The sequence below is a fragment of the Corvus kubaryi genome, unplaced genomic scaffold (assembly GCF_017639235.1).
Source record: "Corvus kubaryi isolate FWS band 111438036 unplaced genomic scaffold, C.kubaryi_AGA036_p1.0 37387, whole genome shotgun sequence".
Taxonomy (NCBI): domain Eukaryota; kingdom Metazoa; phylum Chordata; class Aves; order Passeriformes; family Corvidae; genus Corvus; species Corvus kubaryi.
This window is the reverse complement of record NW_024581129.1, coordinates 2,594,140-2,738,318: the sequence shown is the minus strand read 5'-3', so window position 1 is coordinate 2,738,318 and position 144,179 is coordinate 2,594,140. Positions and strand designations below refer to the sequence as shown.

The following is a 144,179-nucleotide window of genomic DNA, read 5'->3' as shown; positions in this document are numbered from 1 at the left end:
AACTTATGAGTATTCAGCTTTAGACATTACTGTGGGTAGTCACACCCATAACTGGTTCACAGCCTAAAACCCCAAGTTTTCAGCCAGATATTCCTATACCACCAAATCCATCACCACTGTTATTTGTGTTTCCAGTGACTGAAGCAAGACCACGATTCAGCTCGACCAATGTAGTGTTTATCATCAGGCTATTCTCTAATGACACCAAATAAACTGACTTAAAAGTTATTTCTTACATGTTTAAATAAAGAACAATTCCAACCGGAGAGCAAGAGGACAATGAAAATATGGGAGACTTGAAGGATTGCTGATACATAAAAAGAAATGTTTGAAATCAAGGAGGTGTTAGTTATGGGAGGCTTGATTTTCACCTTATACCTGTAAAAGATACTGTTCCATGTTTTAAGCTGCAGGAATTTTTTTATCTGAAAAGGGATTTTCCAGGCAGATGATGGATTGAATATGAATGTGCAGTAGGGTGCTCCCTGGAATTTGGGGAGAGTGTGGCATGTCCCATAATCACCAAAATGCACCTGGTTTATTTCCTGCTGCACACTGGCCTTGCAGGTGAAGAGATCAGCTTTCTCTGCAAGACTCCTTGACAGCACTTAAAGGTCATGTAGTGCTGAAGTCTGTGCAGCTCAGGCCTAGTTATGATTTTGAGATGCTTTATTCAGCTGTTTCAAGTGCTCATACTGGAGGAAAAAATCCAACTTGCTCGTATAGACACATTATAGCCAAGGAGAAAAAATAGCATTGTGGGAACAGTGCCAGAGGAGGAGATTGGTGCTCATGCAGCTCTGGCCTGAGAATATCAAGCAGCTTCTCTCACCTCTCCATCCATAATGCTGAAATGAGTGCTATCAGAATTAAAGGGATGTTGTGAGGCCAAATCCACACAAGTTCTAAAGCACTTCGAGGATTTCAGTTGGAAGGCACGACAGAAATGAAACACTTTTTTATTTTTCTCACCCGTTCAAAGAAATATCTAAGAGGAAAGGCAATATTTTATATAACTTATAAAAATATCAGAAACTTGACTCATTTCCCATTCAGGTCAAAAGTGTTTTCCTCTGGCTGCCATGTGAGTAAGATTTGGACTAAAAGGCCCATAACAATTCCTCATAAATAAGGTCCCTAAAGAACTTACAAATAGATGGCTGCTATTTGGCTTGGCTTTCATCCATCTTTCACCATGAAGAAGAGGGAAAAGATGATGAACCTGTCCAGATACAAATGTTTGCATACTAACTTACTGTGCTCTGTTAACACTGAGAGCAAGAACCATTGGTAATTTTATGGAGTGAGTTTTGTGGGCTCCTCAGAAAGACACAGCCTACCTCTGTCTACAAAAGCAGCTCCTTGGCTCCAAAGAGAGGAACACTTCAAATCACTTCTCTCTACAGTATCTCCAACTACCATATTTCCACCCCACGGTATTTAATTGTTTCAACTCCCTTTGGCTGATTTCAGAAGTCTGGTGAACTAAAGGACATGTTTACATTTCAGATGCAAGCTTATTTCCCAAACATTATCCTGCCAGCACTGGAAACAGAAGCCCGGCTTTCTGGAAGCAGGCCAAACTCTCATCACTTGAACTCCATTCACAAAGTGCTAGAGGAAGTTCAGCCACTGCATATATTTGCTTTGAATAACTTTGCTGCTGTTTCAGCTGGGAAGGACTCTACATGATTTGTGCTTGTAGCAAACTGACATACCCTGCATTGTCCTGAGCAGATACCACTGCCCTGGCATCGTTCTGCTGCATATCCAGGGAGTGTTTCTGCCTGAAAAAATATTCATGCCTCCTACTTCAGCTAATGCTAAAAACACCCCTAGCTGTTATAATGGTATTAATTATTCCCTCTTCACTTCCATCACTCACCTACCAGCATGACAAAGCAGCATCCCAGCATGGAACGCATTTTGCCTCTGCAGAATGGGATCTGTGAGAGTCCTCCAAAGACCTTCTGGCATGAAAACATCAGAACAGCTAACATGGATCACACCAAAAGCCCACATAGCTCAGGTGCCTGCCCAGCCCGTGGGGAAAAGGTGACAAAGAGCCCTCAGGAGCACCTGCCAGGAGAGCACTCCCAGCAGAGCAGGCAGCTGGGTTCAGGCATCTCTTGGAGCCAAGGCTGGAGATGGAGGTGACTGAGGTGGGACATTCACCTGCTGCAGGGTTGGGACCCCAGCCCAACATGCTGCCACTTCCTGGGATGGCCCTGAGGACTCCTTGTCCCAGAAAACAACACAATCAGTGGGATGCTGCCACAGCAGCTACAGGCAGCACCGATGGGCTGAATGAGCCCTGGGAGAAGCAGAGCCTCCCCCTCCTGGGTGAAAACACACAGAACCAGCTCCCCATGGAAATTGTGGAAGTGATCAGGAGCAGCACCAGCTCATGAAACCCAAGGACTCCCAGCCACTTTTACATCCTCTCCTTTCATCTCCCTCTCCTGGGGTGTAACCACATCACTCCATGTTGCCCACACAATATTTTTGTTTAATAACTACAATTTGAAAAAAATTTTGCTGATAGCTCTCAGCTTAGAAAAACAGATTTTTACTTCAGTAAGAGATAAGAAATACAGGAATGTTTCCACTGTTAAGAAAAACATCCTCTAAAACAAGACCAAAATGTCTTATAAAAAATGTTTCAGGATTTCTGACCTACATTCTGGTTTTATTATACTTAGCTATAAACTAAGTCTGCCTGTGAATTTTGCTACTTTAATGATTCATGACTACAGAATGTGCCTTGGATGTAGAGGACAGAAAAGGATTAGTGATGAAAAGGAAAACACACATAACATTTTTCAGTGTCTTAAGTTTTAATCACCAGGAAACAAAAAATAAATGAGCTATGGGCATTGTATAATTGCAATAAATTTTGAGAAATGAGTAGTGTCCACAGAAACCCAATTAAATTTAATAATTTTGTGCATCAGAGACTAGAAGAATGGGGGAGGGGGAGAAATCTAACAGTTACTGAATATAAAGATTTCAACAGCAGAAAACAATGCTTAAATTAATATGACACACGGTGGTACTTCAGGATGCCTTTCTAATTGATTCTTCTTGTTAAACCAAGAGGAACTTGTGCACAATAAGCAGATTGCTGAGAGGCTCTCCCTTACACACAGTTAAGAGTTACCTTGCACAGAGTGGATTATTCACAAAAGAAGAGTCTCTTTTTTAATTTAGTGGGGCTTTGCTCAAGGGTTTTCTAGTTTAAGGCCCAATGTAACAGCAAGCACAGACCAAGGAATCCCAGTACAATCCAAAACCCAGCCAGGAAAAAGTTAACCTCTATTTGGCTGATGTGCATTACTTTTCCTCCAAAAGAAAAGTGGAGCAAATGCTCATCATGCAATAAAAGAAGGAAGCCAGGCACTCTTCTCTATTTGCTGATTAATTCTTATATACATTATAGTAAGTATCAACCTAGCAAAAAGAGTGGCCTCTGTTAAAGAATTATCCAAGCCAAGGAAAGCTTGAAATACCCATTGCCAAATATGAAGTATTTGATTTCATTAAGTTGCACATCAGAGCACTGATTTTCAAATAAATTCTGAACTGCAAACCCAACTAAGAGAACATAAGAGGAGCCCAGACATATAAAACAATACAGAGATAAAAAAGGAACTTCTGACCTCGATTTTACAAATTCTGCCTTTGGTACTAAAATGAATGAGTCCAACTGGACAATTCTTCTAGCTGGTCTCCAAGCTCTGCAAAGTTTATTTTTTCATTATTATTTTAAAAAGTCAATTTCTATCTTTTGGAATTTCAATGCTGATAAACAAAAGCAGAGTGCAACAATTCAGAGGTGTCAAGAACACATCTGGAATATCACTCCAAGACAAACTGTCCTGCTTAAGTCAGCGAGGTGTCCAACGATGATAAATTATATGTCAGCACCTATGATCAATTCATTGCTTGTGCAGCAAAGGGAAGGAAACTCAGCTATCATGAGACCAGAACTGGCAATCAGGAAATCCTGTCAAGTTTTATCATTCTGTCAGCCCCATTTACTGACTCCAGTAACACAGATTGACACTGAATGCAAAGTGGAAAATCATTTGCTGTAACATTATTTGGGAGCATAACACTGGCATTTAATTTTACCCTGGGCAAGTTCAGGAGCTTGGCAGAGCTCAAGGATATGGCAGGAAGAGAACAGGCACAGAAGAGAACCTTGTTTGTGGACACAGAAAGAAAGGAATTTTTTCCCTTTTTTTCCCCTTTTTTGCAACCCAGCAGGTGTTACATCATATATTTCAGCAACTCTGGCAGAAATTCTTGATGTAGAGGAATAAACTTTGAAAAAGATTGTATATTAGGAGGCTTATATAATTTCAGTTAATTAAAAATAAGATTTTTTGAAAGACTGTAGGGTTTTCTTCACGTGTGGGAGGGTCCAGAACTGAGAAGAAAAAAGGGTGTCTTGTCAGTTTAGGACAGTAGCAATGGAAAGAAGAGGAAAGAGAAGCCAATTTCTTCGTAGTAAAACATGGATTGGGATTTTTCTCAGCTAAAATTAGAGACATTAACTTAACTACTTTGTTCTTTACTTCTTTGTCTGTATTAATTTTTTGGCAATAGTAAGACCAACTTCAGTTTCAAAAGCATAAAAGGGGAATTTCCCCATTTTCAGCAAGTTCTCCACTTCCTACTGTTGTTCTGTGCTGGATTCTAATTGTGAAAGTTACAGTATCTTAACCATTTTTTACTTCACCTTTTCTTTTACAGCCCTTGTTATGTGTTAAGGAAAACGTTCCTTTCACTGAAGTGGCAGCAATACCAGCACCTCCTGAAACTTCAGGAGAAGAATTCCCACCTGACTACTCATAACAAATGAGATGTGCCTTGCAGGATTCACCCATTTTATTCCAGAAAGAGAAAACCCGTGCACTGGGAGACAGAAATGAGAAATGCCAAGTGACCTTGGGCAAGTCACTTCACTTCTTTGTTTCTCCTTGCTGCTATTTTCCCTGCTACCTTTGGTCTGTCTCACCCAATTAAAGACACGTGAAACAGGAGTGCTCTTCACTTTTCAGCAAATCTCGCAAAAAGGTGCTGACCTCACTCAGCTACAATAGTAGTAACTCATAACCATGACAACAATTTACAAGTGATGCCCTGCATTTCTAATGTTCTGGCTAAGAAGTGTTTCAATTACTTATTAAAACACATGTGTAAGTTCTCCTTTACAATGGGAAACTGCTCTTACCTCCTGTCAGCTTTAATAAAACTTCAAAGCTCAGATTTTCGCCCTGATGGTTTCTCCTGGAAGGCTGTTGCAGAAGTCTACTGCTCCACTGGTCTGAGAAAAACTCTTCTAATTACAAACCCAAATGCACTCTTGGACAACCCTCACCCTTCACTCTTAGGCCAGCAAGGTCTTCTCCTCTAGTGTTCATGTGCTTTATTTAGAAACCAATCACAGCTCTTCCAGGCCTGTATTTTACTCAGGGAAATTGGCCAAGCTCTTCTCTGAGTCACATGTTAAACTTCCATGAGGACCTCTGCTTGGAGCTCTGATCCATCTCCCATGAAATCATTATAACCTAATTCTGGACTTAAGCTCCTATGGAACCAGGTTAAAAACCTTTCAGCGTGCTATGGACAGAGTGGGAGGGTCCCAGGTCTCCACTCACTTCTCCCCAAAATAGAATAAAGGGAACAGTGTCCTTGCTCCTGAAATCCATTGCTCAGTGCTGTCCTTGCCTGTCAGTACTCAGCAGCCAGCCCAGGAAGGGACTAGAGAGAACAAACTCCCCTTTCAGGTTATGCTCTCCTCCTTCCATCTTGGGATTGTCTGTATTTATCTATAACCATGTTTAATTGGGCCTAGGGTACAGAGGTTGCTGGTACTAACAGCATAAAAAAAGTCCAAAGAGCCAAGAAACAAACCAGAGCTTAGAAGAAAATACTGTAATGTGTTATATATTTGCAGTAGGAAGGATGACTTTCAAATGTCCATTGGCAGGAAATGTATAATAAGATCTTTTCTTTCGCTGCCCTTTCTATTGACAGTATATCACTTTCCAGCATCATAATTTTGCTGGGTGAAAATGTATGCCCTCTTTAACAGAGATAAGTCATTTGCCATACATAAGCCTTGCTAATTTAGGATTAATGTTGCTGAAGTAATTAAAGTGACCTTAGGCAAAACACAGGACTATTGCTGTGCACTGAAGTCCTGCTGGTTATCTGCAGGGCCAACTTCAGTCCAGTGGTATTAACAGCTGGCTTGGCTTTAGCCTCACAGCTTCAGAGGCCTCCAAAACCCACTTTTTATTATAAAGGTCTTCTGCTAAATCTTCCAAAGACAAATGAATGTCAGTTGGTTGTTTGAGCAGTTAACTGGGAAGTATAAACTCTTCAGTAAGGCTTGAAGAATGAAAGATCACAGACAGACAGAAGCCAAGGATGCAAAAGTCATGGTGTGCTCCCCTCTGATTTCAACAGCCACCAAAAAACCATGGACTGAAATGAGTCAGTGGATAGAGGAGGCACTTAAACTGCTATAAGTATTGCCACATGCATTAACTTGGAATTTGGTGTGAACTCCTTTGTCTCCAGACAGAAGCTCGAAATAACTCTCCACTGTACTGCAGAACAGCACTTTTAGTGTGACAGAGAGTTGTTTAGCAAGCAACTGCTACCAGATTAATAATTTATCAGGTACAAACTATGGTTAAATTTGTATAGTTTCTCTAGCAAGAAAAAATCTGCTGGGAAATTTACATAAAAAGAAACTTCATAGGAAACCAAATGCTCTCGCATAGGCAAGGATATAAAATACAAAAGGTTGTTTCGTTCAATAACACTTTGGGTTGGTGGCAATTTAAAATGCTTTTCATGAACACAGCCAAAGATCAAAGTATTAATGGTGACCATTAGAGAGCACAATTTGAGAGCACCATAGCAATTGGTTGCTGAGGCTGGAAAGTTTACTGTAAAGCAATGTTTACACCGTAAAGCCCTACTGATTTTCATATTGCAAAATAGTTTGACCTCCCAAGCTACTCTCCGTGATTAGTGCAACTTCCCTAGGAACAGGATGACTGTTTCAAAGAAATTCCCTCTTGAAGATACAAACACCAGCTTTGTCCACTTCTGCAGCTGACTCAAAATCCATTCAATAAAATAGTTCCTTTGTTTGCAAATGGTTTCCAAGGACTTTGTTGAGAAACCTCTCACAGTGTGTCACCTGCTTTTCCCCTGTTCATTAAATCTGCATTATTCACTGCATACAGCACCTTTTGTTCACCTTCTTGATATCAACAAAGCTAAAGAGGAACAGACTGACCCCAAAAGGAGGCCACATTATTATAAATCTCAAAGCAGGGATATTTCAAAGACTATTGCCTAGGGTCACTTCTGATACAAATTCCAGACCCTCACATTGAATTTTGTCTTACACTCAGTCAGAGTGAAGTTCAAAGGCAGCATCCCTTTATGTGATGTGTAGGCTATTTCTGATAGAGAAGTCATTACTAAAGGAAATGCACCCAGCAATGTGCTACAGAACAGAAACTGCCATTGTACAGGGCTTGCAATTAAAAGAAAAAGGATTTTAATCTTATCCAGCAGTTGCCTGTGCAGGTGCAGTGAAATAGGTATCTTAAATTATGGGATACTGAGTACCCAGCAGCTGACTGGCTGTAGAAAAGGATGTAGAACCAGAATAAATCCTACCTGCACAGAGTTCACTGCTTCGAAGGCTGAATTTGTGAAAAGCACATGTTTGAGTGTACACATTGCAGCATCCATCAAAGCAGCAATGCTGAAGCAGAGACACCCTCCCCACACATGCACACACCCACCCTCCCCACAACCCAGAGCCCCTGCCCATGGCACTGACCCAGGGGCCAGAGCAGGACAAATCCACCCTGCTCCAGGGAGCCCTTTCTGATCACTCTGTGAAATTCTCCTGGCAGGATTTATGGCCATCCATTGCCCTGCACTACAATCCACTCTATCCTTAAACTGTGACAATCATTCCTACTCCCCTCCAAATTCTTTATTAACACAGACATAACCAAAATGCTGAAATGTAGAGACACACTCTTCTTTCTCACTTACAAATTCCCTGAAGTACCTTGCTGAAATTGCTGCCCACAGAGAAAGCCACAGTTGCTTTTCTTTTTTGTTTTTTCCCCTCCACCCTGACTTTAACACATCAGTCATGTAACAATGCCTGGGGCATCATCCCTGACTCCAGGAGTCTCCAGGCAATCTACAGCCTCTGTGGCTGTGTTACAGGTGAGAGATGAGCAATAACAAAGGAACATTACAGCGTGGAACCTGTGGGGGTTTTGCAAAGAGATCAAGTAAATAACTTTCATCAGGAGCTTTAGAAGGAAAAAACCCTCCCCACTAAGCTTCATTTCATCAGATTTCAGGCTTGAATAAAATGTTCACAGTGAACCAAAGCCTCCTCAAAGCTCATCTGGGTTTGCAGTTTCGCTGCTAAGTCATAACTCAGACAAGACTTGCTGAGAGACCAAATGTATTTGGACATGTTTGGACCCACTTTCACAGGACCCTGAGCTGAAAGATGAATTTATGTCTAAATTTTGGTGAAATTTAGATTAGTATGGTCTGAACTGTTCAAAGATGGGAGTGAAATTACTTGATATGTGGAGGTGCACATCACTGTCACAACTATAGAGCTGTAAAGCCTGAAAGGTGGATATTGCTGGTAACAGGAGGGTGAATTGCTTGCCATGACTATTTTTCATATTTTCCTTCTAAGTAATTTTATTTTTAATCTTTAATGCAGTGTCACATAAGAGATCACAGATCAAGATTCTAATTTGTTAGGCACTGCAAAAGCATCAATGTGAGTCCCTGTATCATGTAATCTTGAATTTAAACTTGATAAGAACAGGGTATCTTTTAGAATAAGTGATGTTGAACAAGCAGGCATTTCAGTAAATCCATTAGGTCAGAAACTGCTGTTGCAAACCTGTTCAACATGGATCAGGGTCTTATATATGAGGGTGTTTGGGGTTTTTTAATTTGCAATAGAAAACATCCAGAGTAAGCAGGTATCTTGGTGTTCTTTGCTCTTTTCTCCTTACAAAGCTTTGTTAGACATTCTTATGATTTGGCCAATGCAAAAGGAGTTTTTAAAAATTGTATGTATATAGAATTAATTTTGCAAATAAAGTAGTGAAGTTTGGGAGATTTTTATGCCCCCTTTGCTTCTCTGCTTTATGGTTTTTTAGGAGTCTGAAGTCAAACTTCAACATATAACATTGTCTGGTGAATACTGCCTCATCTTTCACAAGATGAGCATGCTGACAACAAAATAACTTTCCTTGACAGAAATAGGTGTGCAACAAATCCCTAGAAATCATACTGCAAATATATCCCTAAGAATCCTTCAGACTTCCTAAAGTAGAGTGGAAACTAGAGGTATGCTTAGAATCCCAAAAGTAATGTGTATTGTCAGCAAACAGGCTAAACTGCTGCTTCATGGGTAATGCAGGTAAAATACCCTTAAAATGACTGTACCTGCAGCAGAAGAAGTAGCAATTTTTATGACTTATGTCACACCACATCAAAACAGGTCAGATGATGCATTTTGTGGGGTCGTTTCACATCTGAGCCTACAAAATCACATGTCAAATGATGGATACAGCCACTTCTCAGGAAGGAGCATGCTCCAGGTAAAGCCAGGATCAAAGTGAAGAGCCATCATCCACCAAGTAAGAAATACGTGACAGGACCAGATACTTTTTTTTATGCCTCAGTCAAGCATGCCACTATTTTGATAAATGGTAAAAAAAAAAAATTATACTAAATAACAGGAGCAATCAGAAGAGTCATCCAAACAGAAAATGCCTGTCCTTCTTCCTCAGTTTGACTCAACAACCTCAAACCAAAGAACATTTTGTCTAAATATTATTAAATCACTGTAGATGGTAGCTGTAGATCTAGAACAGCCTGTGGCTGTTCCCTTCACACTAAAGGTGAACTCTGCAATAGGAACAGGACAAAGTTTTTAGGAATGTGGTCCATTTTCATTAGACAAATATAGTTTGCAGAAAATGTACAAGTTTCAGGCTATGAGCCTTCATCAGTGATTCAGAACTCTGTCCAGCTTTTACTCCCTTTTAGGCCCTAGAGCATCAGGCCTTCCAGAGTACACTTCTGATTGAGTCAGTAAAGTCTAGAGGCACACAAAACCCTTAAATTTTAATTGTGGGCTTTCCTTCAGGTGATAGTCTAATAACAAACACCTGGGCTGCTTTAACAGCCAAAGCCATGCAAATTGAATTATTGTTCTAAAAATTATCATCTCTCCCCATTTCAGTACACAAGGGCAATATCCACTTCTGGTTCTGTGAACCAGCAGCTAATTATCTCTGGGCAAGGGGAAACAGCAAACTCTTTTAGTTGGACAAAACTGTGTTTTCATGGAAGGGAATGCAAACATAAACCTAACATCTGAGAAAAGCAAATTCAACCTAAGAAAACGCTGAAGGAACAAGGACTGAAGTTTAAACCAGTGCTCCTCACTCAGTCATTGCAATACACTCTGTCATCCTTCACTCTACCACGATGATGTTGCCAAGATGAAGCTCCATTTTACCAGTAATTACTTGTTACAGGGTCAAACCTCTCAGAACTTCGTACTGTTTCCCATCTTTAAGGCACCACGTTTTAACACCAGATTTTTAACATGAATAATAGACCTGCACAGGCACTGAGAATCTGAATTCCCTCCTTCACATCCTTTCCACGGGTCAGCAGCTGAGGAGGAGAGGTTGACGGGCAGGGGAAAGGCACACCCTGGGTTATATATATATATATCCTTTCAGTGGATGTGAAGGGGCACATCCACATTTGGGGCTGTGACAGGACATTCATCATCCTGCTCCTTCTCCTGGGGAGAAAGGAGAGCAAATAATTGCCAGTAAAAAGAGTATCTTAGAGCTCAAGGAGCTACTCCTCAAGGAGAAGATGATGTTTCCTCTTGCTCAAGGCATGATCTAACTCACAGTGTTCCCTCCAGCACGATTTACCTCCCAGAACGACACAGCTGATTCTTGCTCAGGTCTGCAGAAAACCACACCCCACACCCCAATGCCTTACACCACCAACATTAGCAACAGCATCAGCTGTGGGATGCTGGTAAATGCAGCACTGGTTATCACATCAGATAAGCAAAAACAAATTAATCATATATAATACTCGCTGACAGAACCCTGTGATAACAATGACATGAGCATTGGACAGATGTGTTTGTTTCCCCAAAGGACACAGTAACCCAGGGCAGTTATTGAAAACACAGAAGAGCCAATTACTTTTTTATTATTTTCTATACTAAGGCCTTTCCCATTGTTCTACCAGGTCTGTTTCATATGAATGCACATGGAAACAGAAAATACTTACCTGCTGCTCAATGCCAAGGTGAATTTAATCAGGAAACTAATTGCTTTCATTTTTCCTGCCATAAACTATTCAATTTGCTGAAGAAATTACCTAGGTGAAATTTTTCTGTGAGCAATGAAGTCCAAAAGGAAATGGTCTGTGTTGTTTCTTGGGAGAAAATTGCCTTTAGAAAAATCCTATTTCTTTACTAGAGTATCAAGGAGAGGGGTGGTGGAAGAAAGAGGTGTATAGCTTCTGAGATTGATCATTAGGATGAATGAGAGAAAAACTGAAGGCTATAAAATACCTCCATAGTCTATCACTACTTCTTACCCAATAATTGCACCAGTAACTGCCATCTTCACTAAATTTTTATGTAGATTCTTTCCCTGCCAAACCTGGCCCCAAAAGAACTGATGTATAATATCTAGCTCTCTATACACAGGTCTTAAATTGCAGGCAGCTGCAAGAAACATGAATTACAACCAAAATACAATATTAAATTATTTCCAAACACATTAGCAGCCCACAGAACAGTCCTCATTTAACAAATGAGCAAGAATTGCTGAAAACAAGAGTGTGGCATGAAATACTTATCTTTTTCAACCCTAGAGCAAGCACTTGATACTCTGTGTTGCTTTTGACTGGGGTCTATAAAGCTGCATTCAAACATATGATGTGCACAGTTTATCATTTCCTTGAAGTATTTTTTTTTCTAGAATGCTTTGTTACATACCACGTGGAAGATGGTGATCTTTACACTGTGTCTTAAGGAAGCCCACAGAGCTGGTGGAGCCCATCGATACATGGCTCTGACAGTGTTAGGAGCCCCAGATCTCACATCAGCACTTCCACTGGACACAGAATAACACATCCCACTGTGCACCAAAGATTCAGGAGGGACTCTCACACCACTTACACTGACATTTCACAGAACAACCAACACTGGATTTCACCCAGAGAAGGCACTGCTAAACCACCAGACCCACATTCGCTTTCCAGGATGAGGATTCCAATCACCTTCTGCAGCAGCATGCTCTAATGGTTAATCACTGGCTGCTAAATAAAACCTGCATCTTGTTTGTAATAAATCTGGACTCAACACCAGCTCAAAGAAAGGGTAATGGGAGATGGTGCCAAGATACTTGTGAGGAAAGCAAACAAGCCAAAGGCAGTCTGGCTGCTTTGGCAGAATCCATTTTCCTTATATAAAAGCAGAGAATTAGAGGTAATTCAGCTGCTGAATTATCTAATTGCAACGGCAAGATGAGGACAGTTTTCTAACTTCTGTTGTAGCAGATCTAAGTGGTCGTGCTGTTCAAGGAGGAAGGAAAATGTGAATTGAGCAGGGTCCAGGAATTCAAGTGCAGGAATAAGAGGAACCGAGCACTAATTTACTAATTTAATGCAAGCCCCAATTTAATGAAAAGGCAGATAATTGGGGGTAATGAAGAGCCTGGAAATTGTAGGAACAGAAGGTTACAGAGGCCTGTAAAAGCACTTTCTGTGTACTCTGTTAAACGTGCGTTCCAGAGTGCCCAAAACCACCGAGAGCAACAAGGTAAATCAGAACCCTGGTGCCCAAAGAGCTCCTGGGTCTGTGAGTCAAACTCACTGACTGTCACACAGAGATCTCCAGCGGCTCCAGCTGACCTGCAGAAAAAATGACAACGAAAACAGCAACAGCAATTGTTAATAGACTGAAGGAGGACTATTTTTGGTACCAGTAATCCCTACTGACCACTTGCCCACACGCTGTCAGCTGACAACGTTCCCTCGCCTCTGCAGAAGCAGAGTACCCTGTAGGGAGAAGAGAAAAAACAATGGGAATCAATAAATAAACAAACAGAAGGGAAAGCTGATAAAACACAGAGCAGGGAGGGGGGAAATGCATGCAACAGACATGGGAGAGAAAACGTGAACAGGGGGAAGAAGTAATGTAGAAACATTCTGCAGCACAGAGAATGCAAAATCTGCCAGAAAGAAGCAATGGTGCAAAAGCAAGAAAACCAAGAGTTATAAAGGATACTAAAGTGGAGGAACTGTTAAAGCCAAAGCAGAGCTGTTAAATGAACATCTACCTACATCCTTGCACAGAGGACATAGGATCCTTACTGACCAAGCTGGGAGCAGCAAGGGATTTCAGGACCCTTGAAAGAGTTTTGCAAGGATAAAGCCTGCTATAGTCCTTAAAGAAGTGAAATTACCTGTCCAGTTTGTTGACAGGAGAAAAGGAGTTCTCTAACAGTGATAAGGGCTTAGAAAGAATCATGGAACCACCTGGAAAATCAAAGAGCTGGTTTTGTTATCAAAATAGAGACTTCACTGCCATCTCATCTGAAGAAATCACTATGAATGGCAGGCTGGAAGCTCACATATAAAGATATATTTTATTTACAAAGGCCTTATACATACCCCAAATTTGAGCACCTCTCAGAAATGATCTCATTATACCACTGGCAAAAAGGAGCACAATAGGAGAGAGACCATCCAGAGCCTAGAACTTAAGTAGGTGCAAAAGATAGCAGGGATTCAGAGGACAGATGAGGGGAAATGACAGGACTAGGAGCACAATTTAAAGCTTGAGTCCCTGTGAAGCTAGCAGAAGGACTGTTCATTTATTTTGATGGACTTTGGATCAGGCCCCTCACTTCTGAAGAGCTTTGAAGTAGAAAAATGTTAGATGAGCACTCAAAAATCCTTATCAACAGAAAAATGCGGCTAAAGAGATGTCTGTGAGTGCCTTTTTAACTTGCTCGGGAAGGTCAGAAAATTGAGAAGAATGTTGGCACCTAGACTGTGATTTAATGGGATTTGAGGGGAACACTTCAGACACAAAGCATGGATAACACATGAAATAGGAGATGCACATCCCTTACAAGAGTTTGTGCACTATAGACTCATCATGGCTATCTAAGAATTGCTCCAAAAGCAGATGAAGCTAAATCAGGGTGATTTTCTAACTTATGGATGCCTTGAATGTTTGCTACTTTTTCATAAATCAGGGTAAAATATTTTGTGTAATTTCTTCAGCAGCAACGCTGGTTTAGCAAACTTTTGCCCCCTGTATCTGCCCCAGCAGCTCCTTGTCATCCCAACATCAGCCTTATGCCATGCAGGCAACTTTTTCCCATGTGGGGTGGAAGCTGCTGCCTGAGGTTCACAGACCTAAATACAAGGAGGGCCTTCAGACACAGGACAATCAGGTACATCCATCTTCCAGATTTTATTATTCCTCTGAGGAGCGCCGAAGCTCTCAAGAAATCTGGGATGTTTGCAAGAACTGGCGACACGGGCGTGCCTCAGCCAAAGCACAGCTCATGCTGCAAGCAGACAAAGCTGACAAAATTTAACCTGGGAGAGCTGACCTTACAACAGACTCCAGCAGGTAAAGGCAGCTCAGCACGGAGTTCACTTTCTCTCCCCTCTCCACAGAACTCGAATACTCAGCAAAGCAAATTGTGAAGGGCAGGAGGCTGAGTAGGCAGGAAGGGTTTCAGACTAAAGTACAGCTCTACAGGCAAATCTAAGCAGTGCTGCCTGTCAAACCTTGCTCCATGGGTGAGGTGCTGCAGAAAGATGATGTTTACCTCTACACAAATCTCTGCTGAATGTTCCCATATGGCACATACTGAGTGAGAAGTGACAAAAGCAGTGGATAACTTGCATAACACCTTCTTCAGGGGTGTCTCGGCAGCCTGGAGTTAATTGCATATCCTGCAAATATCTTCATGGGTTTAGAACTTTCTGTTTTCCCCTTTTTTAATAAAAAGAAATCCATTAGGGCCACAGTCACACTATGTTTTGATTCAGCTCATTTATCTAAGTTAAATTAGCTGGTGTGCAGTTGAATAGGAAACAACATTAACACCATAAAACATGCAAAGTAACTGCAGAATGTGGGATCATAATGGTAGAAAGTTACTGTGGGTCTGAAATTTATAGTCACTAAACCAGACTGGAACAACAACTACCAAACTAAAATCTGTCAGCAAATCACTGCCTAGGTAATTTCCTATTGTTTTATTTACCATGTCTGAGTGAAATTTACTGTGGTGGCACTATATATTTATAATCAGCATGTCATATTTATTACACATAAAGCTTTGCAAAAACAGAGTGGTTGCTCTCTTTAGGCTAAAAAAGAAAAGATGAGGAAAACCAACCTCTTCCCAGAGGTGAGATATGGTTAGCTGCGAGCCTGACATTACCGGATGGACATTTTTGATACACAGGAGAAATTTTAATACATGTATTTTAATACACACTGACATAGAATCCAGAAGGAAAAAGATTTTAAGAAAAAAAACTACCAAAAAACCCACAAACAAACAAACAAACCCATGAACACCATGCTCTCTCATTAGGCCACAGCAATGGACTCCCACTCTTTACTTCCAGACAGAACTTGGATGAGTCTCAGTGGGCTCAGTGTTTATAGGGAAAATGGCAAAGTTCAGAAGGTTCCTCATCCCCCACACACCTATAATTATCCTGTTTTCTACAGTTTGGTCAGAAGAGGGATGAACGTTAGCTCTTTCCAGCAGTTCTATTTTCATCCTCGCATCACTTTTTGACAGTAAAATATGTCAGAATTGGAAACCATCCTGTGTCAAATGACATCTAATTTGCCCTAAACCGAGAAGAGAACTCAATCACCTTTCCCACTTGCTTCTGCACATCTTGTCCTTACAAAGCGCCAAGAGCAGACAGTTGTGCTCTCTTGTATTGGCTGAGACTCCATCCCAAAATACGGACCTCATTACCTCCCTTGTCCCCTGAGCACTGAGCCAAACCTGAGCTGTCATCCACATCCAAAAAGAAACAGGTGATGGAGATAAGACAGAGATAAGACCTTATTTTTTTTTCCATGCAATCTTACTTTTCTTTTTATTTTTCTTTTTTTTTTTTTCTTTTAAATAAGGAAGTAAGAACACCCTATTTTCTCGCAAGAAGAATGTCTATCATCTCGTTCCTCAAAGAGGTGTTCCCAGTGGTAATAATGCTTATTCTGATCATCTCCTCAGTTTTTCTGGCCCTGCTCCTTAAAAATATGCTCCTCATATCCAGCACTTCAATCTCTCAGTGTGTTCTTCTAATCCAAGGAAGTGCTTGAATCCAACCAGACTGACTACCTCTCTGAGTTTTACCATTCAGTGCTTCTGGAGGCAGCCTCTATTCTCTCATCCCTCACTAAATAAAAATGTTTTTAACTGCTCCCTCATTTAGCTGGAATGAAATTTCAATTGTTATGCCCACAGTTTGAAAGAGGCTCACAGCAATATTCACATTTATTAGCTGGAACCAATAACAAACCAAACACTTGTCATTTTGCATTGCAGCTCTGATCCTATTTTCTTCCTTCTTCAAAGCTATTAAAAAATAAATAAATCAGATATGAGAACAAACAGTTCAGTAATGGCTCATGAATAGTGATGTTTTTTATTCTAGAAGTGGTTTGAGGTTTTTTGTTTGGTTGGTTTTTTCCCCCCACACCTTTTCTGATTGTCACTGAAATGGTTGACTGCTTTTGCCATTGTATTAATTTAGTTTTTATTCAACTCTCTGATGTCTATCAGAATATATCTGGGATGCTGCCACACCACCAAAGAAGATTGGTCAAGAGAGAATAACAAGAAAAGGAGGGGAGAAAAAAGAAGTTAAAAAAGCAGTATCTTCAGAAAAGGCCACCAAATATTGGAGCTCACAAGATCCAAAGGAATTCCCTGCTCTGCCACAGATGCCTTCAATGAGTGTGGGCAAATCACATCAATCTACCAACTTTGGCATTCCAGGGATATCACTCATTCTTTTTGCCACACAATCTGTCTTCCACCAGAAAGAAACCAAAATTCTTGGGGAAGGAAGAGTAGAGAGGTTACCCATATCCAGGATTCAGTAGGAAATACCATCTGTTGTTCTTGTGAGCCTGCTCCACAGATCACTACATCGAAATGGAAGAGTTTAGCATTTGTACCCTCATTTTGGTAACTAATTCTCCCTTTCTTTAATAGCTGTGCTGCTGGAACATGGGACCAGGGTTGGATGGAGGATGTATCTTCCTGAAATTTAAACTAGGACTGGAACTCAAAGCAAAGTAAAAAACTCAAACAACTAACGTAAAAGTGGATTTTTAAAATTAGTCATTGACCTCAGCATTTTTGTCACAATAGTTTTTCTTTAATTGACAGAATTTCCTTTCTTTCTTCCTTTTTCTTTCTCTTCCTTTTCACCTGTGAAGTTGGCAGAAGTGGGAATACTCCTGAGTGACTGTACAAATGCCTCCCAGAAGCATTCAGAGCAAGAAACACTATAAATTAATTTGTTTTGTTTAGTTGGGCACAAGAAGAATATTCCTAGTTTGACAAATTATGTTTTTTCTCAGTGGAAAAGAAGCTGCTCCAGAAAAAGATTAAAAAAATGTTTGTTTTCTCAGGAACTGAAGGCACATATACCCCTATTGATCTGTTGGAAGTACATATTGTGCCCCAGCTGTTACTCTATGGCTCTTGAGGAAACCAGCAGCACACTAGGAAATTAAACAGTAGTCAAAATAAAAAATAAACATTCTTCCTGATGTGCCCAGCATATTTAGGTAACATGTAATTATACGAACATGAAGATGAGGAAAGCCCAGGGGTAAGAATAGGCCCAGGAGAGTGGGATAATTCATAGCCAGGGGCCTGAGGGATGTGTGGGACATAGAAAAGAGTTCAATAAAAAAAAGTGATTTACAGACTTCATCTTTCCAGTGCTAACATTCCCTTTTGACCAGGAAAAGCTTTGTGTGTCCCCCACACAAAGAGCCTGTGCTTGCATGTATGAGCATCTGTGCATGAACAGGAAAAAAAGCAGGATTAGACCTTGCACCATCAGAATTTACAGGTGCCAACACGTTCCTCTGGTGCAGAACAGACCCACACACACACAACAGGCTGTGCAGTGCAGCTTCTTTGTTCCAGCAAAAGAGACAGAAATACGTGTTCCTCTCTGGGCATGCCTCTGTGCACTCTTACACTGAGCTTGCAGAGAGGTCTGGGCAACAGTTTAGCAGCAGACAACACAAAATTATAACTCCTCTAAGCATGAGCATTTTCAGTCCAGGCTAAAAAATGCCAATGGCAGTGTTAGTACCACCTTGTCTAAAACCAAATCCCACTGCCTTAGGTTTTTCTAAGGGACCTATTACACTGGTATCTAGGTACAAGCAATGAAAACCCCATTCTCAAATAATTTGAACAATTTTAAAGCCAATTTTGTTGTCAGTTCTGTACAGAATGAATATTCTTCTACAGAGCCCACAATAAAAAGAGGGTATTTAAAACATGTGAAACTTTGACTGTGCTAAAGGACTGTTGCCTCCCACACACTAAAGGAGGCCAGCTCATATATCAGTGGCCAGTAAGCCAATCAAAAACTTAAAAATTAAATAAAATTTGAAAAAAGCAACTCAATTCATATACATAGGTTGCATTTCTGCAGAAGTTGAGGGATATATACCAAGCAATAGATAATTCTCTCCACTGTCCTTGCCTGACTGACAAGAATAAACTCCCAAATAGAAACCAACACTAAGAGCACTTATCCCAGCCTAACTCCTCGCTTCACTGCACATCAGCAGAATACACTGAGTGTCACCAAAAAGCCAAACTAAACACATTTACTGTTTCTCCCTGAGGAAAACAAAGTTCTTCAAGCATCACTATGGTCTCACCATCAGGTTACAATACATAAATTGCTGCATTTATGAGATTGTGGTCATTCCAAATTTCAGCCCTGGACTGACCATGAAGTGAAAGAGGCAAGAGGTTCTCACAGAAAAATACAGGCTCATGAAAAGTTATCAGAGTCACACTGAGATGGCTCTCATATTAAAATTGCCAGTTCTGCAACTTTCAAGCTTTATTTTGGGTCTCAGAAGAAAACTGAACTGGATGGTTCATTCAGGAGGCAGTATTCACTTTGGTGCCCCCAGGACTTTTCAGAGGTCACTCCAACTGTGACTCTCTCTAACCCTCCCTGGTTTTTAACTTAAAGGAATATATTTTGAACTGATTGTGCCTGGAAACATCTGACACAGATTAAGCCATAGCAATATCAAACTGTGCTGCTGCCTCAGCCACTGCTCCAGTGGGGAGACATCACCTGAGCACTGTTACCTGGGACTCCATCACACAAAAGGATGAGGAAAAAATCACTCAACTTCACACCCCTGGACTTGCACTCTGGCAAGAGGCAGATAAGGCACACACTGGGAAGGGGATTTCTCACCCTGCAGACCCACAGAAGCCAGTGAGACATCACAGGCCCTCAGGTTGTGCCTTTCTGAGGCTCCAGGAGGAGGGCAGCCATCCTACAGTGCACAGTGACACCAGAGAGGCTCCCAAGGAGCAGTGGTGTGATGGCAGCAGGCTCTGGAATCATCAACTCATCTGTTATTACGGCCATTAGGCTGAAGACACCTGGCTGAGAGGCAGCAGGGGAAAGGAGAAAAACACAAAAATAGGGAAAAAACTGCATGGAGATTATCATTAGTGCATGGAGGAACCAATATTGGGAGGTGCTTTGTCGTGTGTCTGAGGTACAGAACAGCTGCTTAGCTAATAGCATTATACAGGATCATGACAGAAAAGAGCATTAGCCATATTATAGTGCAGGAAAGAAAAGAATTATGTGCTGCATATTTTGTTCCCAAAGACTAATGTAATGAAAAGGGTTCTGCTGAAGCCACTAAGGCACCCTTCAAATCACATACATTATAAATCATCAAAGCCCTGAGGCATCATGTTTATATAGACACTTAAATTTAAAACAAAAATACTCAATCTTCATTTCTGAGTAGAGATTCAATTACTTTGAGCTTTAGAGTCTGAATAATATGAAGCATAAAACTAAGTTTTTTCCCCAAGGTATCTCTCACTTGTGGACCATTTAAATCACCTAGTTGCACGAAGCAGACAAAACAAATTATGCCAAAAAACCAACAAAATTAGTCTTTTATCTGTGAAATCCAATAGGAACTGTGAAATAGAAAAACACGCAAAAAGCACTTGGGCTATGAAGCATCATGAAGGCCTCGTCAGCTGTGCTTCTTCCTTTCCCCTAATTCTATAAAGCTCTTCACAGAAAGGCAGGAAATATTTTATTACTGCAACTATTTGATAAGCTGGTCTTAATACCCTCTCACTGTCTAGGTGAATCAGTGCCAGAGTAGAGCATAATGAAATTTCAAACGTAATGCAATAGAAGTTATTATGATGACAGCTAGAAAGTTCATTGAGACTATTCTGTAACAGCAAGTTCTTTTGTTTTCCTTTTCTCCTCTTTTTTTTTTTTTCCTTCCTTTCTGTTTATTTTAATCAAATCAGAGATTGGCCACTGAAGCCTTGGTTCTCTAGCTGAGAAGAGGAGCACACAGTGCTGCCTCAGATTAGCTCAGCTGAGTTCAGCAGAGTCCAGCAGAGAGAAGTGCACCAACAGCAAGTTAGGAAAAAAGTCAAAAGATCTGAGCTTCCCTAAAAGTCACGGTTTGCAAAGCTGGGGGCTCCTCCTGTCCCTGTCATGTGCTGCTGTATCAGCATGGTGTAAATCCAATTGCTTCCTCACACAGCCCTTTTACAGCCAATGTTCAACCACTGCAGTGTCATCTGAGGTAGCTCTGCTACTCCTGTGTGAGTAACTCTTGCAGGGGTTATTAGAAGGACAGGAAAATTGTAGAACTTTTTCATGAGAAACACTGAGGCTGGTAAAATCCAGTTCCCAGGCTCCTGAACTTCAACGAGGTTTCCACGAACATTGCAATAAAGCCAGGTCACCAAGGAAGCAGCCAAAGATATGGGTTTGAAAGGGTTCTCACAATCAGATCAATACCTGTCTGTCTGCACCCAAATGCAGATTCACTTACCTGAGTACAGCAGCAGCCAGTGCCACTTTATGCATCTCTGCCAACTACATATAGATCCCCCCTCAATTCTTGAAGGTTGATTTTTCTTGGCCAGCCAATTCCCTTTCATTTTGCAACTACTTGTTAAAGCTTTTATACTTCATCACCACCAAAATTACTTCCTCAGTGGAACTTACAGAAATAAAAATCCTGAACGTAACCGCCTTTTCATCAAACCACACGAGACTGTTAAAATAATTGCAAAAGCCCAAAGTTTCCAACAAGACAGACAGCAACACATAGACCCTGTGGGTCTGAGCATTGCAATTCTCACAACCACTCTAGTTTTACAAGCATTTGGGCAAAGCTGTGTACAACATTCCCACTGTAATGTTCCAACAGACCCACGTCCTCTTTTCACACACACGACAAAGCCCATGTCTGGCTTGGCATATGCTGATGTGCAGAACCCTCAGCACCACCAGAGAATGCTGAACTGGGCCCAAGATGTATAAAAAACTGTATTACCCTCTACGTAACATGAATTCCTGGGGATTTAGAGTAGGGCAAAGTAATAAAAACCGAGGACAGTTCTGCCAGGATGGACATGCAGCCATTGCCCAAGACTGAAGGTCTGGTCACCCCTGGAGCTGGCAAGCAGCAGGTTAGTTCTTAGAGCACACAGCAGCATGGCCCTGTGACGTGGCCAGACCCACCAGACTCAGATAAGTCCAAACAAACTGATTGCCTGGGACCTGCAGCAGGAAATCAGCACAAGATTTTGCTCTTGAGCATAAGAGTTTTCCAACCATCTTTCTGCACTACAGTGGCACAATGCAAAGATTGGAAAGGAACTTTCTTAAAAGTCTCTGTGAAGGGCTCTCAAGCTATAATGGATTCTACTAACAGTCCTCTGAGGCTGCTGAATGTCACTTTATACTGCTTCAGAGGTGCAAAGCACCTTATCTGGACCAAAAGCATGGCCTTCAGGTCTCCAGAGATAAAAGGCCAGAGCACTAAACCATTCTGTCTTGCCAGCCACAATAAGGAGTCATTTAATTTAGCCAAACTAATTTAAAATAGAGATTGATAAAGAACAGGACCAGATTACTTAATAACAAAAATGAAACTATTCCTCTGGGTTGGATGACACTCCAACATTCTTGCAAGACAGAGAAATGGTAAAATGTTTAATAGAATTTACAACATTTCATTCAGATAAAAGAGGATGCTCAATTTATGGGAGATGTTTGGCTCAGAGCAGCAATAAAAGTCAGGTCAATAAGTGATTTTTTTTCCTGACTTGGAAAAAATATTCTGACTAAACAAAGAATCACCATAAACCACAAACAGGCAGAGAAAGGAATCCCCTGATAGCAAGGGCCCCACTGAAAAAATAGCAAAAGGTGGCTTTCTTTTAGCTAGCTAGAAATTGTCAAAGCAAAGCAAATCATTTATGTAGTGTCTGTAAATAAAATATTGTCTAGGAAAATAAGAACACTCTGTTGGAAATAAGTCACAAAGTCATTCCCTGGGGGGAAAAAAAGAAAAGCTGGTCTTGTTAATTAAAATACTTAACAAGGTCATCTGTGAGCACACAAGCCTTATTTGATTAAATGAAATGCTCCAAACTTAAGAAAATCCTGAAGGAAATAATAGCAAAAAAAGTGATTTTTAGGGCAGTGTTGAGAGCTTGTTGCAGAGTAGCCGTGGAAATCTCTCTGTCTAATGGGGGAAAATGGAGGTGCAGAGGATTTTAGTACAGAACTCAGCACTCTGGAGCATGCTCATCTTTTCTACTTCTCAAACACATTCTAACAAGGCACTGAAAACGCCTGAGTGAACTGTAGTTAACACTTCAGTAAATATGGAAAAAAAACTTCTGCAAACTGCAGTGGCTGCAAACAGAGCCCCAAGTCCCTGAGATTCTGTGGAATGGTTTGCTCTTTATCCTGCAAGCAGCAGAATTATATTTAGGTCCCACACTCTGGGACTGAATGTACCCAGAGTGAGAAATGGTCCTCTGGCTTGGAGAGGTCTAATGATCCAAACTAGAGCTAGAAGGGAAAGAGCTGTGTGAAAGATAGGATTTGCCCTATTTTACAACTGAAAACCATGGCACAGACAGATGAAATGAGCTGCCCAGGGTCACATGTACTCTGTGATGCAGTCAGAAATGAAATCTGAGTCTCTTCAGTTCCATGTCAGTGCTTTTACCTTAGACTATCATTTCACTGTTAAAAAACACAAACGAATCAAGCCCTGCCCTATCCCAGCAGTGAGCTAAATCATCCTGTTCACGTGACAGGCAAACTGACAGAAAGGAGAATTATAGGCAATGAAATCTGTCAGAGGCTCACTTGTTTTGAAAGGCAGGTCACTAATTTAGGTGCTTAACTCAGGAACCCACTCAGAAACTCTTAATCCCAGAACTCACTCTCAGCTCACTCTTAATATTGCAGAGCTTTGCACTGCTGCTCTGCAGCCCCACTGTATATCTTTTAATTACACCATCACTCTCTGCAGACATTCCCCTGGTTCCTAGGGTGGAACTGCTTGAAACTTATGTAGTAAATACCCAGTGCCAAGCAGTAACCCTATTCCATTTGAGCTGGGAGCTGAACAGCCAAGTAAGAACATGACTCAAGGCTCCTCCAAATAAAGAGAAAGAGAACAAGGAGATGGAGGAAAACCACAAAGGGAAACTTTGTGGTTCAACTGTACCAAACACCAACTTATTTATGAAACAGGTTGTTTGCAAAGATTTCATGCCAAGTGCTGGCAGGCAGCTACCATGGATTAGAGTCAGGCTGCAAGTGCAGCTATAATGAAGATGGGGAATGGGCCAAACAAGCATTGAGCTGGCTGGGAAGTTACTGCTTCTCCTTCTGCCTGGAACACATACTAAATTCTCCTGAAATGCACGTGTGTGGAGTCATGAGTCCAAACTCCTGTGTTCTTCCTCCCTGAGGTCATAACCACGCCAGACGCCACATCCTTGGAATTACTGCATTTGTCAAAAACATTCTTACAGACAAAAAAATGTCAGTTAAGTTTTTGGGCTTGGATTTTTTTCAGCACCACGGAGTGAACAATGAGAATAACAAGGCCAAACACAGTGATGTGGACAGGCTGTTGCCTGGCTGTAATCTCAGCATGAGAGAAGCCTCCCTGGCTCTCTGGGAACCACCCTGAGGTTTGTTGGCATCAGCCTTGTAATTTTGTACACATGCCCCAAGCCCTGCAGTTCTCAAGAAATAGCCACTGATAATTGCTGATTTAGGCTCATAGACTTGGAGTAGCAGGTTCAGTAGGCAAAGAAGATTCACTGTATGCTTCCTGCTTAGGGTATTATTATCTTTAAGAAATAAAAATAAAAGGAGGACATGATTGGATTACAATCAGCCACCATGCATATCATTCTCTATTTGTTTTGCCTCATGCTGTTTTCTAGGACTTTGCAGCATATGAACAGTCCCTCAATGTCATTAGGGTAAGCTGTGGTAGAAATTGAATGCTTAAAGTGTTGCATTTCAACTCGAATTGCAGTTTGGCAGGTGAAATATGGAGATTCCTAAAGAAAACATTTAGCAGAACTGGGGCTCTAAATACCAACTGCCATCCAAGGTAAAGACAATGTAAAGTCTGCCAGTTACAGGTGAGACAAAAGGAGTTTTATGAAAAGTCTGAATTCACACAGGCTGGTCTGAGGATGATGGTTGGGGGCAGGTATATTTTAGTAATGCCATTAAATACATTCCCCAAAGCAACACATCAGAATAAAGTAACAATCTGCACACAGGTACCACCTCTCTTTGTCTAAACGTGTCAGAAGTCAAAAAAGAATATTAGTTTTGCTGTAATCAGGATCCCAGAGATGACACAGTGAAGCTGTGGCTTGCAGGTGTGTTTTCTGAAGAGAAACAGCAGCAAAGCTTTAAATACAATGACTCCATTTACTCTTAATCCCCTTGCATTCACAAAATGAGCCTAAGTCTGTCAAAAGTGTGAAGATGCCCCACGTAGCCTAAATTTGGACCTGAAGCAAGCAGGATGTTGCTACTCATTACAGCCACCACCCCTGCAAACTTTCCAACTCGCTGATTATATTTGTAGCTCTGGGAACAAGAAAGGGACAAACAACAATAGGCAGCTTGGCTGGAGAAAAATTACCAGCGATAAAAGACGACAGGTGATCACTCTAATGGTCCAAGCTGTCCTGGCCACTGCTTCTATCCCATTGTTCAAAGCTCCAGGAAGATTTTTTAAGGAGGAAAGGAAGCTGTAACACCAAGTCCTTGAAAGGTCAAGATGAGCCAATGGAAGGTATTTGGCAAAATAACCAGAAAGAAAGGAAAATAAAAATATCTAGGTGGGGAAAAGTGAGAGCCATTTTCACTCGAACATCCATTTTCCACCTAACACCACTGGAATCTGGTGATGTAAAATCACTGATTTCTTAGAAGTCCACAGCTTGAGTGCCCCATTAAATACAGCAGTGGTTCCGTGCATGGTCAGTGACATTTCTCCACAGTCACCCAGAGCTGAGGTGTCAGGCAGTTCAGGTGCTGCTTTTCCCCCTTACAGGCACCGTGCACGGGTCAAACCTGAGTCAGGTAAGAGACACTTCCCAAAAGCTGAAAAGAAAGAAACACTTCTACACACTTGACACCTAAATAACCTCAGGGTCAAGCAATCCATCTCATCTGGATTCAAGGACACTGGTTTAGAATGAAGCTTTCTACAGTGCTCATATTCTATTTATAAAGAAAGGAGCTTGTGAAGTCAGCTTTGTGTGAGATATAAGTTAAGAGTTGAATACAAAATCGAAACTATTCATTTTTTTACTTTCTTTTTTGTGCAAGGCTATCAAAGCATCTCCTCTTCAACACCAAAAATGTGATTCATTTTGGCATATGTCAGTATAGATTCAGAAATTAATATTTAAGCATAAAAGTTAAACACTACAACCTAAATCACAAATTCAAAGTGAGTTTAAATCATTAGTTCAATTAAAACTATTTCATTTGAATAATCATTCTGATATTGTCCTAATAAGAAGTGGTAGAACTGATCTGACACTTTTTTTCATTTTCAAACTACAGGGAGCATTGATATTTCAGCTTTTTATTTCAGATGGGAATTTTGTTCTGAAACAGAGGTTCCAATAAAAGAGAAGCTCTTACTCCTGAGTAGACTGGCTTCCCTTTTCCTTGGGTGAGGGAAATGGCACAATTACTGTGCTTGTTCTCCTTTCCCAGAGACCATCTCTGACACCAGGGACACCGTATTTCACAGCCACCCTCAGGACTTCACCCTGACACAGTGAGAACCCTGAGCTCACTCAATTAGCACAGCCTTGTGAAAAACTACTCATTAAACATCACAAGATAAATATGGGCAGCTGAATTTTGCAAAGAGTTCTCACCCATCCTCTGGCATGGAACAGGCTAGAAATACCAATAATGTAAGAACAGACACTGAGAATGAGGTTACATTTGTATATAAATGTGCCATTCTTGCCTTTAAGATGCCCACTGCAAATACAGAACTCAAAGCTATGTAGGTCGTTGGTGTTTTTCTGGGAAGTTGACTCACTCTGGTGTCAAAATTTCCAGAAAAGACCTTGACTCTACCTCAGTAAATTGCCACTGTGTGTGAAGACATACATTCCATCAATTCCACAAGAAGGTAATTTCTTTAAAGAACATACTGAAAGACCAATTTAAATTATGAAACATTTCCTGTTAGTTATAACCCATTGAAAACATGTATCAGGTTGAGGTTTTTTCTGGAGATTATTTATTTAGTCAATAATTTGATGGCTGGATTTTCACTACCATCCATTGTGTCGTATATTCCTTTGTGATAAGCTTGCAATAGGTTATTTACAGTCAGAAAAGAACTCTAAGCCCTGAAATTTCAGAAAGCTTGATCCTTTAATCCAGCTGACTTCTCAATGTTGGAAAGTTCTCTTTAGCAGATGGACTCTGATAAAACTCTCATGGATTTGATTTATTCCTTCCTGCAGGGGAAAAGGTCACCCAAGCAAGACCCTCCACTTTGTCCTCAAGACACACAGAGGAGAAAAGGAGGCTCTGTTATAGCAGGGAATGCAATGCTAAACCCCAGAGTAGGAGATTTCCTTATAAAACACATGACCAATCACTCTTCTTACCCTGCTACTGCCACATCAAACCAATAATAAGTTGTTGAGTAGTGCTATCTATTTCACAGTTCCACATGTAAAATGAATCACCGTGCAGGCAGGTATTGGCTCTTTGGCATAGAGCAGCCTGACATTTGAGGAGCCAGTTTCTAAAGAGAAGCCAGAAAATCAACCTCCAGAGGGTAACATGTTTTTAAAATTGCAAACAAACCTTGGTCAGCATTTGTGCCTATACTACATTAACAATAAGACTGTGCCTGTGTAGAGAACTGCCTACAAGTGCTGCAGTTTAATCATCTCATAAAAACCACAGGTCAAAACACGCCTGGTTAAGTAAAGTGGGGCAAACCAGCCAATATCCTTCACCCATTTCCTTTGGTCAGTGCCGGATACAAACGAGCAGCAAGAGCTATAACATGCACATGCCACTTCCTTCCTCCCAGGTTTCACTGTCATCCCCCCCGACCACATGAAAAGCCACCACATTGTGTACATACATCATTTCAGACCTATCTTTGGAAATAATAAACTAGAACTCAGTTGATCAGTTTGTTCCTCACAAACACCATAATTAGGCTAAGACATATTTCCTGGCTCTGACAGATGAAGTGCATGGCATGTCTGAAAGCAATAGCTACAAAACAATCATGGCCACGGTCTGCAAAAAGTACCTCAGAGGAAAATGACATTGACAGCTACCAAATAAAATGATACAGGCTTAATTTGTCTCTCAGCTGGAAACATTTAGGGAGAAGTGAGTGGATTTTTAACTAGAGTCTCCATTTTTGGTGAACAGAAAGGGAGAAATGGGAATTTAACACTAATTCATGAAGACAACATACCAAAAGCTACTGGTGCTACTGGTGTGACACGGGAACAAAAACAAACAAACAAAACTAACAGAAAGAAACAATCCCTCCCCCTAGGTAATATACTAAGACTGTGGTAGGTTTGAAATTCCCTTATAGGATTTACAAAATAAAATCCTTTCGAGAAAATTTGCCCACTGCATTCTGCATTTCCAGAATGGAATGTCTCTTTGTTCATATGGGTTTGGAGTGCAGAGAGAATTTCTTCAGTATCTTGAGATTATGAAAATGAAAGGGTCAGTGTATAAGTTTTGTGGAATAATTAAGAGAAGCTTGCTAGGTGTGTTTGTCATATTGGAAATATGCACTGCCCAGCTGTCCCTACCTTTCAAGGCAGGGACATGTCTCAGGGCAAATGCTGATTGCTCTACAGGAAAATGTACATATTAATGTGTGTTGAGACAAGAGCTTAAATGGATTATGGACTTCAGGACAACAGTCTCATATTGACTTCTCTGTAACACAAATCCCTGCTTCTCTCCCTGACAGATTTATCCTCTGGTGTTCACAGGACTGGTCCTGCTTTCTCGTGACTAGAGTTAGTAAGTCAATACACTGATCTGTTTGAAAAAATTAAGTAGCATAAGCAGGAATAATTTGGAAAGAAAAAATTCATCTTCCAAAACAACGACAGTGCTCCAGCAACCATGTGAGATGTGAATGACAAAGGGCAAAACCTTCCAAAGAACACCTGTGCCTGCACGAGCTGTCACTCTGCAGAACACCCACTCATCCTTTTTATTTAAGAAGCTCAGAGAAATTATTGGTTATTGATGTATCAAGACCATTTTCATTATATTCAAAAATCAAGCAAAAATCAGGCCTAAAACACCAATCCTTCCAGACTGCAGGCTGCCATTCTCACTCTCTGGCTTCCAAAGATATTTACTCTCAGCTAAATATTAAATTATTGGTATTTCAATACAAAGCCAAGCCGCAACACATAATGCTACAAGCAGTGAGCTGAAAGCCTTTTCTCTGCTCCTGAAAGATTAGAAAGTGTTGTTGCATGCCATTTCAAGCCATTTCCCAGAAAACAGGTTGTGATGTTGTCCCTCAGATCCATTCTCTTCCACAATTTTTTCCTTTCATACAACTGCTAAATCTCCTGGTGTGCTTTTTGGCAGTACTTTTTGTTTTGCTTTGCTTTGCTTTTAAAAACACATTCCATTTGTCATCTGGAGGTTACACTTTGCTGAGAGGGTAGACTTGTACAACTTTCACAGGCATCAGAGCATTGGCCTTAGCTCCCCTGAAAGCCTCAACAAATGAGACAAGCCCCAGGTACTTTCAAGGAGACGTGGTTTTAAACAATTAAAATCTACATTCACAAAAGTATTTAAGTATGTGCTAGAATTATTAAAAGCACCTTGCCTCCTCTTTGAAGTTTAGTGTCTTCATGGCCATTTCTTGTTATTCATGCCCTGCACATCCTTGAGGCAATTCCCCTGAGGAGTGGGAATCACCCTGCTGCCACACACAGCTGTGCTAGAGGGAGGGGAATTATCCAGCCAGGATAATTTTCCTTCTAGGAAAATTGCCCCTCGTCACCTGGAGGAGTGATTTCAGGTGGATACAGTCCCAGAGCAAGGTGCTCAGCAGAGTGAAACACTCACAGCCTCGTGCCTGAGGCCAGCAGCACATGCAGAGTATCACACCAGCTGTGGGGACCATCCCTAGAGATGAAATGGCCCAGCTCCGTCTCTAGGGATGATTCAGGGCTGGGCAACAACTACAGTTGTGAGACACTGACCAGTACTAAATATGTCAGTAAAGAAGCATTTGCAATAACAAAAATGAGACAAGGACACAAGCAGTCTCAACGTGGGAAGGCAGAGAGTTCAGCAACCTGACAGAAAAATATAGACGTTGCTTCCTTCTCTTGGTAGGAAAATAATATTCTTTTTAAGTATGCCTCAGAATTGCTGCTTTAAAATCCTCAAATAACCATAGCTGAAGTGTTCCTCTTCAAAGATCTGACATTGAGCAAGGCAAAATTGTTCTCGCTCAGGTTACAAGAAAAAAAATAAAAGAAATATTTTAAAAAGAGAGAGATAAATTACCAAAAGAGAGAGTTAGCTTCTCAGATGAGAAACAAATCTATCCCAAAAACCCATTTATACCAGAGAGTGGGAAAGCTAAGCACAGCATGAAACAGCCCCAGAGGAAAACCCTCCCTCACCTTGCAACCTGCACACAGTACAGATAGAAACACAACCGTAGAATACATTGAGATACTTGTTTTGGCCATTAAGAAAAACCTTATTGACGATTTTTTAGACAGTCTACAGACATAAGGAGAGCTCACAATGCTGGCTGTCTTCATAATACTCACAAACTTTATTATATATAAACATTTTACCAAAATCAGGGAGAAAAAACCCAGCAGAGCCAGGCAGTAACTCACAAGAGAGAGACAGTAGTAGTACGTCAGCAGTGCCAGAGTCCCAAGCATAGCCCACCTGACTGGCATCTAAGCAGTGCACTTGGGCTGTGCCAAACAGGCCTGGATTTAGGATTTATGCAGGTCTAGAAGGAATGTGAGGGGAAAGGAAAGTGCAAGGAACTCTCCCAAACCACTCATACCCTGCATAAGATTGAACGCAAATCATCAACCTTCAGCTTTAGGGAAAAGCCACCAAACTTATGCTGCTTCCATCTTTCATGTGCTCACATCACAGAGACACATTTACAAAACCCAGTTTGTAAATTAGCCAGGAGCATCCTTCTTGTCCTCTTAAGGCTGGGCCACAGAAGGGCAGTTTGATCTCAGCACACCACTGATGATTGCAGTGCTTCCAACAGAGGCCACATCTGACCAGGTGATCCCATCAGGGGACTGACACTCCTGCTATGCCCATATTCACCTCAAATCACATTAAGTTGACTTCAGGACCAATGGTTTGCACTTTCAGAGCCTGGAAAATTATACATACATTCTGAATTCTTAGAAATTCCCCCTTGCAATCTGAAGGCACAATAGACCGTGCTTGTTCACATAAGCAAACCCTTACTTACACAGCTTCCCTGAAGGAATAAAGAGAGTTCTACGACAGAAGAAGACAGGCCCAAGACTTAGATCATGCACAGCACCAGCTGAGACAGCTTTTAATTTCTCAATTGTCACAAGAGTGAAAAGAAACATCCCTTTCACACAGACAAGAAGCAGAAGGTTACAAACTGTTCTGTTATACAGCTCCAATCAACACGCATCAGATGTGTGAAGCAGAGTGGCACTTCTCATAACAATTAGCCCAATGGTGATTGCAAATACTGAGATTGCCAGAAACAGGAACAATATTGAGTCAGAGCTGCCTCTGCTGTGCATTGGCAGCTGCTCTCCCCGTGCAAACCCACTGAACTTTTAGCTGTGGGTGACAGTCACTCTTTCCTCCTTCATGGCCTTTACCTACCCAGGGCTTGCATTGCTGGCTTGTCACATACATGGACCACCAGGCTCTGCTGTAACATAGGAAGGGTACCCAGGTATGTGATGCTACCTGGATCCACCACAGTGCAAGTCTGAATCCCACCAGAGTGCATATAATAAGGTAAGAGCTGTTGGCAAGTGGGATGTGACAGCCACAGGACAGACAAAGGAAACACACCATGAATTAAATCCTGCCACTGTTCCCAGGGTTGGCACTGAATACATGATCCAATGGGGATAAGAATAACCCTTCAGGCCTCTTAATTCCTCTCCCAGGCTTCTGCCTGCTAAAGAGGAAAATTCTCTCCTGAAAGGAGATTACACTAGGAGGAAGATCTCCTCTGCTCTCTTCCTTTGGCCCTTGAACACCAGTGGGACAGAAAGGAAGGCTGAGGCACAAATCAAGTAACCTTTGATCTGTTATTTCACTCCATTTTATAGGTTTCTCTTGTTGTACAGTTACATTTCAGTTCTCTAAATTGATGAATAGCCTCATACTAAAGCCTGGATTTGCAGAAGCACTGAGTGACCACAACTTGGGTCAGTTATTTGAAAACAATACTTTTGACAGCCTTGTCAAAATATTGTAGCCCAGTTCCAAATTTCATTAATGAGCTAGGTCTGCAGGATCTTTTGCCTTGCACTCTGCTTCGAACAAAATTCCACTTTTTCTTCCTACCCTCTCCATGAGAAAGGTTCCTTACCGAAAAGAGGTTTGAAAATCAAGACTTCACACCAAGTCCTGAACTTGAATCTGCAAGTGAACCTGGAGATATTTGACCCCAGACACTTTGCAGAATGCTCTAAAAGCAGTTACCTGGAAACAGGTGGTGTTGCCAAGAGTGCTAATTTTCATTCTTTCTATCCTTCAGACTCAACATAAAATTTTTCGTTTCTTTCCCCTCCTTCCACTTTGCCACATTAACAGAGCCCTGGGGGACTGGCTGAGGCCACCAGCATGAACAGAGTGTCAGACCAAGGTCAGCATTTCAAAACCAGATGGGCATTTAGTGCAACCACAGGTTCAAAGCAGCCAGTGTGGCTTGCTAGCCGGTACATGTTTTACACCATTTCTCTAAGCATCCAGACACTAGGGAGTGCTCAGTGCTGGGAATCCGATTCACTGAGACACTGCTGCTGATTTGAGAGAAAGGAACAATGACAACCTTGTGAGATTTTGCTTCTTTGTCTTCTGTTTATGTGCTTTCCAGAAAGGGAAGAGCCTTGCATTCTCAGACAGCACAAGGCTAATGACTGCTACTGTCTTGCATTATTCAACAGGAAGCACACAATTAGATTCTTATGTTCAATTTGGTGTTCACATTAGCATCAGGTTATCATAAAATATAATTATGTGAAGTTGTAAATATGTGCTCATCTTTTCTTTGCTGAAAACCAAGGGCAACACTTGCATTTCCAAAGAAAGGTCACAGCTCTCTAAGCAAGCACAGCAAAACTTCTGTTTGGGCAAGTTCCCAGGACATGCTCCTGTGTGGAGGGAAGCTGAAAAATTACCTGTACCACCTGAAACAAAAGGAGTGCAAAAGGCTTCCTTTGGGCATTGAGGAACAGCAGAGCAGCACACAGTGCAAAAGCTCTGTAACCATTCAGGTATTGTCCTGCAAGGGAGTGTGAGGACAAGATGAAGAAGGAACCTTTGCCCTTTACAGACCACACTGGGCCAGAGCCAGGCACCCAGTGCCTTGTCACCCAGCTCCTCTCAGTGAGCCTTGTCAGCTCACAGCAGAGTTCAGGCTGTCCACCTGTGAAATGGGTGACACAGTGACACTGCCCCTGTTTGAAAACACGGTGAGTCTGACTGTGGCAGAGGAGAGCGAGGTCTCAGCAGCTCATCACAGGTCTGTGTGTCACGGTTCTGTCCAGCAGCCTCCCTGCTCTCACCTCTCCCTCGGGCTGCATCACCTGTGTGCATCCTCCGGGGTGATACAGCAGCATCTACCTCCCTCTCGTGGCGCACTCAGAGAGCATCCCAGTGGCACGCCTGACTGGACAGCCTGGTCCTCTTGAGCCTCATGCCCTGCCAAAGGCTACCTGATCATACCAGCACGGCTAGAAACTGGGAAAACTCCAAAAGCCTGTGCTTGCAAGAGTACAGTTCCCTCTGGCTCGCAGTCTGTGTGGCGTGGTGCCCCGGAGAAGGGCTGTGGAGGGGCAGATGGAGCTGTGCCAGGTAGTGACAGTGTTTTAACACAGCACAGGCCTCTGCTAATGGCTTCCTGTAGGTCTAATTCATTAAAATAATTTGACATCCAGGGCCTTTATTATAGGGCTCCTATCCCAGAATAAATGAAAGAGAACTTCAGATTGAAAGAGTAGAACTTCAGGAAGCAAGCCTCTCCACAGGGAAATCCCACCAAGGTCCAACAAGAGACCTTAATGATTTTCTCAGAGCACTCAGGCAGTGACCATGGACCCAGCCATCAGTGCAGAGGGAATTGCTCATCATTCCAGGCTTCACATCAGGACACCCTGCAAAGCCTGCAGGAAGCTGCTGATTGCTATGAAACCATTGGCACTTCTGTCAACTTGCAGCAAAGCTTTCTGTTTATCGAGCACAGAAAGAAGACAGGGAAAGAGAAGACTGGAGATGTGTAATGTCCTCCAATGCCATTGCTAGGAAATAACGAATAATAATAATAATAATAATAATAAACAATAAAATAGCAATTAAAATAATAATTTTTAAATTACCTCTATTTTTTCCATACCTGGGCAGTTATTTATAAGGAGATCCAGAAATTAAATCAGTCTAAGGATTTCCCAATTAAAGGCTTCAGGAAAGAAAGTTTCAGAAATAAGTTTTCTCTTTCAGCGAGCAAATGACCACTGTTACAGAGAAAACATCATCCCACATCCAGGAGAATCCCATTACACCTGTCCTTGCTTTCCTTCATTTACAGAAACTCTTGTAACATGAAGGCACACATGCTCCCAGAGGCTTGTGGTTTTCATGTAGGTGATGTCTCTCAAAGAAACAAAGAGATCTTCTCCAAAAGACACCCAAAATAAAATAAGAGAGGAACATATAATATATTGTAAATACATTTTCTTTTAGGCACACAACAACAAAAGACCTCCCAGAAGAGATCTGCATTTCATCTACTCTGCCAGCCAACTCTTTAAATGCAAGAACACAATTCCATATCTGGGAACAAACCACTTCCATTTTTTATTTGATAACTTCCTTCTGCCTTTAACCAGGATGGAAATTAAGCACAGGAGTAATTACAGTCACACACAATTGCTTTCATAATTACTAACATGTAGGCAGAGGAACCAATCCGTTGTTTATTAAAATCAAAGCAAAGAAGTCTGTGTTCATTTCAGCGAAATCTGAACCAGTTCAGGTGTCATGTTTGGACAGCAAGTCTCAAAACTACAAAAGAAAAAAACCTGTTACTTATGTTTTGTCAGTTCTCAAATTATCTCCAAAATTAGGCTATGGACAACATATCAGAATGGATACTATGCTGAGTTTCCACTTTAAATGCTTCTACAGAAGAGGCTGAAATCTTCTCTCTAATACATTCACCACAGATAGAAGAGTCACTGGTGTTTGGGGGTGCATGGAGCTCTGAGACCTAGAAAATCTTAGCTCAGGGATCCAGTAGATCCTAGGGAGGGTCTTGAGGCTTGTTAGCAATTTATTAACTTGCTATCACACACCAGGAATAAAAAGGAAAGAAGTCTGAAATAGAAACAGATTCAGAAAACCTCTGCTCACCCCCATGATGTGGAGATGTGGGTGAACAAGCCCAGCCAGTAAAGGGGTGTAAGCAAGGCACCTCCCTCTCCATACCCATCATTTTCACTGCATGTTCCCACCCGTGTGCCACTCTGCCAGTTCCATGTGTCAGAGCTTGTGAGCACCTGCTCAGGACAGGCTCCCTCTCCCAAGAATGACTGGTAAAGCTCCTGAAGGCCCTCTCCCATCACCAGCCAGGCTGCTAAAGCCACACCCAACCAGGGCATTTAAGCGCTTTTCACCTGCATAGCAATAGCAGGGACCCACCGAGATGCATCTCCTGCTTTCCATCATTCTGAGGATAAAAGCTTTGTGGGAATGATGTCTTAGCAAAACCTAGTACAAAATCCTGCCCCTAATGAGGCAATGGGAGTTTTGCCATCAGCCTGCACTGGAGAACTGCCAGGATCTCATTTTCACTGCCTGACTCCAAGCACACTGAAATCAGTGGGAGTCCTCCTGCCTATTCCAGTGTGTACAACCTGGCGTCCCTAACAATTTGCTTTGCATTAAATGCCTGGTAGTGGCATGTTTGAGTTCACCTCTGAACAGCACACAATAAATTGCAGAACTCCTTCTAGCAAATTTCTCCAAGGCTACTTAAAGAATGTTCTCTGATTTTCTTTATTGTTGTAAATTTCAGAAGAGAGCCTAATAAACACTATATTTAAAATTCATATTTGCTCTTCACTCTGGGAAACACTGACAAACAATAACAGTTCTTCAACATCTTTGCTGAAGAAAAATGAGACCAATTTTTTCTGTTTTCACTCGGGTCATTGAAATACATTAAACTGATTTTATTGGTTGAGTCAAATTCTTGAAAGAGCTTATTAGAGTGTTTTCAAAATTTCTCAGGATTGGAATATTTAATATAGTGCAAATATCCTTTTTTGTGACTTGTACTACTCTTTGCTGCCTTCAGTGTAAGTTTACTAATCATTTTATAACTCAGACACTGGGCATTTGTAGATTCTGCAAGCTTAATGCACCAAAATCCTGATTCAGAAAATCTCCAAATAAACATCTTCAAGCAAACTCTTATGTTAAACTATAGATTTGAAGAGTTCTCATAGATAAGAACATTCTTTTCTTACTTAGCTCTTTATGAGATGAAATCTTACTCTAGATATCAAAGAGTCTTCTGAGAAAACAGTAAATGCCCATTTTTCACCTCACAGTGTTGGTTTTGGGGTGAAAACTGAACAAAGTTGAGATAATAGTTAGGCAAAAACCTGTTGACACCTATAGTGTTGCCTAGAGAAGCACTAACAGGAAGAAACCCCAGTGGTATTTTAAGCAGTTCTATGATTAAATATGCAAAGCAGACATTCTCATCAATTCAGTAATGAACGGCAAAATGGATGATAAGAGAGCACAGACACCAGCCTATTTTTCTATTACTCCAGCTTTTCTTTTTAAACAGATAGGACAGACCAACTGATTAAAATCCCTTTAATTTCCTCTTCTTTTAATGTCAATTAAACTTCTCTAACATGAAGGGAACATAGGGAAAGGCACAAAGCAACAATGCAATACTAATTACCTAGCAAGGGAACAAGATGATAATGATTAACCATGAAATTTTTTATCTAGAATAAAAGGATTTTGAATGAAGGAGAATTTTCATTGGCCTCTGTGTGTGTAGCTTATTGATACAGACTGAAGGAGCCCTGCCCCAGCCACCCGGGGTGCAGAGATGCTGTTGTGGCACTGTTGCACAAATCTAGCTTTTTACAAAACAGAATTCCTATTTTCTGGTTGGTTGTGCATTTGATCTGCATAATCACCCCACAGCTATGCAAAGCTCCGTGCTCTGAGCAGCTGACAGAAACATTTAATCCAAGGTCAGTGATTTCCTTTAATTATTTTAATTTTAATTTTTTTTTTTCCAATCAGCCATACACTCTGCATGGTTCTCTGCCCTCCCTGCTGGAACTGATATATTTCCCCAGCTCACTTAAAACAAAATCTAAATACTCCAGTGCAGCCCTGGCCAAATACTCCTCAGTAAGCAACCCAAACTGTCCAAAGGTGCTCAGAAGGAGATGTGCATAGAAAGGAAGATGATTTTACCCAAACTCTTTTCCCATGGTTATCCTTCCTGCCTTGTCTACCAGCACTGCCCCTTTACAGCCCCTACAGCTGCTGCAGAGGAACGAGGGCCAGGCTGCTCCAGGCTGTGGAGCTTAGGAACAGAAAGAGGAACCCTCTAGGGTTTCCCTCTAAAATGCTCCTGAATGGAGAGAAGCACTGGAGTGGCTGCTGTTCTAGAAGCTCTGCTTCTCAAACTCACAGAGGTCTCCCTTGAGAGCCATTCTCCTCCCAGAGCAGCCGGGAGCCTTCCCACAGCAAATGGAAAACATCTCATGCCACCTTCCCCATTGCTGTGCTGTTGTACCCACTCTGTCCCTGGCAGGGCTCCTTCAGGGGAGGGGACAGCAGATGGGACCTAAAGGGAGGTAAATGTATTTTCCAGCTCTATTACCTCCCATTTGGGTTCCCATTTGGAGTCCCAAACACAGCCAGAGATGGGTGCTGTGAGAAGCAGCTTCTCCCTTGTGCCCCACATAGAAATCAGCAGGGCCCCTGTGGAGGGGCACCGTGCTGGGACACACAGAAGGACAGAGTTTTCTCTCTTGGAGTTCATTCAAATCAGGATACACTTATTATTTCCTCAACAGGAAGCCCTTTCCAGTTATCATTACAATAATGAATGTCTCCAGGGATACAAAACTTCCTTTATAATAATTCACCCATGAAAAGGCAAGAAAAACACAGTAGAGAAAGCACTGAGCTCTTTTTTATTTTTGTTTCAGTCTCAGTGACTAGGAATTCATTTCATGTTTTAGGAGTCATTAGGAGCCTAAAGACTGTGGCAGCTTTTAAAAAATTGGCCAATTAAGACTGAGTTGCTGTGACGTTACTGGTGAGTAAAGGTGGCCCTGCATGAGAATGAACAAGTGCCCTCACAGAGTGAACCATGCAGGAAGCACAACGAGACAAACCAAGGTGCCCCTTGCAGTCCCAGCTCGTGGGGCAGTGCCCTCAGGCTGTCCCAGTACCCCCACACTTCTCCAGCTGGCAGGATCCCAGCCCTGGATGTGTTTCAGCATTCACAGGGCAGCAAATGCAGGTTCAGCTAAGACAGGGAGCTGAGGTGGCCTGACACCATCTTCCTTCTTTCTCCCAAATCCAAAGCCAGAGTAAAAATAGCCACAGATATCATAAAACTCAAAATCTACTTAAATTTTCAGTGCTGCTACAAAGTCAGAGAGTTGACCAGCCAATAAACCTCCTGAGAGAAGCAAGCCAAGAGTCCATGCTTCCAGATTATGGATTTTTAAAATGCCTTCAGAACCATTCCCCCACTCTGCCCTACAATAAACTCTAGATTTCTCAACTTGTGAGAGGAGATCCAACCCTTTTTCAAAATCTAATTAACTGAGCCCATCTTCAATACATAACAAATACTCTCTCATTGCAACTCTTCTAACCCCACATTGCAGCACAGGCACTTTGAAGTGGGAACCCTGTGAAGAACTAAAGGAGCAGGATGTAAAATAGAATTATTTTATGTGAGGCAGTAGTTTCACATACACTTGAAGTTGGCTTATGCTAGGACAGGCACCAGAAGAGGCAGTCCTGCCCTCCCCTATGATTCCAGTTGTTTGTTCCCAGCTCCACTCCTTCATCCGTGCTGACAAGTATCTGTGTGGCCATGTGGGGAAGTGGATCAAGGCACTTATCTGAATGAAAACAATACAGTTCACCAAAGAGGGCAATTCTGCGATGGGAAAAAGTAGCCAGGGGCACAGGAAGGGTTGAACTGCTGGTCTTGGCAGTAACATCTGCTTATACTGGCTCAAAGTGCGTGTGAAACTTCGCTCCTATCATTGAGACAATTAATGGCATCGTTACAGAAATGCTCTTGGGCAAAGCTCCTGCCCCTGACTGCTCCCCCAGAGAATCAGTGCAACACAGTTACTCCCTGACAGCAGCTGTCAAATAGGCAGGTTCCTAAGTGGTGCAAACCCTACAGTGAATTCAGGGCCAGAAAACGATGACAAGAAGGAAGGGACTATATCATAAGGATAATTCTTTAATGGGGCTCAGTAGAAAAGTGAACCAGAGACAGATGAGCCGAAGGCTGAAGGAGGCAGATGAGCTTTGTCCCTCTGTGGATATGTAGGTCTGGGTGCAATGCCTGCAGCTGGATGGGCAGCAAAGCTCCTCCTGTGTCACAAGAGCGTGAATTTTTGTGGTGGTTACAGCCTCTGTGCTCAGCCTGTTTGGGAGCCCATGTGCTCCAGTGAGACTCTTCCACAGCAGTGAACCTGGGGTCTGTGCAAATGAAAGATCCACTTCCAGCCAAGGCCTGGGCAGAGCTAACGAGGCTTTGATACCACAGTTGGATCCACGCACACATGTTCCATCCACGCCCAGAGGTCTGTTATGCACAAAACCAGTTGGACTTCCACCACAGGCAGCCACTACAAGAGCTTGGGCTACGTCCAAATGGCCATCAGGAATCTCTGTGGGTGTGTGCTACAGAAAAAGAGTTTCTTGTCTTAATTGATGCATTAAGGTTCTGTTCTCAAACAGGACAGACCAGGCAGGAACCAAAATACCGAGTTTTGCAATTTCTCCTCTCAGTAGAGAGGAGAATGCCCACTGCTAAAAACAACCTGTACAGAACTGGACCAAGGAGACAGGGCAAGGAGGGAAACTTGGTTTTTGCTGATTTGTCATCATTTTCTCTTGTTTAGCAAAACCAACATTAAGTGTTGTACAGGTACCATCCCTTCCCTTCAAATTTCAAATTCACATATTTCCAGAAGTCATGGTTCAGATTTCAGAACATGACTACGTCAAACTGAAACAATTTAGAAAATAACTTTATCTGAACCCATGCACCTTGGATGTGAAGACTAATTTTCAAAGGAATGAAACCACAGGTCAGAGCTTTCTGGGACTTTATGCAGCTCAAACAAACACAAGGCAGTGGTAGAAAAAATATAGAGGGGGGAAGAAAATTCCTTGAGCACAATGTTCAAGTTTTAGGAGCATCAGTGGTGTGATTATGCCTATAAATAATATAACTGGATTTCTTTAATGCTACTTCTGACCTGTCTGTAATCAAAGCAAAACACTTGAACTCGTTTGCAGGTTAGTTACTTTAGAAAACTCAGAACATATAATTACAAATATATTTAACAGCAAAATGGGCAGAGTGAACAGCTTAGTTAATTCAGCTTCATTTACCTTTCAATTCATTCTAAAAAAAAAGTTGTTGATTGCTGGTTTTCATTTTAGCTATTAAGACTTTTACTGTAAAGCATATAAAAAATTCTTTGATACATATGTAAATATACCCAGACATTTAGCTAGTATATTCTTATAATATTCAAATTAATAGTAAAGATTATAAGAAAAGAAAGATAACTTAGTGTCTGGTAACCTTATGCTTCATTTTTGACAACATTAAACCAGAGATAATTCATATTGCTTCTAATCTACCTGGCTATTTTGTATATTATCAGAGACCTTACAATAAGCCTAAGGAAAGGGAAGCAAAAACATGACCTGAATACACCCTGCATTCAAAAATGCAGACAAACAACTGGAAACTCACAGGTATTTTTCTGAAGGAACCAACAAAATAAAACCCAGTTGTGCAAAGCACAACACTGTTTATACTTAAAAAATAAAATTAAATTTTAAAAAAACACCTAGAAAAATCAGCCCTCTTTTGAGGAGACTGGCTACAGCTTGCAGCTTGATACTCAACATTTTATTTTGCCATTATTTCTTAGACTAAGAGATTAAATTGCCTATTTTGAGGATGAAGACAACAAGAATTCTAGTAAAGACAGAGATTTTCTCTGACCCAAATCCCAGACAGTAACAATGACAAATGGACACTTTTGAATGTCTCTGAGCAAGCAGCTTTATTCACGTTCCTCATTTAGAAGTCTCCACATCATCAAAGCCATTCACTGCTCCTGGCATTAATTGACACCTGTCTCAACAGAGAAGATGAAGATTGAAGAGGTCCAGCACTGACCAGTCCTCACTGTCCTTTTGAGCTGACTTTACTGTTTCAGAGCCAAGGCACTGACAGTATCACCAGCACCATTCCTGCTGCTCCACATTCTGTGCTTAAATAAAGAAGAATATAGTTATTCAGCTTGGCCCTCGTCATACAGAGAAGAGAAGGGGGAGGAGGAAATGCAAGAGAGAATGAGCTTTTTTAAATCATGTGACTCCTGAAATCTTGGTAATTAAACTTATTTCCCCAAGTCAAGTCTGTTTTGCCTGTGACAGCAATTGTTGAGTGATCTCTCCCTGTCCTTATCTAGATCCACGAGCTTTTTTTTTTATTTTTCCTCTCCCCTGTTCACCTGAGGAGGGGAGTGACAGAGCAGGTTTGTTGGGCAACTGCTGTCCAGCCAGGGTCAACCCACCACTCCAGGTGAGGAGTTAGCTTTGGAATCCAGTGGGATACCTAATGAGCTACTGGTTCCCTGGGAGACCAGAACAACAATGGGGGGAAAAATAAAAAAAATCAGGAGCCTCAGAGAAACCAGGACAAACCAGGAGTGAAAAGCCAAAAAAAAAAAAAAATCACACGGAACTCTGAAATCATCTCTCCCACACAAAAAGAACTATTTCCCATGGACACCTTGTAACAACTTTAATACAGTTGGAGATTATTGGCACCACAGTAATAACACTCTACCTACAGCTGCTATCCTTCATTCCCAATGACCTAAAGCAGCTTCATTTATTACAGAATTTTCACAGAAATAAGAATAGATCCAAGCCTGCTGCAATCAATGGAAATACTTCCGAGAGCACAAGAGGGTTGTGAATCAGGCTCATATTTCACAGCAAGCACAGGCCTTTGCTTTATCAGATTCACGAACACTCTTTCTGACTGACTTATAAAACAGATCTCCAGAGCAAACTGGAATTCTCCTAAATTAAAAGACAATGAAAACTCAGCAAATGAAAAGAAGCAGTTCTGTTCCAGAGTGCCCCTGAGGAAGGGAGATCACCAGCCCAGGACACATCCCTGGCTCTGCCCTGTACCCCCAGGGAGTTGTGCAGGACACAGCTCTCACACCCTGGCTGCTGCCCTGGGTTGGCTGGGAGCCACAGGGAGCTTGGCACAGGAGGGACACGACCACGTTCACCTGCAGCCTCATGGAATCTTTTAAGTTGGAAAATACCTCGAAGATCTTTGAGTTCAGCCATTAACCCAGCACCCACTGTCCCAAAGTGCCACCTCCACACGTCTTTGGAACACTGCCAGGGATGGTGATTCCACCACTTCCCTGGGCAGCCTGCTTCAATGCCTGACCACCCTAATACTGATCTGGAGTAAAAGGCCTGGTGCCAGGGCTTCCCTGAGCTGTGCAAACACAGCCTCTGAGGTGAGAATTCACGTTAAATGGTTAAACTGTGTATAACAGTGGGAAGAATCACTTACCAAATTCTGGAATGAGGGCTGAATGCTTACAGATGTAAAAATATTTCCCTCAGAATTTATACTTACAGGATAACCACAGATTGGTTTCTTTCATATCCCACTGCCACATCAAATGTTCTTCACTACAGAGTAACTTCCTGCTTTGTGTACAATTCAGGAGAAAAAAAAAAAAACACAAAAACCCCAACAAAATCAGCAGACTCCTTTTGGTACATTGTAGACACAAACCTGTCCTTGGGAAACAGCAATTCTCATCCTTCTGAAGTTTGTACAACTATAGTTATTTTCACGGGTTTTCTCTATCATATGGATTTATTTATGGTTTTTTATAACATTAAAACATACCAGCCTTCCAACACAAAAAACACAAGAATGAACAAGAATGAACTCTTGTTTCCAAAGAAAGGAGGTTTCCAAAATCAGCACCCCAGCTGTCATTCTGGATGCTTTTTTGTTTCATAATTACACGGTAAAAATATTTCTCCTGGACTTAAATGACCTGTTTTCAAGCTCTCCAGTAGGTAGAACCAAAGAACATAGTCTCTTATTAGTATGCAGACCTGTCCAATGCTTTTAAGAGAAAGATCCCTCTCATAAATTGAATTACAGCAAAAAAGTTTACCCAAAACAAACACATGGTATATTTTAGCTATCAACATCCTTGTACTTATCTAAGAAAAACAATCCTTTACAACATCAGTAAAGAGCTCAATGCCTCACTGTGCAATGATCTTATTTCCTTCCATTCAATAAAATCAACATAGGATTCTGTGTGCAAGAACAATGCAAGGTGAGGAAGCATTTGAGCTCCAAATTTCTATGTTGGGACAGTGATCCTCCACTTTGCTGGGAGTAATTTTGTGTTCAGCTGTGTTTTCATTCTCAGTACTCAAAAACTGTCCTGGCACTTTCTTACACACTCCATACTCATGGATATAAGACATGGGTAGAGTCATTGCCTTCTCCAAAGTGCAGATAAAGCTAAAGAAAAATTACTGTGATCTACAGGGAGTCTTTCCACAGCCTCAGTGCCAAAGCTGGCTAGTAACTATTATCCACAGACTCTTCCACAGGAGTGTATTTTTAACTTTCCCTCATAGGTTGCATTACAAAAGGAGTATTTCTTTGCTTATGTCAGTGATAAGCAAATCCCAGCCTGATGGTACTCACTGAGTGAGAAGAGTCCCAGCTTTTGTGGGGCTGACACAATATTGCTGAAGGATTTTGGGCCACTTTGAAGAGGAGCCAGTTGGGGCTGACTTAAATGTATGTAGAAAACAAAACAAAACTTAGCAGTTGAGGACTGATGGCATCTGTAGCCCACCAAGGACTTTTAGACCTCTTTGGTTTATACACATCACCATTTTTGTAAAATAGTCTTCAGAGTTTTAAAGAGCAAATGAGCCTTTTACAGCAGACTGAAAAGTCTTTGTGGATTCTGGAATCTGAATGGATGGTGAAGAGCAAGGAGCTAGATGGAAACAGTGAGGAGGTGGAGAAACTAAGGAATGTAACCCTTTCTGCCCTCTAGAAACACATCCTATCACACACAGCTCTTCCTAGCTCCCTGCTGCTCTGTGCATTGTCTTCCTCCAAGACTGGCAGCCTCAAACCACCTGGGAGCAGACACATGGCTTGTCCAGAGAAGTTCCCATCCCCATTCACGAGGATTCCCCCAACACAGACAAAGGGTCACGTTGAACATTCATCCACATCAGTGAAACTCCACTGATTTCAGGTGATTGGAGAAATTTCCTCATACAGCAACTTCACACCCAAGATCAAGGCAACTATAAACAGACTGCCTGGGTATCCTGATTAATGGTAGGTACCATCTGATCTTAATCAAGAGTGAATCTTTAGGTCCATGTCAGGTTTACCTCCTTCTCTGGGTTTGACATATGCACCATATGGTTCTTTTTCCAGCTGGGAAACCTGCTCTACAAACTGATAGCAGTTCCCCCAGGTGAAATACTGTGTTCACAATTCCATGATGTAACACAGCTAAATTACTTACATGATCAAACACTGAATATGGAGAAAGCTCCCCATTTATTTTCAGGTATGCATGACCTACTTTATCAATTTCACATTACCTTTTTCAGCAGGCATTTGAACCTGTTAACTTGCTCACCAATGTCCATAAACAGAAGAAGAAACTTCCCTGTTCTCTTTCTTTCGAAATACTAAAACACAGGTAAACAAGCTCAGAATTGAATTTAGTCTTTTGCATTGCAAAGTTCTCATTGCTGATTAGATGGAAACAGGTTTATTAATCATCCCTGGCATTTTTCTTGCTGCATACAGGGACTAATCTCTATCCACTGACTTTACAGTACCGAAATCAAATGGCTAAAGTTAGATTTCTACTTAAATCACCCCTCCTCTCACCTACCAAATAAATCACATCTGTGTGAAGACAATATGTTTCTTTAGTAACTGAACTTACTTTAAAGAACAAATTATTTTCAAAGGGATCCAAATTGCTGAAGTAGCTGTCCAGTGATATAAAATGACACAACCATCCCAAACGTGTGTCCAGCCTGACATTTGGTTAGTGCTGCTCAGGGTTTGAAACTTGAAATGTTAACGCAATTTCTGAACTTAAAAAAGTTTACAAAATACCAAAACTCACGTACCATCCCCCTACTAAAAGAGTGCATTTCTGTATAGATATATATATGAAAGAATGGACTCTTTAATATATTTCAGCATTGTGAATTCTACACATTGGAAGGAGAAATGGGAACATTGCTCCCACCCCTTCAAGTACAGTGAAAGGTTAAACCTTGGGGTGAATTTGTCAAACAGGCTGGAAGGGGTTAGAACTTGACTAGAACGTTCTTGACTATTATATAGATATTTGGAACACTTCAGGACATCCCATCTCAGGTGACACAGACAAATTTTCTGTCCACCCCCCTCTGCTGTCTAGCACGGAAGCAGAGAGACTTCAGCCAGCATTTGCCAGCTGAACCGTGTTATTTTGCATTACTGAGGGGTTTTGTGTTCAAATGATAAACTGTGCTCAGTGACATTTTCTGTCACGATCTTTTGCACTAAACTGAGCTCTGAAGAAACCAGCTCAGCAGTACCATTTGGAAGAGGAAAGCTGTACAGAGAACGAAGACACAAATTGCAGCTGAAAAGCTTTTATCTGTAAGTACCTGTCTGCTGCTGAAAGCTGCAGAAAACTTGACCAAGAGCTGCTAGAACTCTCTCCCCAGCTGCCTCAAAAGAGGAGGAACCAGTGTTATAAACCACAGCATTATGGGGTGTGCAAACGAGGGAGAACGGAGAGAAAAGGAAAAATATTTACTTCTCCCTCTTGTACCAACTTCCTTCACTACCTGTAGCTTCATCTTTCAGTGGTATTCCTTAATTACACAGTAATGAAATACACTCAAAGCCGGTCAGAAATCTGCAGTGCAAATAAAGTGTGTACAGCACACGGGGAGAAGGGGATTGGCTCAGCTCACACTATTCAAACACAAAAATAGGCATTTCCAAGAGCTCTACCACTGCTAGGCTGCAGCACAGCAAGGTTTTCGAGTTAAATCATTACATAATATGATGGTAATGAGTTTCTCAGCAATCATTATGTCTCTGTCAGATGGTAATAAAATGGAGTATTTGTCTCTGCTCTTGGTGAGCTCAGAGAATATGCAGATATGCCAGTCCTCATTATATCTTGATAGAAACAAAATCCATTAGCCCAGGTGCTATACATTTTAATGAGGGAGACATGTAGAAACAAACCCAGGTCAATTATAATAAAATGGTTAACACATTGCTGAAACTGATAGAAATCTAAATAGGTCCATATCAATGCACTCCTTCAGAGATGCCTGGTGTAGATCTACTCATGGTAGGAATGTACAATGGGCTTTCAGCTCAGTGACCCTACATAATTGGTAGGTAAGGAATGATGTTTCCCTGACAGGTGCTGCTTTTCAAGCGTGTATCAACATATCATGAAAAATTAATCCTTTGGGGAAAAATACTTTTAAACTCTTTTTTTTCTCTCACAGGCAAAAAGGAGACACTTATGAGAAAAAGACAAATCTTATTCTGTTGATCAGTTATAATGGAAACAGCTTGCAGCTTTATACACCCCATTGATCCTTACAGGTAAGGGTTGTAACTGAAATCACAGTTACCATTTTCAGGACTAGAGCAGTGATACCCAGACATTGATATCATCACTCTTTTCAACTCTACTACAAATAATTTAGCAAGTTGCCCTATTGGGCCCATGGTTTCAAACTACCTCACCACGCCAAGCTTACCCAGGGCTTGTCCTTCCCAAGCCAGGTTTGGAAAAGAGTGGAGGGTGGTTAGTTTAGTTAAACACAGGTGTGCTCACCCCAGGCAGGGAGGACACAGGACAAGAAGTTTCTAAACTGGCAGCAGCCCATTCATGGCACCTGCCTTGCGGTCAGGAAGCCCAAATTTAAACTTTCAAGAAGACATTCAGGCTGCCCTCAGCAGACAGCACTGTCATTAGCATGAGGCTTGCCTGGCCATGCTGTCACAGCTCTGGCTTAGCCCTGCAATCTGCAGAGCTGGGAGGGTGAATTTCTGCAGGGTAAGCAATGGTGTGCCTGAGGTTTGCCTCCTGAGCAGCAATCAGAATGTGTTTTGTCCTGAAAAGACCATGTGAAGGGGTGAAATGATGCTTGATTTTTCTTTGTTTGTGAGTTACATCCTGAAAGGAAACACGAGCTCTGCTGTGAGACTGCTCCAAATGAACTCCAGATGAAATCTCCAACTGGCCCAAATTCCCACTGACTTCACTGGATGCTTTGAACAGGCACAAAGAAAGAGAGTCTGATAGCTCTAAGCTGGAAAACATATTCACATATGGCTACCCCATTTGTTCCTAACTCACTGAAAGCAACAGAATTGCTTGCATGTTATACATGTGTGCGAGCAATTTTCCAGATCACAGCCATAAAGCACTAGATAAAAATAGTTGTAGAGCCTCATATCTTTCAGTTGTCTGTAGTACATGATTCACATAATTTCTTTCCTCCAGTTATCCATTTATGTACTTCCTTTACCTGCTTTAATCCTTCTTTGCTTCTTTTTACCTAAAGAAAAGTTGCTTTAAATTTGTATTTTCAGTTCTTTTGCCTATAATGCTTAAGAGTCACAATGTTAAAAAAAAAAATTTGCTCTTTCCATTTAGACTACAAATCTATGCCTGATACCAAGTGACACCAGATTTATTTCTGTCATTTGTAGAGCATCAAAATATACCCCCTTTCCTAGCACACAGTGTGCCTCCAGGTTTCTCCAGGCACACTATGTACTATTCCCCTAAAGGATAATGATGGGAGAAAGAATTGCAATCAAGTTTACATGTTTCTTTGGAAACAGGTTTTTTAAAATTCAAATTCACATTAAATAATAATAGCTGTTAAAGTAATAAAAATTCTCTTTTGCACAAGGGAATTTGCTAAACAGGGGTTAAAAAGTCATTTTTCGAAGTGCCTACAAATAGTTTCAGGGAAGCATGTTTGTTTTCTGACATACAAGGATTCTTGTTTTCTCACACTGCAATCTTACAGCTGCTTTTTTGAAAGCCTGTCTTTATCTCAGAAGATCTGTGTGCTCACAGCTCAGTGTGGGACCAACTTGAAGAAACCCAAAGCTTCTCCATGCTGGCTGTGCAGTCAAACAGAGCAGTGGGCCATGGGAGTCCTGTCCAGAACAGGGCACATCCCTCAGCCCTTTCCATCATTCCAAGGGCTCTGCTTGCAATCAAAGCCCAGGTGTCCCCCAGACTGTGGGGTGGTCTAATCCCAATCACAGAAACCAACTCGTTGACCAGGAACTTGTCATGTAACATCTCTGACCCAAATTCTTCTTGCTTTCAGGTGCTACAGAGGGACAACATGGCTCAAGTCATTAAATCTCAGTTGTGTTGGACATGAACATGTTGCCTTTTGGGTGCCCATCAACCAACCATCATATGTCAACAGAAAATTGTGAGAATCACAACATGCATTAAACAAATTCCTCTCTGTCCTCTGAAATACCAACCTTCGTTGCTCAGTTGCAGTTACAGCAGTAACAATATTCTTTCTGTGTCTCTGTCTTTAAACCTCCTAAAATTGCCAGGAAAAGACAAAAGGAGGTTTTTTTGCATCTGTTGAACAGGTAGCCAGATTTTTGGCATAATATGAACAAGAGAAGTATTATAGTGAAAGACTTCATGTTCTCTGCAGCAGAGAGAGCTGTAGGTGAGAAAAAAGTTTGCTTCTTATATATCCTGTCAAATTAACAGCAGATAAACTGTGGATGGGCTACTACCTATTAATATTGGTTTGCAATTTAAAATGAGATCTGGGGCTTTGAATGGCACTGACTGAGCCTAGATCATGTCATTACATAATACCTGGCAGCCTTTGTGGAGCGGGGTCTGTAGGGACAACCCTCGTGCAGAACTGATAAATTTCTAGCAATCAGTAAATAGCCTTACAGATATACTCAATGCTTTATTTTCTCCAGTCAACCCATATATAAATTACAAGGGCTTTTTGTCTTTTTCACTATTATTATTTATTTTAAAAGAGCTTATTTTGAAGTTATCAAGAATCCATACACACTTATTCACCAGTGTAATTGCCTGGAAACTTTTCAGCCTTTCTGGTGTGACATTTCTCACCTTGAAAGGGACATTTGCATTGAGAGCTGAAAACAATTTTAAAACTCAAGGCTGAGAACACCTAGGATTGCTATTACTCATCTTTACCAAGCACTGACAGTTTTAAACCTCCTGAGCACTGAGATAGCTCTGCAATTTCCTGGGGGAGTCAACTATTGTGCGACACCATTGTTTTCCTGTGATAGCACCTTCAAATCATTAGTCCACAGAATTCCATACATATCTGTAAACAGGTATGATTTATAGCTTGTAGGATGGAAAATCAGACTTAAAATATTACATTAAAAAAAGCTGCACTAAAAAGCCCCTCTGGATTTCTGAGGAAAATGCCTCATCATTTTACTGTTTACATTGGGACAGCTCAGATGAATAAAAACCCCATTGCAGTGGGCAGCATGTAAATAAAGAAAATGACAGTTCTTTCACAAGAAGTTTAAGCTCTACAGTTAAAAATATCTGAGACATCACAAGGGATTGATAATTCAAAAAAAATCAAAATATAATTAATTGTGGTCTTAAAACTGGATCCACAACATTTTCTTTTTTCTCTCTAAAGAAAAATAAATAGGAATAATAGGCTCTTGGACATTTCAGGTAAAAGGATATTACAAACAAATTACAATTTAAATAAGCATCCAATAGCCACCAAGGCTGGATCCGAATTTTGTAAAAGTGAAACAGGTTTAGGATGCAAAACTGAGAGAGAGAGAAACCAGATTTAGATATTGGACAATGAAATTTGTTTTAAGGGGCCCAGCGGACCTTCTAATAAAATGGACTAGAACAAATCAAGAATGAATTTGAGATTTCTGGACTGTACCATTGTAATCAATAAGAGGTAACTAAAACCCAAAAGTTCTCAAGGAGCCACACTGCAAACACAAAACAGAGATGCCAAGAGGTGTTCCTGAAGGACAAACTAAACTCAACCCTCCCTAAATCCTGCCAATATTTACTTAGGAGATGTTCAAAGGCCTGCCCCGTTTAGATCTCAATGAATTTAACTAGATTATTATAATCCATCCTACTTAAACTCCCCGTCACTTTTAGGCCATCAGCTCTATCCCTGGAGCTGTCACAGCTCCATCCCTGCACGGCCTCCAGCAGGAGGCAGCTCTGGCAGAGAGCCCTGGGCAGTGTTTCCATTGTAATTAACAGCCAGGACTAAGCAGCTCAGAATGAAACATCACAACTTTCCTCATTTCTTTCATTTTTATACGAACCCCACCAATACCTCCATGTAGTGTGGGAACACAACTAAGTGAATGCTGCTTTGTTTACTTAGTGCTGCACTCAGGATGTGCAAGGATTCAGCATTTTCTGGATGAACCTCTCCAAATCCTGTCTTTGTTAAATGCATCTCTGTCCAAAAATCTCTCTTTTTTAACCTCATGCAAATTCATACTCTCAAAATAATTCACTACCTGTAATCGCAGTGATCTGCTCCCCCATCACTGTAGAAGGGTCACAATTATTTTAATTGGGTAGCCCCAAAGCATAAGGCTCCTTTAAACACCAGCTGCAGATCACCTGAAAGTGTGAGTCAACACCAGCACAGTAAGAAAGACCAACCATTCTGTTTGTTTGCCATTTAAAAAATAAGTATAAGGCTTGGTATTAATTTGACATGAAATGGAATGCTTGTGAAATTGAGAACATCCCAACAGCAACCCACCAAAAAAGTTGCAATCAACTGTGTCTGGTTGAACTGGAAAAAAAAATTAAAAATTGATTTTTACTCTTTTTAAACTTTGAAAATAAAATTTTCAATATAAAATGCATTGAATTTTTCAAAAATCAAAATTAATTTGAAAATAGTTTTAAAAAGAACAACTATTATATTGTTTTCTGAAAGAAAAATTTCTGAAAACAAAACTCTTCTGGGAGAATACTTATCATACCCGAGAGAAGGGTGACAAGAAACTGAGCCTTGGTGTGTTCTGCCACTGACAGTGCCCTTACCCACAGATCAGTTTGTCTAAGTAACAGGGAGACAGTGCATTTATAGGGCTTAATCTGTCAAACCTCCATCAGTCTTTTTCCTATTTAGCCCACACGACGCAGCAGAATAAAAAATATTCCCCTCTGCTGCAGTAATCAAAGTGATTGTGTTTCAGATCAAAAACATTTATTTACTGCATGGACTAAAGGATTAAATTGCATGGGAATGCTCTGCCCAACATTTTGTGCTCGTGCTGGAGTCCAGCTGCCCTTAATCTCCATATCATTGACACAGGGTATTGATAAAATGGTTTTCCCATTATGGCTTGTTTGTTTGTGATGTATACAGAATTAAAGTAACAAAAATAAGATTTCTGGGTCATTTTCCCCAATGAGGTGAGCTCCTGAGCCAGCTTTACTGGCATCCCTTGCCCCTTCTGTGCCCACCCCACAGAGCTCTGGCTGTGCAGCGCACCCACAGGGCCACATGGCACGGCCACCTTCACCCTGAGAGCACTGTGGGCAAATTCCCCTTTTGTTTGGCCATCCACGGTGAGCTCTGCCCTTTGCCAGGCTGCACGAGGCTGGCAGATCATCCAGCCACAGCATCCCATCGCTTCTGACTCTGGAGGTGGCACAGGGACCTCGCCCTTGGGGTGGAACAGAGGGCTCCAGTTCACAGACACCAAGATGGTTCAGCCCAGGGAAAAATGAGGAAACAGCCAAAATCACTGCTGAAAGTGCAAAAAGCCAATGGCAAACACACTATGCCGTAACAAAATCTAAAACAGCTCCTTACCTAGGCCAGAGTCTCTAGTCCAAGGCACACTGCTTGTAATCTCTACAAAAGACACACCCCTGGCCCCACTAAAGCTCTGTTGTGCTTTCTGTACCTCCACTCCAAAGCAGGCTAAATATTTGAAATGTACCCAAAAAAAGGAAAATATTTGAGCTATCCATTCATAGGCAGGAAGAATTAATTTTATTTCGATTATTGGCAGACTAGAAAAGAAACTGTGTTGTTTGATGACAAGAATCTACCACATGACTCTTGCTCTTCTTTCATAAACAGGAACACAGTTCACAACTAAAAAAATCCATGACTGACCTTGGTGTCAGCAGCCAGTTCCAAAAGATGAAGCACTTTTCCCCTCAGGCCTATTGTTGCAGGCTCTCTGCAAATTCAGGCAGGCATCACTGCATTGGGTTATATCTATGACACAGGGAGAGGTGCCCTAAGAAAATATAGATAAAATCCCTTCCCTTTTTTCCCCTCTAAAAAGAGGAGGTACCATCCACATATCCCAATAAGTTTCCAGTTCTCTGCAGCTTTGCTTCAAGAATTGTTGACTTGGTAAGCAAATATGGAGAGCTAATTTAGTGTTATTGCCTAATGATCACAAAAGAGGAAAATAAATTAAGAAGTGCCACGCTTTTACTGATCTTTTTCTATTTTACAGGGCACATGTTGGTGTGTTGCTACTGTTGTTTAAGATTATGAAGCCTTTAAGGTTTATTTTGTATCTTCAGGCTTGTGCTGTTTTGTGATTAAATGCATAGAAGCAAGTGGAATAATAATTACGTAATTTATGTTCATACACTTCCTCCCACTGGCAGGTTGCTTCTTGACTGAAATTGTATTATTTGATGCATGAACAGCTACCTATTAAAGATGGCAGGGACAGATACTGCAAATCCCTAAGAGCAATCATGAAAAAATATTTCAGCTACACCAGTGATGTCAGGTCCATTTGCACATTTTTATCACTGATTCATGTTCTGTAATCTACTGCTTCAACTGAGAGCATTTATCCCTGCTACTTCTGAATAACATTAAAAGCATACAGAGAGGTGAATCACACAGCTCTAAGTGTGCAGTTCTTACCATTGATTCAGGCAAAATAGGAATATAATTGTTAACCAAATTTGCAAATACAGAGAGGAAAAATTTGCAGCAAAGTTATTGCTTTCTTCCGCTCCAGGAAAAGTACAGTACCTCAAAAGTGCCAAACACAGATAAATTAAATGGGGAGAATTCTGCTCAAGATAAAAGGGGTAACAATTTTTTTTCTGTGTGTATCCAGCTCCTGAGTGATGAAACTAATCACAGCTGGAGAGCAACACATTTACACAGCAGGGACACTCAAAGACATGGTCCTGCACTGGGCCTCTCGTTGTGCCAAGCTCTGTTCAAGCTTTTCCTTCAAGGAAATGCAAAAGAGTAGCAGGGAAATCAGGCAGAGACAGGAGTGAAGCAACTTGACCAACATGACAGAGCCATTGAGAAACAGAAAACAGATCTTGGCATTTTCCAGCCTGTGCCATGGCTGGCAGATGGCAGAGTTTCTCTCACTTCCTCAGATGCAGGAACTGTAAACTAATTTTCAATCCATTCAGCTGCATTCCTTCAAGAATGAACTGCAGCCAGTGGACAATCCCAATTCTGCATCTGTATCTAGGTCTGTGTAAATAACAGTGAGGCTTTTAGGTTGTGGTCTGACAAAGATATTCTGTTCTTTAGAAAGTTCAAGACTGTTCTTTGACTGAACAACATTTGAAAGTAAGAGAAACACTGAGAAGCTAAAGGCAGTATTTTTCATTGCAAAGGAAATACATCCGTGTTTTGTCTTGTTGTAATCTGGAATGAAGGATTATGCCATTAATTCTGTGTATGTTGCTCTTAACAAAACCCCTGGAATCTGTGGTTCTCTTCTTTTACAAAGACAGGACTAAAAACTGGTGAAAATCCTCCTCTCAAGCATAGCTTATCATGCTGCAATAAATACCAAGAGCTACACAAGCACAGCCTAACCCAGTATCCAGTCTTATTCAGAAACAGCCTGAAAAGTTACAAAATGTTTTCTTAAAAAAAAAAACTATCAAGAAGTAAAGGTTTAGACACTAAATTGAGTTACATTGACATTAAATCAGCCCCCCCTAAAGAATAACTTTTCTGTCAATCTATGAACTTATCTCACAAAAAAAACCATGTGTAGGGTTAAAAACACAGTGACCAAAGCTGAGTTCTCCTTCTAGGTGGATTTGCAGCAGAGTCCTACAAAGGAAGCTGAGCACCCTTGGATATAACCATTACAGCAAAGTACCTTCAGAACTTCATTCAGGTCACAGAAAAGAACTGATGAATCCCATAGTACACATAATTCCTAAAAATTACACGTAAATGAAAGCTAAAGTGAGCTAAGTATCTTTCCCTGCATGACTGACAGCCTGTTTGAGAGCTGAACACAGAATTCATGTCTGTACTGAGCCATCCCACAGCTCTACAGCATCACATCTGTCACAAAAGGAATAAAACAAGCATTTTGGCACTTTCAGTAGTTACCTCATTCACAACACACCAGCTCAGTGAAACAGCCAAAGCAGAGACAAGCAAGCCATAATTTCATCTCAAACTAGTGCTTATTTTCTTACAAGACTGTGAAAGGCTCAGGAAGTTTGAGTCTTTCTTTTCCCCAAATCACCAGGTCAAAACCAGGTAGTAGGTGGTCAGAGGAAGGGTCCCCACTGTTCCAGTTCCTCAGTGTCTCTGTTTAATAAATCTTCACTTTTAGACCCATTTCCAGAATACAAAAGAGTCCCAACATTTTCACCAATGGTTTATAGGCCACAGCAAAAAATCACTATTTTCTCTCCAGAAGTTCCCAAAGGCTAAAGAAAGGACAACACATCTCACACAGGGTGCATCCAGCTCCACATCTGGAAACCAGCTACAACCTGCAGGGCAAATTCATCTGCCCCACCTCAGTTTCACCGTCATTGTGCCATCTCCTGTGTGTCAGTGCATGTCCATTTTGTCTCTGCTAGCTGTTGCCAGGCATATAGAGTGAAAGGAGAAGAGGGCAAAGGGGCTATGGGAGATCACAGAATTCTGGACACTGTCCCAGAAAAGTTTCTCTAAATTCTTTTAGTCCCAACAAAATTGAGTTTGGACCACCCAGACTGCAGTACCTAAACAAGAAAGGCAAGAAAATTGTTTTAAGTGGGAGACACTTCCTTTCACTCACAGACTACAAAGCCACTATGCTTTACAACACACACACACATCCTAAGTATCAAAAATATCGAATCCTTTTCCCCCACACATTTACTTCATGCCAGAGAGCTTGCACCACACACAGAGTTAGACAAGAAACCCTGAAGTCTCAATCCCCACTCCTGCACAGAACCTCACAAAGATGGGGAGTAGTTCCTTCACATGCTCAAGCTAAAAAGTAAAGGATAGCATAGTTTACTGCCCGAGATGCTAAAAAACAGACTTTACAATAACGCATGCAGTTAGTTTACAGAATTTTAATTTGACATCTTTCTCTACTTGATAATTGCCTTTTTTTTTTTATATTACAGAAACGAACAGGAGCAGCTGTTCCAGAAAGAAACAACATTTCAGTGACACCACCACACCTCAGTTAAAAGTTCTGTGCCACTTCGTATTGCTTCAAGGGATGGGAAAGCAATACTGCCCCACCCTAAAGTGGTATGTGAATTGCTACTGATGAGAACCCTTGCTGAATAAGCAAAATAAGTTCTTTAATGCCAATTTTCTCACAAGCAGCAGCAAAGAGCAGAGAGAGACAGCAATTAATGTGTTAGTATCAAGAGAAACAAAGAGCCTTCCAAAGTCTGTCCTTTCCCAGCTATCAGACTGAGAAAGCTTCTTTAATGTAGCTGGTGCTGTAACAGCTCACAGGGACTGCACTGAGGGTAAGCAATGGATGATTGATTAAAGTACAATCCTGACAGCATCTTAGAGCTTGGATAAATGTCCTTTCCCCCCAAAAATAAAATCAGGCTGCAGACAGCAGGTAAAGCCTGGTACTAGGGTGTGGAGCACATGAATTTAACAAGCCAAAGCTAATAGCACCTCCAAATATACCAAATATCTACAGCACGTACAGCACAAGAATCAGGCGGACTGGAAACGGGCTTTTACCAGTGCTTTGTTAGGACAGCGGATTTTGGGGCAGTTAAGAGTTTTCTTCCAAGAAATCCAACCAGTCTGGATTAAATGGCAAGATAACTGTTCATACAAAGCTCTAATGAGGTTTGCATTGCTGAACACAATGAGAAATGAATGGCTTCTGCCCAGACCACACTGCCAAAACAGGGGGTACAGAAGTGCCCACACCAGCTAGTGCTTCTCTGCCTTGGAAGCTCAAACCCAGCCAGCTTTGCCACCTCATTTCTTACAAGCAGCATGATATAATCCTCCAGGGCTAGACAAGGTCAGGATGGGTTTTATAGCTCACTCAAGAAGGATTTTCCAAGAGTATATTAACCACATGTAGTGCTCCAGTGGAGCCAGAGGGAAAAGCATCACCAAAGGACAAAAACACCCCAAACACGACCAACAAACAAAAATGCATTTTGTAACACCAAAACATCCCTTAACAAGTTTTCGTGACAATGTCCTGAGTCCTGGCTGTGCCAGACCTAGCCATCAGAGAAAGCTGAAAACATCTGCCAGGCTGCTCATGGTCCTGAGCAGAACAGTCTGGGCTGGAGGATTCCACACGATTTGTTGGCAATTAACAGAAAACTCAGTCCTTGAGGTGAAACAAACAGAGAAATAAACAGAGAAACAAACCTTAGGGCAGCCTCTTTGTTCCCGTTTCACCAGGCTCAGCTTCGCCTCTGCCACTTCTCCTGATTCCTTGCCTCAAATTCTCTGGTTTTGCAGTGGATTCCACGCAGTCGCTCCCCTTGGAGAAGGGGCAGCACATAATGGTGCCCATCAGCCATCCTTTCCCTCTTTCCCTTCTCCTCCACAGGTCTGCTCTCGTCCAGGCTCGCAGGGATCACCCCGTGGGTTCCCTCACAGCTGCTGCTCCCCCTCAGGCACAGGTGGGATGGGTTCCAGGTGCTCCTGGGGCAGCTGATTGTCGCCAGCTGGAACCATTGAGCCCACAGGTCCTGCAGCCCACACCTGCAGTTTACACCTGCTACAATCTATGTGGTGTTTTCTGGGGGGGAATTGACAGAAAGAAAAAGATTTCTCAGAGTAGAGCATTGGATTATAACAGAGGAGGGAGGAATTTGAAGACAGACAGGGAGCACAACGTGGCTGATACAGGACCAGCACTGCCTCGGCTCTGTGCTTGGAGCTCTCAAGGAAAGGCAATGCTCGTTTAGAGAAAAGGCCACAGTCAAGAGATTAAATTCTAAGTTAGCAATTTCGCAGACTTCCCCTTTTTTTGTCTGCATCTCAGCACCTTGAGCCCTGGTTTAGGAGGTCCCAGGTGAGGTGACACTGCCCTTTGGCTCACAGCTCATGCACACGGGGACACTGACAGAGGCAAGGGATGATGATGATACACCACCCACAAGACACCAGGTGTTTCACATGTGCTCTCTTGAACCTCTTAAATGTGAAATGCACCCACATGGAGCTGATTAAAAGCTCCTGCGAGTGTGAAATCTCTCTGAATAGGTTCCTACACCACAAAGGAACGTTTCATACATCGTATTTGAAACAGATCAGAGCCTTAAAAGCAACTTTATTCGACTGCCATTATGAAACAGAGCTTTCATTGTCTGCCACTGAAGTGCTTTGAGTCATCATCTTCCAGTAATAACTAATCCCTTGCTTGCTCTCTCTGTATCTGACAGTTCATGGACAGCCCAACTGCAGGAGAGGAAAGCAGCACACCACTTTCAGAGGGTGGACTCAAACACTCAACTACTGCTAAATGCTTTTGTTTCAGAGTACAATTCACTTAAGCAAACCAATTCTGATAATCTACTTTGAGAGCAGACTGTAATAATAAAAAGTTAAATTGCAGCAGCATCGTCTAATAAAGACAGAGTCAAACATGATTACAAAAGTCAGGAAACAAAAAATACAGCGTAACTTGAGAAACCTGACTACTTATTCTCCATATAATATCCACAGCTTACATTTTTACCTACAATTTTCATGCCAAATTTACTTCTTAATTATTAGCATTTCTGGTGCCTTGAGTGACCTCCCAGAGAGCCCATTTCACACCAACACATGTACGTGTGCCAATGCCTACCAACATGTACATCTCTATCTTATACAGAATTATGGATGGCACAATTTTGGTGTCAAGGACTTGAGACTAGTTACTCTCACAAAGATCTGGTGAAATCTGTCCAGAACTCTACAGGGGTTAAAAAACAAACACAACAGGAGGAGTTTTCAGAATGGCATGATGCTCATGCACACAATTTCAGAGAGAATTTTAAACTTGGCCTCTCTTAATTCTCAAGTGTTTGATTTTACAGAGTAATGACATGGGCTTTTTTTGTGTAGTATCTAATCTGAGGGAAGAGACCTTGAAGGGAATACTTAAGAGTGAATTGACAATTAATGTAGCTCACTTTCAAGTATTTGCTCAGCAAGATGCATTCTGAGCGTGGATCTCAACTGACGAGACAGAGGGAACCTTTATCTATAGTCATAAAAAATTAAATGCAGCTAAGATGGATGTCACATGTTCGTGAAGATAATCAGGAACTTCATACCCTGTACTTTGTCAAACCACTTTCCTGCTAATGGACAGCTGCTGCTGATACAAGAGACGTCAGATTTCCCCCAGGCTCTGAAGAATGCTCATGTATAACTAAAAGCTTTGAGATTTATCTCCTGGAGCTGGTGCTAAAACTCTGCGTTAAGACTGTGCAAGACTTCTCACAAATTGAGGTACATCCACAGCATATGCTCATGAAAGAAGAGAACCAGGTATTAACATTTGCACATTAACACCATCAGGGAGCTCACTAAAATATCTCTGCTCCCTCACACTCCAAGTCTTCTTTTAGGACTGTATTTGAGATGATGCCACAAGCAAGAGAGATGTCACAAATCTAAAGACAAGAAAGTTTGTCGCTTAACTTACATTCACGCTTTCCCATTAAGATTTCTATCATGGACAGAAAAGTGGCTGAATTATCTGAAGACTTCCTGTCAGGGAATGCTGTCATCTCTCAGACGTGCAAACGATTAAGAAATGCTCCTGCAACTCCTCTGTGCAGTGTGTGCTGTATTTCACAGCTGCAAACGTTACAATCTTCAAGAAAGGGAAGGCAACAATTCCCTTCAAGTCATGAAAGCACTGAGCTCAGTTGTGAATGACTGCAGACAGAGCGTGTTGTGACACATGCAGGAAGCGCTGTTTTATAAGAAGATTATTCTTGCCAACATGGTTTTGATAAGGAACAAGTCTTTGCCAAAAAAAAAAAAGAAAAGATATGTTTGTTTTCCAAATCCTTATGTAGTCCTTAGCACTCACTTATTTGAGCTTCCCCTTGTGCACAGGATACAAAAGGAGCACCAAGCATGGGAATGAAGGGCCATGCTTCATCCATCATACAACAAAGCAGAATCATACTTGTAGCATAATATTATAAATACTAGAAATAAATACCACAGAGAGTTTTACAAAATATTTATTTTGAAAAAAATCACTCTGTACAAATTTAACATTCTCAACACAGAAGTTTTATAAAAATGCTAACACAACAGAAAGACGAGTGAAACATTAAACTGCTCTTTTTCTTAAATTACAAAGGGACAGATTCATTCCAAAGAAGCTACTGTAATTCTAAACAGTAAAGAGACCTTGATAAGATTTTGTTTTTTCCCTATTACAGACAAATACAGGTATCAAAGGATGACTTTTCTCATCCTTTTATAAACTTCCCCCCCCAAACACTGTTCACAACTAAACCAAATACTCTAAATGGTTTACACTTTCACTGTACATAGCTTGTGCTCCAGGAAAAGTCAGCACAATTTGACCATCATTTTCTCAGTGCCTAACAAAATCTCACCTCTATAACATTTGGTACAAAATTGTCTGTACAAACCAACATTGCTCATGAAAATTAGAAGCAAACTTAAAGGTTAAGAGCATTAATCTGTGCCTTCAATTTGGCATTGTGAAGAGAGAGTGATTAAGTAAAATTTCACTGAGTAAAACTCAGTAACTGGGATTACTGTATTTCTTTTTTTTAGTAATTACCATTGTATAAAAAGTTTATATACTGCAGGTTATTATTAGGAACAGCAGACCCTAAATCTAACAATGCTAGTTTCATAGTCTTCATCATAAAACTAGATTTTTCTGTATATTATTTTTCTCTCTTCATTTTAATCTATTTGCGAAAGCTGCTGTTGCATATCAACTGCTTAAACAGGAGGAGATGCCTCCTCATTAAACTAAAACCAGTAAAAACGCCATACTACTGTAAACACAACTAGAATGAAAACTGACAAAATGCAGTGTGGCAGGTAAGCCATCGTCTGGAAAGCTTTTTTCACATTTTCTTAACACAAAATATGGCTCACACCACAAACAACAGGACGAAATAAAAACAACCAGGAAAAAAAAACAAAACAAAAAACAAACCTAAACTATTGAATCTTTCAAGTCACAGCCAGGGGTGCCAGGCAGGGTCCATCCTGCAGAGGTTGTCCAGGCTGTTTGCAGCTGCCACCAGGGTGTTGACTTTGCTCTCCCCTCCCTCAAACTGGGCGAGGTTGTGGAGGCGCGTCATGATGGCAGTCACAGCTTTCTGAACCAGTGAAACCAGCTGCTGGCTGTCCATGTTTTCGGGCTGCCCAGCTGCTGACAGTGGAGAGGAGGTGTCCTCTTGGGTTTTTTTGTGCCATGCAATGATTTCATCCCGTAGCACAGTTTTTAGGATGCCATCAACCTATATGAAGAAGAAAAATTGGATTATTGCGCTTAATCCAAAGAACAATCAGGTTCTATCAGATTACAGGATTGTAACTAGATTTTAGCCAACAGCATTTTGACAGTATTGGTGCCACGTTGCAATTTTAAACTTTTCAAGGCAAGTGTGGCTTCCACCTATCTTTATTATTTCCTCCCAAGGTGTTTCTTTTCATAAGAAGTTTCCACTACAAAAACACAACACAATGACTCCTACAGAAATTAATAACATATATTAAATTATTGATACACAAATACAGTTGTGTATATTCTATTTTAATTACTCCACTAATTCTTGTTTTTTCCCACACACACAGAAGTCTTGGGCAAAGATTTGGAGGACTTTGAAATGCTGGAGGGGTTTTTTTGCAGTCATTACACTCTCAGGGAATATTATTTTCTGCTAAACAGAGAAAAAACACTGACTACAACACCCATACATATGTACCTAATATATATACATATATGTTATACAGGCCAGTTCTATCCTTGGATGTAAAAGAAATACCTGCAACAAATACTTCCCTATTTTTTCTCATCACTGAGCTGAATTATTGGTATTAATCTGTCAACTCCAACAGTCTCAAGCTTCGAAAGCAAGCTTTCACATGTCCAGTCTGAGTCAAATTAAACATTTACACATAACAAATAAAACATTTCCAAAAAATTTCCAACATTTCAGCCGGCCTTTGTGATGACCTCAGGGTAAAATTTTAAAACAGATACACATCATTCAGTTCCTACCTTCAGCAAAAAAGTGCTGTTTAGTTCATAACTTGTCAAATACAAGCCTGCAAATAATGGTGCAGAAGGTATACAAACCTTGAAGTTTGGCTGTGCAAAGCAGCGAGCTACTGCAATCATGGATGCAGTGAGGGGCCCAGACACCCCGATGGTGGTGAGAAATTCCGAGATGTTGGGGGTGAGCCGGAACGGAACCGGACGATTGGCATCCAAATCTCCGGTGGCATCGTTAATGTCAAAGCGAAAGTAGGCGACATTGAGCTTGCCAGTATCCTGGGTTTAAGAGAAAGATGCACAAAAGTAATTAAAGGAACTGATTTTCCTTCCTGGGACCAAAAGCAGTTGGATTTTTGTTTCTGTTAATGCTGAGTTCCAATAGTACCACAATAGCTTTTCACTCATTCACCCAAAAAGCTTTTGAGCACAGAAGTTATAAATAAAGGCATGTACAAAGTCAGGTAAGTATTTGTCTCAAAATGTTGTGTCCAAACCCATCACTAAATACATGTGATGCCAAACTTAAGGAATAGATCCTTCTGGATCATGATCTGTACAGAGTCACAGCCAACAGACCTCTGGGACAACATTCAGTGTCCAAGGCTCACTGTGGGTAAGCAGCTGAGCACTTAATAGAGGGATCAAAAAATCCTAATTGCTATACAGACTATAGCTCTCTGTGCATTAAAATAACATTGGGACTTTAATAAATACTACCTTTGCTCTCTTAAGGTGGCAAACCTCATTTTATATGTTAGGTTAAAACAGAAAAATCATGATTAATAGGAGTTGTAGTTTGATGCTAATGCTCAAAAGAGAATGGTATTTGAAAAGGGGTATAGCCCTGTAAGAAAATGAAGCCCTAAACGTTGCTGTTCTTAGATCTGTTTGATTTAATACAGCGGTATTTTGAAAGCAATATATCTAAAAGAAGACTAAAAAGAGAGACTTATCAGTCATTTACATTAAGAGTTCCAATATCTACGAAGGACTTCACAAAGTTCTAAGCTCTCCCCACAGAAGACAGAGTTGATGTCCACGGGGACTGCAGTTTAAAGTACTCCCTACAGGAAGTGCAACCACACAGACTAAAAAGCCTACTGAAATGCACTGTTAATTATATATGTTGAACTTTAACTCATTTCAAAAGCACAGTCCAAATACCCATCTGACCCAAGACGACAGAACGAACAACCTGAAGCGTACCTGGGCAATCTGCAGCATCTCGGGGTTGAGCCTGTTCAAATGGAAGATGAATTCTGCAAAGCCAATTAGGGCTAACTGGATGGTGAACATCTTCCGGAAGGTCCAGTAATCCGTGGCGTTGGGGAAGGTGTGCAGAGCCCACTCCTTGAGCATGCTGCGAGGCACCATGTTACTCTGCACCTCCTTCAGGATGTCTCTGAGAACCTACACAGGAAAAAGGTTCGTTGGAAGAGGGTGTTTTTAATGCACTTCTTAGCAACAGACAGATAGACCTAAAGCAACTACCAATCTGCTTTTAATTGTTGTATCTCATTTTAGGAAAAGCATTAAAAAAAAATAAAAATCTATCAAAATATTTAATTGCTATAGCATGTACTAGCCTAATGAGTTAGAAAAAGAAATAAAGTTAGGATCCGATTATGTTACCCCAGAAAGCATGTTAGTCATGTTGACTTTAATTAAATGGTTGTTAAAGCTTCAAAAGCAAGAATTCTGCAAATAGAAACAAATGTTACATAGCACTTCCATTTTATTTCATAACAAAGAAAGTGAGACAATTGTTTAAATTATGTCTGTAATACATATTTATTGTGTATTTTCTAAAAGCTGTATTTGGAATGGGACTGGCATTTTATGTACGAATTTGCACTAACCCTAAGATAAAAAACATTAAAAAATCTTATATATCAGAATTGGTTGTTTGGTGGAGCTTACAGAAAGAGGGGGCTTTGTTCTTTCTGAGTACTTCATTTATTAGGTGAGATTGCCCAACTGTTTGGCTTAGATGAAATGGATCCACTGGCAATTTTAAGAGAAACATTAGAAGAACATGGGAAGCCTGCCTCACATATCATGCTGTAATGGCTTATGTAAATTAGGAATCCTGCTTCCCATGCTGTCAATTAATTATTTTTAAAGCACTGTACAAGAGAGCAAATAAAAAAAAAAAATCAATCAGCACCCTGCCTGTTCTCAGTCCCATTTACCCAAAACAACTTCCAGCAATACAAATACAGCTTTTTTTTAATAAAACTTTTCCAAGACAACCTAAAACACCAAAGAGACATAGAGCTCTCATTATGCAAAATCAAAATAAAACTGCAAAAAATCCAACCACCACCCGTGCACCAGGTACGTGTCTGACATGCAATGAGAGGTGAAGCGCTGAGGGGAACTGACATGGGGAATTTCAGCCCGGGATGGAATCCGGGGTGCTGAGGTACCTGGTGGCTGGCCTGCGTGCCCCGCGCCTGCACCGTGGCCAGCCGGTCGTAGTAGCGCGAGATGGGGTTGTCGTGCTCGATGCCCTTCTTGGCGCAGCGTTGTTTGTAGATCTCCACCAGCGACAGGGACGAGGGGTTGTCCTCCACCAGCCGCATCTGCGGGGACACGGCCACCACCCGGGGCACTGCAGAGGGCACGGGGGGCAGAGAGCAAAGGGAAACTGAGCGCTTCATGCAGAGCCCGAATGCTGACACAGCAGCCCTTAGAACACGACTGTCATACATGAAATCCCTAATTGTGTTTGGTCTTTGCATATTAAGTGCACTAATTAATTAATTCTGAGTTAAATATTTTTAAATTGAATGTTAAAATTAGCCCATGGGCCCAGGTACAAAAATCAAGTTCCATTATCAGTGTTTTCAATTGTTCAAGGTAGGTTATTAAAAGAGTTGCACTATTCCCAGTTAAAATTCCCCAGTTAAAAATTCCCAAGTTATGTCCCCTTCTCAAACTTTAAACCACCTGTACACTATAAGAGTTATCTTTCCTATGTTTATTGTCTAATTTTACAAGTGTTTTAAGATGTGTTGGATGTACTTTAATATTTTTTAAGTGTTTTTACTTTGCACCCTAACTCAAAGCCTAACTCCAAAACCCCAGTTTCTAACAGCCACCAGCTACTTTTAGCTCCTCAACCGTTGCCCTGTAGGCAAGCTCCACGGCAACCTGAATTTTAATGAGGGCATGTTACCACCCTTATCTCAACTGATACCACCCCTCTGACAACGACGAGCTATTGGTGGGCTGAGATGATCTGTCAAAGGGAAAGCACCGATCACTTTAAACTGAAGGGGCGGGCTGTGGGCGGGCTGTGGGCGGGCTGGGGCGGAGCAAAGGCACTATAAAACAACACGACGCAGTTCAGAGAGAGAGTCCCCTGCAGACTAGCTGTGGGTGGGCATCAGTGCTGGGCATTAAAAGCCTTACTCCTATTAAGGAGCCTTTAATAACTTTTTACCAACTTTTGGACCAGCCAAAAGTCAGCTCAGCACTGCAAGTCCTTTTTCTCTACCTGAGGTGCAGTGCTGTCTCAGCCAGAAGATCTCAGATCCCTGCACTCCTGGGGCATACCATCTACTGAGCCATAGGATCCCAAATTTTTATATTTTTCTAATTTTTGTAATTTTTCAATTCTTCTGTTTTCAATAAATTATTTTAATTTTTAATTTAACTAAGAGTTGTCTCTTTCCTCACAACGGCCCCGATCATCAGCTGAAGTGCATCGAGAGAAAGTTTTCATTGCTGTGCTCATAACTAATTTGCAAGCTCGGTTAAAAAGGAATTACAGCAGGGTTTTTTTAATCTTAACAGAAACATCAATTGTATTTTCAAAAAAAATGGAGCACTCATCATTCTTCCTATTTTTTTTACCTTTAGGCAACAGGGTAATACTTTGTTTTGAGGCAAAGCAGTTCATAATACCTGATTACAGGACTTTGGCATTACGTCAATAAAAATGATTCTGAAGAACAAAGATTAGTTCATCAGGGTATTTAAAGTGATTCAAAAAAACTGAAGGAAAAAATATGGTAGTTGAGGAATAGATGTTTAAATAAAATAGTGAAGACAGAGAAAAATATTCAATAATCAGAAAAATGAAGCCACTGGGCTTTTTCTTGATGAGCAGTAAAACATCAAAAACCTGACCTGCACTTTTATGCTGCTCAGTTAATTTATCATTCTACCAAGTCTTCTGTTCATCCCCACCTGGACAAATACACACAAGGTTTCTTCAATAGCTGGCTTTTCCAATGACACTGTTGTCACTTTATTTACCATTTGTTTTAACAAATCCTTTGGCTTGTACATTTTGGTCTTTTTGAAGTCAGAACTCAAATATGCATTTGTAGGCTCTACGTGCAACTTGTATCATACACCTACCTAAGCTCCTGACAGTAACTTCATGTCAAGAGATACTATAAGCCCAAGAAGGAGTGATAAAATCATACTTCTTTGAAGATCTCAGCACTTTTTAAAAAGACAACAGCAATGCAGCAGCTTTGTCTTAGTGTCTTGAATTAAAGTTTCCCTTCTCTGTTAATTTATTTCCTGTTCACCCAACAGGATTATTAGAACTGACCAATGCAATGTGCAGAACTCACTTATATGAGGTCAGTACATGATTCATTGACCTTCTGAAATGCAAAGTATTTATATATTAATATGAAGTAGTTATACAGCCGTAAGCTGGAACTTGCCAACAGCCTCAGTATCTGGACAACACAAGAACTTGAAAGCATTTACAGTGGTATCTGAAACACAAAACCAAGCAAGTTGCCAGACTGATATTCTTTGTTTCTTTTTTCATTTCAGGAAAGAAACATAATAATTTATACTTGACACATGAAAAAGGCAAGATACACAAGGAAAAAGAATTAACACTGTTCTCAGCCTTCTTTCACTGCTTCTGTTTTGAAAAAAAATTTTTTTATTATGTATTTTGGCAACTTATACACATAAATCCTATTGGAACTCTGTCTTTTCCCATCATTAAGACCAGACTACCATTACATTTGTTAATTCTGCAATGTTTAAGCATTGCCAGGCAGCAAAGCTAGAAGTAACCTTTTATAGGATCATAGAAGTATGTTCAACAGAAGTCCTCCATGTGATATCCAGATTATTTTATTTGACAAAAAGTAACCAGTCAGTAACTATTCCTGAAAGGATAATTCCTATCACTATGGATAACATTCAAAAATTACAAAGATACACTATTGTATCAGAGAATTCAGAAACTATATCTGAAATTCAGAAGAAAAAAATTCTTCTGTGTTATGTGGAAGACGTAAAAGAAATTCAATATTCATATATCGCAACTTGGGGAGAAAAGGTTTGGTTCTGTCCCTCTTCAGTTGTCTTTAAATGTTTATTCTGAAGTACATGCACCCATTTCCACACCAACAGGCCCAGTGGGCATCTCTGCCTTAAATATTCACAAGTGCACTTATATCATAAGCAATGCACATAAGCACTTCTACAAACACCCCAGATCCCATGCAATCAGCTGCACTTCTCCAGAGGGGTGCTACAGCTCCAGACAAGACTAATCACCCACACAGATGTGAATTTACCTTCTGAATATTCAAAAACCTCCAGCGATTGTAACCTTGGAGTGCAACTTACATTTAAAAACAACACAGATCTCTCTCTTTGCGGTACCTGTGAAAAACAAATGCCTTTTGGTGGTCTCCTTCCTCTTCTCCAGGCAGGGGTTGAGGAGGCGGAGGAGCTGCAGGACCCTCTCCTCGCGGCGCGACTCGGTCAGGCAGGCGTCGTTCATCACCAGGTACGGGTAGATCTTGCCGTTGTGCCCGCGGATGTACAGCCTGCGAGCCGCCGTGTTGTGCTTCTGCACGATCTCCACCCTCGGCATGAACCTGCCAGGATCATTTGATATTCATGACATGGATGAGGGTATTGAGTCTTTCATTAGTAAATTTGCAGATGAGACTAAGCTGGGAGCTTGTGCTGATCTAGTGGAAGGAAGGAGGGCTCTGCAGAGAGACTTGGATCGATTGGATGGATGGGCAGAGTCCAACAGGATGAAGTTTAATAAGTCCAAGTGCCGAGTTCTGCATTTTGGCCACAAAAATTCCCAACAATGTTACAGGCTGGGGACAGTGTGGCTGGACAATGTCCGGGTGGAAAGGGACCTGGGGGTGCTGGTCGACAGCTGACTGAACATGAGCCAGCAGTGTGCCTTGGTGGCCAAGAAGGCCAATGGCACCTGGCCTACATTAGGAACTGTGTGGCCAGCAGGAGCAGGGAGGTCATTCTTCCCCTGTACTGGGCACTGGTAAGGTCACATCTTGAGTGCTGTGTCCAGTTCTGGGCCCCTCAGTTCAGGAAGGACACACCCTGAAGGGTGGTTGTAGCCAGGTGGGGGTTGGTCTCTTCCACCAGGCAGCAACTGACAGAACAAGAGGACACTGTCTCAAGCAGCGCCAAGGAAGGTATAGGTTGGATATTAGGAAAAAGTTTTTCACAGAAAGAATAATAAAGTACTGGAATGGTCTGCCCAGGGAGGTGGTAGAATCACCATCTCTGGATGTGTTTAAAAACAGACTGGATGTGGCACTTGGTGGCATAGTCTAGTTGAGATGTTAGGACATGGGTTGGACTCGAAGATCTTGGAGGTCTCTTCCAACCTCATTATTCTGTGATTCTGTGATGAGACCTTTGTAACCATTTTGAACAATAGGATCTCTACTGATTACAATAAAAGCACTAATCTCAGTTTATACCAACATACAAGAAAACCAAATATACTCTGGACAGTACAGTTGTTTAGTGATCTAATGTAAAATTATTGAAGGGGAATAAATTATAAATTTTAAAAAAGTCTTATATCAAAGTTTGATTCTATATATGCAACATACATATATAAAATATCCATCTGCTATAAAATATCCATCTACTGTTGTGGAGTGCATGGATGGAGAGGGCTTTAAAATTTTCTTCTCTGTTTTCACAATTACAGCTACCAAAAGGTATTTTTAGGTTACCTTGCTATCTTGATGTAGTAATGTGTTGGCTTTGGCATAAGGAATTCTCCAGGTATTTCTACTTCTGCAGTTTGAGCTGAAAAGTTACTTAGAAAGCGGCACTTTTCCTCTATGAGGAAGAACTTTGGAAGCTGTTTAGTTTTGGCCTCCAGAATTTTGATCCATTTCTTTAGTTTGGAGATAAGGTTGTGGAGTTTCATTGATCCTGGCACACTGAAGTCAAAATCTAAAAATAAGCCAAACAAAAACAAATCACCCAAGTCAATAGTGCAAACCAAACACAGACATCCCCACTAAGCTGAACTGCCTTTAAAAGACAGGCTCTGTTGAATATTTCTATTTTCTGTAAGAGAAATCACTGCAATACTGAGCATTTTCTGGGCCACACCAACACCATCTTCCCAACATCGCTCTCACTACAGTTTCAGAACAAAGCAAATAAATAATAAATAAATAAACAATTAAATGTCTTTGAATTTCCCAAAAGAGGGAAAATGAATAAACCACATGCATGAAATGATGGCTCAGCACTTCAGTGCCACAACAATGAAAGACTAAACACACTTGGGTAAGAAGACAAAGTGTTCTCTGTAAACCTCATTAAGTATGGCATCCCAAATTGTGCCAGTTAACCAAAAGACTTGAATTTTTAAACTCATCTCTACTTCCTGGAAGATGCCATTTTAAGTTCAACATGTCTCAAGTGAAAAAGCAACAGCAAAAAAACCCCAGAGAATATCAATTCAGTATTTCTGAAACTTACAACTAGAGCAGAACAGAATCTTCAGTATTATTCAATACAACAAAAAACTAAGTCTTAAAAATGAGTTTAAACTTTCTTGCAGAACCTTTGTTTCAATATCTTATGTACACTCAGTATTTTCCTAAGCTGACAAAAATACCGAAAACCAAATAAACATGAGTGCTGCTCAGAAAACCTGACCACATAAATATGCTACAAGCATCTGCCTGCTAGTGTGCCAAGAGTGAATTAAGTATGTGCACATAGCAATTGCTGCATATAAAAGTTTTTTTCAAAACTCTGCTTGTCCCAAGGACTTACTCCTACAAACAAGCTTAGAACATTCATTTAGCCAGCAGAGTTCCTGCCATTCTATACATACACTCTTCTAAGTTCTTGTCTTTAGTCCAGGATGCTAATGGCAAAGAAAACAGTGCAGCCTAGGATTGCTTTCATTTTGCTGTTCTGTTACTTAAATAAATATCAGAGAACATGTAACCCAACATATTTCACTGTGTATCCACAACAAACTGATATGCTGAAAGCTTTCAGTGAAAGACCTAAGTTTACTAGCCTAAAACAGAGCAAAAAACCAGCACACACAAAATCCCTTCCACTTCTGTAAGAGAAAAAGTCTATAATGAAAAATACAGTTTCATATTTATGGATGTAATATTCCCTTTTCTTTTTCTGCCTGCTGTGGGCAGTGCATCTATTGCAATATCACTGTAAAACATTCTTATTATAATCCCAAGCCTACCCTCTAGTGAGCAGTGGGAGTAAATCATTTCATCAAAGTGACAAAATTATTGCATCATTTATCTCCCAAATCTCTGAAGTGCAGGAAAGTACCCTCAAACTGCAACTAGTTTTTGTGCCAATGTGAATCAGCCAAGAGGTAAAAACACACATCAATATATTTTCCTAACAAAAAAAAGTCATTCAGTTCACCACAAGAGCAGCTCTAGTTTGTTGAATGCCTATTTAAGGATTCTTGTTGTTCTTTTGTTTCCCAGTGGCAGATGGGAAAAACAGAGAGTTCAATTAGTCTTTCTGCTCATGTCACAGAGAGCCCATCTGAGAAGAAAAATCACTTCAGCTGGAAGAAAGGGAAATTCAAGACCAAACATTATTTGTGTACAAAGTCTCTCTGCTTTGCAGACATCTTAATCTATATAAACAGTGGTTTTGTTTCAAAAAAACCCACATTTCTTCAGTACTTAGCATTGGAGAACACCTCTCTCAAGCCAACACACACTGGTCTGAAGCACCTCACTACTTGCACCATCTGTTCCTAAACAGAATGGGAAGTTTTCCCCCTCGTCCTTAATGGAGATTTTCACTGAAGGCCATGGCACAGACTGCAGTGGAAGCAGTTTGCTCTCTCTCTGCTCAATGCTGCTGAAGTTTCTTGCCACTCTCAACAGAAGGAGAAATGAGGCACAATCTTCTTCCCAGTGAGACCAACCTAAAAAAATCCTGATGGCTCTCAACACTCTTTGATTGAGGGCTGTACCATGACTTCTCAGGAAGCAACACCAAAAAACACACTGGAGGTACCAAAATTGGAGTACCCAACCCTCTGTTCCCCCGAGTCCCCTTGACCTACAGAACACTAACATGGCATTAAGAAAACAAACACCTCCAAATTAAGACTCCAGAACTATAGAAAAACACCATGGAAGAAAATAGTTGTAATCAATGAAAAGCATTAATGCTTTTTGAGCAAGCAACAGTTCATTTGAAGATTTTTGAGACATTCTGACCATAGGAAAAGCCTGATCCCATTAAAGGTTCACACCTCAAGGATGTCCAGCTAAAAAGCCAAGCTCATGTAAGGTATCCCTGAGGACTGAGTTGTAAGTTCAGCTGCACAAAGCAGGCCAATTCTTTATGCCCATGACACTGAAGAAGATCCAAGCATTCTCCAAAATTGAAGTGCTGTCCTGCTTTTGAAGTTATTATTCAAACATTTATATACTCTACTTCCCAAAACTTCTTTCTAATCGCACAAGAACTTCTGGAAAAAAACAACAAAGATGAAAAATCTCAGTGACAGGAGAGCAGAAATATGGAGCAGGACTTCTGGTTTATCTCTCAGCTCCAGAACACCAAGACTGAACAGACCAGACACGGAGGTCAAATATTATCCATCTCTTCATCGGGATTTCCTGCATAACATCCTGTTACCTAAAAATTACAAGGGAAGCAAAGAAAGAGCTAGCAAAGTATGCTATGTTCACTCTTGAGCAAAAAGGGGGAAAAAAAATCCTTAAAAAAGCAGAAAATGAGCAGAGCCGTTTCCCCTGCTCTCTCCCCCCAGTTCAGAGCCACATTTGGGTTTCAAGAGCTTCCTCCTGACTACAGAGCTACCATGTATAGTGAAGAATTCATTGTGCTGGGTGACAAAGTCTCAAGGAAATTACTGTGCCCTTCAAGGGTGTATTTTGGTCCATTCATATTCAGCTTGAGTGGAGAGATGGTTGCAGAAAGAAGCTGATCCAAACTGTAAACTATCATCTGCCCACAAAAGGACAATTGAGGCAGCTTTTCTGCTGCTTACACTGCTGAGAGAGCTCTCAAAGGGAGCATTTTTCAGCATTTTCTATTCTTTGATGTCAAAAGGTTTAGCAGAAAAGGAGAGAAAGAACAAAGAACAGATAGTCAAAGAACTGTGCATTTGAAGTTCCAGAAAAAAAATTCAAAGGAAAATTTGTTTTTATAATATAACATTAGGATGGGGTAAAGATGACCTATCACAGCTCCAACAGTCCACACTGCTGCAGAATTTAGAATTTAGAACATAAGATGGTGTGAGAGTCCCCAGTGGCTCCAAACAGAAATCAAAATACAACCCTGATGTTGATGGAAATGATTATGCAACCAAACCCTGTTGAAAGTGTCAATAAAACATAGCTGTCAACATTAATCTGGGAATAATTGACAAAAAGTTTACTCCAAGGCAGCTCCTTAGCTTGGATACTTTTGAAATGAAAGGCAACCATTGTAATTATCTGTCCATCATCCAAATGCAACTAGTACTGAGAATGGGAAAAACAAACATGAACATTGTAGAGTGACAGAAGGACACATTAGGCACACTCTACAATTGGTTTCTCATCATGTTAAAATAGTCTTTGCAATCTTCAGTACAGTAATTACAATCCTATTCAGTTATTTACATACATTTTATCGTTATTGCAAAATCAATAAAAAACTTATTTTCATTTTAGGCATAATGAATTAAACTACAGAAATTATTAAGTATGCTGATTGGTTTAATTTCCTCTGTTTTCCCACTTTTAACTTGTAAATTTAAACACTGGATATAATAGATTAAAATAAAATCTAATCCAGCACTAAGCAAAATAATTACTGGTATCCTGCAAACATTCATATTTCATCATATTTGAAAAATAAAACATTAAATCTTCAAAAAAAAGTAATTACTGTTATTTAACTGAAGTTTACTAAGAAACACTTTGCATTCAACGACTTCACATGATTTTTATGACCAGGCCTATGTCATACTTCGGTTTATATGTTATTCCATATAATTCTTTAATTAAGAGAGAAAATCTGAAAAGCTTAGCAGCCATTTATATATCACAAAGATATATAAAAATAGAATAATAGAAAATAAAAACAGTGTAAAAAACTGGAAATCATCTCCATTTTTTCACTAAAAAATTGGAACTGAAGTGTAATTAAACTTTCTTAAATGTTTCTCTAGAAATGTTTTGAAATATTACTTCAGATATTGCAGACTTGAGTCTGGTGGTGTATTTACTTCTCCTTTACACCTCAGAAACCCCAGATCTCTCTGATGCTCACAGGAAAGGAAGCAGGAAGAGATACTGTGACAGACCAAAAATAACTCAAATCCAACCAAAACTCAGCATATCAACAACGCTTAGAGCAATAAACAAGTGGCTAAACTACTGCTGCCATGTAATGACTATAAACAATTATTAAAAATTAAAACCAAGTCCAGACTTGTATTAAATGTAGAGTACTTCAGCTGGAAGGGATCTACAGCAACCACCCATCACACTGAGCCTGCTGCCTGCCAGGCAGCACCCCCAGGTACCTGCTCCCCCATTTACACCTGTACCTGGCACTATTGCTCTGTTCTAGGTACAGAATCCTGCACTTGGACTGGTGAAATTTCATCCCATTAATCATTATCCAATGATTTTTTTCCCCCCCTGTATGCTCCTATTAAAGGCACACAAAGTGTTTCTACTTCCATTTCCCTCCCTAGTACACTTCATCCAGTAAAAATTTAATCATATGGTTCAGGACTTTCATTATCTGCTGTCATGCAACTGCTGTGCCTCAGAAAGGACATCATGCAATGCACGGCGTGCACAAGATACGTAGGTCATTTCTACAACTGAGTTACTTTCACAAGATTCCCATCAGTTCCCTTATTTTCACAATATTATCAGCAAAATGCTTGAAAAAACACCCCAAGTCTACTTGTCAAACACTCTCAGTTATTTATGCAACACTCAAAATTGTGGCAACCCAAAACACTGATGCCAATCAGTGTCACCTTCTGTCATATGTGAGCTGCGTGGCCTTAACACATTTCACCAAACAAATCAAGCTTGTAAACAAGCTTTTCTTAGAATTTTAAATCAAGATCAGATACTTAAATATGTAACCACTGGTTAAAAGAAAATGAATGAAGCAAAAAGCTACTTCCCTTAAGTATCTTTTTTATTAGATCTGATTAAAGTTATTGATTCAATTTACCAGTGATGTAAATTTGGGTAATAGAATTTTTATAATCTAGTTCTCCAAAACACTAAAGTAATCTTACTCATCAGAAGTAGGCTGTTTTGAGAGACTTCACATAAAACCATCAGTTCGGAGTTCTGGAGTGAAAATGTCATTAAATTCTGGCATCACAGAGACAGAGATCATTACTGTCCCTCACATACAGCAGGCAGTTCTGTGTAAATCGCAAAAATATTATAGTGAAGTAATCTAATTTATCTTTAAATACATATGTGATCAAACGAGAGTCTTCAATAATAAAAATACAATATATTTATTCTCCAGACTGATGTCTGTTTTCCACCTGAATTACATTTGTTACTCCACAAAAGACTGGAACAAAACTATTCCGGGTTTGCTGAATGACACAAAGGTGCTGTTTTCTAAAGTTTCTCTCAGGAAAGATATTGGAATTAAAAAGCAGAATGCCCTCACAGCTGAACTGGAGGAAAATTTTCTTGAGATTAAAAGCAACATTTAAAAAAAATTTTAAACATTTACCTGTTGTAAATTGCCCTTTTAACTTCTGGAACACGGGGTCTTGAGCTGTTGCCTGTGCTCTCCTAGCTAGAGACTCTGAGGCTGCACTAGAAAACATGGTGGACACATTAGAAACGTTCTCAAGACCCACTCCAAAGGTGCTGACTAACTTCTTGACAAAATTCAGTGTATGAGGAGTGATTTTGGCATCTGAAACGGCTCCGCTTTTCTCAAAGGCAACGGAGTAGCACTTTGCCAAGCCCTGCTGCAGCTGTCTAAGAACCTAAGGATGAAAAATAAAAAAAGCAAAATAGTCAGGAAGATTAGGCCTTCTGATTTGACACCAAATATTTATTCCCACACTGCATTTTATATAGCAAAATTATCCTCTCAAAAACATCTACTCAAAACTCTACTTTTAAAAGGCATCAGAGGGTTAATCAGAATAACAGCACTGAATTCCATCAGCATTGCAAACAAACTGAGCGGGGGAAATGCTGCATCACAAAGGACAACTTGCTCCTTTCAACAGCAGGTAACTTTAAGATTTCATGTTTTGAGATATATGAAAAAAATGTGATATAAGGAAACCTTCAAATAAACACTCTGCTAGGGAGACAGAGCAGAACAGTCCAACACTTTGAGAAGCAAATAACAGCAGAGTGGCAGGTCCATCTGCTCTCTGTTGTAATTCAAATTTCAGGTAACAATCACCACCTGTCACAGACCACCAGCTCACGAAGGAAACTGGTATCATTGAAACTCAGTGTAACAATATACATTTTCACTTAGTATGAGCAACAGCTTAAATGCTAGAGGCATTCATCACATTAACAGTTCTGCAAAGCCTCTGTACTGCTCCCAGAAATAACCAAGATCCTTAAACTCCAGTCAGAACAGTTACTTCTACAAATACATCAGTTTACTAATCAAAACAAACAGTTATGCTTTCATGTTTAAAATTAATTCTGGATAAATATTTTGCAGTTAAATTTCCCTTATATGATGCATACATATGAAGGTGTATTGAAGCCAAATACCTCTTCATGCCAATTCTCTCTGAACCAGACCATCTGATCCACAATGCCTTCCAGGGAGGACAGAAGTGTTGGATGCAATTCCCGCTGCATGTGCATAATTCTGCTGCATCTCCACATTGGGGCAGTGGCTCTGATGGGCCCAGGGTCTGAGGCAGAGTGGGACTGATTTCCAACTGAACTTGGCTGCTGTTGCCCTGAATCTGGAAAGTGAACATTATAAAGGAAGGAAGAATTACCTTTCACGAACTTGATACGCGCCCATGTGAAATAAAATAAATCATTCCAAGAATTGGCTTGAGATTTACATTAAGTATTAATTATGTATTACTTACTGAGTTTCAGAAAATTTTTTTTTAGAAAGAAAATTGGGGTTTTGTAGAGAAAACTCTGCACCAAATGCTGTTTAGTGGTACAGAGTTCCAACATTAAAGCAAAATAAACACTCCTCAAAACTACATAGGAGGTGTAGCTTTTACGTTACCAACCTATGCTCTTGAAGTAACAGACATTGTTTCATAGAGGATCAAATAATCTGAATTATGGGTGGTTTTTTCCCTTCCATTTTGGGGAGACCTTTCACACATAATTAAAGAATAAATATGTTCATGCCAACAACAGACAAATTGTCACATTCTGTATCTTTTAGCACAAAACATCTCTAGCATGACAGCTGTATCAGACAGTGATCAGCAGAGTTTTGCTTTATCAGATGACCCCCACTAACTCACACAACCCACCCACCCAGCAGTGGTTTTTGGCAGAACCTACAGGGAAATATTTTACTGTTGCTGGATAAGAATAAATTATTAAGGCATGTGGGCATCTCCTTCTGCAAAGGAGCACCCAAAGAAAAATAAAACATTATTTAATTAGTGCCCTTTCAAATTTTATACAGAAATTAAGTGAACTAATTCCCAAGTGGAAAGGGCAATTAAATAAACAATGCACTTTATAATAAAGAACACAGAACTGAAATGAGAGTTCTTCAAGTAGCTCTCCCACGATTTTCTGGAAATTATATGGGACAAAAGAACAACTAACTTCCGTGGAATCATTTGACACAACTATTCCAGATGTGATTTGTTCTTGGGAAGCCAGTTGTTGTGCAAGTTGCTGAAGGCTTTCCCAAACATTTCTCAAAGCCAACATTGATTTTATCTGGTGTAAACTTAGATGCTCATTTTACTTGAAAATTAACCATAAGAAGTTATTATGGAGATATTATTTTTACCAGTGTGGCTCTTTGAAAACAAACTGAATGTTGCACAGTTCATGCTTCCATTGAAAATTAGACAAGAGAATCTTAAAAAACTGTGACACTCTCCTGTATTTATAAACCAAGAATTTTCTCCTTCTCCAAAAATTTATCAAGATAAACATCCAGTAAAGAACATGCGATTCTCAATAATTGACACGAGAATGAAAGAGATTAAACTCTTCTTGGTGAGTATTTAATACAAGAAAATCTGAGACAGCTCAAGCCATCTGCAGATTTAACTTGACAGAAACAAATCAATGCAAGCAAAGCTTATCAAGAATTTTCTTCCTTAGCCTCGCTAAGTGGGTTTTCTAAAGAATCTGTTTTCTCTGTAAAATCCAGAGGAATACAACATAACAATTAAGTTACAAAGAGCCCAAGCAATTCTATCAGGACCAAACTCACCGCTCTTGTAGCGCTCTCGCTGTTCTATCTTCAAGGTCAAATAGAGGGTCCTGATAGGGAAATAAACAGCTTGGGGATAGACTCTTCCCACCTATTTGGAGATACACATTTCTCAGTTAAGGAATACTGACTACAGATCACATCAACATGGACAGATTCTCTTGTAAATGAGTCTAATTCAGGAATAATCAGCTCTTTGTGTTAAATAAAAGCTCGTGGAAATTAAAGATTCTTTGTGTAAGAAAAACCCAAAGAGGATGAATTGGTAGCTCCCTGCACACACTGCTAAGACATTACCTAATTAGAGCTTCCAGATCATATTGCCTAATAAACCTGAAAGTAGCATAATGTCAGAGCCCCAGCTGGGCCAGCTCAAAGATCTTACTCATGTGCATAATGGAAGAAAAACAGACATAATGACAGTGGTTAGTCTTTAAATTAGGCCACAATTCCCAGCAAGCCCCACGATACTTGATAAGAAAGCCCATTAGAGAGTAACTTTACTCCACCTAATTGTGGCACTTAATGTAAGGGGATACCAACTGCACCCAAAAATAAAAACAGGATTTTATGGCTTCCATTAAAAAAAAAACCCTAAAGAGATGTTAACATTCAGCAACCCATTTAAATCTGTAAATCTCAGTATCTATTAAAGGAAAGAAACCATGTGTCTACTACCTGCAATAGAGCACATCTTAAGACATCATTTGAGGCTTCTCCAGCCACAATTTTACTAAATCATAGATCCTTTCTCCATCCAAATGGATATGGTAAGTGGTAGAAATATTGCAATGGAACTGAACTGTTCAGTAATATGATATTTATGGCACATCACTAACCTGACACACAAATGCTTCAGGCTGTAACTCAAAAGTTAATTGAAGAGAATTGCAGAGTTTTAAAATAGTAACACAGAAAATACGATATTTTTTAATTTCATGTTTTTTCTATGTACCTGATGTTTAAAGGCAAGACAGACAGGAGTATCTGTGATATTTGTAAGACGAAGCTCCAACTAGATTACAACTGCTGAGCAAGCACTCACTTCTAAAGATTTTATACAGATCTCAACAAATATAAAAGTGTCTACAATGTGTTGAAATGAGCTTATTTCTGTCAGAAGGCAGTCGAGCACACTGGTGTTGCCAGACAATACCAAGCTTTAGCTACTAAAGTTAACCACTCTTTATCCCTACTCCTATGTTACAAGTATTTTTAACTATGTATTTTGTGTGTTCTATATCATTCACAAAAATATATTAAATAGAATTCCAGAAGGACAGCTATAGTGCCTCATGCAAACAGGGATACAATTTCAGTGGATTAAATCTCAGCAAGTAAAATTCACTTTGAAATTTAAAATATCCTCCTTAAAGACAGAAGTTACCACTGTTTAACACATCAACAGTTGCAAACAATACCATTTTTAAAGCCTGGCGTTTTTGCAATTTGCTTTAAAAGATATTCGTGTCTCATCTTGCCAACAAAGATTACAGACAATAAAGAATTGGAGATTATCTTCTGTACCTGACTGATGAGGTTGAGGAGCAGTTTGCCCTCTGAGCCAACCAGGCACGTCAGCAGCTGTGGGATCCAGGCAAGCCACTGGATGGGTGGGACACCAATACAATACTTGTCCACTGCATCTGCCAAGGTGTTCTTATCATCATCAAAACTCAGCAGCCAAAGAACCTGGAAGAGAATTCCAAAAGAATCAGTGCTTAAATTTAAGACCCATCAATCATTACGGTGCACAAAAGCAGAGATACTTTATTAATATGACTGTGGAGTCCTTGTAAGTTTTAAAGCTGCCTCAGAGACCAGAACTTACATTCACTATGCCTGGCCAATGTTATTTTTTCCCTTAGAAATTATTAAGAATTTAAAATTTAAATATAAGTGTACTCCTTGCTGTGAAACAAGACAGAAAACAGCAAATGAAGATGACTGCATTCCAGAAATTCTTTGGGTTTTTGGCCAGGGGTGTAGATATAAATTTAGGCATTTTTATAGAACCTAAAATGTGCAACTGAGATAAATGAACATTGATGCAAGAATTTGATTATTTCTTTGGGTATTCTAAATTATTTTAACTGTCCACCCCTAATGATACTTCTTCTAGTTTAATTTATATGTAAATATATTAAGCATTGACTCAAATCATTAACTGGTATGCAACAAGACAGGGAGACCAATAAATTCAGAGTGCTACTGAGGCCACTTTTAATCTCAAAAAATATTTTCTGTGTTTGTTTCATGGTCAGAACAGATTGACTTCCTTGGTCTGCTATATTAATTTCCTTCATGAAAGAGATTTAATATCCTCAAACTGAGAAATGCATACTACAAATAGCTTTTTTAGCCAAAAGTTTGCTGAATTTCAGAGTAAAACAGAAAAGGATTATCTTGAATAAAATGCAATACTGAGGTAAAAATCAATATTATTTACCCATAGTAATGATAAACAGACCTCAAACTATGTTACTTTTTAAAGGAGCAAAGGATGCCCTTTTGCAATTATTTCACCACATTACGTAGCAGAAATGCTGGATGTGATTTGTCCTTTTCCTCCTACAGAAAGGTTCCAGATCTAAAGGAAACCCCAGACATCCCAATGAAATAAAACATCCCAAGATGAGTTATGTGCAACCAGCCCAACCACACACAGCCTTTCCACCTAAATTAGAGCTTTCCATCAGTAACCCTCTCTCTAATTGCACAGATTGTTTTTCAGCCATCTAGACCTCACCTTTGCTAAGTATTTCCTTGATTTGCTCTCGTTCTGATGGCGACAGGCGTGCAGGTAGCAAGTGATGGCAGACACCCCCAGGTGCAGCTGCCGCTCCTTCACAAAGATATTCTCCAGGTAATCCCCCCACATGGCCCAGGCTTTCACCAGCACGTCGTGCATTTGCACAGCTGCAGAAAAAGCTTTGTTTGCTTCTTCAGACCTGCATGGTGACAAGTAAGAATATGAGTTTTATATAATTTAGTAACTACCTGTAGTGTAAGTCAGATTTCTGATAGGGCAAGCAATTACTTTCTTAATATTTAGTGATAGTTTTGCATTAGGTTCTCTAGTAAGGTCCCTTATAACTGTTTTGTTGTTGCTTTCCTTAAAGTTCAGCACCTACAAAAGTAAATGCTTCATAATGGAAACAGTTTTGTAAGTGTTAAAAACCTCCCTTTTAAAAAAAGAAAAAAAAACTTCCAGTGCACCCCAGTGGGAACCCAAGCAGTGAAACTGGGAGAAAGAAGATGATAACATCAGGGGAGTGGAAGCAAAATCATTTAAACATGCTGCTCTGCTGAGCAAAAACAAGGAGTAAAGCAACACTGGGAAGATGTTACACACGTTATCTTTCAGAGGACTGCATCTTGCTTAACTCCTTTTCCAGTGAAGTCATAAAAAATTTTACAATCAACAGTGTCTGGAAACAGTCAGTTCCTCATCCCCACAGCTGTAAAAGTTTATTTTTTCAACAGGAAAAGTAAAGGAATTTGAAGGTTAATCACACAGTTCTGGCTAACCAAAAGATTATTTGTTTGTTACTCCTGAGGTTTTCTCCACGTTTCCTCAAGTGTTACAAGTCCAAAATTTAGCCTGATTCATCCCAATATATATCCAGCCCTTGAATCTGTATTACTTCTTAGGTATACAAGTAAAGGATGAGAAAATTCGCATAAGCATTACCAAAATGAAGAAACTTTTAAAGTATTTCAAGACTCCTTATTAACAGAAAGAGCTTCACTTCTCCCTTGCAGAATAAGCATTGAAATAAACCATATGAAGGTAACATAGTGCTTGTTTGACTCATTTTTTGAGGTTACATGTAATGTATTTTTAACATAACAATATTAGCTTGGAGGATTATAATACTAAATTAAAATGACCAGCTACTGAGGCATAACTCTAAAAAGGAAAACAGCTTTGTCTGTCATGTATTAGTTTCTGTGCTGCATTGGTGTCCTTGCCTTCAGAAGCTTCCTGCACCCTGGATGAAGGTTTGAAGTGAACCAGCCCAGCAGCAGCCTGATGGATGACTTTGTATCACTACTTCCTCTTTATAAAAAAGGGACTTCTCTGTCCGTTTTCCTTCCTCCCACTCTACAATCCATCACTCTTGACACCCAAGATGATTTTTTTTTAAATGGTTTCTATAACCTTGCCCAGCCAATGGGCAGCACAGGAGGATGCAGGAGCAGAGGTGACCTCTAACTTCAGTTTCGCTGACACACAGGTAATCAATCAGCAGTCCCATTTTCAGGTTCAGCACTGCCATTGGGCCTAACTGAAACCTTCCTAAATCCCTGACCTCAACTGCAGTGCTAAAAAATGCTTGTGTGGTTTTTGGTAAGATTAAGAAACTCAGTACACGTCAGAGCCATGTTTTAAACAGAAACCTTTATCCATTTTATCCTGAAGGAACAAACAGAGACAATTCTCTGCAAGAACTTTAAAAAATTTTAAAATATGGGGGAAGCACATTTTCTTCTCCTTACACCTCAACTACAATTACGCCTGTGACCATATAAAAGCCCACTGTACTTTCCATCAAGGTAATTGCATTCTGCCTATTTAAAATTCTCTCTTGTATCCACAGAAGATATTCATCATTTCCTGACTTGAATTGCTATGTGAGGTTGCAGTGTACAGCTTAAAACCTGATGGATTTCCTTCCATAAGTGGCCACAATGCAGTGGTAAAGGAATTATTCCACCCATATGTAACACGTAGTAAAACTGCCATTAAATCCCATGCCCACTAAAAGCTGTTGAAATCTGAAGGGGTCCTTTTGGCCTCACCAAACAAAATTTGACTGATGAGACATTTATTTATTGAATTAAAGAGAGATCTTCCTCAAAATCATAAAATACCTGTCAGGACAAAGGAAAACCATTACAGAAATAGTTGTGTGAGAGCAAGGCTTGCACCTGGGTGTTTAATTGCTGCAGTGCAAGACGACTCCAACACACCACATCAGTGTTTTCAGTTCAATTGTCTGAAATAAATGTTCCATTTCCACACTGCATCACACACCAGATTTGCCTGAGCTACACCACCACAGATTTCCCTATGCCTTCACCAGCTGCAGCTATTAAAAAGACAGCCAAAGACAATGAAACAGAAATGAGAGGAACAGAGGTTAATTTTGTTTAAGTAGCTGTAAGCTTATGGACTGAACCTTTTCTCCTTGGTTTTGTATGTGATAATTATTAAGAACATAATTCAAGTAACCTCCTTTTGCCAACTACACAAGGACATCAGTTAGACATCAGTTTGTCCAAGTACTCACAGAAAAAGGGAAGGAAAAAAAATTATCATGAACTGCAAAGCTTTGAACAAACTTATTCTCCCTACCTCATCTTGAAATATAAAACTTGGGAAAAAAAAATCAACTCATGCAAGGTTTGCTGTAACTCCTTCTTTCCTAAAACACTTCCAATATATGACCAATCATTACATCTTCAAACTGCAAAGGAACTTTCATAGATACGTTTACTTTGTTACACAATTGTGAGAAATTTTAGACTGGTATAAAGATACGGAACAGCTTTTCTGCTCAAATACTGTGTTGAATACTTCAGCTGCATTTTTCTCAGATGTGTGCTAGTGCCTCGTGCAGCCAGCATACTCACTTGTTAATCTGTGCCAAGAACATTCCCTTCAATGCATAAAACTCTGCAGTCATCTCCTTGGTGAAGTACTTCAGGTTGGTTGATTCAATAACTTCAAGACCCTGTTAAATAAGCCTTAGTGAGAAAAGTCTTTTAAAAGGGAAGGATTTATTAAATAAAAGTGCCATAAAACAACAGCTAAAATATTCTCTTGAAATTTAAATAGCGCAACTTTCTAGTATTTCATTTTCATTTTAAAAAATACAGACTGACAACAATTTTAAGTTTCCACTGGCTTGTGCAAACCAAATGCTACAGACAGCATTTAGCAGGTTATTTTTCCACCTTGTTTATGTTGTAATATTATTTATATTGTTATATATTACAAGGTTTGTTTGCTGATCAACCACATGCCAGTGAGTTTTGCCTAAAATCACATTTTTTCCCTATCAACACATACGATTTACTTCACCACTCATGAGTCAGACACTCAGAACTGACTTAGAGCTTCAGTTAGTCTTGCAGCACTGTTGTTTCTTCCCATCACAAATAATGCCATTTTCAAAGTCCCTTCCATATATCGATCTTGGAGGATTTCAAAAAACCTACTCCCACTTTACTTCTGGGTCAGCTAATTTTTAATATGTTCACAGTATCCAGTTCAAAGAGGACATTAACTGCTTTGGACTAAGAGCACAACTTAAAACAACACTCCCTGCCAAAGAAACTGAGCCTCTGTTCTGGATAGAGGCAGCTTGTTTAGATCAGTGTATCTGGTGGCCCCTGCAATCTCACGAGTTCCAACAACAGCTTCAGGGATAAAGCTGCCCTACCTGCATACACTCATTTTTGCCCATGACTCCAGCCAGCTGAAGGTAACACTTGACTTGCTGCCGAATCTTCTGGAAGCAGTCCACGATGGGCACGGTGGGGATGGTGTGGATGCGGCTCAGGATGTCCAGGGCCACGTTGACCAGCCCTTGCTTGCGAGCGATCTTTCCGTACTGGATAATGGCCGAAGCAGAGGCGTGAACTCCCAGCATGGCATTGTTGGAACTGGGATCATGCTGGGAACTGTTCTCATATGCAGTCACAATGGCTGGAAAGGGAATGTGAAGTGCTTGTCATGGTAAATGGCATTATACAGAGAGCAGCATCTTACACAGCAACACACATGATATGGATGACTTAAGATGATGAAACGCTTTAATGAAAATTGAATAAAGTCTAAAACTTGTCAAAATCAAGCCACTTATTTCAAACCATGTGTTGTTGGAAAATTCTGTGATGAGAGCATGCTGGATCAGGCAAACTTACCCTGGTAATGATGTTGTCTCCACATGAAAATGCTGCTCCAGTGGGATAAATCATCTGACACAATAGGTAACCTGTTCCTCCAAGTCTTTACAACAGTCTTCATATCATGTAAGCTGTTGTTCCTCCCCAGATTAGTTGGTTGCAATCCTGCATTTATTTGGGCTGCTTCTTGAAGTTCAATTATTTGCTGTGCTGCCTAGAAGACATTAAACAATATAAATAAGGAACAAACAGAAGATGGCAGCAGTCTCGAACCCACTAAAGGCAGAAGACAGTTTGTTAAAACTACAACCACCTGAAGAAAAGGCCCACAAACTTTAATGGAATTTAATTACCTGTAGTACAATAAAGCCAGTGTAGTATTCTCTAAGCTACCACTTGGCAGATAACAGTTGTATTCATTGTTAATCAACCAAATGAGATAACTATTTGAGAAAAAAAAGGCAGTCCAAATTTATAGAGTGAAATCTCTTGAAACAAAATAAATTAAAGTAATATTTTCCTACAGTCATCTCAGTATCAGCTCTCACAATAGCTTAACCTTCATCCTACACCCATTCATCACATAAATTTAATTTTCTCATGGGTATTTAATCACATACTATCTGATATTAAAAAAAAAGTAATTACTGCAGTGCAAATTGAAGGCTGCATTTGTACCTCTGTCAGTCACTGACTAATTTATCATTTCTTCATGAGGGATATATACATATTAGATTGTTTTAAAAGCTTGTTTTAATTGATATCTGAAAGTACTTAAATACTTTATTTAGCAATATTAATCTTCTCATGCTGCAGATGCTGCCATTCTTGGGCGGGGGGGAAACTTGAAATATGGGTGAAAACTTATCAGGAAGGAATTAAATTCATTGAGAAGCCATCTAAGGGTATTGTGTGAGCTCCCACACTGTACCTATTTACTTGATAATTTCTTCTAAATATGGAGAAAACTTCCATATTCATTCACTTCATCTGATGCATCAATTTATACTATAAAAATTCAAAGGTATGAGCTGCTGTATGAGCTCTACCAACAGGAACAATCATTTTATAGAGGTCCCTTCTCATACCGTGTAGATTAGTTATGAATCACACACACAGAGTGAAACTACTGATCTTAACAGAATCACAGAGGCCTCTGTATCAAAGAGAACTCAAAGCAAAGTCCTCTGCACTTCCACAGGCAGGGCACAGTCACAGATCTCTGAGCAATGGCCCGTCAAGAAATGATCCCTGTTATGACATCTCAGTTCAGGTGGCACTGAGATATTCCACAGTTTCTCCCCTGGAGATGAAAGGTTCCCTCCACAGGAACAAGAGCTAATCTTTGTCAGGTATATATTTATAAGACACCTAAACAGGGACAAAGTCAGCCTAAATGCCAGATGAATGGAATGTTTTGCCTAGATCCCACACTGCCAAGCCCAGCATGATCCTGCTCCAGCCCCACTTCCACACTGGCTCCAGCTGTACCACACAGATCAAAGGATACAAGATTCATTTTCAGGAAGCTTCTAAAAGCAACTCAAAGTCAAATCCTATTTTTTAAGATGGATTTAGGCACCTACTTCCATTTAATTATACTTGGAAATAACATCTACTCTCAAAAATTCTTCTCTTACAGTTGCAAAATGAATTATTTACATAATTAAATCCAAGAGAAAACCAACAGGGTGTTGATATTTGATACTTGATTTTGATGTTTGATTTCAAAAGGAAACAGCAGTCCAGTTTTGTTATGGTAAAATGTGTGTGAAAGTTGCAGAGGACACAACCATTCATTTTTCACCATGTAATACATGCTACTTTGTTTCATGCAATAGTTAAACTTCATATTCCACATAACCAGAATTGTGCCAAATATTTCAGGAGGTCTGAAAAAAAAAGTGGTTTCAATCTCTTACAAGCTCTTCCTGACAAGCACCAGGTACTTCAAAGAAATAGAAACACACGCTCTGCAACTTTGAACAAAAAAATACCATGATGCAAAAACTATCAGTACTATACACTGAAATACTTTACACTTGCAGCTACTAAAATTCTGAAACCTGCTACTGGAGAACAACTGGAGATAAGAGCTCTTTGGTTGCTACCTGGAGCAGGGGGGTGTGGACGTGGGACACGACGTGGGGCAGCCGCCGCCACTCGCGGATGGCCAGGCTGCTCGCCATCTCCACCAGGCGCTCGATGAAGTTCAGCTGCTGCTCCTCGGGGTGGCAGATGGCCAGGTACCCCCTGTACATGTTCACCTTCCAGGCCATCTCCTTTGGACAACTCAACTCCACCTGGTCACGGAATAGGAAAAACATCCAGTGAAGATCGTTCCTATGCAAACAGTTCATTTTTTTAAAGCGTTCTTAAACAAACAGCTTTAATGCTTTAAAGAGAATCTCATCTTCTAAATAGATCAGATTGAAGTATTAACGTTTATGTCACTAGAGGAGCTTCAGCTCTCCTGAAGTTACTGGTAAGGGCAGGCTAGCACATAAACTGCCAGATCAGCACAAGAGTAGAAGTGCCCAAGCTGCTGCTGGGGTATTTTTACACTGACAAGTGTAATGCAGCTCAAAGAGCTGAGCCAGCCCGAAGCAGTCCTGCCACAGGAGCAGGAAGCTCACAGCAAACAACTCACCCTGTATAAAGCCAAAAGATGCTTCTCAGCAGATAACAGACAGTGTCTGAAATGCTTCAGGGGCTCCAGAACATGTAATGGCAACTTCTCACCCAAAAGGATCCTGTCCCTACCTGTCCCACGTTATGCAGCATTATACTTCCTGTCTACTCTAGGGCATTGCTAAATCTATGAAAATGAGCTGCTAATATTTTTGCAAGTAATCAATAACCAACCTTCTCATTTATGATAAGGTCATTTCTGAGCACAGGTGCAAAGTCAGGTCGTAGTGTCAAAATCATTTATAAAATAATTTTAAACCATTTCCTCAGAATTCTGGAACAGTAGAAATATGGCAACTAAACCCAGCAAAGCACTTCAATTGTGCAGCACCTGAATTCTGAGAGCAGTTTAGAGCAAACTTGCACTGAGCCAGTGCTCAGCAGCTGACACTGCACACCTTTAATCTACAACTTTTTCACTTCTTTTTCCTCCACTTTACATCGAGCCCTTTATGGTTTGATGTGCAACACAGAAATCCCTCTGCATTATCCTTGTTGATCAACTGTATGGTGACCATTACAACTGTTATTCCTGTTATCCTCAACTAACTTTTACACCTGAGCCAGCAAAGAGAACATGCCAGGTAGCATCCTTACACTTACACAGTGAAAATAATCTCCTTCTTTATTATGTTATCTACTGGATCATTAAACACAATGGCAGTGTGAGCAAATGGAAATGAGTCTTGGGTCCTATCAAAGGCTACTTGCTGTTTTAATAGTTCAACTTTAATGGGCAGCAGATTATTAAAAATCTTTCACGAAGATTTATGAAAACTGATAGATATTTGCTATCCTTTCTGGCCTCTCTTGTGAATCAACCAAAAAACAGCCACATTCAAGAATATCAATAAAATTGGAGTAGTGAGTACAGCAGCATAGAATCAATTATTCTTTCAGATCCTAATATTTATGCAAACATGTCCTGACACTCTTACAAGAACCTGAGTAGAGTCACAACGGCTCCATTTATGGCTTCAGCAGCATCTTCTCCTTAGTCATTTAGTAAATGTCTCATTACTGAAACTACCTCATTTAATACATTTAATATCAGCACTTACTCAGGGTTGTCACTTCCACTCAGCTTGCAATTGTACAAAACCAGAACCTGTCAGACATGATCTATTTCACTCTGCTCAAGCCCAAGGCTTATAATATACTGTACAATATAGTTCTTATTTTAGGCTTTAAAAGTTTCTCAAATAATTGTATTTCTATACTTAGCCTCTGAAGTTGCATACTTAAATAGGACACAAAATACTAAGCCTTATAGGAACAAAAGAAATTAATGGAAATGTAAATAGCACACGTAAGAGCTTTTGTTGCATATGCAGTCTGCTACTCAGAGATTTGGCTTCACATTGTATTTTAAATATGCACTTCACCCCTTTATTGCAAATTCTGGCATCTTTAGCAGAGTAATTCCAGTGATGTCACACTGTATACAACAGTGCAAGGAAAATCTGCAAGCTCCTTTCCACCTGTGATTTAATGCAGTATTCTCACCTTTTAGATATCAGTTTGACATCTGGTTAATGTTTCTATATTAACTCATCACAGATGAGCAACTCTACCTACCATGAAAAGAGGATGTATTTCCTTAAAATAAAAAAAAAAATTAAAAAAAAACAGAAAAAACAAACCAAAGAAAAACCAAACCAAAACACAAAAAAAACCCCATGTTTTCCATCTTCTATAGATTAGAGACACCATATACAAGGCTAAAAAAACATAAATTCCAGACAATCTAATGGCAACTCCAACAGAAGTCTGCCATTTGCCCCAAGAAGTCCATAGAGCCTGGCAGTTTATAGCAGCCTCAAGAACAATAACCACCAGCTTATTCTCATGGGATGGTTCTTAAAACAGTAAGGATGAAGATACCCAAGACAGGATGAGGAGAAACTAAACATGAGCACAAAAAGCCCTCACTCACCTGCACCAGAGCCTCCTTCATAGCAATCCAGTTTGAGACCCTCCATGCACACTTCAACACTAGGTAAGGATTTATGTGACCTTTGGACTGGCCATATTCTGTCAAAGGCTCCCACTGGTTCAACTCTTTTGAGCAACTAAGAAAATCAAAAGCAGTGTCCATTTGGTTAGGAAAAAAAAAAAAAAGCCAAAATAAATAAAGTTCAATAAAAGTGACAATAAATGTTGTGTATCAGAATATTATCTGCATATTTGTTTGTCTGCAAGCAGCTTTGCAGGCATTGAAGAAGTTTTATCCAGATGGGAAGACTATTTTCTTTTTTTAATTTATTTATTACCAGTTATAATACAGAAATCTGTGAACAGGGAAGAGCTGCATTTTGTGTCTCCCAGAACAACCATTTTAAATAGGAAAAACAAATTTTAGCTCTAGTCTTTTTCTACCAATAGCAAATTACATTTTTACAGCAATTCAGGCATATCACTGCTGAGGTTCTGTTAAGGGAATACAAAATAGCTGGTTTTATTCCCTTAAGTTTTCCCTGTATGTGAGCTGAGTCCTGAGGTAAGTTTATTCTCATAACTAATGCTTTAAACCAACAGCAGGGTATTTTGCTTCTATTTGCAGGGTGAAATACTTGTTCTACATCAGCTGTCAAGTCTCACCGAATCCAGTGGTCTTCCCAGAGCTGATACTCAGGAAAGATGGAAGGGGAGGCATTGCTCCGTTCGTGCTCTTTTTTAGCCTTCTCCATTGCTTTTTCATAAGTTTCTTGTGCCTAAAGAAAATTCAACATTCCATGTTTCCATCTGCTATATACACAATAACTCAATACTCTTTTCTTTTTAAAAACAAGTGATAAGAAAACCTTCATAATTTAAAAAAAAAAAAAAAAAAAGGCAAGCCTTGAATATTAAAAAACTCATTCCTGAATATAGTCATTATTTGGCAGCCTGACAAATGTCATGAAAATCTGATGGGTGTGCACAAAAATTTCACCTTACCTCAGTATTACAAGGCCTCAAACTACTGCTGTAGACAGTAGGGAAGCCATGACACTTTCCATTTTAGAAGACTGAAGCTAATATTCAGAGTTTTTTCTTGCTGACCAAAATATTCATGCTGACAGTAGAACTACTCAGATCATTTCTAAAATCAAGACTGTACCTGTTCAAAAAAGCCATGCTGTTCATAAGCAATGGCTGTTGCTGTCTCTGGGAATTTGCAGCGTTTCTGCCACAGCCCAGCCCACATATCCTCTTCTTGTAACAAGGAGTAGAGCTCAGCAAGGGAATCCAGGATTTCCTACAATGTTAAGAACACATATTTCTCCACAGTCAAGCTGTCCATATAAAGCACAGTAGGTAGGAAACCCCATGTTCTACACTGAGGCAAGCTGACAGAGACATGGAAATAGAGAAGTGCTTATAATTAAAACTCTCTTTAAAATTCTACAAGGCAAGCAATTAGTAACAACCAAGTACTGAGAACAACAACAATCCATGACAAAAAAAATCCTAAGGCTTGTAACACTGACTCTTGCCTGTCTTCCCTAACACACCAGACTGAATCACAGAAAACAAAATTTTTTCAACAAGGCAATTATACAACAGGACAAGAGGAAACAGCTTCAAGTTGCACCAGGGGAGGTTTAGATTTGATACTATGAAAAATGTCTTCACTGAAAAGCTTGTAAAGCACTGGAACAGGCTGCCCAGGGCAATGCTAGCACCACTGCCATTGGAGGTATTTAAAATACATGTGAATGTGACACTTGAGGTCATGGTTTAGTGCAGGACTTGTCAGTATTAGATTTCTCTCTTAGTATTTCATAAGGTATTTCAATAAATATAACAGTACCTGTTGAGGAGGAGTTATGCTTTCCTGCTCATAGAATTCTGTTGTCTGTTTAGGCTTAATCTGAAGACTCAGTCCTTTTTCAAAGGCTTGATGTTCCAGCATCAGTGTAGAACGAAACCAGAGGTTGTGAGTTTTACCCAAGTATTTCAGGACACAAGGTCTGATAGGAATGGGAGGAACACACTGTGACATTGCTTCCACAAAGCAGTTCAGGGCACTTGGCTGGCAATCTCGCTGCACCTGATGGCTACCACTGCACAAGAAAGGGCTTATTTCACCTGCTAGAGCCTAGAAGAAAAAACATAATAGTTATCTGTCTATTCAGATTCTTCAATTAGAGAAATCAGATTTAAAATCTCTTTAGTACAGTGAACAACCATTCAATAAGTACATTTCTGTCTGTAAAATGAAAGGCCCTATTTCTTTCAAAAGAGGAATCGATACAGGTATACAGCATTCACCAGCCTAAGAATGGCAAATATCTCAAAGCAAGAGAACAAAGTCACCACACAAATACATTTTCCTGGGACAGCAGTCATTTACAAAGAGGAATCTGTGAGTGGGAGAGAGAGAGGTTCTCACATGTTGCTGTCTGTCAGACAAGATTTTCCAAAGTCGTGAAAAAAGCTGTATCCAAGTCTTCTCTGCCAAAGGTGTGGAAATATGACATAACTGAACAAAGGCACTCAGCAACGCTCCCGTCTGGAAACAAAGAGATGCATGGAAATAGGAAAATACAATTAATTCTGTGGCAAAAAGTTCAGTTATACAGTTGTTTAAGTAGTAATGCAAATGCCTTCTCAACAAAAATGTTTTCTTTAACAATATAGACTAGCAATAAGAAGTTAATCCTATTTTCATGCTGATCAAGACTCTGATTCACCACTGTAACCACCAAAAACAAAAGAAGGAAAAAGCAAAGACATTGATTATCTTGGTAATAGGAACAATCAGGTTAATTGGAGAGACCTGGTACTACTGTGAGAGTTGTTCAAACATAGCTCTCAGCTAAAATGATTTTCTTAGAAATTATTTAATCGTAAGATGCTGATACACATTTTTGACCCTATACCCTGTGCTTTTCATCACTAGTTTCTGAACTGAATTGTTAAAATACACTTACAGGTGAAGGGGCATGATATTTAATTTTGTAGAAAAGGGACACAGTAATAACTAGTGATGAAGTGAAGGCTTAAGAATTTTTTACCATAGGCAAAAACCTATTTTTTACCATGAGAAATTACGGATTGTAAGAGATGTCTACATAACAAAATTCAGCTAAAAAAATCAGAAGTGTGAGATAGAAGAAGAGGAAAAAAAAACCACCTCAGATCAGTTTGAAGGTTTTAGGATTAAGGTGCTTTGTCACCAACAGCCTGCACCCACCTTCACTTCCCGAAGGGAGTCGAGGAATTTGTCGTGCCGGTTGGTCAGCATGTGCAGCTGGTTGCCAATGTCCTTCTCTGAAAGTTCCTTGGTTTTGGGAGTGCTGGTCTGATCTCCTGGAGCCAATTCAATGTCTATTTCAACATCCTACACAGAAGTAAACAGCTTAGTAAGTATATATAAAGTTTATATATAAGTATATATAAACATAGGTATCTTCTATGTACTTTTGCTTTTTTTCCACAATACGGAACACCCTCCTGATCAATTTATTTCAGGTCTCCCTGTTTCTGCTACTTCTTCACGTTCAGACATATAATTGCTAGAGTGCTGAAGTAAAGGCTAAATGAATAAATGAGACTTCTGAGAGACCCATGCATGCTTAAAACACAAGCAACACTATCTGCACACATCATCTTCATTACGCCTTCTCCAAAGTTATTCAATGAGAAACTAAGAAGAGCTGAATTCCACCAAAGAGATTGCTTTTTCCACAGCATTTTCTGTCAGTTACCTCCTCTTTGGATTCGCTGTTCTCCCTCTCCCGAGGCTCTTGCTTGACGTGTGTCACCATGGCAAAGGCCGCCCTGTCGTGACTGTCAGCAAGGTTGATGACGTTGGTGATGGAGGGCAGCATGGCCCCCTGGCAGCTGGTGCCAATCGTGGTGTTCCTCTCACACACTGCCAACAGCAGCTACCACATGGAGAAGTAACAAGAGCTTTTGAACATACATTTTACTGCAGTACTTCAAAGAAATCGTCACTATGGTTTAATACTTAGAAACAAGGTAAAAGTTGCAATAGTAAGTTTAAGGCCTATTTAGAACCTTTATTAATAGAATCTCCTACACCTAAAGTCTGTATTTTGTACTTTTCAACACATGTATTAAGTGCCCTGAATCTGCTAATAAATACAGACTGTTACCCTAAAAACGATGTTCACAGTCACCTTAAATTCATGCTTTAATATGCAAATTGTTAAAATAAAAGGTTTTGTCCCATTTTATTTTAAATAAACCGAGCAAAGATGCAATTTCATTTCAATGCAATCCTACCTAACAGCTGTCATACTGCTAGAGGAGACATTCCAGCTTAACAGTTTTCCTCAAATCTTCTCCTGTAACAATTCTTGGGGTTTTTTAATATTCATTATCAGTTGTAAGAGACTGTTTTCCTTAAAAAGTATTAACCTGGTCATTAAGCTTTTGGCAGACAAAACAGATTTTAAACATTTATATTAAAGCCACTTTCCAAGCATCAGCATTTCACTGTTTAGACACAGTGTATATTTTTAAGCACCACAGGAGCTGAGGCAGCAGACTTGGTATTTTCAGCTTTGATAAGGACAGTACACACATCACTAATGCTTTTACAGCCAGCCAAAAAAAAAAATGAGGAATAAAACACGTTTCTGATACAAGTAGTTTCCCTACCTCAATGCACTGCTTTATCCAGAAGTGATTCCCCATGGCTTCCCAGTTTTGGGAACAGGTCACATAAAGCAAGCGCTCATAAACGCGACGTTTCATGGAATTGTCAAAGACCTCAAAGAATTTGGCTCGGATGAGTGGCTGGGCACAGCGCAAACCAGAGAGAAATGCTGGCTCCAGTTTAGCTGTAAGTTCACTTCCAGAAAGATTCTCGTCCCTAAAATTAATAAAGATGAAATAACAGAGCTATTAGAAAGAGAAGACTCCTAGGTTTTGTATGACATACTAAAACCCCAAAGAGGTGACATTCAGTAAAAGCCCACATGTGGCAAACAGCCAGGTGCAGTTCTTGAGAGAAACAGCAAAGAAAATATTGCTGGTTGATGTAAAACCGCCCCAGAACTATCAGAAATACTCTTCCAGGATAAAATCTTGTCATAGTTGTGAAACACTGAGCCACATCTGTATGGTGTTTGAAATGACAAATGTTATTGACTGATAAAAGCTTCTGAGCACCAGTGCACATGAAGGCTTTGCACAGTGAAGCAGCAGAGTAGAGCAGCAAACTGACTGCAAAATACTGTGAAGCAGCAGCACACCATTAAATACCTGGCATTCTAATTATTTCCTTGTTATTCAAAATCTTCAAGTCTACCTAGCAAAGTAACTCTCCTGAAAGTCTAATTTACAATAAAGTTTCAAGAAAAAAAAAAATCTTTCTATCCTGTGGATGTGAAAAGACAATGTGAATTCAGCTGTGACCACAGTGTTAGGAATGCAGTCAGCTACAAGGATGCCTTGGTATCTTGGGAAAGGAAGAAGTTGGGGTGCTGGAGATATTTTGTCAGTGCCAAAAGTAAAAATCCTGTCTAAGGAACTTCTGTTTTCAAATTGCCTTCCATAAATATGTACTGTGGTCTCAGTGAAGTGAATTGATTTTGCATTTTAGCAAAGAAAAATATATAAAAATATCCCTTAATTCAGACCTAAAAAGATTGATGACATGTTACGAAGTTCATATATGGTACAAATTATGAACCAATAAGCTGCAGTAAATGATTAATTGCTATAATTACCTATAGACATAGTTAACAAGGTCTAAGAACTGAGCATTTAATTCAAGGTCTTCTGGAAAACGCTTTTCAATGTAAGTCATCATTTTCACCAGTAGAATGGACTTCTCCCGGAGAGTAGGTGTCTGTGGTAAAAGAAGACATGATTAATTTTGTCAATTCTTCTTAAAACATGCAGAGAACTAGCACATTCAGACTACAACTCAGCCATCCTTTACATGACTCTTTCACTTCTAAAGTACTGAAAAATAGCTTGGGAGGTCACAGTTCTTAAAAAACAAAAAATAACTCAAGCATTTATCCTTCTCATATATGCTGGAGAATTTTTAAATTGTGCCTAAAAATAGGCTTAAACTGTTCAGTGATTACAAAATTCTTGTGTATATTATAAAAAGTGTAGGTCCTTTTGTACAGTACGAGACTAAGTGCTCAATTCTTAATAGAAATATGGCAGATTGACGAGGCCACAAAATGCTACGGTGTAACACAATTTATATCAGCATTAGTCCTCTTTCTCCTGAAGAATCTTTCTACCTAGGTTAATGTGAAGCATATTTTAAAACTTTACTTTAAAGGAAGTTCTTCACAAAACAGCATTTGAGATCAAACACCAAACATAAGCCTATAAAATGCCAAGCATCTGTAGCTGCAGCTATTTTCACAGGGGATGAAGACAGTCTAAACTTCACCAAGGGCATCTAAACATCTATAACACATCATTACAAACTTCATTGTCAAAACTGATGAATAATAGTGGCTCATAGCTATTTAGTATTTGAGAGCAATGATGACTTTATCTACTCAATTTACCTGATTAGCTGCCATCGGGGAATTGTTTTTCACCCACTCCTCCACTATTTTTACCACAGCGCGAAGAATTTTGGCATCAGTGGATTTTTCAATGAGCGATGTTAGAATAGCTTGTATGAAATTTTTCCTCATTTCCATGCTCATCACAGCCAGGCGAGTTTTCACAAGATCCAGACTTAGCATTACCAGTTCACTTGTACCTGCTATGGATGCAAAAAAAGGATTAGAGTTGTGTATACACCTCTGAAACACCTAGGAAAAAAATCTTCCAAGATGCTGTAATTTTAAAAATAACAACAACATCACCTATTGCCTGGAAATACATCCCCAGAAATAATGAGTTCGTAATTACTACTTTACATTCCTAAAGAACTAAGACAAAATCCAAGGCCAGGTTGGATGGGGCTTTAGCAACTGTCTAGTGGAAGGTGTCCCTGCCCATGGCAGGGGGTTGGAATCAGATCTTTAAGGTTCCTTCTAACCCAAACCATTCTATGATTCTGTGACTCCTTTCAAAACCCAATCCATTCAAAATCCTAAAGGCAAGTCTGTTTTTCCTTTCTGCAAATCTTTAGTAAAAGGTATTACAGACCCCTAATTCTGAAAAACTACAATTAACTTCGTAAAAGAAATTGTCTACGATGCAGCTAATTCTCTAATTCTGTTCAGCTAATTTCCTGACTTGCTTATCTGTCAAGTTTAATAATTTTCCAATTGTTTCTCAGTGTTAATAAAATTTACAAGGTTCTCATTTACCTAATTAAAGTATGGGCTGGGAATCTAACAGCAGCAATTCTTTCAAAGTGTTTTCTTCAGTAGCTTATTCATTAGTAAATTACAAGGCCCTTTACTAGCACTGAATTTTCTTCTACGAGAACATCTGATTTTTTCAATGACTCATGACCTAATTCATTTGACAACAGACAGAATTATACAAACTCAAAAAGATGCTATTTTAAGATAAAAACTAAAGCATCAGCTCCAACAAGTTAATTCACAGTTGTTCCATTATTATAAAATAGGAAGGAGCAAAAAAAAGTGAAAGCACAGAGCAATCAAAAAAATTCAGCCTGTCTCCAATCAACACTATAAAGCCTTGAAGAATGTCACTATTTCTGTGTATGCTGCAGCTCAACAGCTACTTCACTAACCATCCACTGAGGAGGTTGGGCTAATACTGAAATTCATACACTAAGCAGGTAATTGGAACTCCTAAGTGCAGTTTTAGCTCTCACTACTTCAGTAATTCCACTCACTAAGGCTCAAGTGTTTTTCAACAAATAACAATGCACACCAACTCTGCAAAGACACCTGAATCCCCTTAGGATGAAGATATTTTAATGCTTTATAACACTTCCAATCATTAACAGACTGTACAATGTAATACCTGTGTTTGCTTCTGCTGTTCCTGCTGTGGCCTGTGGGTTCAGGTGCTCCCTGACCATCTTCTGCAGGGATCTCATGAAAACTGAGATCAGCCTGTCGATGTAGCTGGGGTTGTTGCTACACGCAGATTTCAGAATCATCAGAGTCCCTAGAGATAAAAACAAGACTTCAGGAAGTAAAACTTCCCTTGGGCATGACCTGAGTAAGGTATGGATGCCATGAAAGAAGGATGGGACTACCCAAGTTACAAACATTAGAAATCTGGAGAGATTTGCAGAAAAATTTCAATCTCAACTTTCGTCCTTCGACTAAGTCTAAAAGGTTACTTTTGCACTAATCAAAATATTTCAGAGTTTTGTATATAAAAGTGTGTGATGAAGAGCAAGGGGAAAAAGGGAGGACAGGAAGGGAGGAATTGAGAGCAAATATTTCCCCAAGACTGTGAAAAAAATGTAACTACTCCTGATGTTGCACATCTGTTTTCGTAGCAAAAAGTAGACAAACTCTTAGATGACTAGGCCTGGATTTAGTAATTAAAAATAAAATAAATTTGAAAATTATAATTTTGCTTTTCTAATCTAGAAAATTTATAAAGTTTCATAAATCAGTTTCTGTAGATTGAAGAAGTTAACTACGTTGACTACTTCACTCTTTAAAAGAAAAAGCACACACATCCTGTAAAATTATACCCACTGAAAAAATACCTCCTGCAACTTTCTAATTCAACATATCTACAGAGCACATCACAGAGCTCTGATCATTGAATGGCTCCTGCCAAAGTTTTGATTTCTTTTTATGCTCAAATGCGCACAAAATTTGGCCCACAAAGTCCAGCCTCTGAGCCACAGAATTACTACAAAATGCACCTCCTGACAACTTGATTGTGTTGCTGCTTTTAAGGGAGCTCTGGACAAAATGTAAGAAACATCTTTCATGGTTAGTTTGATGTAAAGCACGTCCTGACATCTGACAAATAGGCAATTCCCAAGGTGAAATTACAACCATCTACACAGCTCACAGAACAGAACAGTGAAGGACATTTGCCATTTAAATCAGCAGGTTTTCCAATATTGTACAATTTCAGGTCTGTATTACCAACACAACCACTTCTGGGCCAAACTCTATTATTCCAATACATCTTTGTCATTCTTTTGTGTAGCTGAGTTCTCTAGCAGTTCAGTAAGTACAAAAAAACAAGAAAAGAAAAACATTTCAGCTCTTCAGAATGGTCTATGCTAAAAATTCAGATTTTGTCACCCAAGAAAAAATAGTATTTTTGTAATTTCTTGATTACTGAGAATTGAAGATCTAGAAATACATAAATCTTAATACACCATCTAAATCAGCTAATAAATAAGGCTTTAAAAAAATTAAAAAGAAAGGCAGGAACACATAAGACTGTTTACACAGATTCCTTTCTGTTGTATCTCAGAGGACCTGCAGGATTTGGTTTTTCCCATGTAAGAAGCTTCCAGTAACTTTTACTTTATTTTTTTAGCTATTTTCAATACTGTAGCTTTTTCCTATGCACTTTGAATACAAAAGGCTCCCACCTAGCAGATCTGCAGCTCCCCACCTCCAGTAGTTGCTCCCAAGTCACCTCAGGGAGAAGACAGAATGCAATGAGCCCCCTCCATTCCCTTTCTTCACAGATTTGACATCCCAAGCTCATCTCACAAGTTAGCTTGAAACGCTTCCCACAGCTTCCTCTGCATTAGATCAGATTGCCATTTCCTTATGGAAAAGGGAAGCTCCTGACAAAGACAAGTCTCATCCAGGGGCATTCCCACAGAGCTGCCAGGGATGTGGGACACGTACCGAAGAGCTGGGAAGGGTTGGCATTGGTGGCTTTTTCGTAATTAGTCAGGCCTTCATAGATAACCTTCCCAACTGCAGCATAAAGGCATTCCAGCTCTTCATACTTGGAAGCTACACTTGAGGTACCTGCAGAGTTTAGAGGTGTGTTTACTTTTGGTAACATTATCCACAGAACAGGCAAAGAACAGTTACACTGTGAGCTACAGTCACTAAAACAGCACTGGAGTCTTATCTTGCCAACAAACAGGCAGCTCCCTCACTTATATAAACCTCTTTATTATACCAGTATGCCTTTTATAATAGTGTACCACTTCTTCTGAGTAACTCAATTTGATGAGCAGTCTTGCATTATTGACCTACTTTTTACCAAGAAAAGATTATCTAAATTAGCTTCTATTAAGACACAGCATATTACCTATTGCCTTTCTCTTTTACACTTTATCTCCCTTCCTTGTTTCAGCAAAACAGCAAAGCTTAACAACTAAAAAATTGCACTTCTGAAGCTGAAAAATTTAACTGCAAAAATATATTAAATTCATAGCATGCATTTCTTGAACTAAAGTTATGACAGCCACAGGTTATTAAGTTTTTATGTCAACGGATAATGATGTATTCCACATGATTACTTACTTCAGCTTTTCCTTTTTTAATCAGAGGTTCAAAGTGCAAGCCAAAATGGACCATTAAACGCAGGAATCATAAAACAGAATATTAGCACATTCCAAAGAGTGCCTTCATCCCACCCTCAACCACTTAAGTTATGCAGCAATAAAGGATAAAGGGAGGAAGAAAACAGCGCTCACTTGGCTCTGTGGGGAAAATGCCCATCAAGCGAGACAGCAAACTGTGGACAGCCCTCAACACCTTGGTGTTCCCACAGGTCATGCAGGCTGCTACCCCTCGCTGTAGTGGCTTGAAGCTGCTCAGGATAGCAGGGGGCTGCAGCACAGTCAACAGGAAACTTAAGACCTCTAAGCCAGTGCAAATGTTGGCAAAGTTGGCCTGATTGGGCTGTTCCTAAAGAGAAAACATAGAAAAAGGCAGTGAGCAGGGGAAAACAAGAATTACAGAGATTACTAAATTCAGATCAAATCTGTTAAAACCTGTCAGATTGAGGTTTCTACAGCAGTGATGTTCTAGGTCAATATCTGAAGTAAGTCATGCACCATAAAACTCTAAAAATCCAGGCAACTATAGAGTCTTTAACCATAACTGTTAGTTAAGCAGGTACAGGTATGTTCTTTCTGGTGTTTTTTGTGATCCTAGGGTATGAAATCTGTCTGCAACCCTGCTAGTTAGAAATGCTTTCAACAGAGGATGATGTTTTATTTCTTTGTCAACACCTTTCAGAGACAGGCCATCAGTGAAGTTAAGCTAAACCAGTGTATTTTATGATGTTATAGTTTAAAGGACAGAAGAGAGGATATAGATAATATATAAAGTGTTGTATCATCTGTTACAGGGAGCTTGCCTTTCAGTGGACTTCATACTCCCATAATGTAGTCAAAAAACTAGGCATCAATGAAATCAAATCTGTAAAACTTCCTACTAAGAAAAAAAAACCCCCAAAATAAAAAAACCACACCAACCAGTAAGTACTGCAGCTCTACAAATTATAACCACTGATGCAATTCACACACTTAACGAGCTATTTATTTCACTACAAAGAAGAAAAGATTAGTCCTGTAAAAATCTATACTCAGATATCACTAGTATTCAATCATCTCACATGCCAGGGAAACCTAAAGAGCTACAGGACTAAATGTTACCTACCACAGTCATGAGCAGTTTATCAAACCACTGCAACTTCAGTTCTGACTTGGGCCACATGTCTGGCCTCAAAGCTGTTTTCAGGAGGTTGACGCAGCGGCGAGACAGCAACTCCCCAGGGGACCCAGCAGTGTTGGAGTTGTCATTTACCTAGCAATTAATCAAAGTTAACAAAATAACACCCTTTTGGAACCAACTCATTAATTTATTATGCATTCCATGCAAGCATATAATTTCTTATTTCTGAAATGGATGAGTTAAGTAGTTTTATCAGTACAGTATTTAATGTAAAAAAAGCTGAAAACTAATAGTAAACACCAGAACTGCTGTCTAAATTGCTTGCTAATTAACCCAAATCACCCAAATTACACCATCAAAGGTGTATTTTAAAAAAATTTTCACCCCATCCTTTATTACTACAACTCTGAACATACTCAAGATGGTTAATCTTTACTGCTTGCAAGGTATCCATAAACATGTGCAGCTCTTCACTCAATTCATCTTTATACTTAAGAGCACATCTACTTTGTGCAATGGACTGTGGTATATAAAATCCCATGCTACTTACCAGCTGAGTCTCCTGCAGGAGCAGAAGCCATAAAATTTGTCAGCCTTGAGGTACACCCAGATAATTTTCCCCATTCTAGTAGAGTGAATTCCCTCAAAATTTTTTAAAAGGCTTTAGTTCTGCATGCTGCAGGAAACTAATTCCATATACTGGATTTTGAAAATACATCTACAATCATTACCGCTAGATACAGTCATTCCCTATAAAACTCTCTAAATATTTTGGGATACAGCATTCTGGTCATTTAACCTAGGCAATAGAACGAGCATACTTTGCAGCATCACCCAAATATGTAAATTAATCATGAAAACAAAGTATAGAAACATTAGAATAATCCAAGCCTAAAAGGACCTGTGGGAAAAGAGGGGTTTATGGGTTTGGCTGCTAATTCCACACTGGTATTGGCATATCAGAACAACCTCACTACCTGGCAAGCGATTCTGATCAGGAAATTCACGACAGTATCTGTGTGCTGCTTGTCAATGGGCTTGGCAAGAAGGGCATCAGCTCCTGGCAAGGACTGGCTCCGTCCAAACACCTGCATGCACACAAAACACAAAAGCCATCAGCAAGATTGAAGGAGGAAAACAACAAGAACAGATTTTAAATATTTTCTAAAGCTAAAACCTTCAATTTAGGGAGTTTTGAGTTATGTGGAAAAAACAATTACACTACACTGCTTAGAGTCTCTGAATAAACCCAGATTTTTTTCTTACAGCACTTATTGCTCCTGTAGCTGTCCTGAAGCGTTTTACTTCTTGGCCAGAATCCACAGACAATCCTCTTTTAACAGCAGATGAGGCAGAACTTGCTCCTTCTCCACTTGCACTTGAGTCCATATCTGAATCTGGCTGAAATATCAGCAATGTGCATGTTAAAAAAAACTACATTCAACCGTGGAACAGTTCAGTCTTTACCCATTTATTTTGATTTCCTACCTGCTGATCTTTAATTCTTTGCAATTCCCATTTAATAACAACTTCAGCAAGATCCACAGCTAGTTTTCTTTGCTCTATTGTAACACTGGGAGTGAAGCCCAGTCTCTGCATGGCACTAACCATATGCTGAACCAAGTGATGTCTCACAGGATAATAAACCTGAAAAAATGGTTTCACAGAAATGTTAGTCATTAACCAATAAAATTCTACAAAAAACCTACAAAGTGGAAATAAAGCAAAACTGTAAAACAGTCATCAATCCCAAAGTTTGCTAAACCTGTACCACTTCAAATTTTGCAATATGGAAAAGCAACTGGTGCATTGAAAATAGTATTTTGGCTACAACTTTCAGTAGTGACTACTCATTTTATGCACCCAAATGAACATGTTCTTTTTAAGAGTTTTGATTTTTTCTTGAGGACCAATCATGCCAATTTTTTTCCAAGCTTTTTAAAGAGATTCAATGTACATTTTAACACACTCAGATATTCTTTCAAGAATTGTTGAGGCATCAGTTCCTGAAAATGTGTATATTAGCTGTCCCTTTGGATTGCATTTTAATAGGTGTTTTCAAAAATGTTCCTGTGTTGACATTCTGCACTATTCCCCCATTCGTTTAATGTTTCCCAACATACATTAGGTGGAGACAATAGTTATCTAGTTAATACCACAGAATATATAAAGTCAAACATACAAGGATTACTGGAGGATGGCAAAGAATATGGTTCTGCACTTTTTTTAAAGAACTCTTTGAGAATCTTCACAGACCTGTTAAAGAACACTGCTGATGCGTGTGTCATGAATTCATCTTGCAGACTCTGACATTTGAAGTGCTAACTTTAATCATGAGAGAGCTTAATAAATCATTTTCTATTAAATAGTTGTATTCAGTTATAGATAAGTATCTTTACAGACAAATGATGCATTTTGAAGCTAAACCATATAAATCAGATTATCCCATTTTTCTAATCAAACTTCTGTTTACTCCCTTGATACAGGAGATACAGTGAGTACCAGAATAACAGTAAAAGTACCTTGAAATGTTGTACTATCAAGTGCAAAATATGTACTAGTTGGGGCACTGTATGACCCTCTTCCACGATGATTTTTCGTGTCCAGTGAGTGAGCATCTGGTGTCCATCCTCCATCCGAGCAGGCACAGCTGGAGTCAGGATAGCCATGGCCTGCCTGACAATAGCCCGGGCCTCCATTGCATGGGCTTTGAGAAGGCTGTGAAAAACCTGAACAGCAAAGTTTCTCATCAACATTAATACTGTAAGTATTTACAAACACAAAGCACTTCTAAAGGAAGGAAAACTACAATGTATGTTTTCTAAAAAACAGTTTTTCTCTCAAGGCCCATAATTTGTTAAAAATATCATGATACGTCATCAGCAGAAGCACAGAGCATACATTTCTGCTTCCTTTACATTCCCTTTTCTTCCTCCCTCTCCACTGTCCAATCTGAAGTTTTCCCTTGGTCCCCATATTGTGCCTCAACTGAAGTGTCTGTCTCTTAAATGAAGAAACACTCCAAATTTTGTTAATTCAACCAAAAGGTCTACTTGTACTACTTGCCCTTCCTGCTTTCATTTGTCTTCACGCTTCTTTCTATACTCTCCTATTCCCAAGTAAATTTGTATTAAACATTTGACCTGCTGCTTCTGCATTTGTTTGGGGTGTTTGAACTACACTCAGTACTCAAAACCACCGTGCAGGTTCTACTCTGAATCTTAAAATAAAAGAAAGCACACTATGGAACTTAACACAAACCCATGGTCAATACCTGCAGAACAATCTTCTTGTGAATGGCAAACTTGGCAATGATGTGAGCCAAGAGCAAGTGGCCACTGTACTTGCAGGCTGGGTCCACGCAGGCCTTGGACAGGAGGCAAGGCCAGGCAAAGGTCATCAGGCGCCGCAGTTTGCTGTTCCTGTTCTTGTTGTTGTCGTGGATGTGATGGGGGGCATGCTCCACCAGCAGCGTGGCAAACTGCAGGAGATAGATCCTCAGAGAATCCAGCATATCAGCCTGCTTTTCTGGATCAAGTACCTAGTTCCAGGCATGATCAAAGAACAGGGAATGAAGTTGAAAACAAAAGAAAGACAACCTTTATTATTATAAAGGCAAAGTCGCAAATTTTTGCTTTTTGAGCAGTTTTTAAGAAGACTAAAAACCTGTAATTACTTTCTTGACTCAGATTAGTACCCACAAAACCACCTCCTGAACTGTGAACTTCTAAATAATAAGCACATCTGGGAACTCTCAAAGTGCTAACCTATAAAAATAAATAAATCAAAATCCCCAACCCTCAACTTCAACAACATGCGTTTTATAACTGCTGACTGGTTCCACGAAACAGCAGTGAATTAGAAAGACATTGATGTTGGCTCATGGAAAGCTGTCCTTATAAAAAAGACTGGGATTACAGCCAAGTAAGGCCCATTTCCAAAGACACATTCCAGTTCTGAAAACAGCATAAACTGAAAATTGTAGTCCAGTCCTACTGATCACTGATGGATCTCACATTCAACATTATGAAGCAATTTGATGTAACAGACCATAATATTCAGAAGAGAACAACTAATTCAAATCAGAATGAAAAGTCAAATGAGAGGAAGAACTTTTTGTTTTAATTTTCAAATACTTCAATGTAAACAAAGATTGTTACCTTTGTTATAAAAACACTAGTGATACTTTCTGGATTATCTCCTTCTGGGTTTGGGGGGCCTAAGAGCTGTTCACCTTCTCCTTTTTCAAAACTGTACAAGAAAGCAGGATTCAGGATATGCTGCAGCACCTACAGAGTAAAAACAAAAGAAGTTTTACTGTACTGTCCCATTCTTCTAATAGCAGCCAACATTCAAGTACTGTCACATGCAAACCTGCCTGCTGGACACACTGTGTTACAAAAGGAAATTATAAATAAAACCCCAAGAAGAAGACACACACAGATATTTTTTCCCCTCTTCCTTCCTTCCAAGGGCAAAGATTCTTAGAAAGTGTAAACTAAAGCAGTCAGCATTGAAAGCAAGATGAATTGCTGTCTCTGTTTATTATTGCTCTTCTTCAGGTATGATATTTTCACCTAAATGACTCTGCCAATTATCAAACTCGTTGACATTTAAGTAAGGAGTTTTGTTCCCCTAGTTCCCAAGAAGAAAATTAAACCTAAATACCAGGCTTCTTTGATTTAATTGCTTTAGTTACCTTGGCTTTGAGCTCATCTCCAAAGTTTGGGTCATTCAAGTCTACAAACCGGAAGAACAAAGCCCGTTTTTGGGGAATACTGTAGTTTTTGGGGATCTCTTCTTCCATGTATTCCTTTAAGAAAGTCATATTGCAGAGAAATCGACCCGTAAAAGCCCGAAGCAACTGGAAGAGTAACTCTATATCACCATAATTCCTTCTGTGAAAACACATAAAATACAAAGCTTCTGTGAAAAAATACACAAATTACCATGCTGATGAAACTAATCTTTTAAAGGAGCAGAGAAGCAAGAGCAGCCAGTACCACAGGCATGGTTTTAGAGCTAATGGCAGTATTATGAAATATATTACACTTTCTCTTCAATAACTGCAAACCATTTTTAGTAGCCCCATATACCTTTACAGTATTTTTAAAACTAAAATTTTAAAAAAATGCATGCAGGGTCTAGGAGACAAAGATTTTTACGTACCTGCAGTAATTCAACAGGCAATAGGCCAACAGCTTGGGCTCTTTCCAGTTTGTTGCAGCCATGTTCTCCTTCCTATGTCTCTCCTGAAAAGCTTCACTCACCCATACACGTTTCAGCTGATTCACCAAGGAGTGTTGATTTGCTAACCAACATTCATCATTCTTAACAATAATACTTATGATCTGTCCAAAGCAAAACAAGACAAATGCACAGTCAACACACAAGAGATCTGTCAGGAGAAACAATGATATACAAGCACTTGTTTAAGGTCAATTAAGGGTTCTAAAATATTCAACAGCAAAACAAAAGACTGAAATACAAAATAGTTTGAATTAAAATAAAATAAATTTCTGTTTCTGTTGTCATGCTTTCCTCTTGTATCCTACTTGACAAAGAAAGCATAGTTAATTTGAGTCTCTTTTCCCTTCTCAGAGCAACTCTGACTACAAACACTCCACATTTTTACAAGTGGTTTTCTATGAGCTTTTGTATGTAATAGACACACACACACACACACGTTGAAAGCCTGGATGTAAGAGGCTTGTAGCTGAAGGGGTTTTAACTACGCAGTGCAGAGACAAACAAGGATAAATGGATACCTTGATAGCCTGGAACTGCAGATCGAGACGCATTGTGGTGGTGCTGGGGGAGCCGGGTCTCACGGCTGCCTGGGTGCCCACAGGCAGCAGCAGGGTGATAAATCGGTTGGGATTAGCTGCCAGTACATCCCGCAGAGGTTTGGCATCTTTATGTTTCAAGAAACTCTGCAAAAGGGGAAGAAATAATTTTAATAACCTTTAAAAGGTGAAATACCAGGCGGTTATATCATCCTGTAGCTTTTATGTTCCACACTGAAGTCGCAGAGGTTATATTTCATGTATATAAAAATAACATCTACACTTCAGTAATAGCCTTACATGATCTGGAAAGGTATAAAATCAACACTTCAGGACAAACAAATACAAAACCAAGAACAGGAACCCTGCAGCCAAGAGTAATACCATAACTAAGGACTACAAGATCATACAGGAAAAAAAAGATGCAAAAAGATGAAACCCTTTTGTTCACCAGATTTGCCAAGTTGAGGGTTTTTCCTGCTCCTTTCCCCACACAGCTTACCATAAACATTCTGCTCCACTGTGGATCATTTAAAGTGGCTTCCATCATGAACAACTCCACTGTCTGGGATGGATGACGTGTCAAAAACTTTATCAGTGGTTCCCTGAATGGACTGCCAGCCTGAAAAATTCATAAACCTTAAATTAAAAATGCAGACTATAGAGTATTTTCTACTAATTTACTACCACTCAGAAAAATACACTTGACTTGGCATTTATGCAGATACAAAATGTTCAGAACTTGCATGATGAGAATTTATTGACACTTTCAAAACTTCCCTTCTAAGGGTATAAGACAAATGTTACCTCCTAAAGGCTTGAAGAGCATATTACATCAAATGTTCTCACACCATATTTAAAATATTATAATTATTATGTACTGATGTTTAGGAAGACTATAAAGCAAAAAGTTCAGCAGTGTCAACTTCCACTTTTACCTCAATTAACATTGCTCGTTCTGTTTTCATAACAACTTCCAGGAGAGGTTTAACCAGAGTCTGTGGGGCAGCTGGGATCAGATGGAATAAATTTATAATTGCTGAACAAATCTTCATTTCCTACAGGTAAAAAGAAACACAGTTAAACAAATATTACTGGCTATAATGTATAAAAACAGTATCACACATCTTACTTCTTTTATCCTCTCCATATTAGCACAGTCAGCAGCCAAATGCAAAGGGTTAACACACACAGCATCAACTTACCATAATGCATGAAAAAACTGCACTTGTGGAAGTCTGCCCTTCCCCCTCTATCATGGTTTAAATTTTATTTTCTTTGCCAGTAGAGTGGTGTTTTACAGGTAAGAGCTAAACACTGTAATGATACTGCTGATGGGGGAGTTAGGAGTGCTCACTGCTCTACACCAAGTGGCCCATGCATCAAACAGCCAGACCCTCCCCCCTAAAACATTTCTCATATACACCCCACACCCCCAGACTACGCATGAAGAGAAAGAGAGCTTTCTCACAGCACTGTTCAGTCTATCTTGCAAATAGCTGGTTACTAACAGTCAGCTCTGTTCTCCCACTAGATATTAAATTCTCCAGGAGTCCAATATAATTTAACACTTCTTTTTCATTGTGTGATTTAAATAGAGACTGTATTTCAGTTAGCTAGAGTGTGGATTTCCTTCAGTAAGAAAAGGGAAAGGAAAAAACAAAACAATACATTCACCCTCACCATCTCTCTAAAACCAAGTTCCAGTGCTTTTATCAAGTACATTGCATTTTCTCAACTGAATTTAAACACAAAGCATTAGGTTCCACTCTTTTAACCTGATCTGTCCAGACAGACCCCACAAGACTCCTCTCATGGACTGAAGTGCAGGGCTGAGAATACATAAAACCTTTTGAAACCATTTATGCCTCCACAGAAACTGAAAATCCTGCTCCTCCTAGTACAAACATGCTCAACATCCTTAACAGCAACGTGATCAAAACAGCCCTGCCACAGTCAAAGAGAAGACAATTCACAGCACTGCACTCAAAGGCACAATGCACTCTGCCCAAAACACAATGGTAAAACTAACAAACCACAAGTTAAAAGAAAAAATAAAACTAAACAAAACAACAACAACAAAAAAGGAAACTCTGACAACAAAAAAAGTTCCTGGTGCCTCCACCGAGTTTCTCACCTCTACCCCTTCCGTGGCCCGCTGAACCAAAACAGAAGTCACAGCATGAAAGGAAAAAGCCCACAAAAATATCAAATAAATGTACCAATCAGTACATGCTATTCTTCAGGCTGCAGTCTAACTTCAGCACAGTTACTTTCTCATCTCAAAAAAAATGGAGACAATGAGCACCTCACGTGCTCCAAACTGCCCTCCAAGGAACCAGGATGAAAAGAATCCTTTTTTCTACTTTCACATTGATCAGACATAGCTGCTCAAATATTTATACTGCATAGAAAGATAATAGAGATTAGTAAGTCAAGGGAAACAATATTTTAGCACCTTTGAAGACAAATTTGGCCAGCATCAATTACAAAACCACTTTCAGTATTTAAGCTACCAAGCTATGAAGTCCTCTAGAGCTATAAAGTCCTCTTAGGCCATAAGACAGAATTTTGACCATGGAAATTTCCACCCTCTCATAAGAGGGACAGCTGGAGGCAACCATCTAGTCAAAACCTATTCTTTCAATTACCAGACATGACCCGAAATCCCATGCCTTTCCTTGGAGAGGCAGGGAAGAGAGGAAGAAGGACTTAAATCAAAGATTTTACTCTCTGAACCAACAAATTAGATTTTAATCACTAATTAATATATTATGTTTTCATTTGTTCACTTCTCTAAACATCCAGGTCACAGCCCAAGATCACAGCAGGACTATCAGAAACTATTTAGGTGAACAAGGCTTAGTTATTCTGGCATCAATGTGGATCTCTACAATAGTCATCAATTATCATGCAGCATTTCTAACTAAGTTTTCAGTCTGTCTGTAGCTGCCACTTACATATGAAAACTCACCCCACATAATTTTTAACTGTTGATTAAGAGGCCCTGCTGACCAGCCACTATCTGCACTATGCTGGAGAACTGCCTGACACCATCAAGTGGTACCTTCACCCAGTGCTGCTGGAAAAGGATGAAAGGGTGGTAACAGCACCAACAGAGGTAGGGAACATCAGGCTTTCCTGGTCAATCCTCTCCTCCACTGAGTGTTTACCACCTCCTCTATTGAACCACACAGTCTGCATGATCCAACCTACTCCCCAGCACTGCTTTTAACAAGTGTCCCAGATGCTGGAATCTCACTAGAATTGTGAGGAAATGAGAGAAAGCAAAATGCCAGCTACAATAACTGACCACCAGCTTCACCACGCCAGTTTTTCTTCATTGAGAAGATCCAATCACTCAACAGCACAATGTACATACAGACATGTGAACACAGCTTGCCACAGCAACTGTACAAAGACCAAGCCATCTGTGTCCTCCTGCAGTTTCCTACGGTTTTTATTTTTAAGGAAACTTTGGAGCAACAACTAGGGAGCAGAAAAGTAATATTCAATCAGCTTTGCATTGACACAATTCTACTTGAAATGTTTCCAGACTTCTCTCTTCCCTTAAGATGTGACAGTGGATTTTTTCTCAAGTGTCTGGTGTGCACCCCTCACTCAACATCTCTCTAAACACATAATTACACAGAAAACATCAACAAAAAACATTAAAAGCAGAGGAATTACCAACTAAACATGACTTAGGGACAACTAAAAACTGTTCTAGAGGTGCCACGTTCTGGTTTAAAAGACTATTGCTATAAATAGATCTGCAAGATATCTGTAATCATCACATTTGAGGATAAGTGAATCCCAAAAGAATAATATGAAGGCTTTAGAACTACTCTGACATGAATAAAATGTGGTTAACTGAAGAATGCACAGTGTTTTCATTAAAACATAAACAAATCTTATTCTACTTCATTAGAGAATATCTAGGTCTAATATAAAGCAATGACCAAATTCAGATTAAAAGCTCTTTTTGCAATGACAGGAAAGAGAAATGAAAAGCCATTAAGCCATTTCCATGTTTTGAGGGAAATAAAAAGCCAATGTAATTTCATTCTGATTTGAAAAACAAAGATATTAATAAAATTCCCCCATTTTTTCTTAGGTGCAATCATAAATCTCAACACTTAATAAAAGCATTTAGTAAAACACTAATAGAATTATGGGACTTCTGGTAATGTACAGGAAACTGCACTGAAGCAGGAATTCCCCTTAGTATTGCACACAGAGCACACAGTATTGACATTACACTGCACAGTTTTCCATTTATAAGACAACTAATCAGCTTCCCATGCTTCAACATTGAGGCCATTAGTTTCACTGGGAGAGTGATTTTAATGTGATCCCAACTAGTAAATATTGAACTTGGTTTTAATAAATTAAGTTTTAAATTAACTGGGATTATGTTATCATTATGTATAATTTTCGAAAGGCTACGTTACAAACATCAAACATATTAATGAAAAAAGGGGGATTATGCCACTGAGCTCATCAGCCATTCCAGTGAAGAAGAGATTTCCAAGCAGAAAATCCTGAGGGGGAAAGGAAATAAAAATGCTTGAGCTGTTCCCACACTAACCTAGAACACTCTTCAAAGTAACCATTGTCAGCAGGTAAGAAGCTCCTCTTACTAAGACCTCTAAAAAATATTCAATATTCAGTACTCAAGTCAACAAGTTTGTTAGCTTGTAACAAAGCATCAGTGTGTAATCAGTTATGGCAGCACTTACAACTGATAATACTACTTATTTCTTCTCTTCTCACATAAATGCATTATAAATTAACTTACATTTCCATCACTCCGTTGTCCACCTTTGTGTGTAATAACTACAACTTCCATCCATTTACGTAGGTGTTGCTATAAAGAGAGGATAATTAGTATTATTCTTCTAATTAGACTGTTCCATTTTAGCATATGCTACAAGAGAAAATGTAGAGGTTGAAATAATTCTTTGAAGGAAACAAAGGGAAAAATTATCAGTTATTTTCATTCCTTCTGGTTGAAAAGTTTACTGTTGCTAGAAGTCCTCTAGATATTCAAGAAAGCATGGATTATAATTACATATATATACACAAAAAACCTAAGTCTGATAGTCTTACACTTCTTTGATGACTTGCTTCATGCATATGCATTTAAATATTCAAATATCCATGCCAAGAGGATAAAGAAATCACATATTCAGTTTAAACACTGCAAACAAGCAGGGCAATACCTTCCAAAATTTTATAAATCAAGAAAGCACCAAAACAGATTTAATGCATTGGGAAGTAAAATTGTTAAAGGTACTGGTGGTGCCTTGCTAAAGATAAATTTGTCCAAGCAAACCTTAGCATAATTAGTTATGTCTTCACTAAAAAAAAAATCTCTTTAACTTTTTGGTTTAGAAGCCCTTCAGAAATTTACTCAAAATGTTTACAAAAATCAGGGGTTTTTATTAATTGTGAAACAAAAATCTTTTACTTCCAACATATACATTGAGTCACTTCTGAACTTCTTTGATTTTTCACCAATAAAAGCAGTAGCCAGAAGAAAATTTCTTCTGGAAGAGCTAAAATAAAAACTTGGATGGGCTTACCATCATCTGATCACAGAATTTATCGTTGAAAGAGTTTGGGAAAAGTCTAGTGACTGATGTCAGACGATTCACAACATTGAGGGTCAGACTCCGATAGTCTCCGAGCATCATCAGCAACGGCCTCATGTGGGTATGAATTTGATCAACTTCTATGGTAGCTCCTTCCAAGAACTGCAAGAGAGTGCACGACTAGGATACAGGTGGAGAGGGAAGTGACTTTTGTGCAAGTATCTTTCTTAAAATAGACTCAGCTGACTTGATTTTTCTTCTTTTATTTTGTTCTTTCGGAATGCAACAGTTCAAACAACAGCTATTGCTGGAAATATATATAGAGACAAGATGGATTTGGGAAGCACTGAGGTATTTCTGACACACAGTAGCATATTCCATAAAATAATCAAGTAGGAGATCTTAGTTACAGACAGATTGAAAAACTGCTACAGCTATAAATTAAATACTCAGCTGTGGACAAGCTACTTAGACCCTGCTACATTAAGAACTGCCTGTGAGTCTGGCTGAAGGCAACAGAGCAAATTTCTGGTTTACAATCTGCAAGCATCCTAAGCAACAGAAAAGGTCAAAAGAGTCTGGCTGCAAGCAGCCAGAGAGTATTTCCTGTCATAACCAAACATCCTGTGGGCATGAGTTTATCACAGGAAAAAAAACAACCAGACAAATCTGATGTATGGGTCAGAACACCCCTTATTTTCTCCCTGGTCCTTCTCAACCCAATTGTGTTGTTAACGAGCCACAAATAATAAGTACATTCCCTCTCATGACCAGAGTGACATGAAAAGACACCTGACCTCTGGCCAGTCAATGGCACAAACAAAAGCCAGGCACCAGTGTCACTGCAGTGACATTCCCTGTTCCCTGTCAGCCCATCTACACAGCATTACAAAGAGGCTGTAAGTCATCTCATTCACTTTTTTCTTTTTCATTTAGAAGAACGGAATTAAAATCTCACTGAATCAGAATTGGGCACAGCTACTGAACAACCAATCATGATGAAAGAATATTCTTTCCCTGTCCTTCCAGCTTTTTTACATGATAATGTAGCATCCACAGGACAGACAAGGCAGTGTCAGGCAAGGACACTAATTCTGACCTCACACAGAACAGCCATGGCCCTGTTCCTTAAGGTAACCATCACCCTGGGATGCAGAGTCTAACTCTGCTGCATTGCTTTACTTTTCCAAAAACAACTATGGGGTCTCCACCACTTCTTTTAGGAACAAAGATGAAACATGGGAAGAGCTTTTATAATAAAGCCAGGCCTGCACATCTGCAAAAGTGCTAGGAAGGACTGATGCTATATAGAAAAGAAGAAACATTTACAGAGACCAGACTAACAGAAAGAGGGAAAGACTGGACAGAAAGACTGAAAGATTTACCATGGTTCTTATCCAACAGCTTACAATACTTAATTGCAACCTGGATAATTCTTTATTGCCAAGTTCAAATCCCAAACAAACACATCTGACACAAACTTTTATCAGCATCACTAACAAAAACTGAACAGAGCAACAATATTTCCTGTCGAGAACTTTCCCAAGAAGTTTTGTACCAAGGAAGTAAAGCAGAGAGAAGAATGGCCTCAAAAGGAATGTTGTTTTAATACAGTCACCTTTCTCATGCATGCTTCTCCTGCCTCCTGCAGCTCGTTATTTGTTGAATTCAGTGCCTTGAAAAGTGCAGCAATGATTTTCTCTCTTGACTGAGGCAAGTAATTGCAGGCAGCTAGAGCATCTGCAAATATCAAAGTAAATTTGTTCTCTTTGTTAACTCAATTTCAAAGGAGAGGAGAAAATAAACCCTAATTCTACACTGCTTCTCTTATAGTTTCTTTTTATGTCATCTCAAATTGCAGACAGCTAAAGTACTGTATGCATTGCCAAAAGCAACAGGCACCATGAAAGAGGAAAAGAATGAGAATTCTATTAACATTCTATAGTTTTCCTAATGCTTTATAACATAATTAATCTTAAAATATTTTGGGTTCCTTTCAGAAAACTAAATTCTAGTGATTAAGAAAGCAGCGATACCTTCCCATTATTCTCTCCATTAAACTGTAACCTCTGGAGAGCAGTCATCAGTCTGCCAGTGCTCAGGTTTTCTGCTGATCTCAGGAAGCAGACTGCCCATTGCTCACAAGGACACTTGACTGCATCAAATCTTGTTTAGGAGGTTTTACTTACTTAAGGCTGCAATTCGAAGAGGTACAAGTGATGGAAGACTTTTGTAGCAAGGTAGTTTCATTAGGGCAGTATCTTCAGCCTCACACAAATTCAGTAACTAGGAAAAAAAACCAATCATTTTAATATTGCTACTCACATTTGAAACGCCACTATCTCACTCCCACCTTTACAGCCATTTTTTCATGGCTTTGTTTTCATCTTAACTCAAAACCAGAGGATTTTCTGTATTGATAATTATATATACAGTTGGAGGGGGACAGCCTTGCCATCTGCATTTGCTTCTGAACTTATGTTTGGACAAATCAGCTGGAAAATCAAGGGACAAGACAGTTTCTCTAAGTTAAATCTACACACAGGTTTTATATTCCATTTTACTCAAACTGTTAGGGACTCAAAAACTTTAACCAACACTGCCTATGTTTGGTGGTACAACAATTTATGTAATTGATATACTGTGTAAAAAATAAGACCTAAATATGAAAGTCAGGGCTACGAGACCAGTACTGTAACACCAAAGCTCATTTAATATATTTCACACAGATTAGAATATTCTGTTTAGCTCAGAGCTATTATGCTGTAGGCAAACCAGACTTCACCTGATGTTTCAAAAGGTAAATTCTTACATTTCAGTGAAAGTTTAAAATGCACAAAGAAAAACATATTTTTTTAACAATGAAAGTACTACCACCATCATACAGAAGTATCTACATTCAAAGATGAGAACACAAAAAGAAAGTACCTCTGTGTAGAAAACCTTGTGTTCCACAACATTGAGATCCATTGTAAACAATCGGGGCTGCAGGGTTGTGCAAAATGTATTTCCCTCCATCAGGCCAATCTGGGCGTTTGCAGGTTGGTGCCGAAGTAAATGCTTTTTAGGAGGAACCATGTCCTGGAGAACCTACATGATGTAATTTAGATTACTGAATTAGCAGTCTGTTGAAATGACCCCAAAGACCCAGCCACTGGGAGGAAAGACAGCATTAGTCACGGCTGCAGGTTTGTATCCATTTGATATTGTGGCTCCAGACGTGTCTTGAGAAATAATTAAGCGAGAGGAAAAGTAATTCTCGGAATTACTTTGATTCACATCAGTTTGCAAAACAGTGTAGTAGCTGTAATTAATACATATTCTCTGTGAGCAGATCTATGATATTTAATAACTTCACACAACATTATGAACAACAAAGAAATTCATAGACTGAAGCATTTCGAACAGTGAAGAAACAAGACTATTTTAAAGCTTCTAAAACATCAGAAAAACTAAAAAGTTTGTGTAACTTTTTTCCATTACACTAACTTCTCACTTTCCTCATTAAACAGCTTTAGCAAAGTAAGATATCAATTAGGGAGCTTCTCAGTATAATCTGGTATGCTGTCATGGCCCTTAAGGCTTATGTACATTCAATTATCTTTCAGAGAACAAAACAATATCAGCTTTAAGGAGTGTCTAGCCAAAAGTTATTTCAACCAGCTTTGAACATTATAGTCTCTTGCTGGATAGGGAAAGGCATAGCAATAATGCCACAGATTTAGAGGATAATAAAACTGAGTATCAAAATGCAGAACCTATATGGCCTAGCCTGTGTCTGATTGGTGGCAGGATGAGCAGCCCATAATTTAAGGAACTAAATCAACCTGAAGACACTATAAATACTGGCTAAGAGTCAGGCAGAGCCTGTATGAATCTCTACAGTGCTCCAGCCATTGTGTATTTCAGAACAACAAAACTTAGCAAATGACAAACACATGCTATCAAAGCACTAAGAACTTAATTCACTAGTGTGGAAAAATGTACTCAGAAAAGCATTTCTGCAAATCCAACCTGGAAAACAACTTTAGGCTCAGGTTCAGTAAGTATTTCTGCTTACCTCTTTATGTGGCTCCATGATGACTGTGACACTTTTGCCAGTGACCTGTGCAAGCACCTGCAAGGAATGCATGGCTTGTTTTCTCACAGTGGAGTTTGGAGAGGTTACTTCTCGAACGAGGTCATGTGTGACATGATGGAAAGACTTTTCCTGTGCTGCAAGGATTTCTTCTGTTTTTTCTTCATCTTTTAAAGGAGTTGCACATCTAATCAAAAGCTGTTCTAATGTGGTCTTTGCCATAGCAACTGCTCCATTGGAAACCTGGGGCATCAGAGATTATTTTTATCAGCTAAGTACAGAACAAAGATCACAAATCTACGTGTTACTCATCAACAAACTTAGAATTGGATTTTGATAAATCCTGTGATTTTGATTTATCCTGTGATTTTCATTTCCAGCTAAGCTTAGTGATTCTATGGTGACAGTGAATCTGTGGGGTTTTGTGATCTACATGTGGCCTGTCCACTTCTGCTCTGAAAGCAGCAAGTGTGATCCACAAAACTTCAGCAAAGTTATGTGGAAAAATCTGACCTCACTCCTAACTTCAGAACCTCGTTTGAGTGCAAATGACTAGACTTCACTACTAACTCTTATAAGTAAAATAAATTCTAAAGTTCAGCAAAATCAAGATTACTAAGAGTTCAATCTGTGTGAATTTAAGGCCAGAATTTTTCCCCATACTATTTGATAAAATTCATTCATTACATACCTCTCCAGTTAGGTCCATCATAACAAAGAGAAGTGCCTTCAGGAAAGTCTGCTGGTTCTGGAGGACCCAAATCAGTGGCAGCCGTTCCATAAGAAATTTAATGGACACGACACCTCCCAGTTTAGCATACCAAGCTTGTTCATAACAGCAAGCACATAAACGTTCCACAATGTACGAAAACAAGGGAAGCTGACAAGCCTGAAAACAAAGAAATGGATCAGTTTCCTTTTCTCAGCTTAGTTGTAGCCTCCAAAACTTCAGAAGCAAAATTACATTGGCTGAAACTTGATCATTTAAGTACATTTTTTAAAAACTTACCCTTTCCTTTGAACCCAAGATAATGCTTGCAACATCGAATATCACTGCTAGGGCCACCTCTCCTATTTTGCAGAGCTCCTTCTCCTCATATGCCATGCAGATTGCTATGGCATCAATAAGCACCAAGGGATCCATGCCTTTTGACCCATTTTCTTCACTGTGAAACATGGCTGTGCTAGGCTGGCTCCCAACCTGATAGCACTGCAGCAAGAAAGGACCTGTAATTTGTAACAGGGAAGAAAAGAGGGAGAAGGGGAAATAAAGACAAAACAATGGATATTTCAATATGAATAGTCTTTTAATTAGATTTTACTACTCCTTGGACTAGCTGATGGCAAAACCAGTAAACCCTGTGCCTATTTGCATATAAATGGATTGTAAGGCATCCTTCACACCTAGAAGAAAAAAAGATTACATCTACTTGAATATTTTCTTCTATGCACTAGATTATGCCTGCAAGATTTAATTAAAATGAAGAGTCATAAAAATTCAAGTTACATTAATGTGACAATGAAGAGTGATATGCTTATAGTATGTCTTTTCCCAAATTACTTGTCATACAGCCCAAACAAAAAGTTTTCTTCATGGATTTAAGACACTGCAGTGCTCCAACATTCACTTAGTTCCTCTAAAGGTTCTTCAAAACCGCAAGTGGAAACAACCCAATTAAAGACCACCTGCAAGTAGTACTGTGAGTATTAAGTTACAAAAATCCTCTGGAACTATGTAAGCTGTTCCATGCTGCAGTTCTTTCACTGGCTGTAGCATTTAAAGAGTATTATTAGGTGATTGACTGTTTTTTAAAATTTGTTTAACAATTGCCACCATTTTACAGAACTAAAACGTAATTCAGCCACCAAACAAAAAACCAGTATAGCTACCAAGAAGCAACTGCAGTATTTTTTACTTTTTTAAACCAATTGCCATAAGTAAAAGCACAAAGCTCTCCACGCCCCTCCCGGAAGCCCCAGGAGCTCTGTCCCCTGTCCTCACCGCACTGCTGAGCCACGGCCACCATGGTGTAGTGGCGGATCAGACTGGCCACGAAGGGCAGGGCGCTGGGCCGCAGGTCCTTGATGACGGCCGACATGAAGGCCCCGGTCAGGGCCTGCTCAAAGGTCTTCCGAGCCGGAGTGTCCTGGGCCTTGTAGCGGTGAGAGATGATCACGCTGGGGATGGACTTCTCAGTGAAGCTGAAAGACAACGTTGTGCTCAACTGAACCCAAAGTGCAGTGCCCGCAGCTCAATCACAGCCCGTGTCAGGTACTTGATTGGAAATTTGCTCTCGGTATCTAACTCCTTCTCCACCTCCTGTTTTGCCCTCATTTTGATAGAGCTAGACCAGTTCACTCAGCCCGTATTAATTTTGTCAGCCACTGGTCTCCAGCATGATGGATAGCTCAATTTCATCAGGAACATTTAAAGCCAGTGGTTCAGAAGAAGCCACGTCCATACAATAATAGGTATACAGGCATCACACTGCAACTCAATAACAGAATGTCATTTTCAATATTTTGACATTTTTCCCTTTTTTAAAATGACATTTGATTTTAATCTTGAACGATTGAAACTATTTATCAAATCACTGCCCAACAAAACTTATTCATTGCAAAGCTATACTTATGTCAAGTCTAACAAGTCGAAACTGTGAAAGCTACTATGCTCTTTAGCTACACTTACTGTATTGCAAGAGTCAAAGTCAGCCCACACTTTTTGGGCAAAGACATCAAAGTTGTCTAAAAGCAATAAACTCAGTAAGTATCAATGACCAAAATTGCAAAAGAAGTAAGAAAAGCTTCAATAAAAAGCTCTCATACCAAGACAAACAGAGGTTATGTGTGTGACTATGCTATAGCTTAGTCACTAAATGAAACTGAGTTTTCTCTTTCACTTTAGTAAAAGCTTAGATGTACATAAAAAACGTGACAATCCAAATTAATCTTTAAAATACACTTAAGCACCAGAATATTCCAATTATTTAAATATATGAAACCACAATTAATCATATTGATCATACATAACAGATTACACACTGGCCTGTAATTAGGGGAAGAAGATTAAACTATGAAACATTAACACATCACTTGCATTAAAAAACTTGCTAACAAAATTCCTTTTCACCAGCAGGCAAAAACCCCATGAATTGCACAGACTAATCACTGTCTCTAACCTAGGTTGTTCCAAAGACACCACAAGTTTTACATACACATTTACGTTTAAAGAGTTGTCATACTTGGGATGTGCAAGAAGCTGGTATAATGCATGTTTGTTATCATCCAGGCTCATCATGGCTACCAGGAAGCACTTGATGACTTCCCACGCCTGCCTCCGGTAATAGGGCTCCGTGTTGGCGCTCTTCAGACAGTCCAGGGCGGTCTCGATTGCCTAGAATGGAAAAGAGAGAATCCAGACACTTCTTGTTCTTGGCATTTACCATAAGGTCATTAATCAAGGGAATGGTGTCATTAATATATATTAAAAGTAACTTTTAAAGCATGCACAGTTTGGAGTGCCCAAGCTAAGAAATGCAGAGAGAGCACAGTTTGAAACCACCATGGTGTTTTCTGTGCTTCTGTACGTGCTGAGTTTCATGGCAGATACATTTTACCTCCATGGTCAGAAAGCACTTCAAGTTATGAATGAGGTAAATCTTCAGTGTGTCTCTCTCCTTCCCAAAAAAAAAAAATTTTCCTTGCCTTCCTTTCAGCAATAATTGCTGTGCCTAATCCCTTTATTCCTTATGTATACAATGCATTTATACCCATATATAAATGGTACCTTGCCATGCATGATGAAATGTACATGTAAGCAACTTCTGAACACTGTTCACTTAATGGAAATAGTACTCTTCCTTGTCAAGAAGATTTAATACATTCGAGAATAATTCAAATCAATCCTTTAAGATATGACGACAATTAAAAAGAGGAGCAGGTCTCTTTGGGAAATTTCTATTTTGTGTACATATATTTTTACAGAGAGAGATAAAAATACATAAAAGCACAACTGTCTAATTTCTATCCTTCTCCCACAAAAGAAAGGAAGAAATTAAAGATAAATAAGATAGGCATTAAGTAAAAAAAAAAAAAAGTAAAAATTGCTCAGGACTGCCTTGAAATAAGGAATTTCAGTACCTTATTAATTGCAAATAAAAATCTAACCATTCATGCCTAATAAGTTTATGCAGAAAAAGGCCCTGCTACAAAGTGGGCATTTTCCTTCCTTGGTATTTCCAATTACTTAACTAGTTGTCATCCTAAGTTTTTAATCACAGGATCTCAATGAAAAGAAAAATTAGTTTTACACAGACCACAGAAGTCCACCAGGGCACTAAAAGAAAACAAGAATTTCTTGTTTTCAATTTATTCCACTTTTTTTTTCTTGGTAATTTGACATTTCCTTTTCATAGATACAAAGTGTTCAGCAGATAACACACTCTTTCTTGGTCAATACCAAGCAGCTGAAGATTGCTTATTATCAATGTTAGATCCTTAAATCCTTAGGAAAACTTAGTTTGAATTAAACTAGCAGGACAGGTAAATGTCAGCAACTACAGTATTTACATGTATTCAATTCATCAGCTTCAGTACAGTGAAGAAATCAGTAAATCTGCATTTTAAGAATCACTTTTCCAAGCTATTTTTAAGCCTGATGGCTCTACAGAGCCAGAGAGCCAGCTGCCTGTGAAGAAAATTGCTTACTACATTCAGATCATATCTACTTATGAAAGTCTAATTGAAAAGGTAAGTATTAAAACTCTACAGACCAAATTATCTCCGAATCCAGCTTCACTCTCAGAGGAGATTAGATTGCTGTAATTAGCGAGAACTAAGCATTTGTAATACACCGTGGCTGCCAGATGAAAGCCAGTACAGTACAAAGTGGTTTTGCAGCACTAAGAAGTGCTGCTAGAGACCACAAACAAAACCACATCACTGGAGTCGTGAGAATAATCAGCACTGAAGAATTTCTACAGTAAATTTTTGGTACATTTCAAAAAGAAATAGGGACTTTTAGATGGGATTCCTGCACCTAACCTAAGCAATATACCAGAAGTTCCAATCTTATCCATTCTGTGAAAGCATTTATTTGGGCCAATTTAGCTCCCTATCCTATCACTTTGTAAGAGCAAACAGCATGCCTAAATCCACTTTTTGGGGGTGACATACAGCACAGTTTATAGGGGAAGTAAAGAAAGAACTGGCAGACAGATGTTTATAAAGCTGATTTCTCAGCACTGAAAGTAACTTAAGCCCTTACCTTTTCCATTGGGAGTTGAATGGATGCTTTACAGTCTGAAAATTCAATTGTAATACTGGGTCCTTGGATTTCTGTGACTACATATTGTAGTTTCTGTGATTCCTTCAGCATTTTCCTGTTACTTCCACCAAATTTCCCAAGCACACGATAAGCCACGTGGGAGATGCTGTCAGCAGGATTGCGCAGGGTTCGCCACAAAGCCTGGGGGTTAAGAGGTACAGGGGCAGACCAGTCTTACTTCAACATTTTACAAGTTGTAATGTAAAAAAAAAAGTCAAGGCAAACAATTATCCTTGTATTTGGATAACTGACCCTGCATAAGTTCCTTATCAAGGTTGAATACAAGCAGTCTCAGTTCACAACAGCCCAAGTGCTTTGTAACAAGGTTGTCCTAAATGCAGTTTTAGATTAGATTGCTGTCATCTTTGCTACACTGGAATGTAATTTCATGCTTATGATGAATATTAAACAACATTGTCAATTTAAAAAGCAGGCCAGTTAAGGCCGAACTGAATTAATCTCAGAGCTAGTTTTGAAATACAAAAAGCAAATGAAGTAAATAGAATATAACCATTGAACAAAGTATATAGAAGGAACAATTCATTCACTTCTAAATCTTCTGAGTTTTCAGCTCAACAGCACAACACCAACTATCCTTCTACACTCATATCAGATTGGTATGGGTCTCACAACAGATTTTTCAAGTTTTTGTAACCAAAGCTTCACACAAATTTCTAATAATATTCAGCAAATCAATGACCCCTTGTGGTCTAACAGGAAACGACACGTTTACCTGCATGAGCTCAGCTCGAACTGGCTGAATGTGGTCGTACAGAAAGTCTGGCTGCAAGTTATCCACACACAGTTCCAGAGTTCTTAAGCCCTGGCTAACCAGGGTCTGGGATCCATTGAGAGCTGACACCAGCGGGTCCATCAGCATTGGCAGATAAGGCAGCAGCGAGCTCAGACGAACGGGCACTGTGAGGCAGAGCTCTACAAACAAGTCTTTCATGTGCTGTTTATGAAGGCCACTTTGTAACATATTTAGTCCTGAAAATTATGGATAAGTTATGCACTCACAGGAAAAAGACAGTCCACAGTTTATTGTTAAAAATTGCTATTTCCTGAATTCAGAAGAACCTGATGTTTTTAAATTCTGTAGAGCTTACAGCTCCATAAATAATCAATTTACAAAATATAATACCATTCATTATTCTAACTTACATCTAAGGATTTCATGCAGTGGATGGTTTTTTGTCTACACACATATAGAAGAAAAAGCCTCTATGCATATTTTAAAGTTTAATGTTACTCAATAAGGCAGCATTTGAATATAGTGGATGAAAAAGAAAAAGAGATAATTTGACTCAAAACAGCCTTGTAACAATAAAAAATAATCTCATACAGAACAATTGTTTTTAAAGTATTTTGACTCCTGAAAAGAAACATTCAGTGAGTTCAAGTACATTAATTGCCCCATACAGACTAAGCACATTCCCCAAGTGATTTTTCTCCCATAAAGATTTCACATATTCCATGAATCTACTGACAAGAGTTTTACAAAATGATTTATCGATAACAGACACATTTGCTAACAATAAAAACTGTCCCTACAGCTAGATGGGAACCAGTCTACAGTCCTGGAATAGTTCTGATTAGCTTGTCCTTAGGTTTAAGTAGTTCTCCACATTTCCTTGCTCACCCTCAGTATTTCTGGAACACAGTTCTTGCAAGCATAAATGCTCAATTAATCAAACTGATTGTTATTTCCATTTCTTTTTGCAGTCTGGCACTACTTGAATTTCTATTTATCATGCCCTTGCAGGTGCACACACATGCCCTCAACTGCAGAGCAGCCAGAGCTTCACTGCCCTGTTCTCCCCACAAAATCAGTGATGGCCTGGCAACGTTGCTTTGCCTATTCACTTATCCCTCAAATGCTTTGTGCCAACAAAGTTACCCACAGCAAAAAAAAACCCAAACAAGTAAAAGAAACAAACAAGAAAACCCCAACAGCCCCACAATGAAAAGAAAAACAAGCAGCAGAAATTGTGAAGCAGCCAAAACTATGGAGCCTGAAGCAGCTGGTAGAAAATGAAAATAAGCACATTCAAGATATTTAAATCAATCGTTAAACTCAAAATCAGAAGCTACTTCTCAGGGGTAGGGCTTTGCTTTTGAGGGGTTTATAATTACACAACATAACTTTATTACTACTATTCACATAAAAAAATCAGAAGCTAGGGTGGGGAAAGAAGGTATTGTTCTACCTTGCAGTAAGTTTGGTAACAGCGGCAAGAATTCTTGGTATAACAGATCATGACTGCCTCCTCCAATAGATCTGAACAGTGCTCTGAGCAGCAGGAAATAGTTATAGGGCTCTTTGGCAGTCTGTGCAAGTTCCATAGAGCTGTTCACAATCTTGTGCAAATGTGGCTATAAAGAAAATAAAGCTTAAAGATTAATAAAATACCAATTTTATCATCATCATTGCACTGTACAAGAATTTAGCATGAGATTCTGCAAATCTGACACAAGAAAAATATTTCCTCTCACTTATCTGGGGACATGGAGCAGAAATCAGAGGTGTCAGAATGACAGAGAGAGGACACTTAACAATACTAATTCACCCCAATCTAATTTCACTACTAGTTCCTAATTTTTGTGAATGCTAAAATTTCATTTTGAAAGCAAACTCTTTCAAGTAAAAAAAGGTTATGGAACTGGTGGCCTTTCTAGAGCAGAGGACATGAATACCTCGCAAGTATCAATAAAAATAGTTGATAAATGCAAGTATTCTCATGCACCAGAGACAAACAGTAACATGTCTGGATATTATTAACATCTTTCTACATTGCTATGCAAATGCTGCAAACAGCCTTCATCATTCAATTAAATTCTCTGCCCAAGGCCCCTATCATCCATCCTACAGAAACAAAAGAAAGTAACAGAAGCATGAAACTGTGAAGGTAGTAAATTACACTCTTTAAACTTCGTCTCCAGCTTATACAATCCAAATGACCTTGATTCTGATGACAAACTGCAAGAATTAAAGCAAGATTATATGAATATTGCTTCATATTACTGTTAGTTTTCAAAGACTGTGGAAAATTGGTAATCCCTACTCTGTTCTGCACAGTTACCTGTATCAGAAATTTTATTTGCTATAAGGTACGAGGAAGGAAAATTAAGAGAAATTATGAGAGAACAATCAGTGTTCCATTAAAATCTTAATGTATTTTCTAGATACAGGCAGCTGCTGCTTTTATGAGGAAAGTGCACCCTTGCTACAAGCTCAGCATTTCTAAATTCACTGAATAATGAGATGATCTCATCAACATAAATAGATCCTTGGAATACACAATATGTTGTCAGTAGAAAAAATAGCATTCCTTAAGCCCAGCCTTTTCAAGAGCACAGAAAAATCTAACTCAAGAGGTACATGTCACTGAATATTACATGAGTAAACAAGATTCACCAACAACAAAAAAGTCATTTCAATCCAAGCAAAACTCTTAACATGGAAACAAAAGGGGAAAATATGTGAGAAGATATGCATCTTCTGACCATGAAGTTACATGGGCTTATGGCAATCACAGACCACAGCCGTTTATACTCAGAATTAGCACATCACTTCATAGTTTCAAATATGAAGCAAATATTCACAGAAACCATCTCTTATAAACAAGACAATGTACTTGGCACTAGGAAAAAATGTATCACAAATAGTGCTTCAAACATTAAATGACTCTCAAATGTTAGACAGTGTAAAACTCTTAAGAGTGCTGTTTTTAAACCAGACTTATTTTTAACACAAATGACCTTTACCTTCAGCATTTGTTCATTTTCAGCTGCAAATAGTGAAACTGAGCCAAAGACTAACTTGAACAGCTTGAGATACAGATTGGAGAGTTCCACATTAGAGCCCATTTCTGGCAGCCGATCCAGAAGATACTCCACCAAAATGGTTGCAAAGAGAGCAGAGGTAGTAGGGTTTGCCAAGAAAGAATTGGCAACAATCTATAAAAGGAAACCACAAAGAAGTTATTACTGCTGTAATAAAAAGAACAAAAGAATAAATGCACTATCCATTAAAAAAAAAAAAAAAAGATTTCTTTTCCCACTTCCACTGCTACCCAAGTGATTCTGTTTGTCCTCAGTGGAATACAACCATGTATTTAACTTACTGTTCAAGTTTTAAGTTTAAACAGATATTCTAGGACTTGCATTCTGTAAATTAGTAGAACATTAGCACAACCACCTGAAGAAAACAACAACTCCATAATGTCCAATACTTTTCAAGAATGAAGTCCATTCATATGTTCTAAACTGAAGTGTTTGTGTTTGTATTGCATCACTTAGTCTGGTAAGGTTTTTTCAAAATCCATCTTTAAATTATTTTCATAGACTATACAGACTGCTTCAAATCTCACATGCTAACTTCAATATTATGATTTAATATTCCACATCAGCCATATGTTCCTCAAGGCATTAAGCTCTTTCCTACATGCTGTTCATTATCAATTAAAGTAAACAATAACATACCTGAAGAGCATAGTTTTTAGAGATCCTCTCCACCATGTAAGGAACAGTAGTTTGAAAGATTTCTTTAAAAGTTAAAGGGTTCATCATTGTGAACACACCAGCAAAATGCTCCAGAACTTCCTTTTCCTCTTTCATCCTGACTGTCTGACAGTTTGCTACTCGAACATATGTCTGTCCATTTCCTGCTATTTGCACCTGCAGCAATTGAGAAAACAGATACACTGGTTACAGAATTCGAGTAGCTTCTTCCCCCTTATTCTTAAAATACCTTTTGAAAGTAACTGAGATTTTATGGGTTTGACATGCAAGCCCCACACAACTAGAAGTTGGGCACAAGAGCCAACCATGACAAAAATACTAAAACTGAGTGTTTTCAGAACAGATTTTAAAACTATGAAGTTAGAAGTGGAAAAAGACAACAGTAGGAGATACCAGTGTATTTGTAAATTACTTAATACCCAATCAAACACTCATCACATACACTCATCAGTACTTTGTGTAACTACAGAAGATAAACACAGACATGAATGCTTCAAGTATTAGCTAAACTATCGCCTTCAAGGATAGATTTCCTTCACTATATGAAAGAATTATTTCTAGTCTGACTTGCCTGCATGAACAGACAAAAATGGCTCTTAAGAAAATAATCTGCTGCTTCCAAGTAGTAAGCACTTTGAAATTCACTTTTGAAATGCATTCTTCATATTGAGCATTTCTCAATAGTTGTGGTCCCAGTTAAAGACTTAGTGAAAATACACTGCATGTGTAATCTGTGGTGTAGCTGACAAATAAATCCTTATAAAAAGATCTAACAGTAACTGTATAAATAGAAGTGCTATGTGGGCAGGTTACATACCTGATAAATATCTAACGCTTGCATTGCATATTTCACCAGCTTTATATAGATTTGAGTCTCCTTAGGTTGCAACTGCTTATTAGGAATGAATTGTGCTTCTGAAAGAAGAACAAGATAGTTAAGCATTAAAAATACTATTTGCTTTCATTCTAGAGCATTTTTTTCTGTAGAACTATGAGAGATAAATGTAATTAAATATGCAGTTTTACCACCAGGAGCTTTGCATGAGGTGATCCCCCACGTGATCGTCTTGACCCCACAGACCAAAGTTTTCACTAAGCTCCGGCAATCCGTGACCTGAAATGTCTGCTTGTCTTCTTTTTCTTTTTCCCCTTGTTTTTCAAACACAGGTACTGGTGTAGGGGCCACAGGAGTGGCTGGGGCAGGAGATGGGACAGGAACAGGGGCTGCATTTGCTGCTGTGGGCACTCCGGGTAACGCGGCTTCAGCTGCCCCGAGCTCGGACTGGGGCTTGCACTTCTTAAAAATGACAGAGAGCTGGTAGCGTGCTATGGTGTGGAATTTCAGAACAAACACCTAAGGCAAAGCAGGAGAAGCAAATCAAAGAGCAGGGAGGGGGAAAGAAAAGGAAAATAAGTTTCTTCTTCAAAAATCATGCTAAATTTAATAGTACTAATACTTCAGTTCAGAATACTGAGATCAATAGAATTTACAGCTATTTCTGAAGTCATTCAAATGACAAACACTTTTAGTGTATCAATAAATTAGTTTGCCTTCTTTGAGCAACGGGTGCATCCTCAATTTTCAAAAATACAAAAAAAACCCCTCCGTATAAAGATCTTTAAAAAGGATCATTAGGTCTTCAAAGAGCAGATATTTCTAATTGTACAGATTGCATTGTGTTATGCCAAGGACCTGTGTGAAGATCCTCTTCCAGGGCTTAAAAAAAACCCACACCAAAAAGCATACCCATAACCAGAAGGCATTAAAAAATCCAATTCTTGCATACTATTATACAAGGAAAAAAGCTTATAACTAAAATTTAGAATAAAATTATTTTTAAAAAAACAAGCTATCCAAAACAGGCATTCAGTTTCCTGCTTTGAAACTAGCCACTGAATGAGGCTGAGTTGACAAAGCATCTCCACTACACTTGAGATATGATCCCAGCTGCAGAGCATTTTAAAGAGCCCTGAAGCATTAAAGTGAAATACAGGACACAGACTACATATGCTCGTTTCTGAAGAGAGGAGAAAGTAAAATGCGATTGACAACATACTGCAAAACAGGATATCCAAGCAATTACCAAATGCTTTAAACAAATCAATACCTCCAGCATCCTCATAAGGATGTCTCTACCATTTCCATTTTCCTGTTCACTTTTAGACCGGATACAGTCTACCAAATTTAGCAGAAGCTTGCAAGACATGGTCTGGATACTGCTTGGCAAGGATTCATCATCAATGTTCTTGGCAAACAGCTGGACAGCCAGGGAGAGGTCATTGAGTGGCAGATGCTGCCGGACGTGATGCACCAGGTCTGCCAGGGTGCTGTATGCAAGGGGTCTACAGCCAAAACAAGCAATGATGAAAACACATGGAGCACAACTAAAAATGTTGTTAATTGGACTTAACATATAATTACTGCCTGGAAATACTTCCAAATTTCTCAAAGTAAGTTTTCTGTTTTCATATGCAAACCCAGAGTTCACAAGGCTTTTTTGGTTACACAAGAGAATTTTAACGTGTACAACCTAACCAACGATGCACCAATCTATCCCACAACTCTGGTGTTGCCTCTTTGACCTTTCTTCCCCCCACTGCAGAACACTCCACCACATATTTTTATCTACATGCAGTTAACATCCATGTTAGCCACCTTTTGAGCAGTGTTGGTAATCTGTTTCATAATTAGTCATAAATGATCCATGATTTCAAAAGCAGTTATGAAAATTGGTAAATTTCAAAAATCATTTCTTTTCAAATACCAGGTAAAGAATCTAGCAGAGCAAATACTTCTAAATCTAATACATGCTGTCAATAAGGCACACTTGATACTTAAACAAAAGGAAGCAATTCTCCTAGTTCAGATACTAATTTGATCAGCAAGCTCACCTAAAATCTAGGTTATTGAAAACATAGAAAGTTAAGTATTCTCTCCATTTACTTTTTCAATTGCAAACAAGTAAGTTTTAAGGTATTCATTGACAAAAAGTTTCTATCTCATTCAGATTTTACACTGGACATAAGATATAGGGTGTTTCATAAAATATTGGGCAGATACTGAGTTGGTTTCTCTGTGATCACCGTTTTGGTTGCCCTCTACAATTCAAAAAACTGAAATCATCTTCATTCACCCATTTTTCTTATTTTGCCCTACACTCACATTACCATGCTGTGCCATCAAAGTGTTAAACAAAAGTCACCATTCCAGCAGCAGAATCTCTGCCAATAAAACAATCTAGTAAAATTAGTTATTTGAAGCAAAGGTTTAGGACCCTATACAGAAGCCGTAAATATTAATAATTTTCCAACTAAGCAGCACTGGCAGGCACTCAGATCATTACTCCAAACTTTCTCATACCTCAGTGTCTCTCGGGCAGTGTATCCAGAGCCAATCAGTATAGATTCATCAAACAGCTTGTCCATGCACGGAATAAATTCTGTAATTTAAAACAACAGAAAAATGAAAAAGCCATACTCAATGATTGGCAAAGGAAATAATCAAAATAAAACAGTTAAGCATTAAACCACTTAATTTAGGTATTTAAACCTAAAGTTAGAAAGTGATTCTATCCCAAAATTAATTTCTGAAGCTTATAAAAGGCAGTGCCATTTACAAGGAAGCTTTCAAACAATCTCTTGTGACTGTCTACTCCACTGACACTTGCCCCTTGAGTAACACTGCAGTACCCAGTCAGAGCCAGTTATATTTGCAAAGAAAAAAAAAATGCTCACATTATTTTCAACTTCTAAAAACTAACTTTCTCTATATAATTAATGAGTTACTGGAAATGTGAAGTTGAGCAACCCTGCACACAACAATTCTGTTTGGCCTGGCCTCTTGTGATAGTCCAATATAAATAAGTAATATGCCTCTTAAATTGACAGAAATAGCTGAGCTCTTTCCAGTTTTTAGGTACATTCATAAAAAGTGCTACATACGGCTCCTCAGGTCTGTTGTCAGGATGTGCTTAGCAGCAATCAGGAGCTCCTTCCTGAGGTGTGCTGTTTCAGCTGGACAATTGGAGAGCAGCTGCAACATTCCTTTTACCATTTGCTGAGAATATTTAGCCACTAATTCCTACAACAAAGAAAGAATAACATGAGCACAACTATTATGACATTCTATTCTTAAGGTTTGGGTTACATCTGCAAAATAGCACTCCATTAAAATTCACTTGTTTATCTTCCAAAATCTACTCCTAAAACTAAAATACAATAGTGATTCCATAAATGCCCAGGGAGGGGGAATGGCACATTTCCACTTTGTATTCACATGAGAATACTTCTGAAAGGATAACCAAGTACAGCCCCACCTTCAGATATTCTACACAAGTGCTCCCATCTCCAATCCCTGATGCACTGCAGTCATGCAGATCACTTGCCTGCCATAAAGCAGCTAGGAACTTGATGCATTAAGTAACAAAGTAATAAAAATGCATCCTACCTGGTAAATTCTGATGATGTAAGCCAAAAAAGACAATGTTTTAATCTGAGCTGCGATAAAATCAGCATACAATTCCTTGTTATAAAGTTTATGTTGTCTGAAATTAAATTGAACAGTAGTTATGATTCTGTTCCTCTTAATACCTTCACTCAGAAAATTCAGTGAAGCTTCAAATCACATTTTGTAGTGAGGTTCTTGCTTCTTAAAGGAATATAATCCCTATGGAAGAGCCCATTTTCAACAAGCCCTCTGCCATTCCAATTCCCAGCAGCACCTTTCTACGGAAAGGCAACCCAATACAAAGCATCAAACATTTGGCTCAGTTCCCCTAACTGGGGCCTTTTTTTCTCCAAGCAGTATTCCCTCCCACAGACTTGTCTGTCTCTCTCAAGCTTCAACCACTTAATTAGATCATCCAGGCAAGACAGGGAAAGGCAGAGATCTTGCTCCCACTGCCCTGCTCAGAACCACTTGCTGCTCTTCAGAAACATCCCTCTCTGAGGCAGAAAAAGCATGTGCCACACCACAAGGCTTCATGTAAGCTATACCTTGGAAGAGCAAAAATATATAATTGATGGCATGGCAAAGATTAAACAACAGCATGTGTCCAAGCTCCCAAGGTTCCCACCACGGTCTGTGGCAATATGGGGTTTTGTCAGAAACTGTTTTAAAAAAACTCATTATCAAATAATAAACTGGGACCTACTGCACAACTATGGACTTTATCAATGGCATATAATGCCAATTACTTCACATACAGAACCTTGACAATTTTTAGTCAAATAATCTTTGCTACTTTTGAGATGCAGTAAGACTAGAATGACAAATCACAAGATAGAAGACAAAAATATTTTGAGTAATATTGAATGACAGATTTAAGTAATTTATCCCTAATATAATCAAAATACTGTTAAATGCTCTTACCTTGCTTGAGTAGACACTTGTATTATAATAGTGTTCATAATCAAGGGCACAAATTCAGCTACTACATTATGAATGTTCAGTTTGTAGAGCTTAAAAAAAAAATAAAGTATTATTAGAGAAATTCACAAGTCACACTTGCAGTCAACTTACTGGAGAGCTAATCAGAAAAAAATTAAGACATCTCACCAGCTTATTTTTAGATGATATTTTACTTTCAAAAGTATATCACATTCATTTTTACTAATATGTTAACCAACAGAAGTGACACAAGCCATTCAGTAATGAAGTATTTACATGCAGAATACTGAAGTGTACTAACCTGATACATGAGAACAACAATAATAGGTAGCTCAGCCAAGACCTTTAGTGACAAAGATCCTCTGGGAATTATTGAATGCTGAAAGAAAGAATACATGCTTTATAAACAGTTTAATTATCAATTCAAAAGAGTATGTAAAACACAGTTTTACAGAAACTGCTCATTTTAGTAGTACTATACTTACTAATATTTTTAAAACACAAAAGCATTGGGTATTATATTAAATAAAAATCCTGTAATTACAGCTGCATAGAAAATGTCTGGAAAGTTTCAATTGGCTTCTACAGAAAAGTTTTGATAACAAAAACAAGCAAAAAGAAAGTCTGTTATTTTTGCCTGGCCTTATGATCTGCAGTCCTGTGCTCCAGGCAGTTCCCCAGTTCAGAGCACTCAGAACACCCACCGTTCTCGTTTCGCTGTCTTCTCGCTCAGGGTTCACCTTCACCACAATGGTTGTAATCATGCCAACCATTTCAGGAGTGGGAACGGTGTTCTCTGGAATCACCTGAGGGTTCTCAAAATACCGATTCTACAAGGAAAGAGCAGAGGAAAAATATCATAATGCCATTCATAGTCGAAAGGCCATCCCTCTCCTTAGAGCTCCTCCATATAATTTTCCCCCAGAGCAGTTCACTCCTCTCTGCGTGTGATGTTTGCACTGCAGCATCTGCCTGGACCAGACACGCACCCTGCAACCTTTCCCACTGGAACAAGAAGCAGAAAAGCTCCCCTAGCCAAGGCGGTTCTCCTGCTAAAGGAAAACATCCCAAGAGTTACTCTGTATCAGGGATGGAGGATCAGACAAGAGCTGCCTTCATGACCTCACCCTTCCCTCAGAAACGAGACACATTTGGCTACAAGGAGACAACTGCAGCCAATCTCACCCTGCTTCAGTACTTAAACTCCCCTCGATTTTCTCATACCAGTAATAGTGTGCCACAAACAGAAGGTTTTCCAAACCAAAATCTAAATGTCTCCATTTTTAGACATAGTTTTGATAGATTCACTAAAACTGTATTTCCTTTGTGTCACTAGATACAAAATAATTATGTTAATATCTTTTAGAGAAAGAAATAAAAACTAGTTTTCGGACTATAGCAAGGGCAATTTAACAAGTAAAAAGCTTACCACTACTTTTGGAAGTTCCTTGTAAATCTGTTTCACAAAGTCCAAAAAATGATGAATCTAGGGAGGAAGAAGTCAGTTACCATAAACAAATTTTTAAAGAAAAAATTTTACATCGCAATTTTAGAATCTCTGTATTAAGAGTACAAATACATAAAATCTCTAATCACCAACATTTTTCATGGTAACTGAAAATAATCTGAAAGTGTTCTTCTATCTCCTTCTGCTCTGTCAGTATTAATTCAAATTTCTCTTGGAAAGAATCTAACCTACCTATCATCTCTACATAGTTCCAATACAGTATTATTGGGTATAATTACTATGAATCAACTAAGTCTTTCCAAGCAAAAATCAAGGCAAAAATGCAACAGAATAACAATGCAAACTTCCAAATCCCCCTTGATGAGTCACAGGAGAGAAGAGGGGAGAGGAGAAAGGGGAAAGTCAATCATAGTAAATTCCTTTTTCAGGATTTTCTATTACAAACTAAAAAGGCATCAATTCTCTTCCTTTGTGTGGGAATTTTATTCCTTAAACTGATCATATTGTTCACAAACATTTAAACCAAGTATAACTAAGCTTAAACAGTTTGGTTTTTTCCCCAGGAGTGCTAGCATTATGCAATCCTCTTTTAAAAAAATTAAATATATGGTTACCACAACAGGTCAGGCAACATAAAAGGACAGCAGCAAAACAAATCAATCAACCCACTTGAACAAAACAGCAATTCTGAAGAGCATGGCAGTAAGTTTTATACCATCTAACAAGAGTTATGACCTACTTCTTGAGTGATTGCTGGTCGGAACTGTTTGTGCAATTCAATAATTATTCTTAAGCAAATCAGTACATTTTCTTCATTCTCTGTCTGGGAAAAAAAAAAAAAGAGACTTTTTAGTGAGCCTACTGCTGAATTCTTCAACTACTCAGTGGGTACTTCAAAACCCTGTAAAATGATACTCTTCTCAACAATCTACAGTGCCCCATCAATGGATTTGCACGAGCAAGATGTCTTTCCTTGGGTACCTTGCAGTCCTAGAGTACGTCTGAAATTAAAGCCACCCCTATGGGAATAAAACCCAGACATTTCAACCACTCTGTACTGTCAGATCTGTTCCCATTACCCCTCAAACAGAGACCCCCACGTGAGCTTCAAAGGGCAGTGTTGTGAATTCCCAGACAGAAAACAAACTCCAAGAATAAGCTATCTGCCAGAAAACGTTGCTCAGCATGAGATCAGTACCCTGCATTTGTAAAATCCAAGTTTCTAAAGGGCAGAACAGAACCTGCAGAAAACCTGTAGGTGGTAAGAGAGGACATGGGTTAAGCTTAAACAGAACGCCCAGCACCAGCAGCACAGCTATGGAAAAATCCTACCCCCAGCAAATTTTGGAGATGAAGTAGAGGAAAATATTTCTGAAAATTTGACAGAGTTTTAAGAGGAAGGAAAAAATACCTCTAGGAATCTAAACATCACAGACAGGATATTTTTGGTATGAAGACGAAGATGTTCATTTGTTGGTATTCTGTGAATTATTTCAAGCACCAGCTTCCGGAGTTGCTGTAAAAAAAAAAAAGAAAGGAAAAATAAAGATATGGCAGAACTTTTTGGAAAATCCACAAAACTCAACAATTGGTTGCAGCATCTCTTTCAGCTTAATAATTCTGCATGTTAAAATAGAAAAAAAAAATTTATTTCATGTAGACATAGGCTTGTATACAAAGACATAATCCTTCCTACTACTCACCTAAGTGAATAAGGCAAATTTATCAAATTTACCATTGAAAAATCAGACTTTTTTTAAGGAATGCAATTTTAAGTATTTAATGACAAAGAATCAACTTTTGCCTTTCATTCCTAACCTTCAGTAAAGTCAGTAGTTTGTAACAATGTGAAGTATCTCAGCAAGAAAGCCAATTCCGTTGCACCTAGTTTTCCTCCTTTTTCTCCAAAGCCCAGATTTGCAAAGTTTATGAGTAACTTACTTAGGACTTTTTCAATTCCACTCCAAATGACAGATCTATTTTTAACAAGTCTTACATCAGTTCATTAGATTAATCAAGGACTTCACCGCAAAAAGGCAGGAGATGCTCCACACAGTTTACCTGTGCTGGCTTCTCCTGCAGAAACTGAACTTCTCCATCCTGTAGAAAGGTGAGAAACCGAGGGATGATGTGTTCCAGGAATGTTGAATATTGAGGGGATGATGTCACATTCTAATTAAGAACAAAAAATGGGGAGATATAAAACAGACATCACACAGATTATATTCAGTTACATTCAAAGCCACTATTAAACATTTTCAGTGAATTTTGAATAGATTCAGTGACTAAGTATCTGCTGACACACTACAGAACCAAATGAGTTCCAAGAGAACATTAGCAAAACAAATACTGAGCAAGTTCTTCCCTACTGAAGACAAGAGCAATGAGAATCAACTAAGCCTTCAGATTCTAAACAGATCACCAGACTAAGCTGTTAAAACTACTTTTTTAGTCAGATAAATCGTTTTAGAGATGGCAGGTCAGCTTGAACAGATAAAAAACTCCACAAGAATGTTTTTTAGTCTTCTATAACTTCAAAACAGGTACATAACAACTAAGCATTCAACTGAAGTATAATTTCTGCTAACACAAGGTTGGGGTAACTCGTGTTTCACATTTTCTCTGCTGCTCATCTAACATGATGGTCCATCACCATGCAAAAGATGTCACTGGAGACATCTCCACCCCTGATGTCAGATTCTGCATCTGACAACTTCTCTCTCACTTCCACACCATGGAATACTCAGAGGAATCAGGAAGGCCTCTGCTTTACAAGGGCACAATACACATTTGAACTAAATAAAAGAAACCTTTAAATACAGACATTTCATAGCATTCAAAAAAATAGAAGAAAAAAACTCTTACTTCACTTTTATTTAAATGCTTAATGAATAAATATTAGGCAATGAAAGCTCTTTAAGTCCAAACGTAATTCTTCAACAACCTGGCTAATTCCTAAATAGGAACCTAAAATCAATGACTTATAACCATATAAATCATAAGTCACAGGACACTACTATTAATCTTTTAACTGCTTAACATCAGAAGTTCTATTAATATACATTAAGCACATGAAAGGCTGCCACTGCAGAAAGTTAGGGAGGGTTTTGTTGTTTGGGGTTGTTTTCTTTTTATTTACCTCAAAATTCTCACTGACTTCTTGCATCATTTTCAACTTGGTTTCATCAGCTGAAAATGGAAATTCAAGCAAAGAAAATGTGAGTGTAAAACTAGGTCATGAAGGAAAACACCAGGCTCATTGATCAAAGAAGCAATCAGATCTTATCAGTTTAGCTATCACTGCCCAGTTATAAGACACACAGTTCTCTCACACAACAACCACACAACTGCACACACACAAAGCTCACTCACTTTGGCTCATGCAAGTGTTTCTCATCATTTTGCTTCTTCAAAAATCAAAACCCAAACAAATTCCAAAGTGAATTCGACAGACTTCACTGCCTCATTTATCAATTGCCTGAACAAGTCCGAAACACTTGTGAAACAAACTGCTGAAGAGCTGTAATTTTCAGTAAGAAAAAAGTCTCTTACGTGTATTGACATCGGTAAGAGCAGCCACAAACTGAAGGTATTTTTTCATCAAAGTGGTTTGGTCCACCACCGTAGGTCCTTGTGCTGAAACAAATGCCATCTTGGAGGAGGAAAGATCAGCTTTCAGTACATCAAGACCAACACACCTACAAAAGAATACAGAAGTATTTATTAGTTTACGTGGCTTGTTAACAGCAGCTATCCCACCACCTACATCCGTTCTTCTGACATATTGAAGAGGACCCCCTTTTCCAAAAACCGCAGCTGTCACATTTACTTAGGCTTACAAATATAACACCAAGCATGTACAGCACTCGCTGTGACAGGACTGCACTAATAGATAAAAGGGGTTATTGGGCTCTTCACAGCACATTTACGTGTTTTGCCTGGTTTCCTCTCTCCCAGCAGCAGGCTCCAGGCTCAGGGATGCTCCCGACACTGCACACGTGCTATCCTGTCTTCCGCCCCAGCCAGAGCTCAAACTTACTGCTACCCTCGGACACATCCCTGCGGGACTCACTCCCAGGGGCGCCAGCAGTTGTCCTGCTACCACAAACTGCCTTTCTCGCCCCTAAAGAAGCCTAAAATCACATCTACCTTGAGACACCGACGACCTCCCTCCTCCCCTCGGGGGCTTCCCGTCAGTTTTGCTCCCGGCCAGGTCCGGCCGAGCCGGCCCGCAGGGCTGGGGGTGCCCGCAGCCAGCCCGGGACCCCGCGCCCCTCACCTTCCCCGCCGCAGCGCTGCTCGCCCGGGACGCTCCCAGCTGCCAGGGCGCCATCACGCCGAGCCCATCTCCGCCCTGCGAATACGGGCACCGTGAGCGGCGGCAGCGGCGCTTTCCCCCGTCCCTCAGCCCTCCCGGTGCCGGGCTCGGCCCCAGGCCTCCGGCGGGGCTCCGGCCGCTCCCTCCTGCCCGCGGCGCGCCGGTCCCGCCTCCCCGCGCCCCGCGTCACCGCGCCCAGGCCCGGGCCCCACCGGGGCGCTGCCGCCGCGCTCCTCACCCCGCGGCTCCGCGGGACCGCCCGGCCGTGGCCCCCCGGCTCCCTCCTTTGTTGCTCCCGGAGGCCGCCGGCAGCGCATGGGCGCGACGGAAGCGCCCGAGCTCAGTTCCGGCCGCCTCCTCCCGGTGCCGCCTCCTCCCGGTGCCGCCTCCCGCGCCTCTCGCCGGGCGGAGGCGGGCGCGCAGCTCCGCGGCACCGCCCGCTCCCTTCGCTGGCCCCGCAAGCCTCGGACGGCCCCGCCCTGGCCCGCCCCGCCGGGGCGGTCTCGCCCCAGCTGGGCGCTGCCAGCGGCCGCTGCTTGAGGCGAGCCCCGCCCGTCCCCGCGTCCCCGGAGGGTCCGCGAACGCCGGGGCCGCCGGTGGCAGCGGGCGAGGAGTCACCGGGGCAGAGGCGGCCGCGGCCGGTCTCTCCGGCCAGCGCAAGGCCTGCCCCGCCGGTGCCCCGGGGAAGCGGTGGCACGACCGGAAGCGTAAGCGGGCAGAGGGGCTGATCCGCCACAAGAAACAAAACGGCGGCCAGGCGTGAGAAAGGGCTTCGAATGATGAGTTTAAGAAAATAAAAAAAGTAAAAGTAAGCGAATTAAAACCAAAATATACAAAACAAAACAGGAGAAAACAAAATAAAACGACAAAAAAAGAACACCAGAAAACCACATTCCGGCGCTTTTGCTCTGGCTTTCTCCGGCAGGGCACCCGTTACAGGCCGTTCGGAGCGCTGCGGGACCGGTAACAGCAGCCGAACCTCCCCGGCAGAGGCGTCCCCGCGCCACCTCAGAAATACCGTATATGTGCTTGGCGCCGCCAAAGCGCAGCACAAACCCCTTCCCAAACGCTCCGGCGTGTCCCCACGCCCTCGGCAGATGTGAGGCGTTTGTGGGTTTTATTGACTATTTGTTTAAACCGCCGGCGGCTTTGCAGCCCGGTCCCGCTGCCAGCGCGATCCCGCAGGAACTGCCCCCGGGAGAGGCGGGCTGGGCGCTGCCGCGGGGGAGCGTCCCGGGGGCGCGGACAGAGGAGCCGCAGTGCCGCGGGGGCAGCGCGGCCAGACCCGGTCCCGGTTCGAGAGCCGGCCCCAGCCCCGGTCTCGGCGGCACCGAGCCGCGGCCCCCAGCATGCGGCAGCTGCTCTGCGTGCTGCTGCTGCTGCTGCTGCTGCAGCTCGGCCACGGTCGCTCCCCGGCCGCAGGTAAGGGGCCGCCGGTCTGCGCTGGTATCGCCGCCGGGCAGCGGGCGAGGGGTGCGGGGGGCGAGGGCTCAGACCTCAGACGTGAGCTGCATCACTGTTGTGGGGGGGTTCCCTGCCCGAGCTTGATAGATGTGACAAGGGATGGAAGCAGCTCTTGGCACGCTCCCACCACCCCAGACTTTATTCTCAGGCTCTGTGATCTTGGTGCCTGCAGTGAAGGTGGGGCATCCCGGGCAGCCGGGGTTCTGCTTTGCACTTCTAACTCAAAAGCTGCACTTCTGCTTCCTCCGCTGACCTCGCGCCGCGGGTCACAAGACACCTGGGCAGCCGCTGTCCCTCGCTGTGGGACTCACAGAGCTCCATTCTGCAGAGACAGGTCGGAAAGGTAGCAGAAATCCCTGACTTGGATGGAATGTCTTGCTGTGCCGGTCACTCCCTGGGTGACCTTGGATTAGCCACTGAACCTCCAGCTGCTGCACCTCTCAGGCCGGTATGGCCCTGATTTGTAAAGCACCATGATAACCTCCAAGGAGAAGTGCTAGATAAGCATGAGTTAGTTGGCTATTTTTTTCCTGAATTCTGCTGAAACAAAGTGGAGCATAGCCTGATTCTTCTAGAGACATGAAACCTCCCTGTGCCAGATTTCATCAAAACACAAGCATTTCTCTTTTAACTCAAAAAATTGAACCCAGGGCCATTTCTTGTGCTGTGAAATGGGAACAGTGGAGTTCTTTCGCAGGCAGTAACGTTACAGTTCATTTCTCACAGTCCTTCTGCCTCCAGAATTGCTCAGCACCTGTGATTTGTAAAAAAGAATGCAGGCACAAATGCAGTCCCTTTCATCCCGTCCAAGCTGATGGGGGCAGAAAAGCCAGCAAGGGAGTTAGCTGGCCCCAATGCTCCTTTCACATTCGAGGTCATGGATGAGTGAGAAATACAACTTCTGAAGGTCACAGATTCAGGTCCCTGTTAGCAGTGTGGTGGCTCCTGAAAGAGAGGATAAGGAAAGGCACCAACATTAGAAACCCCCAGCTCTGCTGCTCTGCCCAGCACTGCTGATGACAGGAGAGCCAGGGAGAGCTCTGATGAAGGGAAGGGAACATGCTCTGTGTTGAAGGCAAGCAACCAGATCCTGTTCCCAGCTCTGTCCCAATTCACAGCTATTTTGCATTTCCTTTTGTTTTGGGGCTTGGGGGTTGACTTCTTGTTTAACACATGCACAACCTTTAATGTTGTTGCACTGCTATTTTTTTGAAAAAGTTAATGTATTCTTTCCATAAATCTCAACCTCTCTCACACTCTGCCTATTGCAGTAGTTGCAAGATCTGAAGTAGTTGAGTAAACATGGCAGAGAAGATAATGGTGAGTCATTCAGAGCAGCAGAGCTGATTCAGTATCACAGGTCCTGTCCTGCACCTCTCATGCCTTGCTGTTTCATAGCATGGTTTGGGTTGGAAGAGACCTTTAAAGTTCATCTAGTTCAATCCCCTGCTATGAGCAGAGACATCTTCGATTAGATCAGGTAGTTCAGAGCCCTGTCCAACCTGACCTCGAATGTTCATACTGGGCAATCTGTGCCAGTGTTTCACCACCCTTATTGTGAAACATCTCCCTTGACCTGCTGGCCATGCTGATTTTTATGCAGACCAGGATATCATTGTCTTTCTTGGGTGCACATTGTTGGCTCATGTCCAGCTTTTCATCCACCACTGCCCAAGTCCTTCTTTATCCCTTCATCTCCGCAGCCTGTACTGAATAGTGGGCATTGCCCCAATCCATGTGTAGAACCTTGCACTCAGCCTTGTTCAACCCCATGATGTTCCCATGGGCCCACTTTCTGAGTTTGTCCAGGTGCCTCTGGACAGCAACTGATCTGCCACTGGAGCATGGTACAACTTTAATTTGCCTTGGGATTTTTGGTCCTTCCCTGGAAAAAGAAATGTAAGGTGGACCATAGCACAGAAGATGTATTTACTGAGTTTTTAATGTTTACTTATGAGGAAAGTCAGAGGGACTTGTCAACAGAGCTGGCAAAGGAATCTAGTGAATGAAATCTCACCTGATTTTGAAAGTTCACATTTTCTAGGACACAGATGAGAGCTGAGCTTCTTCCAGTATCTGGAAGTCTAGTGACCATGTTAGATCATTAGTGACAATGAACCTACAGCCAGAACCCAGTTCTGGGTGTAAAACCTCGTCAAAGCTTTTGCGATGTTCTAGTCTGAAGCTGTCTTCTACTATGAACATTTCTAGGACCCAGTCTGACATGTTGCTTACTGCTATTTGTTTGAAGTCATATACACATGCAACAGTTTCTGTTCCAGATTTTAAAACAGTAAAAAATATGGTGGTAAAGCCTTTAATGGGGTGAGTGTCATTGTGAGTCACATAACTACAGCTGACTAGTTAAAAAGTGTAAATAAATAAATAAATAAAATTTAAAATGCAGTACAATAAGGTTTGTTTTACTTCTTTTCTTCTGATTTCCACAGAGTTGTATGGTCTGGAAATAACCAACAATGGTCCCATCACAACAGGAGCTCAAGCTACTGTTCAGGCCAGTCTAAGAATGGAGAACAAAAATGTCACATCAAACTTGTATCACTTTAACTGGATTTATGCTCCTCTGATTCTGATAGAGAAATCTGAGCAGCGGTTTACTTCCATAATTAATGTGACTGGTGAATTTCCAGGCACTTTCCCCATTTCTGTCTGGGTGACTCACAAAAACTGCTGGTTGTGTCGGCCGGTTGCGAGAAACATCACCGTGCTTCAGATTACAGGTAAAATGGCTTTACAGCCTGTACCTCTCCAGGAACTCAGTATATATGCCCTTGCCAGCAGCAGGGTGAAAGCCAGTGTAAATATGGCCTCTGACAACAGAGTTGGATTTGTAAGCACTTGTGGCTGAAGGTGGGTTTGGGTGGAATGGTATAATCAGTACCATTAGAGCCACACTCTAGTCTCTCTACATCCAGGAAGAAAGGGTGATCCTGCCCGTGTTTTCCTGCCTCTGTCACTTAGAGAAACTGAGCTGGAAACCAGATGCTTCAGCAGCTGCAGTTCACCCATCAGCATGGGTCAGTGACGTCCAGACTGCTAAAACAATGCTTCTTCTCCAGCATTTCTAGACCTCAAGTTAGGATGACCATCAGCAGTGACAATCTGCTGCTTTCCCCTGTTGCATGACACAGCAAATCTTAGGCCATCAGCACAGCAGAGCGTTACATTTTCTTTTAAAGCTCTGTCCGAGTGTACTGAAATTGGATGTGAAGTCACGGCTGCATAAAATGTTGCTGAGTGCAATTTCAGCTTACTGGGAATATTCATAACTATAAATATGCTCTTTCTTCTACAAATTAACCACTGGTGTGCTGCAGTTAACCTAATCTCTAATACAGGGATTGACAGACCCATTCCAACAGTAATTGCAATTATTATTTGTGCATCACCCAGAAAACAGTTAACCAGATTTAATGAATTGTTAACAGGGTAAGAGTCTGTTACTGGTAATCAATAGCCCATTAATTTTATAATGAGCTGATAAATGTCTCATCATAATACATCTTTATTTGTAGGTTAAAGAGGATTTTTTTAAATCAGTCTGCCACTCCTTGTAAACAAAGTCAAACACAGAACCTCTCATAGACATAAAGCTTCTCCCCTTTTTGTATTCACAATATATAGCACATCTGTTGCTCATAGCAGTCAAATACTAATTTCTATAAGACTAGCTAAAACCAAGGGGGAAAAAAGCTACGTAAAAAAACCCCACAAAACACAAAAAACACCGTTCCAAACATGAAGAATGGGTATACTGGCTTGATTCTGAATCTAGATGCTTGATATTAATACCAGTTCTTTTTAAATCAATAGTAAAAGTTTATATTGAGCTCAATCAGTCTGGGATTTTTTCTCCTAGTTCTATTAGATGTTTTATCATTACCAGTTGTATAACCCTAAATAAATATTTTAATTTCACTGCCTCATTAACATATGTGACAACACTGAGTAATAGATATAAAATACACTTAACCTCTTGGACTAGGACACAGAAAGACACATCATCAAAGAATGTTTTGATATACACACAGAGCATGCTGTGGAAGAATGCTGTCATTCTTCTTCCCTCTTTTTATTCTGCAGAATTTATCACGGGTAACCTCACCCTTGCCCAGATAGAAGACAGCAGAGTTACCACACATGGTTCTAGATCCTCCCCAGACACAGTGACCCGGATTTCTTTCTCTCTTCATGACCCAAGTCATTACTTCCAGTCAGCATCATTTGTCTACAACTGGGATTTTGGAGATGGGTAGGTGTGCTTACTTTGTCTGCTTTAACAAGTATTCAAGATGGCTCTGATTCAGATGTTCATCTAGAGAAAAATCCCAATTAAATCAGTTAGCTAATAGTCTGCCTGCTATAAAAGTTGTTTTCATAATTTACTGACTACTCCTATTCCATTTTGTAAATTCTTTTAGCATTATCTTTAGTTTCTTTAATTTAAAATGCACAGAATTCCTCTGGATTTCATACTAATTGTAGTTCTATAGGTAACACCACAGACATAAATCCTCATTGATATGGACATAGGGTAGAATTTAGAATCACAGACACTGGAGCATTGTCTGTAAAGAAAATATATTAGACCTTGTCCCTTTTTAAACCAGAAATATGCAAGCACTTGGTAAAAGGCAATTTTGATTCTAAATTTTTTCCTGTTGCACACAGAGTTTACCAGATTACCAAGGAACCCTTTGTCTACTGCAACTGCTCTTCCGTGGGGAATCGCACAGTGCATCTGAAGGTCGTAGCTGAATGGGAGCAAACTGGAAGCATCATACACGAAAGAGAAATTATGCAGAAAACTGGTGACTTTACCACAGCTCTGGAGCTCTTGGGTAATTATGAAACCTCTTGCACCTTCAATCCTGTATCTGTAGTAGCTGTATATGTACAGATACAATCTAGCTTTAACATGGTAACACAACTTCAACATTGTTTCACATGCAATGACTGGCCAACATCATTCAGTGGAGTGTTTCCAGGGCAAAATCATCTTCATGTTCTTCCAACGTAGAAAAATGGGTGGAAATAAATAAAATCTTAGTATATATATAGTATTATATATATTATATTATATTATATATAAGATATATATAAGATATAATATATATATAACATATATATTATATATAGTATTATAATAAATAAAAAGTTTCTTTTTAATCTACAGAGAATTTTACTGTCTTTTGTAAAAGTCTCACATACAAATAAAACAATAAAGTATTTATGGTAACTTATAGTGGATTTGTTTGTTGAATTGACATCAGCTATCCCTAAACAATAAATTAGTTAAATCAAGCATTAGGACAGTC

At 39.9% G+C, this 144,179-nt stretch overlaps 2 protein-coding genes and 1 long non-coding RNA gene across 7 annotated transcripts in view; 1 reads left to right on the top strand and 2 right to left on the bottom strand.

The window, feature by feature from the left end:
• Window positions 1–60,040: 60,040 nt before the first annotated feature.
• LOC121668794 (transformation/transcription domain associated protein) lies at window positions 60,041–137,755 on the bottom strand. 2 transcript variants are annotated; one of them, XM_042036897.1, is made up of 72 exons: window positions 137,615–137,755; window positions 137,338–137,412; window positions 136,611–136,756; window positions 136,198–136,247; window positions 135,120–135,230; window positions 134,470–134,574; window positions 133,798–133,881; window positions 133,020–133,076; window positions 132,295–132,420; window positions 131,892–131,969; window positions 131,573–131,661; window positions 130,649–130,745; window positions 130,144–130,282; window positions 129,563–129,641; window positions 128,310–128,544; window positions 127,228–127,555; window positions 127,019–127,116; window positions 126,163–126,357; window positions 125,446–125,637; window positions 123,888–124,053; window positions 122,411–122,667; window positions 121,618–121,818; window positions 119,594–119,745; window positions 118,354–118,553; window positions 117,361–117,578; window positions 117,043–117,240; window positions 116,334–116,594; window positions 115,202–115,363; window positions 114,463–114,559; window positions 113,892–114,013; window positions 112,265–112,435; window positions 111,478–111,546; window positions 107,615–107,734; window positions 107,179–107,298; window positions 106,659–106,823; window positions 106,060–106,241; window positions 105,590–105,788; window positions 105,051–105,179; window positions 104,165–104,431; window positions 103,413–103,619; window positions 102,379–102,537; window positions 102,157–102,291; window positions 101,868–101,978; window positions 100,876–101,022; window positions 99,906–100,119; window positions 99,103–99,228; window positions 97,286–97,432; window positions 95,899–96,101; window positions 95,092–95,213; window positions 94,019–94,232; window positions 93,100–93,279; window positions 92,586–92,732; window positions 91,782–91,901; window positions 91,200–91,487; window positions 90,507–90,644; window positions 90,005–90,117; window positions 89,340–89,475; window positions 86,824–87,015; window positions 84,731–84,926; window positions 84,247–84,512; window positions 83,435–83,535; window positions 80,544–80,745; window positions 79,322–79,486; window positions 77,795–77,885; window positions 76,132–76,331; window positions 75,113–75,374; window positions 69,085–69,310; window positions 67,739–67,956; window positions 64,516–64,700; window positions 63,293–63,496; window positions 62,168–62,362; window positions 60,041–61,325 (listed from the first exon to the last, which is right to left on the bottom strand). In XM_042036897.1, the coding sequence occupies exons 3-72, from the start codon at window positions 136,708–136,710 to the stop codon at window positions 61,041–61,043; spliced, it is 11,514 nt and encodes a 3,837-aa protein (XP_041892831.1). In that variant the 5' UTR covers window positions 136,711–136,756; window positions 137,338–137,412; window positions 137,615–137,755; the 3' UTR covers window positions 60,041–61,040. The 2 variants fall into 2 exon arrangements, with proteins under 2 accessions (XP_041892831.1, XP_041892832.1); XM_042036898.1 differs by lacking the exon at window positions 137,338–137,412.
• Window positions 137,756–138,629: 874 nt separating this feature from the next.
• Window positions 138,630–144,179, top strand: part of TMEM130 (transmembrane protein 130) — a 10,301-nt gene continuing 4,751 nt past the window's right edge. Inside the window, exons 1-4 of the mRNA XM_042037528.1 lie at window positions 138,630–138,798; window positions 141,291–141,581; window positions 142,945–143,113; window positions 143,533–143,702. Of these exons, the coding sequence (XP_041893462.1) occupies window positions 138,726–138,798; window positions 141,291–141,581; window positions 142,945–143,113; window positions 143,533–143,702 (703 nt within the window). The 5' untranslated portion in view covers window positions 138,630–138,725. The remainder of the gene's footprint in view (window positions 138,799–141,290; window positions 141,582–142,944; window positions 143,114–143,532; window positions 143,703–144,179) is intronic.
• The window catches only part of LOC121669055, a 23,277-nt gene continuing 17,807 nt past the window's right edge, over window positions 138,710–144,179 (bottom strand). For all 4 annotated transcript variants that reach the window (XR_006017593.1, XR_006017595.1, XR_006017596.1 and 1 more), the window contains 2 exons: window positions 142,967–143,176; window positions 138,710–139,785 (listed from right to left, as the gene is read on the bottom strand). This is a non-coding gene — a long non-coding RNA (uncharacterized LOC121669055). The remainder of the gene's footprint in view (window positions 139,786–142,966; window positions 143,177–144,179) is intronic.

What these genes read in the sequence shown, in the direction of transcription:
- LOC121668794 (XM_042036897.1), bottom strand. Translation starts at nt 136,710, where the DNA reads ATGGCATTTGTTTCAGCACAAGGACCTACGGTGGTGGACCAAACCACT. An exon ending in TTCAACTCCCAATGGAAAAG is followed by an intron (nt 119,746 to 121,617) that starts GTAAGGGCTTAA and finishes TTTCCATTCTAG; the next exon opens with GCAATCGAGACCGCCCTGGA. An exon ending in GAGAAGCATGCATGAGAAAG is followed by an intron (nt 112,436 to 113,891) that starts GTGACTGTATTA and finishes ACTCTCTTGCAG; the next exon opens with TTCTTGGAAGGAGCTACCAT.